Here is a 144,179-nt window from a genome sequence, read left to right on the forward strand (position 1 = left end):
ATGATGTAAATTCTGTGTAAATAGTTGTAGTTTTGTGTAGGGAATAATGAAGAAAGGAAAGTCTACACGTGTTTAGTACAGATGAAAAATATTTTTTTTTTCAGATATTGGCAATCTGTTGCATCTATAGATGAGAAACCCAGAGATACAGAGGACAAACTGTATATTTGTAATGCCTCAAATGTTTTCTAATATCATTGTGATATATAATGCTGGCACCCAGCTATCTTGTTACCTTCCACGATAGTGTCAATACTATGTACTTTGCTGTTATAGTTATTTTGCTTCCTGTGTTCCCAAATCTGGATTACTGAAAGGGGTCAACTTACTGGAATTCTCCATGCTTTCTCAGATTAACTAATCAGGCAGCTAACAGAACTCTGATTGAAGGGAATATTCAATTGTAGGTTTGAATGAGACAAATAGCTCGCAAAACGTATCAAGTGGGAATTGAGACTCCATCCAAGAAGTGCACATCTATACTGGGGAAAATAATCTGACTAAGCAGCCATGGAGTTGTGTATACTGGAATCATAGAAAATTACAGTATACAGTAAATACTTAGTAGTATTTCAATACTAATACAGTAACATTTTACGGGTCCCTTAAAAAACTACAAGTACCATCTAACAAAAACTGTCAACAAATCTTTGCTTTAACCACAAATCTTCTCATAATAGCTAATCCACTTTTAAATTACATAGTGCTTTATATTTTATTAAGTATAGTTCATTCCCAGATCATATTGTAATAATATAGACTAAGTCATAGTGTTTCTATAATATAGATAGTGAAATTGAATCAGAGAAATAGATTTGTTGGTCAAGTCAGAGAATTGGTGTATGGTTCATTTGGGAACTGGACTCTGAACTTCAATTTTATAGAACTTCTTAATATTTTTCAAATCTTGGAAGACACAGAGGTAGTGCCTTAGAAGAAAAAGAAAAAGCACTTGGTGTTTCGAATCCAGATTCTTAATCAAAAACTTCTAAATTAGTAAGATTCACAAAAACTGAAGTGGATATTCTTACCAATAAAATATCTAAAGTAAATTGGAAAAAGAGAAAAATCCATAGAAGTTAAATACGATTATTAACTCCACAGTATCAACATTTGGTAGCTATAGCTTTGTACTTATTTTTTTCTTTTCTCTCTCTCTCTCTCTCTCTCTCTCTCTCTCTCTCTCTCTCTCTCTCTCACACACACACACACACACACACACACACACACAAAGGTAAATAGGTGCTGATAGAAATAAAAAAGATTTCTTAAGTTCTTCTACTAGGTAAGAATTAGAACCAATATTTAAGTCAATCTAAGTCTAAGAATTTAAGTTTTTTAAACTATGCTGTAATATCTCTACCCTCTGTAAAATGAGGGACTAATGAGGGTGAGGGATTTTGTCTGACATGTGACTGGAGGATGCCCCTCACATTTACTTCTCAGTGGCAGAAAAATGTTGGCCCAGATGATTGCTAATGTCCCTACTTGACTCTGGCTGTCTATGATTGAATTGGTGGTTTTTCATATATTTCTAAAGAGGAAGCATTCAAGAAATATTTGCAGAATAGATAATACGAAGTCCAATGAATCATTTTGACTTTTAAGCAAAATATATTTGCAGCAATATTAAACCAAATTTCTAAGGTTTTAATTTTTGGAGGTTGCAACTATCTTTAAAATTAGTTTTACTAAAATTCATCTCTACTACAGGCACATTACAGCTGCTTTTTCCTCCACCTGGTCTCATTACACTGCCACTTAAAAGGCTTTATCACATTTTCTTCATATTTTTTTTTCATGTTTGAAAATGGGGCTTGGGGCTTGTAAATCCAAAGGTTACAAGTATGCTCAGACCTTTGAGAAGTTGACATAAGGTGTACAAATGACCTTTAGCTGTCTTCAACTAAGCAAGACAGGTGACATGGAAGCTATTCCCTACTCTATGATTAACTCCCTGTAGCAACTTGAATCTCTGTTAACATCTGATGGGATAAGTGGCATCTGGTGTTTAAAAGGATCAAGAGGTCCAAGAAATCGTGAACACAGAGAACCATCAACAGGCAATTGTCTCCTTAACCTCTTCAATTAATTGGCACTGAGCATCCTGTGAGGTTCCTCAAATGACGTTGAAGTGATTCCCGGAAGTTTTCTCCTCTTTAACAGGTAACCAGATGATGTCTTATATATCCAGGAAACCCATTTCCACACTACATTAGGAATGTATCAAAGCAAGCCAAATAGCTTCTCAACCAAAATGAAGGAATATAGGGAAGATTTCATGGCTGTGGTTTGCTTTCTGTCTCATGTAATGCTTTACGATAATGTATCAGTATTTTCTCAGGCTTCTATTGAGTTTATTCTGTATGCTTTTGCTCATTTTCTACCACAGAAAATAATAACAAAATTCTTTCATTTCTGTAAAGCATCTACTGCCTCACTATGTATAGTGTGGAATCAAATTCTCTCTCTATATTGTGGGGTCTTTAGTGCTGGGTAACTACTTTCAGGGGAAAGTATTGAATATGCTACACTGTCACAGATCTGAAGGCAATATTGTGTGAGTGTGTGTGTGTGTGTGTGTGTGTGTGTTTCTAAAGAAATTTCATCTCCATTACAGAGAAATATTACCAGGATTTCAGCTATTGATCAAATCTATTGCAAAGTTTTTCATATACTTATGTCAATGTCTTTACAAATGGCATCAATTTAACTTGACTAATTATTTTAAGGAGAAAGGGGGTAGGAAGAAGAAATCCATGAAACAAGTGGTTTATCTTCTTTCTTGTATGAGACGAGCAGTTTTGTGATAGCTCTTGCCTTCCCTTTTGGAAAATTCATTTTCTTTGATTGATTTTGGTGTCAACCGATAGTTTCAGAAGATGCTAATCCTGAAAGGTCACTGCGGACAGTATGCACCCCAAGGGGAATCACTGAAGCAGGGGAATTGTGATGCCCCTCATTCTAACAGTGCCTCCCTTCCTCCCTAGGGCCAGCTCTTGACAACCCTACCACATTAGGTCCTCTAGAAACATAAGCCACTTTAGTCAGTTTAAAATTGTAGATCATTTTAAAATATTTATTATTATTATATTTTTCATGCTTGCATCAGATATCAGCTCACTCCAGGAAAACATACTAAGTTCTCTAAAAGCTCCTGAAATCCATTCTCACTAAGGTTGGTATTAGGGATAGCATACCTCCACATTTTACCTTTTTTTCCGGGAGGAGGAAGTCAGTTCATACTAAGAATACCTGCATCCCAAAACATCTCCCTCAGCTACTTCAGTCTAGAAATCTTAGTCTTTGAAAGTGGAGATTAGTCTAATTGTTACTAAGCTGAATTTTGAGCTTATTGCTTTATAAGGACTACATAGATGACTTTCACCTTAACAATGGTGTAAGTACTCATTCTGTTTTGGCATTTCTGAAACTCAGCTGAAATTGACAAGAACAGACTAACATTCTTAATATTTAGTTTTATCAGGAACTCAATGACTCCTGCACACCATGGTAAAAATTGCAAAAGGCATTCTGGTAAAATAAAATAACGAAGAAATGGACCATTAACAGGAGAACTTGAAGCTTCAGATGATGATATAAGATGGTTTCAATGACTATGACATTTTTTATGTTACTTTCAATCCGCACCTCAATGAAATATATTGAAAAAGCAATTTCTGCTTTGCTTCTTCCTGATATGTCTAGTCCCATTTATAGATAAATCTTTAAGAAAAAGAAAATTCTGATAAGAATTGAAATTCAAATCTATATTTAGGCATAACTTACATGTAAGACTGCTAGATAAAATAGAAGACACCCAGTTAAATTTGAATCTCAAATAAATAAAATCTAGTCTGAAGCTATTAAATTATTTCACGCAATGCTTGGGATATTTATATAAAAATGTTTAGCTAAAATTCAAATATAAATGGGCATTGTGGGTTTTTTTATTTGCTAGATATGGCAATATTATTTACATACTCACATACCAAAAGTTCTCCTCCTGTTGAGATTCAGTGAGGCTAAATTGAAAAGTTTACCATTCTGTACAGCAAAACCTGGATAGAATACTCATCTCATTGTTTTGGTTTTTTTGTTTTGTTTTGGTACTGGACATTGAACCCCAATTCACTTTACCATTGAACTACATTAAACTACACTCTCAATCTTTTTTAATTTTTTAATTTTGACACAAAGTCTCATTGGACTGTGGAATGTCTTGCTAAGTTGCCAAGTCTGTCCTCTAATTTGCAGTCCTTCTGTGCCAGCCTCCTCAATTGCTCCTATTACAGGCATATGCCCTGGTGTCCGGCATCACATTGTTTACAAATAGTACAATTCCATTATTTAAATCAGTATAAGCATAATCATTTGAGATACTTCTTGAGTGTTACACAACTAATTAAAGATTTTGGGAGCAGAGGGAGTTGTGGGGTATTCTGAATTTGGAAGTGAAATGATTTCATAAACAAGGATGACTTAAGGATATGATGAAATTAAATGTGTGGCTGATTATTATTGTACGGGCCTGTTTATAGTTTATTAAGTAGTCTCAAGTCAGTGTTGTTTGTGGAATAGTTTTATTACTATTTATAAATTGCTGCTTTTGATGATGCTCTGCAGCAGGACTCTCAGGGCACAATGTTGGGTTATTTATTTAGAGTAGATTTTAGAATGTGTACTACTTTTCATTTGGTGTGGACTCTGACAAAAGACAGTAAAATCATTTTAGTAAACCTACTAATTAATGTTCTTTTTGTTGTTTTCTTCAATATTTCCCATATATTTCTTTTCCTTTTACAATATTCATGTAGGAGCCATGCTTAACTCCCTCAGGAAAGGACTGAAAATACAACCAATCACTTGCTCACCTAGTCTTCATTTTCAAAAGACATTAGCAAAAAAGAAAGAGCATGACACAAGACAGAATAATTTGAGGAAAAGAAATTTAAGAGCAGAGTTGTTTCAGGATTGTAATAGATTTTTCTAGGTCAAAATCACAGTCCCCTAGGCCACAGCCTGAAGGTGGTGATGGACCTTCCATCTACCCTGCTAGTCATGCCAATTCACTCTAGAGTCTCTCTACCTGCTACAACAGTACAGGTGGTTGGAGAGAACACTCCAGCCACAGGAGAACATGATGAGCCTTGAGACAGCTAAAAATTGTTCCTCCTTCCTCTTGACCTGGTTGGGCTACCATGTTCATTAACACCTGTGACTCATTCTCCTGCACTCAAGATGATCTCTGGATCCCAAACTGGTTTTACCAGTAGATTTTTCAGTTGGAAAGAGAGTGTGAGTGTGTTTAGTCATGGACATGAGATTTCCAGGGTTTCAAAGAATGTTACCTAACACTTACCCTGTACTAGTGAAAGCACAGAATCACAATGATGGAACTTTAAAGCTGAGTACTTGTACTCTTCTGGGAATGATGTGCCCATGAATCCCACTTCCTTTAATTTGAATGTCATGACTTTTAGCCTTGGATACATTAACTTAGAGGAAGCAATTGCTAGGAAAGAAAACGTAACACTTTTATAAAAAGCATCATAACTTGAGCTTTTACCCATTTTTCTGGACACTGCATGTATGTATGTATACATAGATACATATGTAGATGTTGCATAAATAAAGGAGCAGGGGGCTGAAACTTCATCTTACACAGATACTAATCCTTTGTTCTCCCGGCCTCAGAGTGGTTTATAGTTCCTTGAAGGAAGCCACCCTTGAAATGTGCATGGACCAGATTGGCATTGAAGACCTTGAATGGAAAGGTTTGTATCTGGAAACTCACAGCAGCACCTCTGCTGGTGTGATGGCCCTGTACACGTGAACTCCCACCCAGCTCTGCCAAAAGGTCCCCCGCAACACAGAAGATGTGCAGGGACGTTAAGAGCCCAACAGCCTGCCTACCCCCAACCTATACCCTGTTTTTCATGAAGAAGCAGACACAAAGACAAGACTCCTCCCACACTGAAACCTTATATCTACCAATTCCCTTTGATATACATGGCTATAAATAAAGCAAGTCTGGGCTCCATCTTTGTTAGAAGCTGAACCTGTCTGGTCAGTTTGGCCTGTTGCTGTCCCCCACTCTAAAACTATATATTTCTGTGTCCTGTGCTTTTTCTGTAGTACTGTTTTCTTAGCTTTTATTTCTCAGCTAGCCCATCCCTTTGGAGGGGAACCTTTTCCCTTACCCACGCAGGACATGTGCCAGAGTTCTTTATCTAAAGGCTCTGCTTTGGTAGTGTTTTCTATTCTATGCAAATTCTCATGTTAAACTTTTTCAAAATGGAACACAATCTGATGATGGATAATTAATTAGTTGTCCTAATGGTTGTTCAGTCTGTTGTTAATCATATAAATTCCTAACCATCTGCTTGCTTTTATCAACATAAAGCTGGATTGTAAATGAAGAATTTCAGAACTGGTAGAAATATAGAACCTTGACATTGTAAACCACTAAAGACATTTTCTAGTCAAAAGTCTTGGGAAGGGAAGTTCTATAGAACCTGTCCACTCTCTCTTCCTCTCTTACTTTCCTTATATTTCTATATTCCACAGAGTACATTTTATGGATGAAAATTTATTCTGGTGTGATTATGTAAACATAGAGTATACTTTATTCTAATCAGGATCCCATTCTTGTGGATGCACATAATGGTGGGATTCACTGTGGTGTATTCACATATGTACCTAGGAAAAATTATGTTAGATTTGTTCCATTGTCTTTCCTTTTCCTATCCCCCTTCATTCACTTCATTCCCTTTCAAAGTGGACTCCACTATCATGTATAACTAAAAATAATTGATAAAAAATAAAATAAAAATAAAACTATTTTCTATATTAAATTTTCATAGGAAAAAAAAAGAAAATTTATTCTGTAGATCTATTAAAGATGTTCTTTTCCAATATGTAGACTTCTTATTAAGGCCCATATACATGTTACTGCCTGTTTTCTTTCAATATTTCTTTCATATAGTATTAATTACACTGATATAAGAGCTTTTGTTACTCAAATTCAGTGTCTGTATTGGAAGGGATGCAAAACTGGTAGATGACAGAGCTGAAATGCTTCCTTCATGTACTTCATTCTCCTTTTAAGTCAATTTCTTTTCTTTACTTCCATAAAAGCCACGTTTTTCACTTCACTAAAGTTGTCTTATGTCAGTATCCAACATTTAGCAAGTATTCAGTATTTGAGGTTTAAATATTGAGCCTTGAAAGAATGGTTATAAGTTACTCCTAATCTAGAAATTTTAATTTTAATATTTGATCTTTAGAAAGATTGCTGTTCTAGAAGATCACAGAGAGAAATACTAAAGGAAAATAAATACTAATGGTAGAATTCAATCGCTGATGTTCAATAGCTGGAAAAAGGGAGTTATTTTGAGACTTCGACCTGGCCAAAGTCTCAAGTAAAAAAATTCCTTAAATATTAAAAAAACAACATATATCTAGTTGTACTTTTCAATGCTACATTTTGTATTCAAGTTTAGAAAATATTTTTGTCTTAATCATATTTTTATTTATATTTGTTTACATTCTGTGCAAACACAAAGAATTGCTTATGCTGTCCTAAAAATATCACTATGCAGTTTTTGTATTTCTCATTTTCTTACTTTAAAATGGTAAACATCTGTACAAACATCCCTAAAAATATAGCCTGGTTTTGCATGTTTTTGAACTTTATGCAAATAGAATCATGTGTGTGTGTGTGTGTGTGTGTGTGTGTGTGTGTGTGTATATGAATATATATATATATAAACATTTTAAGATGACCCATTTTATTCTTTGCATTTGTTTTCAACTAATTTCATTGCAGATATATCCCATGGGATGAATATTTCATAATTTTACTGATTACATGTATGAGTTATTTCTACTGTTTAGCTATTTAAACAGTGTCATTCATATGAATAAATATATAAAGCTTATCTATAAATATAAAGTGTGTGTGTGTGTGTGTGTGTGTGTGTGTATATATATATATATATATATATATATGTTATTTTCATGACCAGAAATTTCCTTTGGTATATATGTATACGTGGGATGCCTTGCATATTATATTTCTATTGCTATGTGATGATATCATAAAGTCAGTGCCTTGAATCAACACATTTTTTTTTAATCCCACAGTGCCTTGGATCAGAATCCTGAATGTAATCATCTGGGTACTATTCTCAGGGTCTCAGAAAGCCATAATCAAGGAATAGGCCAGCTTGACTTGCTCTCAACATTCTGAGGAAGATTCCGATTTAAAGTTGTTTTTCTTTTTTTTTTCCCTGCAGGTTTTTAGACAAATCATTTCCTGGTGGGGATAGGACTGAGGTCCCTAAGGTTTTTTACTTCTTTCCTGGCTATTAGCCAGGAGCCTCTCTAAGGTCCTGAATGCCACTGAGAGTACCTTTCTATGGACCTTCTCCTGGTCAGCAACAAGCCACCTCCCTTGCTCTGTTCAAATAACGGTCATGATATTGTCATCTAGCATATTTTAATGTATTGGTGTCTCTTTACTGAATTAATTTTTAATTATGAGTGTTGAAAATAGACTAGAACAACTGGAGAGGAGAAAAAATATATTTGGGGGCTCATGGTTTGAGAGATCTCAATTCATAAACAGCAGTCTCCTTTCCTTGGGGCTGAAGGTGAGGCAGAACATCATGGTGGAAGAATGTGGTGGAGGGAGGCACCTCATATGATGATCAGAAAGCAAGAGAGAGAGAGTGACTCCTTGCACCAAATACAAATATATCCCCCAAAGCCACACCCACAATGACCCACCTCTTCCAGTTACCACTCAGTTAATCCAGTCAGGGGATTAATTCACTGGTTGGGTAAAGGCTTTTCTTCTCTGTCATTTCTTCATGTCTTTTCTTCCCAGTCATTTCTTCTCTGAACTTTCTGATATATTGTCTCACCTGTGAGCTTTGGGGGGGACACCTCGCATTCAGACCATCACAGTGATCAAATTGCTCCGGAGTTGTTCTGTGAGATCTCCCTTAAGTTAGTCCTTATGTCTGATATATCCCCAACATTTGGGGGGGGGGGCATTTCTTCATTTCCTGACATGGACAAGGAAGTCTGGGCTTATACTGCCACCCACTGTGCCCATTTTGGAATCGTCCATTATTCTAAGAAGCAGTCATTTTTGTTTTGTTTTGTTTTTTGTTAAATTGGAGAATGTGATTTAGAAATCATCAGGAAATTTGAGGTAGTTTGGTATTCTATCAAGTATTGCTACTCATATTCCCCTCAGTAGAAACAGGGAATGCATACAAGCATACATACAAACACACACGTTTACACCTGTATTTATGTCTATATGTATTGGAAATGTTTATTTGGCTCTGAAACCTACAATTCCAATACGACACTGAAGGATTCTTGTCCATTGTCTTCTTCTTTGTGTTGTTCTCCAGCAGTGAGCCATTTGACTTCCATCATCTGCAAAATATTTACCTATTGATCAACTCTTCTGTAAATAACCAGTTGCCCAGTAACACCACTGACCCTGTCTATGCTCTCATAAAAGTCGTCCTTTTCTTGCTCAGAGTCTGGTATTACACACTGGGCTACCATTACTGTCACTCACTAGGGTAATCTTTTCTCTCATCTCAGGCTCCTGCAGCATTTGCTAAACTGCTGCTACTGCTACCAGCCTGACATGGATATCCTCCTGCCTCAAGTAATCTCATTGATCCTACACCAAGCTGCCTCCACCAAACTTCTATACCTACACCTTCTTTGTCCCACTGAAATTTTGACATTCTGTGGTAGGCAGCTTCCAACCCTACCCTGAGTCCTGAACACATGGAGCTTATCTTTCTTGGGCTCACTTCGTGTTTTTGGTTAAATTATTTAAGAAAGGAAACAGAGAGAGCAAGGAACAGATGGAGAATGGGAGGGACTAGAAAAGGGACCCACTGGTTTAACTGGTGTTTTCTCAATTAAAAATGAGTTGGAACCCAACATACTGCACATGCCTATAATCCCAGGGACTAGCATGGCTGACACAGAGGGATCATGAGTTCAAGCCTGGCTTCAGCAATTTAGTGACAACCAGTCCCAAAATAAAAAATAAAAAGGGTTGGGGATATAGCTCAGCTTTAAAGCCCCTGTGGGTTCAATCCCTGGTATCAAAAAGAAAAAAATCCATGAAACTTTTCATACATATTGGCCACTTGAATTTTGTCTAAATATAACATATAAATTGTGAATAATAATTGTTTCAATAGTTCATTTTTAAAAATTCATTTTATTGGATATTTATCTAATTGTCTTATTCAATGACCAAAAACTGTTAACATAAGATCAGTAAGAGATGGTATCAATGCCTTTTGATCGATGTTAATCGAATATTGAATTGGCTTACTATAATTATGATGCTTGTTGTAAGTTTCTTATGGGAACTCTTTATTAAAGTATTCTTCCTTCTAACTTTAAGTTTCAAAATATTTTTGTTTCCTAGCTTCAAAATTATGTTGTTTTATCAACAGATTATTTTTCTATATAATAGCCTTTTATCTTTTTAAATATTAGTTTTTATTAACTGATTTTTAATAATGATCAAATTGTAGCCAACTCATTTATACAGCCTAGTGTTCTATTTATACATTAGTTGCTTGAGAGTTTATGTTTTGCTTAAGACTTCTATAGCTATTTTTATGTGTTAGAGAAGACAGATATTTTACTTTCTACTGCTGGCTTGTTTTAGTGTTTTAAAGGATATTCTGTCTTTATGAAATGAATTCTGAGTGATTAGTTTTTTATAGTATCTGGAGACTTTATAAGAGTGACTTCATTTTTATACGAAATACATCTTGGTAATGATGCTATTAAAATTTCAATGTTCAAAGTTCATTTGAATTTTTTTATCTTCCTAGAGATATGTCCATTGTACTTAAAATTTCAAAATATATTAGCCTGAAGCCATTAAATATTGACATTTAATTTCTGCTATTGGATACTTTCTTTTTGTTGATTAATCAAAATAAGAGATCTGTACATGTTAATAATCATTACAAGGAACCTATTTTTTTGGTTTTGTTTCTATGCATTATGTTAGGAACATCTTTTCATTAATTTGTGCTCTTTTAAATGTTATGTCTTTCACTTTATTTTGTGTCATATTTATAACTTATTGAGAAGGATGCTGAACTCATTGGCTTTTCAGCATATCTTATTTTCTGATTCAGGAAAACCAGGTCATTGTAATTTACCGTGGCAGAAACAGAGTACTTCCTAAAGTTTTGTTTTTAATATTTTCCTATTCATCTAGGAATATGGTATGATCCCTTATTCTTCACTATATCCTTTTAATTAATCTCTCTGATTAAAGTAATTTATTTACAGTAATATCCATATTTAAGATGTGCAGCTCTAAGTTTTGATTAACAAGATCAAGCAGACTTCACCACAATCAACATAGAGAAAAAATCCATCCATCTTCAGACTTTCTCCACTTCATTTTATAGTTGAGAACTGCCTCATCCTCAAACTCTGGCAAACACCAAACCAATTTCTGCCCTGTAGGTCTGTCTTTTCATGGTTTTTATATACGTGGTTTTAGAGTTCAGTGTCCTTCACTTCACTTAATGTACTTGAGATTCATGTATGCTGTTGCAATAATTAGTAAGTTATTCCTTTGCATTATATGGATGTACCACAGATTTTTTTTATGCATGCTTCAAATGTTGAACATCTGTTTTTTGTTTTGTTTTATTTTGTTTTGTTTTCAGCTATTTTGGATTATAACCAATGTCTCTCTACAAATTCAGGGTAAAGTGCTTTGCTTTATATCCATACACATAAACTTTGTCTGCACCATTTTGCATTCCCTAAAAGCAAGTATGAATTTGTGTTTCTCCGCATACTAAGGAAGAATTAAAGGTAAAACTAAGTTTTACCTTTAATTTTGTCCATAGAAACATCCATTCGGATATTGGTAACTGTGAGATATCTTCCCGTGTCTTCATGAGTAATTTGTATTGATAATATTGGAAGACTTTTAGAAGATAGTAAAGATATTCATAATCTTGGTGATTTATAACCCATTCGGAACCTGGTTTTATTAAACTTCACAAGATCTGTTTAGTGGGAGTGATGATGAGCTGAATGTTTATAAACTAAGATAATCTTTTGAAACCTTTAATGTCATATTAGTCTGATGATTTCAGGAATGATTTTGGTTGAGAGCACTCTGCAAACCACATTGGTTTTAGTATATTGTTATTTTACGAATCAAATTAGCCTGTTAGCCAGCATCTTCAATCTACTGTATGTGTGTGTGTGTGTGTGTGTCTGTATCAAAACTTTAGCTATTTCTTTAAGCTATCTTCTGTTTTATTCTGTCTGTACATGTAAAACAACAGCCCAATTCATTTTCTGTGTATTTATAAGTCAATATTATTGTCAACTATTGACATATATATATATATATATATATATATATCTCCCTTATTTTTTTAAAGATGGAAACAGTACCTTTACTTTATTTATATATGGTGCTGAGGATCAAACCCATTGCCTCACATGTGCTAGGCAAGTACTCTACCAACCAACCCATAACCCCATCCCTTATTTTTTTTCTTAAAACATTCTTACATGTGCTTAACAATTGCTGTCACAAGACTATTATCTAATTTTGATTCATTATGGCTACTTACTTATGATCAGGCAAGTTTCTTTTAAAAGAAAATAGTATTTGACTGTTTTAATCATACCAATGTTAAAACTAACATCACAACTAATGATCATCATGAAAGAAGGCTCTTTTTAGGTACATAGTGACTTCTATTACTATTATGCCTCAGGATTAATTATTACTTCCAGGGCTCTAAATGTGACACAAAGTGAGAACACATTTAAGCAAATTTCATGAGTAATTACTTTTACATCTCATTGCCTAACTAGTTATGTGGCCCACTCATAATTTGTATATGAGACTATAAAATATCTTTTTGTTGTTGTTGTTACTGGGTTTTTTTTTTTTTATTTTTTACTTCTTGGTTTTGTTTTGGTTTTGGGCTGGGGAATTCCTACCCTACCCAATAAATTGATTTTCTTACTATGGAAAATGGGTGAGTTGACAGCCAGTTGGAAACTAGGTCTCTGAACCATCTCAATCATATCTGCATTTGTAAAGTATTTGAAAATGTACAGTGAAAGGAAGGGAGAATTGGAATATAGAGGCAATACTATGGTTCAACAATGGATGACCAGTATGTGGATTATTTCATTGATTTTCAGACTAGAAAAGTTTCATTTAGTTCAACAATTATATTGAGCAACCATTGTTGCCAATTCAATACTGAACACAAAAAAGTATTTCCAGATCAGAGGAATTCATAATGTCCTTGGTGAGAAAAAGATAATAATTTCAGTAGCAAAAAAAGTCAAGAGAGATTTTGAATAGACTTAGAGAAAGAGAAGAATCTGTCATATTATGATTTTTTTTAATTTTTGTTAAGATATCAAATGCATTTGCCAGTCACTATTGAACTAGAAACAATTGATAAAACAGAATGACCTTGGAAAATCAGGCTTGAAGCTAATGGGTTTGAATATGTCTGGCATATCCTGACAGCTCAGAAATGTTTGATGTATAAATTAAAATGAATAGAGATGCTTACAAGACACTGAATTGAGATGTTTAGTAGGTATGCTGAAACCTGACTCAAACTGTTTGTTATCTTTATGGTCCTTTAAAAGTTTAGATGAAGAATCTTTCACATAGTAAACCATTAATATGTTTTTAGTTCACTGTCACCCATTGGGACACCTTGATCATAAAAGATAATAGCTCAAATAAGGAATCACTCCAAGTATTCGTAGATAGATAAATGGATAAAGAAAATGAGGTATGTATAAACAATGAAATACCATTCAGTCTTAAAAAAGAAATTCTATCATTTGTAATTAGATAGCCAAACTTGAAAGACATTAAGATCAGTGATAAATCAGGAACAGCAAGACAAATACTGAGTGATTTTACATATGTTATATCAGTCAGTTTTTAATCATTATAATGGATGTAGTAATGCACTTTAGACTCAAATTTGCAAAAATGCATAAAATGATTGAGAACTTTTGAAGTTTTTATACCGTGTATACCTCCAGTATTGAAACTTAAGTGAAGAATAAATGCACCGCATAGTGAACTGTAAACAGGAATGCTAGTAATTTTTAAAAAATGGGGGAGAGGAATCAAAAACCTAAAAATACAATTCAGTATATAAAAAAGTGAATCTCAGGCATACATTATGGGCCATTGCATAGACATGATCCATACAAGCTGACCAAGTTTCACACTCATGAAATATATTTCAAAGTCTGCTGTCACAGCAAACAGCTCCTTTGAGAGAACAATTCTATTTGGTGAATAGGTTCACATTCATTTTCTACACGGTGTTGCTAATTTTGAAATAATTTTATGATTGTGTGAAATTTTCCTGTTAATTTTTTCCCATTTTCTGTGCCATACTTTTATGTTGTTTTAAGCACATGTGCTCATACACATACCACAGACTTGTTGTGAACAACACTTCTTATTCTATGCTGCATATAATTTATTTTTTAATTAATCTGTAACTTTACTGTCATCTTCGGAAAAATGTAGCTGTAATCAATTAAAAATTTGTAGAATTCCATCAGCTGGAAGAAATGCCAATGTGGACAAATGATGCATTTAATTTTTTTTTTAAAGAGAGAGAGAGAGGGAATTTTTTAATATTTATTTCTTAGTTTTTGGCGGACACAGCATCTTTATTTGTACATGGTGCTGAGGATTGAACCCAGGGCCACGTGCATGCCAGGTGAGCATGCTACCGCTTGAGCCACCTCCCCAGCCCAAATGATGCATTTTTAAACTGAAGTTTTTGTTGCTGCCATATTGTGGGGACAGTTCACTCATATTATTTCTCTGTCAAATGCATTGGACTGAAAGGGGAAAAAAAACTTTATTAGTAACACTTTTAAATTCACTTTTAGAAGCCTTGATTGCACCTAATTTCAAAACTGTGTTTATTGTTTGAAGATTGAAATAAAATCCATTTACTTTTCTCCAAAGTCAACTAATCTTCAGATAAACATTTGTAAAGTACATCACTATTTAAAGTTATTAACACAAAAATGAATAGATAAGTTTCAGAATTTTTGGATCTAACAGGGGCATGGATTATATATAGTCCTTGAAACATAGTGGAGTCAGTTAGAAAATGCAACCCATTGGTTAAAGTGAAGCATCTGCTAGTTTTTCTAGGTTAAATTTAATGATAAATATGTGTAACTTTGACAGTCAAATCCCTCCTATATAATAATTTACCACTTAATGTGTTTTGTAACAGTGAAGGAATCTTTATATCATGAAGTAGTTTTGGTTTGGAAGGTTGCTAAACTTGTTGAATGCTTTTTATTCTGATATAAGACTTTTCTGGGAGACAAACAAAGGACAGAAGTAGCACATAATTGAAAAAAAATAATGTTTTACCAAGTTGGTAGGTATTTATTCCACCCCACATGATGCAAGTGTCATGTGTTCAACTGAAAATGAACCAATGCCTTCCCCAGAATTCAAATTCCTGCTTCTTTTTATATTGTTGCTGTTGCCATTTTATTGTGTTTTGTTTTCCAATGAGAATGGCAGTTTTCAGGATTTAGGCTGATTTCAATATTAGGGATTTTGTGATTATGACTTGTGGATTTTTAGACTTTAGGAATTGATCGTTCAGGAGTTTAACATTTGGGATTATCAAATTCTGAATTGTGATGTTTGGGCGTATGATCCCTCCTACCTTTGAACAACTTTAGTAGAATTTCTGTTGCCAAACATTTCAAAATTTGAAGGGAAAGCTTCAGTACCCATGAACTATACATCTTGTTATGAACTAATAAAAATCACAAATTTGTCCATAATGGGAGAGGTTAATTGAGATAAATAGGACTTGTCCTCAAGCAGTAATTTTATTCTCCACTGTGCTACTTTTATAAATGTGGTTAGAGCACGCAAAAAGAAGAATTGGTGTTAGAGCTTATCTGAAATTCATGACAGCATGAGATTTTCAACCCATATGGCCCCTATGTCTCACATAGGTTTTTCAATAAGTAGACTGCAATAAAGAGCTTGCACTAGATAAGTGCAACATGGCAAGATTTAGGCAGGTAATGAGAGATTCAAGATGAAGTACTTAGGTAAGCACAACAATGAAGAAGTGAAAGAGTTGATACATTGCTGATCTTATGAATACAATATTTGAATTCTCAAAGACTATTGCTAAGCAAATTTCATTAAGAATGCATCATTTTCATATATTAGACCTTAATAATTGATTGGGATGCAAAGCTACTAGTAGAAATCTGATGACAGACTAACTGCACATATTTAGGACAGAACTGTTGAAAATAGATTCAGTGCAGTTATGGAAAATGACTGTAAGGGAAGCAATAAATAGTTGAAGAGGCTAAGGAAAGTGAAGCTGCATGGAAATATTTAGCTCATGGGTTGCGGGGGGATTAGGAAACATGGCTCAGTCAAGATTCATGCTGAAAAAGGCAAAAATAATCAGAAAGTCAGACTAATGAGTATCCTAGATAATATGGGATCAAAAAGAGTTTGAAATGACAGTGAGATAGGCAAGCATGAAGAGGATTATCATTAAAAAGAGGATTATCATTATCAGAAGCTAGGGGAGAAAAAATTGTTAAAATCTAAAGAGTTACAACCTTTGCAAAATGCATATGCTATATAATCTTCATTGGTCCCATAGAAAAATCAGCATAAATGGACTTTCATTATCTGAAACTACAGTAAAGATTCAAGTTTTTAAAATATTCTATGGAATAATTTGCTTTTTAACTGAGGCAAAAGGCTGGCATTGATTTTACTTGATTCAGGAGATGGGCACTGAGACATGGGGGCTGTAGCGGGTGAAAACACAGATTTAGCTAAGTAGCTTAGACCTGGTGTTCTGTAGTTATAGCAGTCTCTATCAAAGTATGTAATACAAGGAATTGAGGATCCTAAATAGATTAATGAAGATTTCCTAATGGTAGACATTAAATTACAATGAAGAATCTAGAAGTCTTGCCAATATTAACTGCATGGGCAGAAAATTGTACATGCTGCAAATTCTATCATTGGATAGTATATAACTGCAACCACTAGAGACTCTGCCCCCCCAAATAGAAAGGGGTGCTAACTAGCTGAGCAGAACTGTTCTCAGAATCAGTAGAATAACCAGAAATCTAGTCTTGAGATTGGGTATCTAGATTGTGTGGCTTAAGTCACCTCATGTCAGTATGGAGAAGTCACTATGCTTACAGAGAACCTTTCCTTTCAGCATTCTTTCTGTCTATATTGAACATTAAGCTCCATAATTGAACTTAAGGGGCTAAAAACTGTGAAGTTTTCTACTACATTCAGAAATAGCATAGAACGGCTATTGAAAATAGGAAACATAGTGGACCCAGATGGAGGATTATAGGAATAGTCATAAAAGCCCGGTAAATTTATTTGACTTATTTTTCACTTAAATGTTGATCACTATTAATACAATTGCATCTCACAGCAAAATAGTATACTTCATCTTTAAGAAAGTGATCAGGCTACTTGATCAATTAATGCTCTCATTTATTGTTATGATCTGTTCTGCATCCCTAAATTTCACTCTTTTCCTCTAAATGACTTTTTCTATGTCATATGATACAACATCAATTATCTTTGCTGTGACCTTTTTTTTCTTGTTTAGTGGAGAACTTATGACATCTTATAATTACAAAAGCCTGACAGATCTTCTCCTAGAACTTTAAAGGTGACAAGATGAAGCTGCTGTCTTCTCCAAGTTGATAGCTCTTAAAGACTTCCACAGGCAGTTGGTCCTCACAATTCATGGATTATATATTAGTGATTTTTCCTACTCATTAAAATTTACACAAACTTGTTATGGGGAATTATTTCTAGAATTTGATTTCAAAAGTGCAAGCAACAAAATAGAAAATGGTATTATATTAAATTAGCAACTTTCTGCACAGCAAAGAAAACAATTAGCCACATACAGAAAATACTTGGATACTTAAAAAATATTTGCAAGCCATACATCTGATAAAGTGTGAAAATCCAAAGTATAAAAGGAGCTCAAACAACTCCAATGCAAATAAAAAGAAAAGAAAGAAAATTAAAAATGCATGAAGGACCTGAAGAGACATTCATCAAAACAAGACACACAAAAGATTGATATCACTAATCTTGAGGAAAATGAAAGGTAACACCTTAATGTGATGTCACCACACACTTGTCAGAATAACAATTATAAAAATAAAAAAGATAAGTACTGATAGTTTGTGGAAAACAGGTGCCTTGTACTCTCTTGCTAGGAATATAAATTAGTATAGTCATTGTAGAAAGGTACGCGGAGATCTCTCAAGAAATTAAAAATCAATTTTCCATATGATATAGCAACCTAACTTCTGGATATTTACTTAAAAGATTTGCAAACAGTTTGATAAAGAGCTATCTGCATTCCGTATTTGTTGCAGCACTATTCATAATGGCTAAATTATGGAATAGCTGGAAGTACCCAACAAGAGATGAACATGTAAAGAAAATATGGTAATATATACACAGTGTAATCATCAGCCTTATAGAAGGAAATTTTGTCATTTGTGACAACATGGATAGAATTGGAGAACACCACACTAAATAAAATAATCCAGGCACAGAAAGACAAATCCTACATGTTCTCACTTGTATGTAGAACCTAAAACACTCGAACTCACAGAATCAGAGAACAGAATGTGAGCTACAGATGCCGGAGTTTCTATGTTAGTACAGGAATATGTAAGGTGAAGTGATTGAATTATGAGCACTATAATATAATCAGTCCATCCGAGTTTGAATGGACTTGATGGTAACTGTTCACAGGTGGGGTATGGATAAAGGAGGTGGGTCACTGGGAACTTCTCCTAGGAGGGTGCGCCCTTCCTCCTCCTCCTCCTCCCCCCTTCCTCCTCCTCCCCCCTCTCCGCCTCCTCCTCCTTATTTTTCCTTCTTTCTCTTCTTTCTCTTTCCTTTCTGGAAGGAACAACACTTAAAACCTCTCCGCAGCTCTTCCAGTATTATGTGTTTCCTCACCTTGATCACAGAGCAATGAAATCAGTCATCTATGGATTGAGACCTCTGAAACCATGAGCCCCAAATTAATTTTTTCCAATGCTGGTCAGGTATTTTGGTCACAATGATGAAAAGCTGACTCAAACAACATCTCACTGGAGTAACCCAGTAACTCTCAAGAGAAAGCTGTGGGGTGTCAGCACAGTAGGCCCAGGCTACAGAACCATCTCCCCACCCCCATGTTCTTTATCACTCTTTCCATCTGCTACGTATCAGTTTAGTAGATAATTTAAGACCTATAAATGAAGGAAATCTCTCATGAAGAATATCTTAGACATAGTATACTATATTTTTAAAAAAATATTTTTTTAGTTATAGATGGACACAATCCCTTTATTTATTTATTTTTATATGGTGCTGAGGATCAAACCCAGTGCCTCACAAATGCTAGGCAAGTGCTCTACTACTGAGCTGTAATCCAAGTCTGTATTTTATTTTTAATAATTCATAGTTTCATGTTAAAGCCTTATGAACTCATTCGTAATTGATTAAAACATAATTCCCTATAATTACATGTCCTTGATCATTTTTTAACAATATATTTTATTTTTTTTCTTTTTATTGGTTCTTTTTAGTGATGCAAAACATTAGGATTCATGCTGACAAAATTAATAGTGTCTTATGGCTATATATGGTGAGATTCACTGTGGCTTTGTCATATATGTACATAGGAAAATTAGGTCAGGCTCATTCCACTGTTTTTTTCTTATCCTGTTTTAATGCATGGGTAGTGCCTAGTCCTAGCCACAGAAAATTTAAATAGAACATTCACTGGGAATTCTTCACTTTAAGATGGATCCCTTCTCAAATCAAACCCTTGATAGTTGAATTGGCTTTATTGTACATCTATATTTTAGTAAACTTTTCTTCAATAAAAAACATCCTTTATACATCTGAAATTCATAGTAACATCTTATAGTACATATCCTAAATATCACTTATACTTCTGTCCTTTTTATAATTAAGTTTTGTAATTATTAGTTTCAAGAAAATCCTGTAAAGATCTAATTTTTTAATATAAATATCAATTAAACAGAACAAAAGCTTGTTTAAAAAGATCTAACAAAGATTTGTGGGTCTTGAACCCAGAAAGTAGAGTATGAGTAAAATATTAACTAATGTCCCATGTATAGAAGGAAAGAACCTTGCTAATCCCCTGCCCCCTCCCATTCCCTCACCCCTCTTTCCTATCTAGAATTCATCTATTTCTCCCATGCTTGCCCTCCCTACCCCACTATGAGTCAGCCTCCTTATGTCAGACAAAACTTTCAACATTTTTTGGGGGGATTGGCTAACTTCACTTAGCATTATCTTCTCCAACGCCATCCATTTACCTGCAAATGCCATGATTTTATTCTCTTTTACTGCTGAGTAAAATTCCATTTTGTATATATGCCACATTTTTTTCATCCATTCATCCACTAAAGGGCATCTAGTTTGGATCCACAGTTTAGCTATTGTGGATTGTGCTGCTATAAACATTGATGTGGCTGTGTCCCTGTAGTATGCTGTTTTTAAGTTCTTTGGGTATAGTCCAAGGAGAGGGATAGCTATGTCAAATGGTGGTTCCATTCCCAGATTTCCAAGGAATCTCCATACTGATTTCCATATTGGCTGCACTAATTTGCAATTCCACCAGCAATGTATGAGTGTACCTTTTTCCCCACATCCTCACTTATTGTTGTTTGTCTTCATAAGAGCTACCATTCTGACTGGAGTGAGATGATATCTTAGATATCTTTTTTGACACTGTCTCCCTGGGGTTGCATCAGATTCACCTATTTGAAGGTTGAGTCCCCAACAATACCCTTCTTCCTCACTTCAGATGCAGCTTGTGAGCCCAGGTTGCTGTACTTGTCCTCGTAGAAGACCAGCTATAAATCAGCGTTTCACAATTTCTTTCTTAGATTCAATTAATTTGCTTCAGTAACTCACAACTTAGGGTAAATACTTGTTCATTGGTTTATTACAGGACACACAGATAAAAAAGTCATAAGGAGACATATGAAGGAAGGGGTATATAGCTTCTGTGCCCTTTCTGGGTACACTACTCTCTAGGATCCTCCACAAGTAATTCAGCTCTCCAGAAGCTCTTAAAAACTTGTCCTTCGGGGTATTGTGGAGACTTCATTGCAAAGGCATGATTGAAACATGGACTTTCATGTCAAAATGTAATGTGGTAAGTATATGAATTGGTGATAATAGACTATTGAGTGGGGCCCAGTATGGTTTGTCTGTACAGCTTGACCTCTGTGCAGCATTCCCACTTCCCAGGTATTTGATAAGACATCTTCTGAAATAGGCTCTTTACATAATACCTCTATGACCAGCTTTAAGATTGAAAGGCAAGAAAGATTAGTTTCCATGATTTACTTAGCAGAGGAGAACTTCTGATTTCTTTAGTCTGCCTTGGGGAGACAGTTATGAACTAGGAACTGTGGATGAAAACCAAAATATATATCTTGACTATAGTCTTAGATACTTGGAAGGCTGATGGAGTAGGTCCACTTGGACCCTGGACTTCAGGCCAGCCTGGGCAAAATAATGAGATCCCACTTCTTAAAATACACACCTTATGATATTACAAATAGTAACCCCAGGAATCAGTGCAAAAATTGCTTTTCTTACCTTAAACAATAAAAATGAAAACTAACCTTTTCCTTTACCTTTTATTTGTGACCCTTGGACACTTGTCTTCTAGGAGAGAAAATGCAACAGAAGAGAAGTGATGACTTTGCAAGAAACACTTTAATTTCTCGTGATTGCTATTCCTTTTGATGTCTTTGGAAGAAAGCTGGACACCAGATAGTGATCATGGGTTTGTGTAGGAAAACAGTAAAAATAGCTTGAAACTAAACTTCTCCTTCATAATATCACCAAGAAAGCACTTGGCAGGAGGAAGAATACTGAGAACCAGCCCAGTCTATGAGTGGAGAAGCTGCTTATCCTTCTGCCATGGACTCATGATGATTCCTCTCCAGATGCCAAAACACAGAAAACAAACTCTGCCAACTTTTCCTATTTGTGCAGTGAGTGACAGGATTGAAGAGATGAATTTTATAGTTAAAAATCCATTTCCATTTGAAAAGTTTCTAGAGCATTTGTAGTTAAGTGACCTGAACTCTGGCAATGCTGTGTGTCTGGAACAGCAGGAGCAGATCCAGACAGCCCTACATTTATGACCAAGAAGGTCGTATTAGAAAAGCATTGTATAAAAATGTGAACTGCAGTTTAGGTGTACTGTTTATGTTGCCAATGTATTAATTATGCCAATGTATGTTTAGTAATGCTTGTCAAAAGCCTCTCTCATATGTGATCATCTGAATAATACATATGCATATATATCATAATATATTTTTGCATTAAAAATACATTTTTTATTGCTGGGGATTGAACCTAGGGCTATGTGCATGCTAAACACATGCTCTATCACTGAACTATTCCTCTAGCCCTTCAGCAAATGCTCACTAAAATATTAAACAATTACATAATGCCATTCATATATTTATGATTTGAATAGTTTCCCCACTCCCAAAGTTTAAATTCTATTAATTACATGTAAAAAGTAGAATTTCAAAAATAATAATGGAATAAAACCAGATGGGTGGTCTTACCACTGGTTCACTTACCAAGGACATTCCTCAGTCAGTTCCCTTAGCCTAAAGAAGACTGATGTTCTCACCAGTATTCCAATCAGGTGGATTACAGTTTTTATAGCAACCACATTTAATAAAATATGTCAAGAATGATGCTTTTAAAAGACTAAAATAGGACCAATAAATGGAAAAGACAATGTTTGCATTCTGTATGAAACTGTAATTATACAAAATGTGTACAATTTCCCATCATTAGCCTAAGATTCCTATCTCACTTTTTTCATACAGTAACATCATATTTTCCTTTCTAAATCCATAATTAAGTTCATGAATGCCATTACAGAAAGTAGTATAATTACTCATTAGAGTTGTGGGCAATCATTTAAAAAGCCATTAACTATTAGCCATTGTCTTTTATTTGATTTGTTAACTAGAAACACTGCTAGAATTTTCTTACCCCAGAGGTAAAATTAGGGTGAAAAAGTTATGTTGTCCTAAGAATTTTCATCTTGTGAATAGAAATGGTTTTTAAGGCTATGTCTTTAACACAGAGAGATTCCCTATCCTATTCATTAAATCTGAAATGACTTGGTAATCGAAATCCACAAGAGGACTCTGGCAACCCACCAACCCATGATTACCACTGTTATTAAGGATCCCTACAGCTTAATCATGACTTTACACAATGATAGGCAACAAAGTGCTTATACATTGCATGTCAACTCCCTTTTTCCACCTATATAGAAAGTGAGGGTCAGTGATATAAACATCTTGGATAATCATTTATTTGCAAAGATAGTTTCCAAGTTGCTCTTGAGTCTAAAGGCAATTTCCTTTCTTCTTTACTTCTATTTGAATATGTTCTGTGATATGTGTAAATAAACCAAACAGACCACAATTTCTTCTCTCACAACACTATTCTCATCCTTCAATATATACCCTCCCACACACACTTTATACTCCCCACCTACCCAAATTATATTTATCTTTCCAGATCCAATACATACATCTGCACTGTCTTCCTTAATGATTTCTCCATTCTTTAAACATATGCATAATTGTGTGTTTCTTTACTGGTGGTATCTATTGGTATGTGTTCTGTTTGCACAAACCACTTTATTATAAGACCAATGTGTTGTTTCAGGTATTTTTTATATTGATTTTTTTTTTCATTTTATAATATTTGAAATGACTATGCCATCTGTTAATCTACATTGTATATTTCTCAAGGGAAAAGACTAGAGTCCATGAAACACACTGTTTCTAGATTATAGCATACTATCACACACAGAGCAGGATTGAATACACATTTGTCAAGTGAAAAAGTGTGTCTACTCATCTTGAAAAGATCTGACAACTATTTTGGGGTTTTATGCATAAAATCTTAAGACTGTAAATAAAATATTAACTGATAACCAAATGCCTGTCCGGTACCTACTTTGATTCTATTTTGTGAACAGGCTATTAAATAAAACTTTTCTTCTTAAAATATTGATAAAAATGTCAGAGGCAAAGTTGCATGGACACTGGGAGCATGCTTGTAATCCCAGCAGTTTGGGAGGCTGAGGCAGGAAGATCAAGAGTGCAAAGTAAGCCTGAGCAAAAGCAAGGCGCTAACAACTCAGTGAGAACCTGCCTCTAAGTAAAATATAAAATAGGATTAAGATTTTGCTCAGTGGGTAAGTGGACCTGGGTTCAATCCCCAGTACAAAAAAAAATAAAAAAATAAAAAACCCTGCAAAGAGTCTCACTGGGTCTTCTCAGTCCTCTTGCTAATTCTGCCATGTGGCCTATTGTTTAGTTTTCCTCCCTCCTGTCTCTGTTTTTCACAGGACATATTATTTTATTTTAGTTACGGAAAAAAAAAAAACTGTTTACATCTTAATGTTGTTATCCATCTTAGTAGAACATTTCCATTTTTTTATTTATTACTGAAAATGTTCTCAGTCTTATTTATTTTGATATGGTCTTATATTTGAAGGAAAGTCTGAGTGATATTATTTGCTTACAATAAATCTAAAAGCAAATAGTATTTAGAACCTGTTCACTTCAGGAGGAGTTTTATAAAACATATTACTCAGTGGAAAATATCAGCAAGCTTGCTTTATCAGAAACATATAGAAACACACAAAACAGAGTAAAATTATACAAAAACATATTTAAATACTACATTTACACATCAGATGAATATCAATTGTAAATCATAAAAGGACATTTTTTTTACTGTTCTATCATGCTATGCTAATGGGTATCAAGATTCATTTGTAATGAACAAATTCTTTTTAGTCAAATGGGCAGATTGAAACTTACAAACTGAAGAATATGACTGTAGGGATGTGGGATAGAAGAAGATAAAAACAGCTATACATCTACAGATAGCCAGTTTAGGTCTTTTGAAGAAGAACTTCACACTATATTCTGATCTATAAAATGGGGACCTAACGCCAGCTGTGAGTAACATATGGATTGTACCAAACTCAGATCAGATTTTGTGGAAAGCATATAATAAGCCAGGAGTTAGGCTGAGAAACAGAAATCATTGAAAATCAGCAAAAAGGGAAAAGCAAGTGACTACGTGATCACATTAAAAAGGAAAAAGGTGAATATCTCAGTCAATAGAACTGACACACACAAATCAGGAAGGCTGCCCAGCTTGAGTTTTCATTTAAAGTAAATGTTTAGTGAGAAGATTCAGATAAGCAAACCACAAAGATGATTTTTGGAGATTTTTGCTATGTCTTCTTGACTCTTAGGATATTAAGAATCTGGGATGCTCTCTTCTCTATGGTAACTTTTTTCTTTATTTCTTTTTTCTCCTTTAATGGGCCAAAGCATAGCTCTGTTTCTTTGTGTGATCATTATTTTTTAAAGTGCATTTAGATCTATCAATTCTGATGGTAGAGAATGCCTCATTCAGTTTTTTATATGAGATTTCCACACTGACATATGGCTTATGGCTCTAATTGTTTTGTAATCCCCTTATTAATTTTATAAGTTATATAAAATGTTTCAAAATGTTTTGGTTTTATATATCTCTACTATATTTCTGCCAGAGATAGAAATCAAGGTGGGATATCACTTAAACTTTTATATGCTTCATAAAATTTAAGCTGTGATTGATTGTGCTCAATAGTTATTTCATAATTTCAAAATTAATTTTACTTATAATTCTTTAAAATATTTGTTCTTAAAGGTATGTAGTCAAGAGTTGTAGATCAAACAGCCTTTTATTTCCACTTTATTTTGATTTCCAATACAATAAAAACTTTAAAATATTTTAATATCTTGTAAATTCCAGTTTTATGTGCAATTAAAATTTTGATGTACTGTATCATATCTAAAAACCGTTATATTATTAAAATGAATATAGTTTTTATCTTATTCAGTTCTTTTTAAAGAATTTTTTTTAAATATTCCTTGAAAATAATAGGACTTTTCTGCTTTTCAGAACTCAGTGTCTATAGATGTCTTATATATTACTTAATTTTTCCCAGTGAAATGTTTATCAGGGGCTATGGCAGTTGAATTTACCAATTTCTGTAGTGTAAATATTCCCTCCATAGTGGATTTCAAACTACCTGTGTGACATGACTAAATGCAATTGAGCCACAGGTGCCAAATTGACTCCACCACTTTAATCAGTTATGTATTTTTGTTGTTGTTATGAAGATGATAGATATTTTAGGATATAAATATCTGTATATAACACTAGTAATATATTTGATGTGTATATATATTTATAAAAGTGATATCGCCATGAGGAATACTAACATTTTTAAAGATCTTGATTAATGCTTTCAGAAATGTTCTAAATTTTATTGTTATTATTGTCATATTATTACTTCTAGTTATATATTTTCTTTGCCCTGATGAATTTTATTTAAAACTTAAAAAGAGAGAAAGTATTTCCAGTCAAATGTTTATATATACCTCATAGTGCTTTTTATTTTGTAATTGGGATCAGCCAAAACCAAAAATTATGTTTTCCTTGCAAAAGGAAGCCCGATGATTCAAATTCACATGATGGGAGTAATTATGAGTGAGAGAAAGAGATAGATTTGAAGGTACTATGTAGTTGCTTTGAAACCGGAGGAAAAGCCCACAAGCCAAAAACTGTAGGCCGCATCTAAAAGCTGGAGAAGAAAAGGAAACCGATTCTTCCAGCCTCCAGAAAAAATGAGAATAGCCTGACTCATTTTAGGCTCCTGATCTCATGAATTATAAAATAATATATATTTGTTATGTCACTGAGTTTGTGGTAATATATTACTGCAGCTATATGAAACTAATATATATTATTTTATAGTCACTACAATGTATTGGAATACACAGGCTGAAAGTAAAATGAAGGTAAGCATGCAATATATATTTTTTTCAGAATATGGAAAGAGTGGCCATATTGATAGCAGAAAAAAATAGACATTAAAGGAAAAAAATAGGATTTTTGAATGTTCTCAATACGAGTACATCTTAATTACCCCACTGGATCATTGCACATTATATGTATGTATTGAAAAGCTACACTGCAACCCATAAATATGATTATCAGAGATAGAGTCATTATGTAATGAAAAGGTTCTACTAAGAACTCAGATCAATCCAAAGTGTGTTTGTATCAAAAGACAAAGCTACAAAACACATTAGGCAAAATATGATAGAACTGAAAGAAATAAAAAAGTCTACAGTTAATAGTTGGGGACTTCACAACCAGCTCTCACAGTAATTGATAGAACAGGAAATCAGCAAGGATACTTAAAAACACAAGATCAACACTACCAAGCCAGCAATCCATAGTGATTCTCTTCTAGGAGTACCTACCAGATCTTCTAGGAGTACCTACCAGATCTAGAAATGCTGTTTTACTCAGGTTTATGGTTATTTTCAGTGAAGTGCAATACATATCTAAATAAGTAGTTATTCCATTTTACTAGATTAATAATGCTGTAACGAGCATGGGAGTGCTAATGTTTCTTTCAGATATGGATTTCGATTATTTGAATAAATATTAAAAAGTGGGATTGCTGGACCCCTTGGTAGTTCTATTTTTATTTTTTAAAATTTTATTTTTACTTTTTGTTGTGTTCAAGATTAAACTCAGGGGTTGTGCTTGTTAGCTAAATATTCTACTAACGCTGTTTTTACCATTATAAAAAACTGAGGAATTTCCATACCTGTTTTCCATAGCAGCTATACCGTATTGTAATGATCACCAATTGTGATATAATTTCTCCACATCCTAAAGGACATTTGTTTTTTTGTTAGTTATTTTTTCCAGATAATAACTCTATTAAGAGGTCAGAGATGATATCTCATTGTGATTTTAACTTGCTTTCTCCTGATGCTTAATGCCATTGAAAATCTTCATATGCCTCATCGTAATTTTCATGTCTTAGGAAAAATGTCTATTTAACCCTGACCCATTTTTAAATCAGGTTAGAAGGGTGTTTTTGTTTTGGTATTAAAGTGAGTTTCCTATATATTTTGAAAATTAACTTCTTATCAAATACATGATTTTCAAAGATATTTTTTCCCATGTTGATTGCCTTTCTACTCTGTTGATTATTCCCTGTGCTATGCAGAATTTTAGCTTGAGGCCAGTCACATAAGGACAAGTCTATTTTGATATTTATTACTTATGCACGTAGAGTCACATTCAGAAAATAATGGCAATAACTAATGTCATTGAGCTTTTCCCTTCTGTAGTCTTCTAAAAGTTTTATAATATCAGGGATTACATTTAAGTCTTTAAATAATTTTGAGTTGATTTTTGTGTTTATGGTATAAGATAAAGGTCCAATTTTATTCTTTTCTCAAAATCATTTGTTGGAAAGTCTAACCTTTATGCACTGTGTATTTGTTGACCTCTGTTGAAGATTGGATAACCTTATATTCTTGAATTTATGTGTGGTTCTCTGTTCTGTTCCATTGTTCTACGTATATCTCTTTATGCCAATCTTATGCTGGTTTCATCATTCTAATTATTTAATAGATTTTGAAATCAGGAAAAACTAGGCCTCTCAATTAGTTTTTCTTTCTTAAGATTGGTTTTGACAGGGATGAGGATTTAGCTCAATGGCAAAGTGCTTTTCTAATACAGATAAGGCTGTGGGTTCAATCTGCAGTGCTGAAAAACCAATTGCTTTTGGTTACTTGGGTTCCTTTGTAGTTTCAAATGAATTTTAAGATTTTTTGTTTGTTTGTTTCTGTTAAAAAAAAAATGCCATTGGGATTCACACAGGGTTTATATTTAATCTATAGATTACTTTGGGTAGTGTGAATATTTGCATAATGTTGCCTTCTAATTTATGGAGCAACATTAAATGTACCAATCCATTTGGAATCTTCTAGTCAATGGACTGTCTTTCCAATGGTGTCTTAACATTTCTTTTATCTGTTTTGTAACTTTCAATGTGCAAGTCATTCTTATCCTTAGCTAAATTTATTCTTAACTATTTTATTATTTTGGCTACTGTTATAACCATATGAAATTACAGACTATTTTTCTAAAAAAAGATGGAAATTATTCAGTAGGAAACATGGGTGAACCTTGAAGATATTATACTATGTGGAATAAGCCAGTCACATAAGGACAAGTGCTACATGCCTCTACTTGTGTGTGGTATCTAAAATAGTCTAAATCATAGAATCAGAATGGAATGGTGTCTGTCAGGAGATGGGGGAGGGCTGGATGAGTTTTTAATCAATAGAAATAAAGATTCAATTAGATAAGATAAATTCTAGAAATCTGCAATACGGTATTTTCTCCACAGCTAATAATAGTCTAATATCTACCTAAAAAAACTGTTAAATGATTTTACCATTATAAAAAACAGTAGGAAACTATCACGAAAAGACATGCACATTATTTCACATTTACTTAAAAGAATAATAACATCTTTGTAATGATTTTGTGTTAGTTTATTATGTAGAATGTTTAAGAAGACAGAAATCATATAATATTTCCAACTACAGTGAGATGAAACTAGGAATCAACAAGTGCAATTTTAAAAAAATCATGATTATGTGGATACACATATGCTCCTAAACAATGGTCAAAAACTATTAAAAAGAAATTTCAAAACATATGTTGAGATAAACAACAACAGAAAACAACATACCCAAACCAATGGAATGCAGCAAAAGCTGTTTTATGGGAGAATTTAGAGCAACAAATGCCAGCATTAAACAAACAAACTAAAGCCAGGCCCATGCCTATAATTCAAGTGATTAGGGAGGCTGAGGCAGGAGGATCACAAGTTTACAACCAACTTCGGAAACTTAGTGAGGCCCTAAGCAACTTAGGGAGACCCTGACTCAAAATAAAAAACTAAAAGGGATGGAGAGGTGACTCAGTTGTTAAGTGCCCCTGGGTTAAATCCTTGGTACAAAATACATAATAAATGAATGAATGAATAAATTAATAAGATCTCAAATAAGTAGCCTAATCCCAAATAAAAAGCCTAACATTATAACATTAGGATTTAGGAAAAAGAAAAAGTTAACTCAAAGTTAGCAGGAAAAATAATAAAAATCAGAATGGAAACAGGGTTTGAGCCCATCCAAGAATGCCAAATTAATGAATTAAAATAGAGAATAATAAATAAGGATGCTTTTTAAGAAACTAATGAGTTTGCATTTTGAAAAAAGTAAATAAAATCAAATTCTTAGCTAGACTAAGAAAAAGAAGTCAAAGTGAAGACACTATCAGAAATCTCTGAAATTAAAAAAAAATATGATATAATCAGAAACAATTATAGGCCAACAAATTGATAACCTAGAGGAAAATGATGAGTTCCTATTACAATAAACTACAAATTTGAATTATATATAAATAGAAAGCTTGAGCATACAATAATGAAGAGATTGAAGTTGTAATTAAGAACCTGTGAACAGGAGAAAACAAGGACCACAAGACTTTACAATTGAAATTTAATCAAAGAAAAGAAATCTACAGGTCAATGTATGATGAACATTGATGCAAAAATCCTCAATAAAATATTATCAAGTCAAATTCAATAGCATCATAAAGATTATACATCATGATCAGTAGAGATTTTTCTCTGAAATGGAACATTTATTTGGCATATGCAAATTGATTGAAGTGATATATTACGTTAACATACGGAAAAATAACAACCATATGATTATGCCAATTAATGCAGAAAACATTTGGCAAACTTCAGCACCTTTTCTTGATAAAAATCTCTGAACTGTTTAGGCATAAAAAGAAAGTCTCTCAACACAATATAGGCCATTTGTGAAAAACATACAGTTAGTTTTATAATCAATGGGGAAAACTGAAATGTTTTTCTCTACAATCAGGTATAAGGCAAGTATGCTCACCTTTTCCACTTCTGTTCAACATAGTACTGCAATTAATTATCAAGATCAATTAGACATGACTTAAAAGAGATCCAAAATTGAAAAAGAAGTAAAATTATGCCTACTTGCATAATGACAAGATCCCATATGTGGAGAACCCAAAAGACTCCACCAAAAGCCCATTAGATTAAAAATTAATTCAGTTAAAATTGCAGGATATACAAGAAACATAAAAAAAACTATGACATTTCTGTACATAATGATCTAGATAATAATAAATATAGAAAATAATCCCATTTATATAAAAATACTTAGGAATACATTCAAGGAGCTCAAAGATCTGTACACTTAATATTGTAGCACAAATACATGCTAAGATATTTCTTTCTTTTTTTTTTTCCTAGCCCATGATTTTTATTTATTTGTCCTAATTAGTTATACATGACAGCAGAATGCATTTGATTCATAGTACACAAATAGAACACATTTTTTGACTTCTCTGGTTGTACCCAGAAAGGTCACACCATTCGCACAATTATACAAGTACCAAGGGTAATGATGTCCATCTCATTCCACCATCTTTCCTACCCCTATGTCCTCTCCCTTCCGCTCCCTCCCCTTTGTGTTATTCAAAGTTCCTCCATTCTCCCCTTCCCCACCCCACCTCCATCGTGGAATCACCATCTACTTATCAGAGAAAACATTTGGCCTTTGGTTTTCTCTGATTGGCTTACTTCACTCTCCATGACATTTTCCAACTGTATCCATTTGCCTGCAAATGCCATGATTTTATCCTCTTTTAGTACTGAGTAATATTTCCTTGTGTATATTTCTTGCTCATGAATCAGAAGAATATTATTTGAAATGATTTTATTGCCCTAAAGCAAACTGTAGATTCAGTGTCATTCCTATAAAAAAAATTCCAATGCCATTTTTCATAGGAACAGAAACAATAGAATACATGTAAAGAAGAATGAGAACTACCCCAAACACACCTGTCTGAACAAGCATGCTGCCAGTAACTACTTCTGCCACTGTGGCCATCATGCCCAGGAGAAGGACAGCATGCACTAAGAGGAATCAAGCCAAAGTGAAAAAGAAACTACAGAGAAGATTTACAAGATTGCTGCTAAAACTGATCCTCTGGAAGCTAAAGCTAAATCTAAAAAATTCCAACAAAAAAAATGGAGAGGAAATTCCAGAATAGAAATGGAAAGCTGATACTGGCAAAGATAGGAATGCCCCTGCAGAAAATGGGAAATGCCAAAAGAGAACAGGGGCTGGAGACACCAAAGGAAGTGTGGACATTTTTGACAGCTGTGTACTTCTGAACTACTATTTCTTCATCAAGTTTTCTAAAAATGCAGAATTTAGTTTTACTTTTTTAAAGCTGTATTGTTAGCACACAGGTCACTTTACTGTTGATTTTTGAGGAAGAAGCATGTGTCACTAATAAAGTCTCTGGAGCTGGATTGCTCTGGGAGAAAATGTCTTTCCTGTAAAGTTTTAAGAGACTTCCTCTCGACTTCCAGAATGAGAGATTCCTGGACAATGACACATATAGCCACCTTGGCATAAATACCTTGTGGTATGAAGAAACTAAAATTAATTCTAATGTTATCTCTTCCCGTGTGGCTTTAGCATAGAACTATCTTTCTTCAACTCGGGACCTGGCCCTCCAAAATTGGTTACCAGTATGTCAGGCAATCTAGGTTTTCCTGTGGTAGCATTGAGATGGCATTCCTTGAAAATGCAGCACTTCCCTTTATAGATTGCAGATCCCCAGATTAATAATCCTTCCACTTTTCAGTTTATTCCCTGAAAGTCGGGGTCAGTTTATGAAAAGTTGCTAAATGTGCTGAATACAAAATCCTCCCTCTAAAGTTTCCGTATGCAGAGAATCAAAGATCTCACTGGATTTTTACAAATGGCTTTTGGATCTTGATAGTCCATTAAAGAAAGACATTTGAAAGTTGTTGTGTACTTTTGACAATTTTTAGTCTCGCTGGAAATACTGATTGTTAAAAAAAAAATCTTTAGTAAAACTGGATACAGTTTGAATGAGAATTTATTATATCCCATCTATGTATGATATATGAAAGTATATAAGTGCATTCTACTGTCATGTATAACTAATTAAAACAAATAAAAAATTAAAATAAATAAATACTCTAAAAAAATCCCAAAGATTAGAACAAACAGTCCCAAAACCTATTTGGAATCACAGAAAGAAAGAAAGAAAGAAAGAAAGAAAGAAAGAAAGAAAGAAAGAAAGAAAGAAAGAAAGAAAGAAAGAAAGAAAGGAAGGAAGGAAGGAAGGAAGGAAGGAAGGAAGGAAGGAAGGAAGGAAGGAAGGAAGGAAGGAAGGAAATCCTTAATAAAACTAGATACAGTCTGGCCTAGAAAAATATTTAAAAATGAAAGTTTAGAACAAACAATCCTATAACTTAAATAGAGTCTCAAAAATCTCAATACCCAAAGCAATTCTTAGGAAAAAATAATTGCAAATATCACACTCCTTCATTTAAAATTATACGCAAAGGTACAACAGAACAGTATATTCACTAACAAGTGAACAGACACTTATACCAGTGGAACAGAATAAAGAGCGTAGAAATAAATTCAAAAATACCTGGTCAACTAATTTTCAACAAGGACACCAAAAATACAATGGGGAAAGAATTTCCTCTTCAATAAATGATGGTGGGGAAATTGGATTTTTACATACAATAGAATGACATTATATCCATATCTTACACTATGTACAAAATAATCTCAAATGTATAGGGGATCTAAACATAGGACCTGAAATCATAAAACTCCTCTAAGAAAAGATGGGGGAGAATTTCTTGTCATGAGCCTTTGTAATTACCACCTTATAGGGACACATTTATGGCAGTGTTGTTTGTTTGCAATAGATGTGGATGGGAAAAAAAAAAAAAAACAACTACAGATAAATGGATAAAGAAATCATCGTGTGTGTGTGTGTGTGTGTGTGTGTGTGTGTGTGTGTGTGTGTGTAATGAGATATTACTCAAACTTTAAAAAAAAAGAGAGAGAGAAAGATCCTGCTAATGGTCAAAACATAGCTGAATGTAGATGATATTATGTTAAGTGAAATCAGTCAAACAGAAAGAAAAACATTGAATGATCTCATATGTGAATTTTTTTAAAAAAATCAAATATATATAGGGAGAATAAAACAGCAATTACTAGGGTCAGGAAATATAGAAATGTAGATCAGATAATAAAAAGTAGCGATTATATACAATGAACAAATCAAATTATCTAATTTACAAGGGTCTACATTTAATAATAGTGTATTGTATTTGAGAATTTTGCTTAATTAGTACATATGCAATTCTTGACACAGGGAGAAAAATAGGTAAAGGAGATGATGATGTTAATTTGTTCCATTATAGTAACCATTTCACTATGCATATACATACCTTATAATATTGTACTGTATATCTTAAACATACACAATAAAATTAAAGGACTAGCCAGGTGCCGTGGTGCACTTCTGTAATCCTCCTAACTTGGGAAGCTGAGGCTAGAGGATTGCAAGTTCAGGGCCAGCCTCAGTAACTTAGAAAGGCCCTCAGAAATTTAGTGAAACCCTTCCTCAAAATAAAAAAAGTAAAAAGGGCTTGAAATAGAAAATAATATACAAATATTTTAAAAGAAAAATATGCACATCACTTTCATTTTCACTTTGAGAAATGAAAAAACTATATACAAAAAAGAAAAGAAGTATTTGCTTAAATGAAGTGCTTTGTGAGTTTTTAACTATTAAAACTTTATTCCAGTTACAGACACAATTATATATTTCCTGAGAAAGAGATGTTATTTTACTTTAAAGCCATCATGAAGACTCTCCTGTTAATTAATAATTTGTAAAGTTTGACACTGTAAAAAAATGCAGATATCTTTATAAAGATTTAAGTATACTCTGTATCTTTTTGCAGATATCCATAGAGCAGGGTTTTAAAGTTGGTGTTAAAATAAGCAGTAAGTAAAAACAGGTTTAAAAAAATATCCCCTATACAGAATTAAACTTAAATCTGCCAACCAATGTGATTCCATTCAATAACAAAATAAAAAATACATGCTATCAATTCCAAATTTTTAAATTTTTCTAAAATATCACTTTTGGGATTTTTTTTTTTTTTTTAATTTTGGACCTCATTTGTTCCTCACTTTGCTAAGATCCTCACTTGGTTAGGATTCTCACTTTCATTAGTAACCAAAGTATTGAGAATCAAAATGCTTACCTCTAAGTTATAACTATGTCCCTTTTTCTTGTAATAATGGGCAAGCCCATTTATTTTTTGAACTCATCCATAAAGTGAAAAGCTTGAGTAGCAACATGGTTTTTAATGAAAATAGTATCACTACTCTGTTTTCTTCAGATAATGGAAAAAAATTACTTTTTAAAAATCATAAAATCTAAATCACAAGTATTGTTTATGCGCTCATTTTTTATTTTTATTCTGTTCTCTTTCCTTATTTTTATGCATATTCTAAAAATAATCAATATAATATTAACAAAAGCGAAGGCAGAGAAGAAATATTTACAGTGAAAACAATGTACAATTACAAAGACTCTCCTGTTAATTGACTTGACTACATTAAAAGACTCCTCTTAGAGATAGTACAGGAAGGATTTTCAAGATTATTTCAAATCTTTAAATTTCAAATCTTTAAATTTCATGTTAAATGTGCACACAAAACTCTTCTAATAATATAACAACTATGTTTTTGAATGTTTTTATTAGTGTCTTATAGTTATACATAATACTGGGGTTCATTTTGAAATAATCACAAAGTCTCTGGTATTTCCTCTGTCCCTCCCCTCCTCCTTCCCTGTTCCCTATTCCTCTACTCTATTGATCTTTCCTCAATTTATTATTATTTTTTTAATTGGTGCATTATAGATATGCATAAAGGTGAAATCCACTATGTTATATTCACATATGTACATCACATAATTTAGTTAGCTTTGTTCCACAATTTCTCCCTTATCCCATCCTCCTCCTTACCCCCTCAAGGGGTACCACTATTCCACTGATCTTCCTTCTATTTTCATGGTGTCCCCTCACCCTGTTTTTTAACCTTATTTTGTTCTATGAGAAAAACCATTTGACCTTTACTTTCAGAGACTGGCTAATTTCACTTAGCATGATAGTCTCCAGTTAATAAATGGGTAAGAGAACAACACAGACATTTCTCAAAAGAAGAAATATGAATGGCCAACAAATATATGAAAAATATATTCAATACCCTAGCAATCAGGGAAATGTAAGTCAATACTACATTGAGATTTCATCACAATTAGTCAAGAATTCAAATAATAATAAATGCTAACAGTGATGTGAGGAAAATGTACCCATACACAATGCTGATGGAACTGCAAATTAGTATAGTCACTCTAGAAAACAGTATGAAGATATTTCACAAGACGAGAAATTGAACCATCATATGACTAGATCTCACTCCTTGGTATTTACCCAAAAGAATCAGTATGGTATAGAGATACAGCCACATCAATGTTTATAGCACTGTAATTCACCAGAGCCAAGTTATGAAATCAGCCTAGATGCCAAGTAACATATGAATGGATAAAGAAAATGTGTCATATATACGCAATGGAGTTTTACGTAGCCTTAAAGAAGAATGAAATTATGGTATTTGCTGGTAAATGGGTGGAACTGAAGAGTATCACAACTATGTGTTTTACACATATGCTCCTAAATTTCTTTCTTTTTTTTTTAAAGAGAGAGTGAGAGAGGAGAGAGAGAGAGAGAGAGAGAGAATTTTTTTAATATTTATTTATTTTTTTAGTTCTTGGCGGACACAACATCTTTGTTGGTATGTGGTGCTGAGGATCGAACCCGGGCCGCACGCACGCCAGGCGAGCGCGCTACCGCTTGAGCCACATCCCCAGCCCCCTAAATTTCACTAACAAAGAAGACTAATAATTAATTAAAAATTCAAATACATTTCTTTTATTTCTATTTTAATATTAATTAGTATTTTCTTCCATGCATTTCTATATGTGCACTCAGAGAGTCCAAACTAAATCCAAACTAAAAAGCAAAAACATCACTAAGAAAATCAGTCTGTTGAAAATTTCCTACCCCATAGAATGGAATCTTTGTAGGACTACAGAACCCTCAAGTTGGCAAGATTCTTTGAAGCTTATCGCCTGAGGCTACACTATGTTTGACCACACATATATTCAAATTCTTTTTTGTACACATTCGGAAATTCTGAGTTAGCTCACTAACTCATGGGTTTTCAAGAGTTAACAAATCAATCCAAAGCCCAGGAAGCTGATGATTCTTCTAAATCTTCACATTTTTATGTAATCTTTGAGCCTCATGGCAGAGAATATGCCCTCAGCCTGCCTGGAAATGTGGTCAGGTAGAATCCAATAACCACAGCTAAGGTGATTCACTGAATTGAAAATGACAGGCTGTATCTAAATATTCCATCTCCTCATGAATACATTTTCCCTCTTTGTATCCAGCAACAAAGTCTCAGATGATAAATGACTCTATGATGCACATTAACTCCCGAACATTAAATTATGTTTTTTACCCCAGGACTTATCATTCATAGAACATATAATGTACCACGCAGAAGGTCCTTCCAGTGAGCATTACTACTTGCTAATGCTGAACCAAATTTAAACCTCCCTAGACTCGAAATGAGATTGCTTGCTCACCTGATTGCTTTATTTGACTAATGATTTTGCAATATCACATTCAATTGAATAATTATACAGAAGAGATGCTGAATACCCCTCTTTTCTAGATTAGAATAATTTATAAATGCAGTTTTTCTATTCCATTAAGCAGTACCACCTTTTAATGAGACATAAGCACAACAAAGCAGGCACAATGATATGTAACAAACAAGAAAAGGAGAGTATAATTTGGGTAAGCAGAAATGTTTGTGGAATAGTTGTCAGAAAAAAAGGGTTTTATTTTTCATCAGAGAAAAAAATATATAACTGGGAGGACCCTAGGTTAGTGCTCACTCACCAAAACAGACATACACATATATTTATATGTTTAAAAATAAATAAATGGAAGCCTAGAGAAATGGTGTGTTACTCATTCTATATGCATGATTAGTAGCAGAGACAAGTTAAAAAATTTGGGATCAGGGCTTGTTTTCCTCCTGACAAAGATTGAGCCCTGTTTTTGGAGCATGGATAATATGTGCACTTATTCTGACTTGAGGGTTTAAAGGAAAAGTGATTTTTGTCTGCCCTTTCCTCACTGCACTCATGCTTCCAATATGTTGTGCTGTTTTGCCACACTGCTCTTCTTAAACTTGGTTTAAGTCTGACAGTTCCTTGCTAGTTACAAAGGTCCCCTTGGGATGCCAGATGGTAAAAATATTCTTCTCTCCTGTAGGCTCCTGGCCAGGGGCCATAGCTTACTCATTTATGGATTTTAGTTCAACAGTGAATTGGAAATTGGTGATAACATGTGATTTTGAAATAGAAAGACCTAATTTTATAATGGCCTTAATATATATGCATAATTGGTTAGGAAAAATTTAAAAATTTACATTCTTTAAATATATTCTTGTTTTTTTAAAAAAAATGTTTTTATACAGAAAAAAATGAATATATTTTCATGAAAGTAATTTTATTATGTCATATGTATATACAGGGACCATAATTAGAAAATTATTTTAGAATCATACTAACATAAATTCAAATTAAATATCAGTTTCTTATTGTGTCATTACATATCCTGGGATTCATAGTATGCATTTATACAACATGATCTTTAAATCTTTAGGAATATCATCTAACTGCATGTAGAAATATAATAATTCTTTAAAAGCCTAATTACCTGGCATTATAGAATAGTGGTTTATAAATGCATTTTGTGCAACTTGTATGCCACTACAGGGATCTGGATTTGAGAGTACTTATGGCTAGATTTTTCTAATCCCACTTCTTCAAGGGAAAATTTGGTTTTGCACCAAATGTAGTCTGATGGTTCAATGTGAGAAAAAAAGTTTTGAGTAAAGCCCACCCAATATTACTGAAATGTAACCTACTTATACTAGTGGAATCTGCATTTACAGAATGAAGGATAATGTGATATATATATATATATATATATAAAATACCAACATATGTTCTTATCTCAGGATATTTGTATGTGTCTGCTATGAGATGTTCAAAAAGGGACTAATAAAAAAATTAGCAGTTTTAGATTAGAACAATTATCAGGGTTGTAAGAAAGGTAATGACATCAGAATTCACCCAGTTTCAACAATGCCAAGATACAGAGCAGGTTGAAGTACTGGACTGAAGGTCTTCCACAAAGATACAGCCCACAGTGAATCAAAGCAGAGCCGTGATGAGCTGTGCTCAGTGGCTACTAAGAATGAATGCAGAGGAAGGAAATAACCTGGGTCGGGGAAGCAGATGTCTACAATGGGTTCTCACCAAGAAACGGGGGTTTGCTTCTAAGTGGAAATTAAACAGTGAATAATGTTCTATTTTTCTTGCACAGGCTACTGAACAAGGCCTCAGAATTGCCCAGATTGATTCAATGGTCAGAGATAATTTATTGCTGCAGGAGTTCACATAATTTGGTAAGACTAGTAACAGTGGTTTCCTTTGAAAATTATGACAATTACCTGTTTTTAATAATATGAAAAAAAAATTGAAAAGTAGGACATTTATAAAATAATTTGTCAATTGTATCCTTTTGGGGGGGTAACCATTCTTTCTTTCTAGTCATAAACTAAATTTGTTATAGTTTAGATATGAAGTGTCCGCCGAAAGTTCATGTGTGAGACAATGCAAGAAAGTTGAAAGATGAAATGATTGGGTTATGAAAGCCTTAACCTAATTACTTCATTGATTCCCTAATGTGGATTAACTTGGTGGTAACTGTAAACAGGCAGGGTGTGGCTGGAAGGAGTAGGTCACTGGGGGCTTGCCTTTGGGGTTTATATTTTGTCTCTGTGCTTCCTAGTGTGATATACTTAGTTGCTTTCCTCCACCAAGCCCTTCTGTTATGATGCCCTGCCTAACATCAAGTCCAGAACAATGGAGATGGCTGTCTATGGATTGAGACCTCTGAAACCATGAGCTCCAAATAAGCCTTTCCTCCTCTAATTGTTCTTGTCAGGTCTTTTGGTGACACAATGAAGAAGTTGAGTAAAACAAAATTTTAAGAAGTTTTTGATATAAAGGTAACATTTTAACCTTATATCTCAAAACACAAAGCTGCATAAATGCCTAGAATTTTAGCATGCTGTTGATTTGCATTCTAGCCTCAGCTGTACAACTTATTTAATATGTTACAGGGCTATACTTCTCTATGTCCCTATGTCTCTGTTCCTCATCTATATAAAGGGGATAACAGTTGTGAACCAAATTCAAAAAAAACACCTAGCTTTGTGATAACTATTTAAAAAATACAAAATAAGTCCCATACATTGCTATTTTGGACCGAAAAAGAAAAGCAGCATTCACTGAGGCAGACTGAGTGAGACAACCTTAGAAAGGCAGCTTCATGTCATCTTTGAAAGGATATCACAAATGCAGGTGTCCACAGTCAGCTTTTTCTTTGTAATTACCCTATATAGAATTGTTAGTTGTCTAATGATTTTTCATATTGAAATCTTTATGTTCATATGCATGTTTTAAAAGTGTTCCTTTGCATATTTTTATGATTGGAATAGAATAATTTCTGGTATTTAGAATGGATGGAGTAGCTTAATGAATTTCTGCAGGATTCATTTCCAAAACATGGGATTCGTGAAATGTTAAAGTGTGTCTCATTCATTTCAGAAAATGAACCACCCTGGTGTTGAAATTGCATAGTCACATCAGAAATGTCACAAAGGGGGCCATTTTCCTGTAATATATCACATTTCTGTTTAGATGGAAAGTGATAAAGAGGACAAGGCAAAATAATAGATGATATGCCTCATTCTTAATGCTTTTTTACTCTAAAATATCCCACAGCCATCTGTTATCTACATGTCAGGTTATTGCAAGTGAGTGACATTTTTCTTTTTTATTTGAAAAGAAATTTATGGAAGTGCTGAGCAAAGTTAACTTAAACACATATGGTGATATTAATAAATCACCTATTTAAATACTAAATTCTCATTATCTTTTGCATTTATGGACTTGCATTTGGTTTTAGCTGTATTATGTAAGCTCCAGAACAAGCCTTACTGCTCAAATCTGATGGAAACTTGAATGTTGACCATGTGGGTACAGTGAGATAAAAATTACATCAAATTTTTTAATAAATCTAAAATATTAAGCATATTCTTCCGGAAAGCCAAATAATTGAGTTTACAACGTATTCTGCTTTTTTTCCCATGTATATGCCTCAAGCATCTGTTTCTTGGGTTTGTACATATTTATAATCTTAAACATTGTAAAAATTGACTACAAAGCATAAACTTACTGAGCAAGGGCATATGCAGTTAAAGAAAAAGTAAGGCCTCCTTCTATTCAAATCATGCCTGGTATGTTCCAGGGTACTGATTTGAAGTTGAATGCTTTAGAGATTAGGGGAGCTGATTCTTTCCCTGCATCATTGCATCATCAGAATATAAATGAGTAGTGCTGAATTATATTTTCTTATTAGAGAGAATAGACTTCATTGAATATTGCTTATTGCAGTTATGTGTAATCCTGTTCTTGTGTAATTAATCACAAGGTAGGAAAATCGGGGTTGACTTACCATAAACAGAGTAAGTGGCCACATTGTGAGATTGCTTTAGAATTTCTAAGAAGTACTTATATACACAGATTTACACAGCAATGCCAGAAATTTCAATAATGGGGACGTTTTCCGTACTAGAATCTGAGGTAATGTTTTAAAAGTATAGGAATATGAAATTAATGATTCGTTTAGGTGAAATGTTACATATAAAGGTAATGTAATTCTCCTAACGTTGCTATGGTCACATTCACATGAAAAGACAAGTGATTGTTAAATTAGATCATGTCTAAAATCAAATTTTGTAAAGGGTGTAGAAAGAGAGTCTAGGGGCTCATTAGAACTCTAAAGAGCAGATGGGGAGGACGGGACGATAGGAGAAAATTGGGGCACAGATCTGACCCTGAGTGTAAGTTTCTTTAAAAAGAAGTAGAAAAAAAATGTGGGCTGGGACTATTCTTTTTCTGAAAATTTTCAGACATTTATCTACTTTAATACTTTATAATACAGTTGCCAATCAGCATTACATGATTTGGTAGGCTATCAAAGAATTTCCTGTCAACTGTAACCCACCTCCTCATGACATGTTCTTGACTTACAACATATTGTTTCCAGTGTGACAGACATTTTGACAAATTGGAAATATGATGCAAATGACACTTTTCTTGGAGAATAAAAGTGATAGTAACAATATTAAGCCATTTCCAGGAGAACTTAAAAGCAAAAAAATAAGAGGGCACTTGTTGTTAAGAAGGGAGATAGAAAGCAATGAAGATAGAATAAAATTTCCAAAAGTGGGTACTCAAAATAATGTTCTCAACATACCAAGATTCTAAGTTGCAAATTGAACTATGACATTCCGCTAAATAAAACAACACAGTTCCAAAGTTGAATGTCTACCTTCTCTCTTATTTTTCATTTTTATTTCATGGTCAATTATGGAAATATTTTCTGTTAATGGGGCCCCTGAAAGGATTAATTTGGTTGATACTAAGCCATTTAATTCAGTAGTCATCCAAGTGCTATATTTCTTCATAATTTAAATTAATTTTTAAGGAAAATTTTGTTTGTCATTTTCTATTCATATTATTTTTACCAAGAGCAGAGAGGAAAAAGACATCAATTAAGCTTTGTTTTTTTTTTTTTTTTTTGATGGATTTTGCCTTCTGTAACAGGACAGTGAAATACTGAGAAGTGACAGTCACTCAGATGCCTTAATTTGGTGATAGAAGTGGCACAGTTTCAGAGTTCAAAATCTTTATTTCCCAGTTGTGCCACTTTCTGTTCACTTCGATGAACACTTTGTTTCTTCTGAGTTTCTGGATCATCATCTTTCAAATGAGAAAATGACTTACCTACTGTTGGGGCTCAGAAATTGACACCCCAAAGTGCGGTGCGTTGGCATGCTGGGTACTTTGAACTAACTGGAAAACCAAAGAAGCCCGTTCTCACTGACCTTCCTCCCTCCAGCCCCTCTATGTCCTTTGAAGCAAACCACAAAGACCCGGATTTTTCTTATCTTAGATGGGTCACAGAAACAAGTCTCGCTCCTCTAAATTAGGCCACCTAGAAAACCTAGCATCTTCCTTGAAGACCGTCATTTCAAAGGCATTCTACCGCACACTTGCAGGGAAGGAATGCCACGCAGAGAAGCCAAGAAGCATATGAACCAATAAGACTTGTCGAAATTTCCCCCTATGTGTAAGGTCTTTAGTCCACACTCCTACATCCAATCACATTCCTACACAACCTAAGAATAAAACCAGGCAGTGTTCCCTGAACCCTTAAGTCATCGTTTCTGAAGGGTCTCAACTCAAATAAAAATGCAATTAAGTAAATTCCTTATGCTTGTCTCTTATGAAACTTTTTTTTTTGTCATAAGAGTATTGGCTATGCTCTTCATGATAGGTGAGGAAAGGTGCCTAATCTTTCTGCTCCTGTTCTGCCTACACTACCTTATAGAGATACCAAATTGATACAGTTAATAGTGTTTCTAAATATTTAGTAAGTTGCCTACCATTAATATCCCTTCCATTCACTTGGGGAGTTTGGAATCAGAATTATGGGGGGAACTTTTTATATCACACCATTTGACTTACAGCAATGAAATGTTCTTGGGTTTAATTTTCTCTACTGCTACTCTAAACAGCTACAATACATTAATGAGAGTTCTTTCCCAATATATCACAGTATTAAGGTTGAAACAATGAAAGAGTGTACATACATGACTCCCAAAAATTGTGGCACTCTACCTATCTGGAAATAATCGATAATCTTTTATTTTTCACTGAGTTTTAGCTCAAATTTGATTGCAAAAACAACTAACTTAATGAAAAATAATTACATTCCCAGCTTAAAAATGTAAACAATGGTTCATAAGAAATAAGCATCGATGATCAACAAATATATAAAAAATCTTCAACATCTCTAGTACTTAGAAAAATACCAGTCAAGATTTTATTTCACTCCAGTCAGAATGGAAGTTATCAAAAATGCAAACAACAATAAATATCGGTGAGGATGTGGAGGAAAAGACACACTCATACATTGCTGGCGGGACTGCAATTTGGTGCAGCCAATCTGGAGAGCAGTAGGAGATTCCTTAGAAAACTTGGAATGGAACCATTTGACCCAGCTATCCCCTTTCTTGGTCTATACCCAAAGGACATAAAAACAGCATACTACAGTAATACAACCACACCAATGTTCACAGCAGTACAATTCACAGTAGCCAAACTGTGGAACCAAACTAGATTCTCTTAAATAGATGAATGGATAAAGAAACTGTGGTATATATACATAATGGAATATTACTCAGCAATAAAAGAGAATAAAATTATGGTATTTACAGGTAAATGGATGAAGTTAGAGAATATCATGCTAAGTGATGTAAGCCAATCCAACAAAAAACAAATGCTGAATGTTTTCTCTGACAAGGGATGCTAATCCATAATGGGAGGGGGGCAAGGGATGATTGAAGGAAATTTGCATGGGGCAAACGGGAGTGGGGGAGGAAGATTGGGGGTAGGAAAGATGGTGGAATGAGATGAACATCATTACCCTAGGTACCTGTATGATTGTACAAATGGTGTGACCCTACTATGGGTAAAACCAGAAAATCAAAAATTGTGTTCCATTTGTGTACAATAAATCAAAGAGCATTTTTCTGTCATGTATAACTTATTATAACAAATAGATAAATTAAAGAAAATAATTTATATATTCTATATTTCAAATAGGTCAGCAAAAGTAATCTACCTGCCTACCTATGTACATATGTACATATCTATCCACCTGTCATTTATCAAGAAATGAAAACAATTATGACAAAATAATATTGGCGAAAGGATACAGGTTGTCTGTGTGAATGTAAATTTTAGTCTTTCTTCAACTTCTTCACATGTTTGTCACTTTGGGAGAAACATGAATAAAGTCAGCATTTATATACTGGATAATTTGTCAATTGGCAAACTACTTATTTATTTTATCACCTTTGAATTTATTTTGTGTGAGGCACGGGGTTCTGGCTCTTCAAATATACTTACCTCATGAGAAGCAGAGCCATGTGCTTTAAGAGAGGAAAAACGTGGCAAGTAGAGAGTCAGTGTAAAAACATCTTGAAATCTTAACAATAATTTTAGAGTTAAAGTGTTTGTTTTAATTTTAAACACATTATTTTTCAGTAAATATTATTATAACATATATGTGATAAAGACTGGATGAAGACAGGTCAAATAAATTTATTAGATTGTCATGTCCACCTTGCTGTCTTTAACAAACATCCACACAGGGGTTATTCTCAAGAGATGTAGAGAGCAAAGTCAGTGTATGGAGTTGTAATTAATAGTCTTTTAATATATAAATTTTCTATCATATCACATTCTAGTTATGATCTACATCTTTCTTTACATAAGACACCTCTACCATCTTTAGAGGAAATAAAGCATAAAGAAAATTAAGTAGAGGAGTAGGTACAAAAACCTGGATCAAAGAGTGAAATCGGCAAGATGGCTGACTAGAGATGTCTGGTGGGTTACCCTCCACAACAGAGGGCTACAATAAAGAAAACAGCAACTGCTATTCCACTCAAGTATTTGATAGAAAACTCCAATGTGCAATAGGGATTTGGCAGACGTGCCATGAAACATTTGAGGGAGATATAAGAAAGGCTTAGATTGTCAGAGCAAGATGGCAAGTGAGGAGGTTGGGGACAAGGCCAGAGCAAAGAAGCATGGAGAGGGCCTCTGATGAGGTCAACTTCCTGCTTGATGAAAGCACTGGTGAACAGGAGAGGGAGACCCAATTAGACAAGCATGGACAAACTAAGGTACATGGACAAAGGGGAAACCAATCAATAATAGTGAGAAGCATGTGGACAGGGGAGAAGATAAGGAAAGGAGGAAATTTCAGAGACTATAAAAGGAACAAATCAAAACTCCCCCACTAGATTCCCAGGTCTGGGGCCCCTCCTCTTTGGAGAAGCCTCTCCGAGTATCTCTGTCACTTTTGCAATAAACCTTCTTGCTTGCTCTCTCTGGGTCCTGTTCTTCAATTCTTTGCTGAACAGATACAATGTACCTAGTTCCCTTATATGGTAACAACATGGAGAGTCCAGTTGGCCTAGTAAAGTAGGATTCTGTCTTTCCAGTTGAGATGAATCATGAACCAACCAAGAGGGATTTTTTGGCGGGCAAAGGGTAAGCAGGAATACCCCAGCAGTCTCCAATGACAGCGTAGAAACATGCAGCCCTTACAGGACCCAAGTCCAGTCTAGGTAGCTTCTAAGCACCCTACACAACTATATTGCCCTGGAAAAAGAGCTCAGCAGAAGTTGTCCCCTGGCTCTACCACTCAGCCTTTTGTTTCACAGTGTCAGTTTGAGACTCTACCCATTCTGTAATCTCACAAAATAGCCAAATGCTCACTCTGGGTTGCCTAAGGGCCTTAGGTCTGAGAAAGACCTGGGAAGCTCCACCCTAACTACAGCCCTGAAAGCAATTTCCCTGAAGGCTGGGACAGCTAAAGTTAGTCAAGTGGCTCAGCTTGAGGTGCTCTTAGTAAGGCCCCAGGAAGCAACCAGGTGGTCCCTGCCACTCACTCTCTAAGAAGCAGATTTTCCTGAGCATCTTAGTCTTCCAAGGCCTTGAAAAATCACCAGCTCTGCCCACAGACACTGAAGAAACCCCTGCCCTGTACCTGCTGAAGGGAGCTATGTCTCATCCAAGCAGGCCCACTGAAATAGCCTTACCCCATTTGATCCATGGGAACCAATAGGTATCCCACACATGCACCCATGTGCATGGTGTCCGACCCACTAATAAACATGCCCCACTAAAGAGAGTCTGCTGGTGGAGATCTCACAAATGCCTATGGCCCAGGCCATGGAGATAACCACAGGAATTGCCATGTTGATTACATCAGAAGAAGCTACAGTGCAGCATCCTCAAATGATGCCCTAGGACACATCTCTAGGAGAAAGCCTGTTTACTACAAAAGCCAACCTATAAAATTATTGAAAATAATCCATAGGACAGATGCACAAATATCAATGTACAGACATGAGAAGCATGAATAATGAGGTAATATGACACTCCCCAAAACAAAACTGCTCTCTAACAACAAAAGGCAGCCAATTAACTGACTGGAGAAGAAGTCAAAAGATTCTGGAGAAAACTTCAAAAGATACCAGAGATTACAGACAAACAATTCAATGATATGAGAAAAACATGGTCTGAATAGAAATTCAGCACACGGAGATCTTAAAAAGGAATCAAACAAATCTTGGAGCTGAACAATTCAATAAATAAAATAAAAAACACAGTGGAGATCCCCAACGACAGGATGGATCAAGAAGAATTTCTTTTGAAATAATCTAGTTAGCCAAATTAAGAAAAGAGAGAGAGGGGAAGAAATATAAAAAAAAGAAAGAAAGAAGAATGAAGAAAGTCTGTAAATCTTATAGAACAAAATTAAGTGAAGAAGTACTTGCATTTTTGGGTTACAGAAGGAGGAAAGAAGGGAAAAGCCATAGAAAATTAACAAAATAATACAAATAATCAGGTCCTGACTTCCCTAAGCAATTTATTGGTTCAATGTAATCTGCATCAAAATACCAATGATGTTTTCACAGAAATAGAAAAAAAAGCATAAAAGTAATACTTATCTGCAAAAGAATCTGACTACTCAAAGCAGTCATGAGCAAAAAGAACAAAGCTGGAGGCATTGCAATACTTATACTCCAAACATACTGCAAAGCAATAGTAATCCAACAGCATGGTATCGCCTTGGAAATCAATACAATGGTTAATGTAGCAGAGCACAAAACACAAAAATACATCCATGTAACTGAGTCAAGTAAACTTTCTTAAAGCCATAAAAAACATACATTGGAGAAAGGGCAGTCTCTTCAAAAAATGATGCTGAGAAAAATTAGATAGCCATATGAAGAATTAAAGTTAACTCTCACACTTTATACAAAAACAAAAAAATACTCGAAGTGCTTCAATATCTAAACACAAGGCTTGAAACTAGTATGAGTCACAGATGAAACAAGAGGTATTGATGTAGGAAATGATTTTTTGTTTGTTTGTTTGTTTGTTTGTTTGTTTTGTTTTTTCGATAAGGTCCTCAAAGCAGAGATGACAAAATTGATGAATGGGGTCATATCAAATGAAGGGTTTTCTGGAAAGAAAAGGAAACAATCAATAGGATGAAGAGAAAATTTGCAGAATGGGAGAAAATAGTCATAAATAATTAACTTGCTTTGGGATTAATATCACAAATATTAAGAAATTCAAAAGCAAATAATAAATAATTTGCTTTAAAATGAGTAAATAATTTGAATAACCATTTACCAAACACATATACAAATAACCAACAAATATATAAAAAATATTAAACATCACAAATCAGCAGCAAAGCAGAAATTAAAACCACAATGAGATATCATTTTACCCCAGTTAGAATGTCTATAATTCAAAAGACAAAAAGAAACAAATGTTAGAGTGGATGTAGAGAAAGTGAAACTCTTACACTCTGGGTGGAAATGTAAATTACTATATCAATTATGGAAAATAAATGGAGGTTCCTCAAATATTAAAAATAGACTACCATATAATCCAGCTGTCCCACTATTCAGTATTTATCAAAAGGAAAGAACAATAGTATATCAATAAGATACTTCACTTCTGAATGCTATTGAAGCACTATTCACAACAACCAATATGTGGAATCAACCAATGTATCTACCATTGGTTGTATGGATAAAAAAAAAAAATGTGAGATACACACACACACACACACACACACACACACACACACACACTGGAATATTATTCAGCCATAAAAATAATGAAATAATGTCATTTTTTACAACATAATGGAATTGGAAGACATTATGTTAATTGTAACAAACCAGGCACAAAAAGACAAAATACTGCCTATTTTCACTCATATATGTTAGCTAAATGTTGACTTCACTGAAGTAAAAAATTGAATAGTTGTTACTCAAAGGAAGGAAGGGGTAAAGGAAGAGGAGATGTTGGTAAGTAATGAGTAATAAAATAGACAAGAGGAATAAGTTATAGCATTCTACTCCACAGTATGGTGACTGCCATTTAGAATTCATTTTATATTTTCTAAAAACGTAGAAGTAAACAGTTTGAGGGTTCCTAACACCAAAAAAATGAAGTGTTTAAGTAGAAGGTGAGGCTAACAATCCTGATTTGACGATGACACATTATATATTTATGTATCAAATTAACACACATTGTCCCCATAAATATGTAAAATAGTGTGTATATTAAAAATTTTAAAAAAATGAGTAATAAAACCACAAAGAACACAGGAGGTAGTAGTAACTTTTCTCTTTTATTCACATGTGCATGTGCATGTGCTCCTGCACACACACACACACACACACACACACACACACACACACACACAGCTACTTGCTGTTCTGCATTGTAAAGCACTACTTTCTACAGAATTTCCTCTCCAATTATAGAAGACTAAGAACATACTCCCCAAAATGACAATGTTTAATTTTATCATACCTATTTATGATACTTTGAAGAATTTGGGTGATAATCCTCTCATTCTTTTATTTTTAAGCTAACTTTTCTATTTATTTCTTATAAGAAAGACTGTAAAGGAATCTGTTGAAAGTGAAATAAATTATTCTTAGAAATTATTAAATCTTTCATCTTTTGTCATTTTTAATAAATTAACACAGATATTTGGATTAATGGAAATTTTAAACACCTTTTAAACTCAAATTAGATCATTATGGAGCACTTGATTTTTTAATAGGAATTGCTATTTGTATTCTCACATCATTTGTTAAAAATGAAAAAGTTAACATGGTGAAATTGATTGTTATTATGATGCAAACAATTTTAATTGTGTAACTATAATAATTAATATGAAATAATTATGTGCAGATACACTTAGGAAGATTTCTGAAATAATATGATAGAGGAATCATTTCTTATTCTACATGTAAACAATAAGTGGGACTGTTCCTTAAATATAGTGACTTTGGGAGTGCTTTATACTATCTAGAATGTCCCGGTATAAACTTCCTCATTCTTTTAACCCATGTTAAACATTACCTGCCTGGACATCTGTAATTCAACCTGAAATCATAGAGATTAGAGAAAAATCTTAACCTAAAAGCAGCTCCAGATTTCAACCTGGTCTCTGGTTTCCTTAGGTATCTACATAGAGATATTTCTACATACATCCATTTTATTGTAACATTTTTTACATTGTGTAATGTAAGTTTTTTAAAATAAGCATTAGCTTCATTGGACTATATTTCTGACAAGTATATAATGAAACAAAACTTTGCAAGGTAGAACCCGGATAAAGAAAAGAATTGAGGGTTGTTGCTAGAGTCCTGAAATTAAAGAACTTTTGTCAGCAAGCACTAAATAAGGATGTAGACATGAATCATGCAAAATATCAGCCCAAACACCTGAGTAGCTAAAACTACAGCATGCTTAGAGTACTTAAGGTACAATAGCCATGGAATTTAAGCACACTAGGTTTCAGGTATCATGTGCCTGTCTGTGGTTTACAGTGAAATTATCAAATGATTTTTCATTAATGCCACAGAGAAATGTCCTTACATAAAAAAAAAAAAAAAAAACAGATGGACTATTCTAAATACTGAGTCTCTGTAGGTGTTATGTTACACTTGTATTGTTATTGTTCACTAAATAAAGACACTTTGGCAATGACTCGGCTTTTGCAGACTTTTAGTAATTATATTTGAACTGAGAATAATAATCACTTGTCTAAGTAAGGATAGTCTACAAATCAAAATGCTTTCCTCCTTACATGATTCTACCTTCCATGAGAAAAACAATTCAGCAAACAAAAGCATGCTTTCCAATTGAAAGTCTAAGTAATAAAATCAATCATAAAGATGATGATAGAATGTGGCGACAATACGATGATAATTATAATAATGATAGACTTACTGAGATTTTACTGCATTTGTAGTTCTGATGTATTATACCTACTCAGTCTCATTTAATTCTTAAAAAGTATTAGAAAAATGATTATTATTAATTTTAACTTGGAATTAATAATAAACCAAAGCTCTGGCAGTTGAAATAACTTGTGCAAGGTTAAAAAGCTAATAAAAGTCAAAGGTAAAATATGCACTTGGATTGTTGGTCTCCAAAAGTCATACTGTTTTCCTTGCAGTACATATTAAGACATTGTCTAACAGTATCCTGAATAAAACTCAAAGTTATCACTTTTCTCTTAAAATATAGAATAATAGGGAGAAGAGAGTTATGTATTTGCTGCCATCTACTACTACCTGAGCACAGGTAGTGGGGTTCCTCTTTCTGCACAAAAAAACTTCTTTCTACCTGATAGAGACTCTACCTCCTATGTCAGGGTGACTAGCTCTATAAGTATTCCAAACCATTGTCAGGAGAAGTGCCACATCAGATCAGATCCGGCTTAGCCATTCTTGAGGAATAAGCAGCTACAGTTTTGTAAATTCACAGGTGTATGTTGGCGGGTGTTCCAAAAACAGATGTTGCAATCCTATGGACATGTCTCCTTCATGGAGATGGCATGTGATGGATGATTAAATAACTATGGACAAGTGGTCTTAGATGTTGATTAGTCTTTACTGGTTTCTGCTGTCTGCTTATCTTCCCTTTCTCTTTCCATCTAAGGCCATTTATCTCCATCAAGTTGATACCATGCTTCCCAAGCATCATTCTTCCCTGTTCTAACATAGACATTATTTATGTCTCAGATGTTAATTAATCTTGGCCTTTGGTTTTCTTTCCCTTATGCTATTTATCATAGATTCTAAGATGTATGCATTTTCCATGTTTCAACATTTCAGAAATCAACATATACTTGTCAATCAGTAGTCTTGAAATAAGCCAAAAAACAGTGATGAATTAATTACCATTACCAGAAAACATGAACTTTACCATAATTGTGCATATTTTTTGTGATATAATCAACAGTTTAGTCCTAAATTAATTAAAAAGAGGTGTTTTTTTTTTTAAAAAAAAAAGCTTAAATAAAATGATAAGATTACATTACCACAAATTTGTAGTTTAGTATACAATGTTGGTGTGTCGTAATGTATAACATCTCAGAGTACAAAAAAGAAGAGAATTTCCAAGGTACAAACTCTACAACTTGCTTCCTTCAGTCATCTTTTTATATACATAAAATGTGTGTGTGTGAATATATATATATATCTATATATATATATATATATATACACACAATGTGTATCATATATATGTATATATATATACAGGATGTATATATATTTAGAAATGTTTCTTTTTTGTTTTACCAACTTCATTGAGGAATATTTTACAGCATAATTCTTAATTTTAAATGTACATTTCAATAGTTTGTAATAATTTTTAAAATTCTATTAAATATCACCATGATCCATTTAAAAGCATTTCCATAACCTGAAAAAAGATTTCTTTTGCCCATTCACAGGTAATTTCCATTCTCAGACCCAACTTAAGATCATAGATTTATTTTTTCTATTTATTTCATATAAGTTAAACCCATATAATATGTGGTCTTCCATGTCTAAACTCTATTAATTAGCTTTAAAATGAGGTTATTTTGCAGTTTGTGTCAAAATCAATTAAAATTCAGAATAAAGGTATCTCCCTCTCTGGTATGTTTAACACCATACTGTTTCCATGACAAGCTCTCCTGCTTACCTACCCATGAAAGGTTGAAAAGAATGTAGGCATCCCAGTTCGAAATCGAGTTTGAATTTTGGTCCCTGAAAAATGTGCTTACTTTTGTAGATTTCAGCTTCTTCAACATCACAGCAGAGAAAAGTATACCTAATGTTCAGTGTTATTATGATGATTAAGCAAAATTAAGTTTCATTCTCATCATATGTAATGAAAGTTCTAGATTTCTTTATTGTCCTCCAGGTTGGTGATGAAAAGAAGAAATTTTTATATCAGAATTGTTGAACATGAAGACCAAAACAACAATTAAAAAAAAAACCTGAAAATACAATCAGCAATTAAAACAGCATATTCCCTTCTTTTATCTCCACTTATGTCTTCCCTAGTTTCTAGCACTTTCTTTTCCTCTTTCAGAAAACTTTTTAAAATTGTGCCACTGGCATAGTATCTGTATTTTTAAAAAGAATATATTATCTTTATGTGAGATTTTTTTCTTGTAATTAGTAGGAAGTTATGAAAATTTGTAATTTTACTGAACAAGTATGAGTTAGATGAGGAAAAGCTGGAAAAGTGCACAATATTTGCCTTGAATGTGTGCACAGAGAACACATAGTTCTTTGTAAATATGTCTGAGGGGGCTGTCAAACATCAAAGTAAAAGGCAATATACTTGCTTTATTTTACCCCAATATAAAAGAAAAAGAGATAAGATAGTTGTCTTCATCCCAAAGTTACGGAAAAAATTCTTTATTGCATTTAGAATATATTTATTTACTTTCTAGCAGATTTCTCTCCTATCATCAGAAAAGTCCACTATCAGACTGGGCTGCCTTAGGACATACAGGACACTCCATCACTGAAGATAGGGTGTAAAAGTGATTGGTTATTGAAAAAGTAGTATTTTCTTAGGACATAAGAGGTCTCACAGGTCTTTTCAAGTCCTAATATCACAACTCTACTGGGCTTTTAAAGAGCTTCCAACAGCTTATACAATGGAGTTACTGATAGCGATATTTCAGGATGTCAGGAAAAATATTTTGGAGCATGAATGATTCCAACCAACTGCTCATTTAAATTTTTTCCCCCCTTGGAAAAACTATCAAAATGATATCTGCAGCCCTAAAGACAAGTTTATTTCACAGTTAAGAAAAGGAAGGCAACTGTATTTGAAAGTGACTGGTTTGCTTCAAGAATTTGAATCTAAATATGTTTATCTCAAGGGAAATGCGGAAAAGCTATACAGTTTAGACATCTGTTCTACTTTATTTCATTTTTCTGTTCATTATACCATGTCTTTTCTCAATATAAAGCACTTTTCCATTGGGAAATTTACCTTACCTACATCCCTGTAGGTCTTGGAAGCCTATCATTGGAGTATCCTTGCTATAGAAGTAGGAATATAACCTAATAATTGCTAATCAGTATAGCTGTAACTTTGTTGCTGCTTTCATAGTGATTGATCAGGGGATGGGTCCATCATCTACAGACATCCTGAGATAACTTCTTTTTGCACTTAGCTTACACAATTTAAATAATTTAATTCTTTGAAATCAAGATTATTTTTCTAGCAGCAAGAAAATATAATTTGGAAAACTTTGGAGAGTGACTGAATGATAGAGAATAGAAAAAAAAAAACACTTTTTCTGCATTTGAAGAGTTTCAAAAGCCAAGTAAATTTCCAATTTCTTTAGGTAAGTGAGCTAATACATTTCTATTTTTTATTTGTTCTTTAATTTGCTTGAATTGTATCTCTGTCTTATGCAACTTAAACCCAGGCTAATTCTGACATTGCTGCCAGTGGTGGATGTTCCATGTGACAAATTTTGACATACAGTATTGGTTGAATTCAGGTAGGAAGTTAAGTAATAAAGATTCCTTTCTCCTAATAAATTTTGATGATCCAAATATTGTTCTCTGTTGAATCATGTTTGAACTATCAGCCCAATCCTTCAAAGACATTAAAAGCTATGCTTGAAATTTGTAACTATGATGGGAAAACAGGCAAAATCTTGGAGCATGTAGGCTGCTTATAACATGCTTTCTAAAGATCATATCTAAAAGACAAAGATTTTTTTTTTTTCTTTGCCAATACATTTGTAAGCAAGCAATGGTTGTAAAAGAGTTTTGGTAAGACATGATTATTGAACAAAACAGAAACTTGATTTCCTTGAGTCCACCCAAATACCTCCTTTGGAGTACCAAATGGCTTGAAAAGACAATAATTTCTTTATTAAATGCCTTTAAATGGGGGAGACCAAATGATGATGGAGAGACAATTTGCCAATGCCTTGCTGCTCAGGCCAACTATTTTTTGTGTGTCTGAGTTAAGTGTCAGAGATATTTTGTTAAGATCTAAGATATTTTCCATTTACAAGAAATCAAAACTATGAAAGGACAATATATGATGAAGGACCATTATAAACTACTGGAGTTCCCTAAAATTGATACGTTAGACAGTTGATCTTGTTTTCCAGGTTATTTCACAGAAATGCTGAGCTTGCCAAGGATACAAGCGTTCTAAATTAGAGAAAAGAAAGTACTCAATAATATATGATATGACATGGCTAGATAAAAAGAGTTGCTTATCCAATTTTTCTTCAATTAATCCTACTGAGAATTGCTGGATATGGTGATTGAATTTCACATGTAGGTCTGGCCTTTGGCTTAAGTGCTTGTTTTGGTTATTTTTAGAATATGTACATTATGGTAGGAGAGGATATTTTTGAAATATATATGAAAACAAAAAGAAAAATCCATCTCAGTACAGTCTCCTTAATATTCACAAAGAGATATTTAGAGAGGTTTTCACTAAATGCCAGTAAATTTATCTTTGATAAGAGGATTTCAGGCACCGATTTAAAAGTATTTTGGAACACAGAAATTTTTTACATAACCATTAAAATCAAAAAATTTTGGCAAATATGACTCCTCTGACATGTAAAAGTCAAGTTATGTTTCCCAGCCAATGTCTCTAAGAAGGATGTCTTTAAATTTAGATGTGGATTCTGTTTAAAAAAAAATGCATGTACTTAGTAAGGGACATATGATGAAGTGGGAAAAAATAAGAACCCTAAGAAGAGAGCAACAGAATGTGGAAGAGGAAAATAACATGCCAAGAATTTGCCTGTGCGTGACAAAAGAAAAAAAAAACACTCAGAGAAGCAACAACAAAGATGGGACAATTGCATGCTAATTGTCCACCAATTAGAATCAGTAAAACCATGTCAATGAGTTTCCTAAATTGCTGTTATTTTGTGTTTTCATGAAGGTTTTAAAATTGTCCCTTTATCCTACTCACCGGAATTTCATCACCCCCCCCCCATTTTTGTCTGAAATTATAATTTCAACTCAAAGGCTTAATTAGGGAAGAAGAATTTGAAGAACTCTGACAACTTCTTTTCAATAGAGGATCTTTTCCCTGAGCAATGCAGTACATTCAAAAGCAACTACCTTGAAGCTCTCCCTTAATGATTGATATTGTTCTCCAGTAAGGCTCTGACCTCATGAGAGTAATTAGGCCTGCTGGTTTGGTAACTTTCTCCAAAATAATTATTTGCATTTTAAGTTGTTTGCTTTTTAATGGTAATAACACATCTGCTGGTAAACATCAATACCTACATGGCCAATCTAGGCCAATAGTTGAGATTCAAGCTAATCTTCAAATTTTTGTGGTTGCTGTTGGTATTGATGGTATTGTACTGGTATTTGAGCTCAGGGTTGCTCTACTCCTCAGTTACACCCCCAGTCCTTTTTTTTAAAAAATTTCAAGACAGGATCTCACTGAATTTTAGAGGCTGGCATCCAATTTGTGAACCTCCTGCCTCAGCCTCCTGTCTTGCTGGGATTACAGGCATGCACCACTGCTTCGGGTTTTGTCTACAAATTTTATAAAATGAAAAGAGAAAGAAATCAGAGGGAGTAAATTCTTTATAAATAAAAATTCCCAGGATGTCATCCTCTTGTCACTTGTTCTAAATTCTGCTACACTGACTCTCCTTGACTAAATTTAGTCCAACTCTTCTAAGTCTTCTTTATCAAGACATCTACCATGGATTCCTTATTTATCTTATGGTAAGAATTCCATTGAGTCAGTTTAGAAGAGAATCCCCTTCTGTAATGTCTGTTCGCTTTGGATATCTGATCAAATTTTCCATCCCCCACTCTGAGCATCTGATCACCTGGGTTCTTCTTCAGCAAGAATCCCACCTGTTAGGTGAACTTAATCAGAAACCTCCCCCAATCCTTACCCTGATGTTTCCCATTATTAATTTCTACCCACTAACCTCCACTTTGCTCCAAGCATGACTATAAATCCCTGCTTTTTCTTCCTGCATTCAGAATTGAGTTCAGTTTGATACTAAGTCCCCACTTGCCACATTGCAATGATTCCTGATTATTTACAGTGCTTTAACTCCCATTTGGTTCTGGTTTTCTTTAAAAGCCCATTGCAGTCTTTTCTTTTTCCCAGGCAGGTGAAACTAAATGGACACCAGCACTCATTATCTGTTTATAAACATCCAAGCTACCTCTAAAGGCAAACTTGCAAATCTCTGTTCTGAAAGGTACCGAAGGAGACCTAATTAAGCCACTGTAGCCTAGAAGTTATTTTGAACTAAAGACATTTGAGTTCCTAAAAGTCCTTAATTGCTTAAAAGCAAAGGAAAAAAAACTCAATTGTCATAGAGCTTCTCCTTGCAAGCAACCAACTCTAGTTTTGTCTTCTTGGAGACAAGAACTTGGCACAACCCACAAAGAGACATTGTCACAAACCAAAGATGTGATTATCTTCTATCCTCTTTTTAAGTGCACATTTATTTTTCCCCAGTTAATATGTTTGCAGATAAGGACTTTTTCCCCTCTTATGAGGAGTCATTTTGCTGTAGGGCTGTGCCCTCTGGGAAACTGAGGAAGTGGGAAGACTCCTTCCCACTTCAAACCCCAATTCTTGCAAGTAACTCAGAAAGATTTCAGATATGTGGCTCAAAGTAACAGATTTGAGTTTATTGAAGGGACAGGAAATGAGAAAGGGGACACTCTAAAGAGAAAGAGTGGGTCCTCTCAGAGAGAAGAGAGACAACGTGCCTCTGCTATACTCCAGTTTAATTGAGGATCCCACAGATGTTTCCAGCCCTTGTTCACCTCTTGAATTTTGACTGACAATAGGATGACATCAGACTCTCAAGTCTCCACTGTCATGTCAACTCTAGGACACACCTTGGCCCATGCTTCACAATTCTAGATGGATTCTTACCCATACTTTCTTAGATTTTATGGTTAGGAGTAATTATCTTTATCTCCCTGAGATTCCGGATCTGATCTGTAACAAATAGTCACAAAAGTCTCCGCCTTCAAGGTAACTTGAGTTCCTCCTATAAACATTTTTTAAGGTCTGCATTTCTTCTGCAGATAACAGGTAGTTTGCTGAGGAATGTAACACATTCTTTCCACTTAAGCCAGGCAGGGCTGCAGGTAAATAGATTGCTTTTTGGAAATGAAAGCCTGTGGGGAGCAGCACAGTGGGCCCATTTTATCAAATTATTTCCTTAACTTTGTGTTCCCACCATCCTTATCTGTCTGTCCCCTGTCAATTTGTTCTCCTAAAAGTGCCTCTACTTCTTCCCATATCCTATGAGCCTCAAATGCTAATCACCATAAGTCACATTTTGTCAAGTCCAATGCATACATAATTAAATCTGTTTTTTATTTTGCTAATCTGACTTTTGGCAGTTCAGTTTGTACCTTCCCACTCACTGACCTTCAAAGGGTAAGAGGAAATTTTTTCTTCCAGAAGAATAGTTTCATGGTCTAGCCTCTCTTCTCTCCATGCCCAAATAGGCACAAATAGGTTCATTTTATATGATAGATATATATCTTTATTTTATTACATTTATTAAAAATATAAAACCATGTATTTTTCCTTTGTGAATAAACAGAGTTCTTTAAGGCTAAGAATCATATTTATCTTTAAAACTCCTTTATAACTTACAAAATGGATGAAACAAGGTATGCTGAATAAATATCTGGTGAATGAATGAGGGATAAACAAATAAGTAGTATTAGTTATCACTTGAGGACTTGTCACCACAATCAGCTATCTATCTTAAGCTCCCAGATTTTAACTCTAAGACTCAACAATTTATGCTACATCATCAATAGAGTATGGTGTTTGAAACTTTAACAATCCTAACATTCTCTTAAGGATTTGTAGATTAAAGATATATGTGAATGAAATAATTTAATTGTTTTCTAGAGGTGAAGCTACGAATGTGATTTCAGAGAGCTCTGAAAATTTTATTTAATGAAATCGTCTTTGACCGGTTGCTCTCACTTTTCTTTTTTTCAATGTGGTATCTCAAATCTCGCTCTCTTCATTGCACCAAAGATAGATAATTTGTTGCTATTGCTCTGAGTCTACTTAGGTTTTACCCTTGCTTTCACTCTTACCAAAATGTAAGAATTACTAACCCAGTGACTGGTACAGCTTCTTTGTCATTATATTTTAATGTCCTACTGAAAGACCCTTACCATAATTAAGCTTCTTGTCAGCAAGAGTTCACAAAGACTGTCAACAGGATTTCATAAGAGTTCTGCAGAGAGCTTAATGTGGTTTCAACTTTCCTCTTTCTTGTAAATGCCAGGTTTGCAGAAAAAAAAAAAAAAAAGGAATAATAGACTCTGTCTCAAAAGAGTTTGTTGTACAGTTACAATTCCTGCTTTCCTTGATAAACCTGCTTCTAGCTACTTCCTCCAGGGTCCAGACTCTTCTGTCCTACATCACTACTACTGCACATATGGTACATACTAGGTCCAAGACACCCTAAAAAATGAGCCAATGAATCAGTCACCATTGTAATTACTGATTAAAAGTTGCCCTGCATGAAATTCACTGCTTTCATTGTTGTTGTTCTCCATTATTTATCATGCATCTTCCCATAGATTTACCAAGTGCCTGAACAGATGACTTAACGGGAAGAAATCTTATGCCAAAGGGTCTTCCTTTAAGAAATGTCAGCTGTCATAATGAAATCAGATAAGGCTTGGACACACCTGGAGGGAAATTCCTTAAATATTAACAAAGTTCTTAAGTTATCTTTTGAGAAAAACTTCCCAGAATTGACTCAAGGATGGCTTGGAACTGGCTCTTCAAAATGGGACATGAGCAGAAACTCTCAGCTCATCCAGTCAATAAAGTCGCAAGTCCAAATCCTTCCCACCAGGCAGAACATGACAACTTTCCCTCAAAAGAAATACGCAATGTGTGAAGAGGCATGCTGATCATTCAGGCCTCTCTGGTCTTTGCCTGGACTCTGGAAATGGCAGGTGGCAGAGCCTGATCTGTGTAGGACCTTTCAATGTTGGGTCCCTGGCCTAGGACTCTAATAACATTATTTGAGCTCCATTATTTAGCTCCTATTTTCACTGCTAGTTGCCCATGCAATAAAACATTTTCTTTGGCAAAAACCCAGTGCCATAGTTTTAGCTTGATTGACAGCAATAGTATCTAACATCTTAGAATAATGACTAACATTTACTTGGAAAAACTATTGGGTTTTAGTCATATTACCTTTATTAGTTTATTTTCCTAAGAATGCCATGAGGCGGAAATTCTGATTTTATAGGAGGAAACTGAAGGCCATATAGGATAAGCAGCATGTTAATATCTAGCATCTGTTGAGCCTTTACAAATGGAATTCAAATAGTTTAATAATAATAGTTTGTATTTTAAAGCAGTTTAACTTGAGTTTCTTCCTTCCTATAGATCACAAATTTTGATTCTGTAATAACAATAGGAAAGCCAAGAAATTTCCTCTTCATCTAGGAACAGGGGAGTTGATAAAGAAACTGCTAGGTTGCAGCTCAAACTCAAGATGTTTTTACCAGCTGTATTTCCTACTTAGAGTCCAATTCAGCAAAATAAGAGAATTTAGTTTCAAGATAAGAGCATCTCCGTGTGATTAAAATTGAAAAAAAAAATCATCTCAGGGAAGTAACTATTTTACATGAGTATATCTTCCAAAGGAAGTATCAGACAGGCCTGTTGCAGCCTAAGCAGTTCTATCCTCCTGAGCACATATAAATCATTGACGAAGGAAACAGAGCAAACAAGGCTGGGATGAATTAAGTAGTTATTTGGGAGCTGTCCTAGTTTGTTATCTCTACCAGAGTACAACGAAAGGACACAGAGAGGAGTTAAAGTGAAAGCAAGCAGAAGTATTCCTGACTGAAAAATCATACAAGCTTATACCAGACAGGTTAGAAAAAACTCTGAAATATGAGGTGTCCAGGAAAAGTCCTCACTACAGGAAAAGCCCTGAGCTGGGGGAGGGGACCAGTGGTCAACAAGCACACTGTGTCTTTAAAAATTACCCTCAGTTTTTTCTAAATATTAAAGTAATAAAAGTAATAAAGACATGGGGTGGTGGAAGTAAGACCACCAGTTAAAGATGGTTATCTATTTATTTAACATAAATAGATAACCATCTTTAACATATTTATTTAACATATTTATTTAACATAAATATCTGCCTAAATATGTCTGTTTGAGAACTTACTGTTTTATTAGCATTATATTATGTTCTCTCTTAGTATTAAACAATGGTCATTCCTTTAAGTTATTAGTGTTTTTATTTGCATGAACATAGATTTTAAATATCTAGTATTTCAATGTATGAATGTATTTAAATAAATGATTCACTGTCATTGCATATTATGGACTTTCTCCATATGACAAAAATATTTTTTTTATGCATGTGTATCATTTATTTTTTAAAAAACTGGATCCAAACAATGCATGTTTCACTTCACTGTCATACATGTTCCCTACCACCCTACTATTGCCATTGGTCTCTCTCCACACTGCATCCATGGTCAGGCTCTCTTTAAACTGACCCATGGCAGCTCTGTTACTGATTCAAGCTCATTTGATAAGGTCTAAGACACCAAAAAAAATTATCAACAATTTCATTAATAATCATACTTCAGACCAATAGTGCTGGTATAGAGAATGGGTCAACTGTTCCACTCTCCTTCCTACCCTCCAACTCATCACTCATATTTTTTCTGGTACCAGGTCTTGGTTTGTAACCAATTCCTGGATGGTGGATGGTGTTTAAAGAAAGAAGATGCTGAGGGAGGTGCTGAGGGCTAAAGAGAGAATTATTTGTAATTGGAAGTAGCAGCAGCAAGGGATATTCCTGTGAGGAGAATTTATCTGAAGAGACGACAAGTCACAGAGTGAATATAATGTGATCGAAAGGTAGAAAACATGTGGATTCTGTGTGGAACCTAAGCCTCAGGAGTGACGGCCTCCCTAGCTACAGGTTATGTTAGAAATTTGGTAGAGCCAGAGTATCTTTGCCAAGGGATTCAACAGTCTTCTAGGAGTTCACTGTTGCCCCTTTTTATCTTTGCACTTCTACTTGCCTACTTCAACCTGTTACTAGCCTTTTCATTTTATGCTTGGATACATTTTTTTTTCCTTTTTCAAAATCAAAAGGAAAGTTTTGAATTTCCAAAAAAGAAGGGGAAAATACCTGTTGGAGTAGTAAGCAAAGAAACACATTTAGCACAGAACTCTATCCATAGTCAATAAACACGTGCTAATGCTTTTAAATATCATCTACAAAACAAGGTAGAAACAGAATTTTAAAGAAAAAGTAAAAGTGAAAATTGTGATACTTCTTTTGTATTTTCTCCTGGGTGCTCTGTGTATGTATATGTGTATAGCAGCAGGGGAAGTAGAAGAAAGTGCCTTCATTCAGCTTTAGATATATGACTATATCCCAGGTTCCTATGCGCACAAAACATTCAGATGTGAAAATTTCTTTTTTTATATTTCTCTTTTTTAAACCCTACCCCAAGAAATGTGAAAATTTCATCTCAACTCCAGGTCCACACATCCTGGCGCCTCTGGCTATAAACACATGTATCCTATACCAAATGATGGAATTATCTAGATGAAAGAGACACTTTTCCAGATATTGTGCTATTTGAATCTCTGACAAGAAACTGCAAAATATACCTGACCATTCCTCAACTCATCAGCTATGGTAGTTAATGGTCAATATTTTCTCTGTCCAGGTTTTGGCTGGACATTCAAAGGTTAATCAGTATCACCTAAGTCTCATCCTCTGGTTCATAGGATTCCTTGCAGATAGAAATTATCTTCCTTTCAAACACTTGTGTTACCCTGTAAAGCACCTCTTACAGATCATGAGATGGATGAATTGAGTTCACACTAAAAGGAATCAACTATTCATGTAAAAAAAATCTATAGTTGTTTTGAAAGAAAATAAAAATTAAGGTATTCAAGGTGTTTGTTTCTTGTTGAAAAGATTTCAAGCACATTTTAGCAGTTGTTAAAGTCTGGATTTTCTTATTTTGACTTTGTTGGTGAAAAGCAACCCTTCATGTTGTTGTATGTTTTTCAAGGGAGATACTTTGTATTTTATTTTATTTTATTTATTTATTTGTTTGTTTGTTTGTTTATTTATTTATTTATTTTGTGGAGCTGGGGATTGAACCCGGGCCTTATGCATGCAAGGCAAGCACTCTGTCAACTGAGGTATAACTCCAGCCAGTATATTTTATTTCTTGATTATGTTGGAATCAGAGAGTCAAATTAGGGACAAATCATTATAGCTATACATGAAATGTATCAAAATAGATTGACAGGAAATTAATCTACATTTTCCAATATTCAAGGCTAATAAATGAAGACAGTGTCACGATTTTAAGAAGATAAAGCCCATTTTTTTTATCGTGTGGTATACCAATACCACATATTGCATCACGATCAAGAGGAAGTTGTCCTTAAAATATGGAATACATTTTATCCAAGTATCTGTTCACCTTCCTTATATTAAACATTATAAAATGGTCAAGAATTCAAATCTTGGTAGAACTTATATATGTTTTCTTATTCTTGCTACGGCAGATGTTTTCTTTGCCTTGATTTGTGCACTTCTGCTGCTTCTTGCTATGGTTGTTATTTTATCTGCCTTAGCCATGACAAACTTGACTACATAAGAGAGCATAAAGAATATTGGATGTTCTGTTCCACTCTTTACCTGAAAGCTTAAAAGCATTTTGATAGCAATAAAAATCCTGAGTATAAAAAAATAAAATAACTAAATTAAAGCGTTGTTTTGCAAATCACTTTCTATTGTTAAAAGTAATATCACTAGTATTTTGTTTGGTTTAGTTTGGTTTGGTTTGGTTACATTTCTTATTTTACTGTTCAAAGAAATAGCTTTAATTATTTAAACTTCATCTTAAATGACCCATTACTCCTGATGAACACTTGCTTTCTTTCTGTGAGTCTGAGATTTTAGTACACATCCTTAAATGTCTACATAACCAATCCCTAGTGCAAACTTTGAATATTGAACATCTAACTGGTTTATCTGAAGAGCTGTGTCCTACCCACAACACTGCATTCTGTTGGTGGGAAGAGTATGCTTCAGGTAAAACCTCATACTTAGAAAGAGGTGGAACTGCTGCACACCTGTAATCCCAGTGGCTGGGAAGGCTGAAGCAAGAGCCACCCTCAGCAAAAGCGAGGAGCTAAGCGGCTCAGTGAGACCCTGTGTCTAAATGAAATACAAAATAGGGCTGGGGATGTGGCTCAGTGGTCAAGTGCCCATGAGTTAAATCCCTAGTGCCACCCTCCCCAAAAAAGAAAGAGGTAGAACCAATCTATATCTTTTCCCTTATAATCTAACCATATATCATTATGATGTCATTATAATAATTGTTAGTCATGAGATATCTACATGCCGAGTCTTTCTAGTGAATATTCAAATGTGCAGGTGGTCTTTAGAAACGCCCACATAGACGTGTTAGGTAAGAAACAGACAAGCAAAATTGAGTCTTAGTGCCTTGCTTTTACAATCTCTCTTTTCCTATCACACAATCTACTAAAGTTTTTAATCCATGAAATATAATTTGCTTGCTTTTGTCTGTGAAAAAGAAATGATCTTTTGTGAAAGTCTTCAGCAATTATCCAGATACTTTGGAATCATTTTCAAGGGGGGCTATATGTACATTAAAAATTATTTGTACTTTTTATAGTAGAAAAATGTATAGCAGTGAAAGATTTCAGTCAAAGGAACCACATAAAACTGATGGAAATATATATATATATATATATATATATATATATATATATATATATATAGTGGATTTGGTAGGTAGGGAGTCATGCAGGATACTGATTGGGATGCAGCAGTTTGGGATAAATGTGGCCTAAACTTAAGGTAGTTGGAGCTGAGAAAACATCAAAGAAGTATTTAATGTATTTGCCTAAACAATGAAAAAATGCATCATTTGCACTTTGACAGGACTCTCAAAACTGTTCCTAATCTTCCCTGCCTTGCACTTGGGGTAATAATATTTATTTGCTTAGAAGAAGGAATAGAATGTCTAGTTTTATGCCGGTCATTGAATATGGCACAGAGACAATGGTTTCTTTCTAAGGTTTCTTATTATTTAGATTTTACCCAGTGAACTCTGCCAGAACTGTGTCCATTTTTTATCATATTACTCTCACAATCTTTAATATTTTTTTATAAATGCAATTTGAAAGTTCTGACTACCACTGAAAACAATATCAAGTGAAATTAAGGTGGGTGTTTTCATTTCCAAGATATAGGAGAGAATAGAATGCTGAAGCTTTTTTTGTTTCTGCAAACTTGAAGGCTTATTTTTCTCCTCATTCTTGCATTTCACAATGCACTTTGTTAAATGTTGGTTGCTAAAGTAAATAAGAAAGAAAATATTTGGTGATAGCATAGAAATATGGACTTGAGTAAAGACATTTATCCAGTTCAACATTTATAGAACAAATAACTGTTTGGGCACGGCATGGTGGTACAACAGGACTATCATCCCAATAGCTCAGGAGGCTGAGGCAGGAGGATTGCAAATTCAAAATCAGCCTCAGCAACTTAACGAGGCTTTAAGCAACTGAGTGGGACCCTGTCTCAAAATAAAATATGAAATGTGGCTCATTGGTTTAGTGCCCCTGGGTTCAATCCCTGGTATGAACAAAACAAAACAAAAAATAACTAAATAAGTGTTTTGAAATTTTATTTCAAATCAGACCATTTGTTAGGTGGCAGAGGGTTTTCAAAGATAAATAAGGCATGAATTGTACCTTATACAAATTTAGAATCCTTTGTGATTAGAGAATGTGACAAACATGCCCATGGAAATCCCTTTTTTTCATCTATACAAAAAGATGTTACGGCACCTTTTTTATGTGGCTTATCCTAAAATTGTGTTTTGGGGTGTTTTTGTTGTTGTTGTTGTTTGTTTTATTTTTTTAATATCAATTATGTCAGTAGTCAGAAGAATACTCTCTGAAGTAAAGACTAGGAGAAAGTGATGATATATTGTCAGTGAGGACCAAGAGTAATGAAAAATAAAGAAAGTATTAAGGGGCCAAAATATAATGTGGAAAAAAAATAAATAGGTTTTGGTAGGTTGGGAGGTGGGGAAAGTAAACAACATAAGACTTTTAGTTTAATTTGCATTAGAAGATTTTTTGTGCTGTTGGAGACTTTTTTTTTTAAAATAGGAGATATGCAACTAAGAGGATGTCAATTTTTTTTGAGACTGTATGCTGTTAAATGCATCAGGTTTCTTGCACTGAGAGGACATCAGAGTAGGAAACAGCAATATTTATTTTGAGGTTTAGCCCTGGAACAGTGAATTCAGCCACTGTCATAGAATCAGTGTTGGCATGGAAGGGAATCTAAAATAGTGAACTACTGGGTATGCATAAATAAATATAAAAACTTCCTTTTATTTTAAATTATATTTATTATTTTATTAGCATGTATATATACATATACATATATGAACTTCCTTTTATTTTCATTAGTCTTTTAAGAACAATTTCCCTTTCATCCAATATGGGCAAGAATTGTCTTGAAAATAACCAAAAGATAAGCTTTTTTCTTAATGTGGTCAACATTAAACATCACTGTGACATGTCGTTGTCTTTTGGCCTGATGCTCATAACATGCAGTTTTAAAATGATAATTTATTGGGCACTTGTGTTCCAGAAATTTGCTACTTACTCTGCATGCAACATTTTATTTTAAATAGGAACAGTCTTAAGGAGGATGGTTTATACCTATTCCTTATCCTACACAGTAATAGAATCCTGAAGCTGGGTAATGCTGCTCAAAGTCTAACACATGGTAAGTGGCAGAGTAAGTAATGAATGTGTGGTACCTGGCTTTAGTGAATATATGCATAACCACGCACAGCACTGCTTCATTCTTAATTGACTCTTATGGGCTTCCTTAAATGTCATTCAAATGCAACAGCAGGCAGGGATGTGCCTCCTTCAATATCCCTACTTGCCACTGAACATGAATGACATTGATAGCAGAGTGTTGACTTCCTCTTTAGGTATTAAGAGTACATGAAATGGCAGGCTTCTTCCTGTCCCAGCCACAGTGTGCTTAACAATTTACTGTGTATAGTCTGTGATCTCTCCTGATCAGGAAGAAAAGTGGAAGCTCTTTTCTACTGTTTTCATAGAAATGATTAACTCCCTATTTGACCAAAGGCTCTGGAGGCTATATCCAAGTGCATATTCTAATAACTTGTACTGCACAAAGCTATGTGGGAAAAAGTGACGCACAAACTGTGATAATCTGGATGAACGTGGAATTCAAACATTTTATATCAGCAATTAGGGAAGGAAATTGGAAAGTAGTTTGAGAGCTTCTGAGACAGCTCAAGTAGTTTTGAATAAATACCTTAAAGAATATCACATAGCATGAAAGCCTCAGAGGATATTAGAGAGCAAAGATGTTTTAGCGATCTTTTACATTTGCTGGCAGCAACTGGACCAAGGTAGGAAACCACAGAAGAGGAAACAAGAAAGTTACTGATGGATCAGAGTTTGCAACAGGAGTACAAATCAAGACCTAAATTTGGAGTACATGGGAGAACTCAAAATGCACTCAATATGACAAACTGGGGGATGTCTTTGTTTATAGAAGCTGTAAATAGTCAGTGTGTGTTAGTGAATCATGTAGAAGAAGTGGAGTCCAACATGTAGATCAAGAGTAGTTTCAATAAGTGCAGGAAAAGCAACACTGATGACCCTATTATTAGAAGAATTTCATAATCACTTTAAATGATCTTAAATGTGGTCAAGCTTGTGATGGACAGAGTAAATAGATATCAGAATTATTGGAGTAGAAGAGTTTAAGAAACTATTGATTATAATGATGTTTAGAAATTGAATAGCAGGAAAAACACTGATAAAATATCAAAGCAAGAAGATTATTGGAAAGGTTGATAGAGATAATAAAATGGAAGTTTCCTCCTCTGTGCTCTTCATAACCCTCGATAATTAATTAAAATATAAGCTCTAATCATTTATGTGTCCATTGCCACATCAGAAGGTGAGATCTACAAGGTCAGAAGATTTTCATTGTGTCTGGCATGTAACTAACACATACTTGCAGAAAGAAATGGAATATATAGCTAGATACAAGGGCAAATGATACAAATTAGTAAGAGTCTATATGAAAGTTATGGATTTTATAGGAGAAATATTACTGATATATAGGGAAATGAAAAAGAAGCATTAGAAACTCAGTGTGTATTAAAATATTCTCATTCCATGAGTTGGCAAAATAAGATAACTTTTTGAAAATTGAGAATGGAAGGGGTTTTTTTCTAGGGAATTGATGCTGAAGAAAGTAGAAGTTGAAATTACTGCTTATATGAAAAGAAGAGTGGCCATCATGGCATAGTCTGCTGGAAGAATGGGCATGGGTTAAGAAGTGTGGTTGAGCTGTACTGAGATAAGTTTGCAGGAGAAGACAGCAGAGCGCTGTTTAGGACAGCTGGTGTGTGTAGGAAGGAAGTACAATGAAGGTGTCAGAAACCCTGGAGCTTGGAACTGGAGTTGTGGCTCAATGGTAGAGTACTTGCTTAGCACATGTGAGGCACTAGGTTTGATTCCTCAGCACCACATAAAAATGAAATAAAGATATTTTGTCTACCTACAACTAAAAAGTAAATAAAAAGAAAAAAAAGAGACCCTTTTAAGCTTTAAGGATTATTAAGCAACTCTGAGAATCAAAGTATCACAGAAGGAGCAATGAGTAGCTCCACTTAGCATTGGGTTTATATCAGAGAATGGAGAAATTACTTCTACAAGAGTCAGACAATAGTGTAGACTTTGTGTAACTCAAATTTGTTACATCATGAAAGAAACTATGAACAACTCAGGAACAATTTAGCATAGCAATGTTCCAATATTTTCCTTTACAGATATCAAAATTTGAATTTCATATAATTTGTGTATAAGGTAATAATATTCTCTAGATGGTTCTTCACCATTTATAAATGTGAACATCATTAACGTTTAGGGGCTAAAAAAATGGTGTTTCAAATTGACCCTTTCCTTATGGGGTATATGCTCTTGTAGATATACACACATACAGGCTCCTATATAATTTACTTACTTCATAATATATGTGTATACTACCATATATATGTGAATACCAACTCTCTGAAGTTTTATTTTATTATATAAGAAAAGTATAACCTAGTAGTAATCTTAATAATTATTCGTTTGATGAAAAGGGAGAAATTCTTCCAAAATAATTATAAATGATATTTACCCATGATTTTTAAAGTGTATGAATGAAAGATAATATTTCAGAAATGTCAGCATTACTTCAGCTGAATGATTAGAAAAAGGGGGAAATGCAATGTTCAAACTTAAATGTACTGGAGAACTAGTCAATTAATTTCAATCTCAGCCTCAAGATACTATTTTTTATCCTAGAAAATTGGTATCAGTGCCTAAGAAATTTCTTTTTTTTCTTTTTTTTTTTTTGCAGTGAGGTTGGATGAAATAGTTTTGATAATCTCTGTTAACAAATATAGCTAATATATGTTTATAAATGAATCTATAAATTTCAATTTAAAATTATTATGTAATCCAATATCCCCTGCCCAAGTGGAGATGTCTTTGATAGTTTTATATTTTGTGTATACTAAAAGTCTGAGCTCTCAGCTTGTGCACCAAATCCTTCTAGAAGGTCCTTGCAAGACAGATTTTGCAAATACCATTGGTATGTGTTTTTTGGGAAAAGGGACAAGTGCCTAGACTCACCTCCTCAACTCTAGGGTCTAGAAGAAAGACTTGAGCTATTCCTGGTGAGACAACAGAGTGAGATGACACAAATTTAGGATATTATCTGGAAAAGGCGTAGATGAGGAAGTACTTAATATCAAACAAAAATGACAAGAACTATAACTATCACTAATTGAACAGCTACAAGATGTTCAACTGAGAAAAAAATTTTTACACATATGTCCTATCATTTGCAGTTATCCTTTGTATAGACATTATCATTCTCCATTTTAAACTAGTGAGTAGCAGAGCTAGGATTTAACCCCAAGTTTGAACCTATATAAGTTCCCTGAGCTTCAGGAAATCAGGAACCCTGATTTCTGAAGGAAAAATCCAAGTGTAGGGAGGAACAGTGGTAGATGGAGGTAGGGTTATATATTAAGATTTTAACCTCATTCAAACTCAGTGCTTTCACAGTGATTATAGAGGTAGGGGTAAGTCATAGAGTGATCTTTTTCCAAGAGAAGAGAGTTCTGAAAGATTATAAGATCACACCAATAGAGTTTTGTTTTATCTACTCTGGTTTACTCTACCTTTGAAATTCAAATATAGCATTTTGACCTCTTATGGGAAGTACACTTGTTTGATGATATAACTGACCTTTTCTTTTTCTTTCTTTTTTTTTTTTTGGGGGGGGGGGTAGTAATGACCATGAGTTAATTGTGCAATCAATTTAAATCAAGTAAAAAGACTGCAGAATCCATGAGATGTACTTTTTTCTGTCATTTTTTCCCCCACTGTATCCTATCAGTCTTGAAAATGAGATCTAGGCCATTTATTTCTGTAATGTAACCACATCCTTTTTATTTCCTGCATCGCCACCTTGTCATCGAACTTCATTTAGCCACATCCATATGGTGCTCTTGAAAGATGCTGTTGCTCCAGTCTTTGTAAAAGCCCATGTAGGCCACAATCAGAAAACAAAATTACTTCATTATATGGTTACATTAGAAATTGGTCCTTTCAGGGCAGGGAGTACTACCCAGGGTTTAGGAAATAGGTGACATGGGAGGACAGCCTTGTAGAAAATTAGTATCACTTGGAGTGACATGTGAGGTTGATGACAAAAGGAAAATCTGATTTAGGAGGATGCTGGCAAATGAACACAGTAATTGAGCAAATGCTAAATATGAAGGAGATTTACAATTTGACAGATATTTGCATATCACATAATTGTAGAGGTAGGGGAATGACAAAATTCACTAATCTTGGTTTTGTGATCAGATCTTTAGAAGAAGTTATGCAATCATGCCATGTGTTGCTTTATTTTGTCCTTGGTTATCATTTTTGTTTGTTTGGTTTTTAGATAATTTTGTCATTATTATTTTTTTCACCCTTACCATTACTTGCCATGCCACTTTTGATTCCTTTATTCTTCTACTCTTTCCTTTTTTAATGAAATTTCTTCCTTCCTGTAGGTCACTGATTATAGCTAAAGATATATCCTGGGGGCTTTTTTTCCAATTCCATTGCTAGCTTATCTTATAACCTGGAACAAACTTCAGCCATTTATACAAGTGCTTGAGTATCAGAGCTGAAAGGAAACTGTAAAATCATCTACTGTAATGTTTTCTCATTTTACCAAATAAGAAAAGATAAAATTAAAGCTTAGAGAGGTGAAAAGAACTGCCCGATACCAAGCAGTTCATCAGTAGCAAAACTAGACTGAAGCCATGAATCCTGATGACGATTTTAGAACTCAGAAGAGTGAAACATTCAACCTTAAATGACATGAAAATCATGGCAAAAATTTAAAAAACTACTTTTTTTCTCCTCTTTAAAGTGAGATGTTTTAAGAGCAAATTTAGTATAGTCATACCTATGTGGGAAACCAAGTCATATTCAAATATTTCTGTTGACAATATTATTAGATGAAAGTTTAAATAAACTCAAATGCTAATGTGAATTTAAGTGCATATACCCTTACCAGTACAAATAATGAGAACAGCCTTATGTTTTTAAAAATGTAGTATTTGTATGTTGCCTTACTATGGAATTGTTTACAGAGAAGTATTAAATAAAACAAGTTAAAAAACTTTCAAAATGCATAAGCAAACTTTAGTCTTGGCTGACAATTGTGATCCTCCTTCCCCACCATTCGAAGTTGATAAATGGAGAAAAGGATGAATACATCAATGGCAATGGAAATGAAGACTAGTTCTGAACAATCTCCTAGGCATCAGGGATATTCTGAACAATTGGTATTGGAATAAAACCCTAAAGAAATGGGTAAAGTATATTCTCTTCAAATAACTGTTCTTGGTGTCTCCAAAAACAAAGAAATAGCCTCTTATAATCCAGAATTCTTCCCTTTCAACATGGGATTACTGCTGTCAGACCAACACATCTTACTTTCCTCCATCATAATAGCCCACTTCTTCATCACAAATGCAATTGTACTTGTGTCTCAATGGGATAAATGGAAGTCCTTTGATAAAGTTATTATGAAGGCAAACACCCACAAACAAGAGAGAATGGGTCCTCTTCTTGGACACCTCAATTTAAAAACTAACTATTCTGTCACAGTTTCAGATTTGAATGTAATAGTCATATTTATAACAAAGAATTAGAGTCAAATTCAATGCTAGCAACAAACCAGGATGCCAGCCTACTCATCCAATAATGAGTAATGGGGGGAAAATCACAATATTGAGATATTGAGAAGAATCTGTACTTTAAGAATTGAAGGATTTGACACATAAAGGTATAGTTGGAACATATGGTATAGCAACACAACATACAAATAGAAACTGAAAAAAATATAGCTATACATCATAAACTATCATGAAAATATGAACAAACTCATGTAAAAACCACCCATGATAAATATCACAATCTAATCAACATTCATATATAGTTGCACATTTTCAACTTGTCTCTTTTTGTTTCTTCCTAAAATTCTGTGATCTTTCTGTAATTTTTTTTCTTTCTAAAGAAATCCTCCTTTTTCTTCTTTTTTGTTTTGTTTTGTTTTTAGTGTTGGTTGGCTGACAATAAATCCTCCCTTTGTCTAAAAATAGATTTAGTTTACATGTACTTTATTTTTTCTGTTGCTGTTACTCCTTTTACTATGTTTTAAGTCTGTCATACCATTTTCCTTTAGTTTTTATTATTTCTAATGAGAAGTCAGTTGAAAGTCTGTATTTTGTAGGCAATGACCTTTTCATTCATGTGGCTTTGAAGATGTGCTCTTTAATGTTGAATTTCAGGCATTTCACTAATTCACCTAGGACTGTAGGTATATATGCAATAGCAGAAAATGGCTTTGTGTCACATCTGAATTTGCTTCTAGGACCCAGGTACTCATCCATCCATCTTCTGAGAGTGTTCACGACCAAGGATACTCACTGGAGTCTATATTTAGGATTCTCTTTAGAAGATAAAAGCTCCTTCCTATGGTGGGCCTTGTAGGAAACTCCATTCAGAATCTGATTGACGTGGACACATAAAACCTCAAATTCAGAATAACTCTAAAATGACTACTCCTACTCTAGAGATACCCACGGGATAGGTTTATCCTTAAACTCCAGTGATGATCAACTTATCTCCTGACAAGACCTACGACTCTTCTTCCCAACAAGTGTCTCTCACAACAGCACTCTTCAAAAAAAAAAAAAAAATCTCCTATACACCTTGATCTCAGATTCTGCTTCTGGGGGAACCCAAACTGCAATAGCGTGTGTTTTATTTTTTATACTACTTGAAAATCATAGTGATTCTGATTCTGTTGTTTAATACCTGACCACTTTTTAAAATATGGACACTATTAAAATGATAATATTTAACCTTCCTTATTCTGTTTTCTTCTGTCCAACTAGAAATACAAATATACATATGACTGAATTTTCACCATCCTGAAATTCATATGTACACACATCTGTGTGTGTGTGTGTGTGTGTGTGTGTGTGTGTGTGTGTATGGCATTTTTTTCAACATGCTTCAATGTAGATAACTTTTATTCAGTTATATTTCAGTTCACTAATTATACATAATTGTGTCCAAACTTAAAACCATCCATGGGGATACATCCCACAAATGTATAGCCAAATGTATAGCCAAAATTTTTCCAGAGAAGATCATCACAAAATTAATCAATATTTTAGATAACCATGGGGCAAAAACTATAGAAACTAGAGAGAACCATTTCAGAAATTGTTTTCCTTCAATAAAACTTTCCTTTGGTGAATTCAACCAAATGTCATTTTTGACTTCTCAGAGATTGAATTATAATATTGAATAATAGAAACAAAATAAAGAAGAAAACCATCATTTGCTTTCATTTTAAAATTCAAATGCAGGAAAAGAACTGTAATTCTACAAGTAAAAAAGCTAATTTATTACATGCATGAAGACTCGAATGGTGTGAATATACTTTACATGCAACCAAAGATATAAAAAAAAATGTGCTCTATATATGTAATATAAATTGTAGTGCATTCTGCTGTCATATATAACAAATTACAATAAAATAAAAAAAAGCTAATTTGTAAAAAAGATGGAAAGTTAGTGTTAGGGAGAGGCACCTGAAAGACTTGGAAGTATAAGCAAATTTATGCCTCTTGATTTGGGTGTTTATTACACAGATATCTAATTTGTGATCCTTCATTGAAATGTAGTTTTCTTTTTGCCCTTTTGTGTATGTGCATCTAATTAAAATACGTGTTAAAGTAAAAAAAAATTGACAGAACAACATATAAATGCCAGGAGAAAAAGGCTTTTCCATATATGGTACATTAATTTAGGACAAATAAAGCATTATAAATCATTAAGTTTAAGAGAAATTTTTTTAGAAAATTTTGTTATAATAATTTATTATGATAATTGTCTATTAATTTTTATTCTACAATAAATTAAATTCAGGATGGATTAAACACATAAATGCAAAATAAAGCATATGACAAGGGGTTCATGTACAGAATACAGGAAACTCAAACAAGTAAAAAATTAATCAAATGGAATCAACATAAGAGTTTATCATCAGATTAATAGTAAAGAAAATGTGGTAGAAATATTAAATGAAATACTTTTCAGTTAAAAAAGAAGGAAATCTTGTTATTTGTGATAACATGGGTACCATTAAAGGATTTTGTGTCAAGTGAAAGACGTTAGGCACAGAATGACAAACACTACATGACCTCACCCAAATGTAGAATCTATAGAAGTGGATCTCAGAGAGGTTGAGAAAATATGATTACTAGAGGCAGGGGAAGAAGTTGAGGGAGGCTGATCAATGATTTCTAATTTATAGTTTGATAGGAGAAATAAGTCCTATTGTTCTATTGGACAGTATGTTGAACATAGATCTTGACAGAGTATATATTTTTTTTTTAAATAGGAAAGTATTTTACATGTTCTCACTACAAAGAAAATACATTCATATCTGTTTGAGATAGACACGCTTACCCTTATTAGAATGTTATACAATGTATGCATGTGTCAAAAAATCACATGATAACCCATAAAGATGAACAGTGATCAGGTAAGACTTTCAACTCCATTGGTAAATATCAGTTCCAAGGAAATTCTTTCAGTTGTGTACCTAAGATATGTGTTTAAGAAAGTAGCAGCCTTGGCTAGGCATGGTGGCACACACCTGTAATTTCAGCTATTCAGGCTAAGGTGAGAGAATCAAAAGTTCAAAGCCAGTCTCAGCAATTTATAGAGGCCCTAAGCAACTTAGTAAGTTCCTATCTCAAAAATAGATAGATAGATACATAAATAGACAGAGGTTGGGGGCAGCACTCAGTGGTTAAGTGCCCCTGTACCAATTGAACCAGTGCTACTGGTTCAATCCCCTGTTAAAAAAGGAGGAGGAGGAGGAGAAAAATTAAAAAGAAAGTAACCTTTTTTTGTAATAAAAGATAGAAGCCTCATAAATATCTATTAATGGTTAAATGAATAATTTTTACATCTATTTATCCATTAAAAAAACATCTATTTATATAACTGAAGAAAGTACAGGAGAACTAATAAACAAACTTCAAAAACATGTATAAGTTTGGCCAAATCTCAAAAAATCCACTGATTAAGAAAAGCAGCTGGTCCCTAAAAAAAATGCATGCAGTAATACAGTAATACCATTTTCAAAAACTGTCAAAAATAAACAATATATTTAAGAACATAAACAATACAGTGGCTGGGGTTGTGGCTCAGTGGTAGAGTACTCTCCTAGCACATGAGAGGCACTGGGTTCAATCCTCAGCACCACATTAAAAACGAATAAATAAAATAAAGGTATTTTGTTCAACTACAACTTCAAAAAAAAGAAGAATATAAACAATATAAAAAATAAGGATTAATTCAAAAAAATGATCAGAACAGTTTTTACTGCAGTGGGGAGTGTTTGGGGATTTCGGAGTACACAAACCACCCCTAAGATAATAGTAATTTTCCATTCCTTAAGCCATAAAATGAGAACATAATGGGTTGAGAAAACAAAATGATCATCTGTTTTCCACTATTTTAAAATACATGATGTATTTCACTTTAGCCATTTTTAAAAGGGAAAGATGATACATAAGTAATGGATACAAAAATTTAAAGAATCTCAAAGATACTTTTACTGTTAAGAGGTACAGAGGGGCATAGCTACAGATGAAAGAAAATATTGGGCAAACAGGTTTTATTGTTCTTGTTATTTTTAATAAGAGGTGTTCCATCATGTGAGAATAATGTTAGAAATGTTTCAATAGAAAATATATAGGAGAGAAAGCTGTAATTTCATCACTGAAAGAACAGAGTAGGTGAGAGTTGATGGGTTTCAGAGAAGAAAAGTTAAGTAATTTACCAGGGTTTTCCAGCTATTAGTTGGAAAAGTCAGAACATTAGATCTCCCCCCTAATCTCCACCACCTATTTCCTACTCCTTATTGTTGCTTTTAAAATTAATGTTAGTAATTACCTCCCCAACCCTACTGTTGGTCCATAATAACAAGAGATTAAGTGGCAGTTTCTTCTGCAGGGCTCTAAGTCTCTGGATTCTTGTACAGGTCTATGCCACATGGCTGTGCAGTCCTAAATCAAACCAGATGCAATATCTGTGCCCCTAACTGTAAATCATTCCTCAATCATATTGGAGAATGAATGATACAGTGGTTATTTTCTTTATTTTTTCTTTATTTTATTTGTTCACTTTAGGTATACAAAATATTATGGTTCATTATGACATAATTATACAAGCATGCTCTAATTCAGTCTCCATTACACACGCTCTCCTTCCCCTCCTCTCTCCCTCCATTATCTTTCCTCTATGCTACTGATCTTTCCTCTATTGATATCCTTTTTAAAATTAGTGACTTGTGGTTATACAAAAGGTGAGGTTCACTGTGTTATATACATATATGAACACAAAAAAAAGTTAACTTCATATTGCTAAAAAGAAAAAAAGGCTGACCTTGTACTGAGTTAGAAATGAATTTAGATTTGGTATAAAAAGACCAATAATTTAGTCCATCCTCTGTGAACTCAGTTCACTTTTACTGTTTAAAATTATATGAAGTAGAAGTCAGCCCATTTCCTCTGCTGCCTGCCCCACATGGCTGGGATCAAATATAATGGGGACATAGAACAGCGAAATAGACCACGAAATAACTTCCCTCTCTATATATCAGTGTTTTTATTTGTATCACAATTATCCATTACTATGGGCATGACTTGAAGGAAGTAATGAAATAGAGACTTAGTGACAATGCTCAGTGGCTTCTCCATTTGAGTCACGACTGCTGTTGTCCTAGAGTTCATCTTCAGGAAGGAGGCAGGGGTAGGAGAATTGCACCAAGCAGAAAGAAAGCACTTAGCCGGACAAAGTGAGGAATGGACTCCATGTCCTGGGGACAGATGAGTAGCTGTAGCTGTCTGTCTGGCTCCATAGGAGTGAGCTTAAGATCGGGTTTCAGTCACGGACTAGAAGTTCCCTTTTGCTGTTAGAGGAAACATGTTGTATTGGGTTGGAAAGACTGCTTTCACTTTTATAGGAGCCTTGTGACACAGCATAAACTTAAAGTATTAATATATCTCAATATTTTGGGGAGTCATGCTTTTTTGGGAGGTGCCGAAAAGTAGAGTCATTTACCTGCAGGTTTCTAATTTCTATCACTTTAACATAGTTTCACAGAACACCAGTGTGGGAAAGGGTAACATTCACCCTTCCACTCTGGGTGGAAAGGGTCTCACTATGTTTCTAGAATGGCCTTGAATTTGGGATCCTCTTGTCTCTGCTTCCCTCCAGGTTTGCTGGGATTATAGGCCTGCCCGACCATGCCTGGCCTGTGCTGCTTTCTAAGAGCTCACTGAAAGCTCCACTTGAGGGGAAAGTATTCTGTGCACCAAAGCACTGGAGAGAAGAGTGAAAAGGGGAGAAGGACTGAGAATGTGGAGATCTTTCCCCAATAATCCAGAAGTGAATCATGCATCTGAAATACTTTATGATTTTGTTATGGAAATGATGAACTTGCCATAAATTGATTGCAATGCACCCTATATTGTTCTGCTTTTATTTCCTTATTTTGCCCATACATGAATGTCTCATTACAATTGATGGGAACTTACTTAACGTTGGCGTAAATATGTTTCTAATAAAACCCTTGATATAGTTTTGTCAGTTCTTAGAATTATTTCCACCCCCCTTAGTCAGTGGGAGGGGAAATAAAATGCCATTATTCTGGGCAGAAATCCTAGGGTCCTTTCTTCTGTAAGATATTTTTGCCTTCAGATACTTTTCCCTGTCATTTTAGATATTCTAACAACCCAGGGACTGCTATGAAGCTGAAAGAATTGAGATTGTACTAAAAGTCAGGGAAATGGAATTCTGTCAGTCACCTTAATACTGCTTTCAGAAGGAAAGTAATTTTTTTGAAAGGAATTGAAAGGGCCTTCTTAATTACTAGTTAGTACAGTGGTACTTTAATCCTTCTTTTAAAATGTGGAGAGAAAAGTGCCAGATCTTGACAAGGAGTTAAACCAATGAATTGAAGGCAGAAATGTATTTGCCTGCAGATTTCACTACTGTGGCAATAAAGAGAAGGTAGAAATCCACAAAGGTTGAAAAACTGAGATTTTAGCCATGGTGGGGTCAACATGCCAGTGGAGTCCTAGAAGATAGAAATGGACAGGAGAGGAAGATTAACTGACTCAGCAGGTTGAAGGATCTTTATCTGATTTAGCAGACCAGAGTGGTGCCTACAGAAGAGGTAGAATTGAGAAGCAAGGTTCACAGGACTCAAGTTTTGAAGAGCTGGGCCTGATGGCACAGGTTACTAAAGAAGATAGGCTTGGGCGTCAAGCTAAAAGGAGAGATGAGTCCTGGTAGCATGGGAGTCTCTATCTTCCTCTGCTTCACCCTCAATCTCCTGGTCATATAACAAGTCCCACTTAGATTGTGGAAAGGTATTCGTTGAAGATATTTTACTAGACAGCCTCTATATTTCTGGACACGGTGGTAGGGAAGGGGTATGAGGAGAGCTCAGGTGACAGAGGAAACAGAAATAGATTGGAAGCTGAAAAGTGAATGATGAGATATTCCAGGTACCTTCCGTCATCCTGATGTCATTCTGTCTTCTCTATAAGCTGGACATTGGAAAGTAGGTTCCAGAAAAACTCAATGTGCTGGGAAAATATCTTTAAAAACTGGAATTGCTAGAATGTAGGTTCTTCCTTCCAAAAATTCAGCTCTCTACCTATCCTCTTATCTTTAAGTCCTGTATCCTGTATCAGCCCCATCTATTAACTTGAGGTCACAGCCAGCTTTTCAGTAGCTTCTTCTGAATTATTTCAAAAAGTCCATGATCACTAGATGTTTGAGAAAACATCTTACATGAATGGGAAGGATATATAAAAATCATATTCAATAATACAAACAGTACAGGAAGGAGATACATATATATGTGCATATAAATAAATGTGTGTGTATATATGTATATATATATATTTATCACATTGTATATGTATGTAAATATATATATACACATGTATGTATGTAAATATATACATATATATATATATATCACTAAGTATGCAAAAGAAGAATATTAAAAAACACACAAAAAATGTCATTTGAAAATTTTTAAATGACCTGAAGTAATTAAAGAATACAAAAAGTTTTGATATAAAGTGAAGACAATCTTCTAGAAAGTAGAACAAAAAGGACAAATGATCAACAAGAAGATCACATCCAATGAGGTCCAACTACCAGAAATGATGGGAATTTTAGAGAAATCAAAGAGGAAAAGTGGAGGTAAAGAAATTTCAAATAAATATAATATGTAATAGTATATAATAAGAACCTTTACCAAGACTGGATTATGTGAAATTTCCAAAAAACATAATAATAAGTGGTTGGTACATCCAATGATAAAAAGCTCACAGCAATTCAAGTTCTTACGAAAGGATATAAAAACTGAGGGCTGGGATGTGGCTCAAGCGAGCATGGGGCGCTGGGTTCGATCCTCAGCACCACATACAAATAAAATAAAGATGTTGTGTCCACCGAAAACTGAAAAAAATAAACATTAAAAAATTCTCTCTCTCTCTTCTCTCTCTTTAAAAAAGAAAGAAAGGATATAAAAACTAAAGAAAAAGTCTCTAATGTATTTATAAGGGCAAGAGAAACAGATTATATGCAAAATAAATGAGAATTAAAAGAATTTTATTATTTTGTTTTACTAATAACCCAGGATCTGTGAATAAACTTTAAAATCTGATGAAAGTTTATTTTTTTTAATATTTGCTATGCATTTATTTTTCTTTTTTTTTATTGGTTGTTCACAACATTACAAAGCTCTTGACATATCATATTTCATACATTAGAATCAAGTGGGTTATGAACTCCCATTTTTACCCCAAATACAGATTGCAGAATCACATCGGTTACACATCCACATTTTTACATACTGCCATATTAGTGACTGTTGTATTCTGCTACCTTTCCTATCCTCTACTATCCCCCTCCCCTCCCCTCCCATCTTCTCTCTCTACCCCATCTACTGTAATTCATTTCCCTCCTTGTTTATTATCCCATTCCCCTCACAACCTCTTATATGTAAATTTTGTATAACAACGAGGGTCTCCCTCCATTTCCATGCAATTTCCCTTTTTTCTCCCTTTCCCTCCCACTTCATGTCTCTGTTTAATGTTAATCTTTTTCTTCCTGCTCTTCCTCCCTGCTCTGTTCTTAGTTGCTCTCATTATATCAAAAAAGACATTTGGTATTTGTTTTTTAGGGATTGGCTAGCTTCACTAAGCATAATCTGCTCTAGTGCCATCCATTTCCCTGCAAATTCCATGATTTTGTCATTTTTTAGTGCTGCATAATACTCCATGGTGTATAAATGCCACATTTTTTTATCCATTCATCTATTGAAGGGCATCTGGGTTGATTCCATAGTCTAGCAATTGTGAATTGTTCAAGAAATCTTTTCTCTGGCAACTGTAACTCAAACATTTTTAGTACTTCAGCAAATAAATGTTGCCTACAATGTAACAGCACAACCTGAATTTCCCAGGACTAAACAAAGAAGGAAGATAAATGAACAAAGGGACAAGTCTTGAGAAACAATGGAAATGATGGACTGTTTGCTACTATATTTGGTCTCTGGAATAAAGACAAAGACATCTGTGACCGAAATGTTTATAAAGATTCTATAAGAGAAAGAAAGTCTTAGCAGAAGTTATTATTGGGTTGATCAGTAAGGAATGTTTATGGAATAATCATCATGTAGATTAAAAACCCTGTAAAGTAAACATTTGAACAAAATGAGCTGAAGTATGGGAACTTGAATTTGGATGTCTGTATGGGAAGCCTGTTTTCAACAATAAAAAGTAATAAACATGATGTAAATACAGTAAAACATACTAACTATAAGCAAATTATCTAGAAATACAGAGAAAAAATCTTTGAAGGTTACAGGTTTAAGAACTATGGTGGCCTCATGAAGATTGGGACAGGTGTTGAGGAGAAGACAAACTACAGGATTATTGTGTTTTATAATATATATTAAATACTATTTGTTCTTTCAAATATACAAAATGTTGAAATATTCATATAGCACAGTTGTTTATAAATGGAAGTTCAGTATACTAAGGGGCAGTATTGCTACAGGCCTACTTTAATGCAAAAAAATACGAAGCATACCCCTCTGATTTACTCATACATGAAACTTGACTGTTATATCCAGTACCATAGGTGTGCTAACCCTTTGCTCATTCTAATGACATGTACAGTCAAGCTTAATAGTCAGCATGGGGTAATGGTTCTCCCTGGGTATAAAGAAGAGAAATAAGCTAAGAATCATGTATTTCCAAATCCAAGCGTGCATATCTACCACTATAATTAGGACCTAGAGTGTCATGTGAAAATGTCTGGTCTTGTAAAATAGCCATGAAACTATTTTGAAGTGGTATAAACCAAAATGTGGGACCTAGTGGGAAATCTTACATTATCAGTACCATGCCTTTAAAAGGCACCTCAGTCTGTCTCTTCTATTCACTTTCATTTCTGGACACATTTCACACATGCTACTGTTATGATGTTCTACCTGGGGGAACATGGATTGAAACCTTCAAACCTGTGAGCCATAATAAACCTTTCCTGGGGCTGAGGCTATGGCTCAGCAGTAGTGCACTTGCCTGGCATGTGTGAGGCACTGGGTTCAATTCTCAGCACCATGTATAAATAAATAAAAAAGGTCTATCAATAATATATATATATATATATATATATATATATATATATATATATATATACATATATATATATATATATATAGAGAGAGAGAGAGAGAGAGAGAGAGACCTTTTCTGTTTTTAAGATAATTCCCATGGTACTTTGTTACAGTAGCAGGAAGCTAGCACAGCTACATTGCTTTGAAAACTAAAAAAAAAAAAAAAAAAATTCAAAATTATTCTTGTAGAACAATAGTTTCCATGATGAATCAAGAGAAAGCTTGCACATATTCATTTCAACTTACTTTTAGAGTCAAACATCAAAATGTGGTGCTATAGTGAAATACAAAAACAATTTTAAAAATCTCTAGGAAGGGAGATGATGAAAATGCTAACACTTTAATCAAATGAAAGACTTAGTGTTCATCACTCACCACAATATCTTGTCCTATATCATAAAGGTTCATGAATTTGGTCTGTTTGCTACTCAATCAAGAAATGAATAATACATTGCTGCCAGTACTTTATATCTCGAAGAAAAAAACAAAACTAAGCCAAAAAAAGGGGGGGTTTTTTCTGTATGCATAAAATGGCAGACCTTCAATATCTACTTTCACAAACTGAAAACGATTGGTTTCTGTTTGTAATTCACTTTTCCTTACTTCTTCTCTCTTCCTCTATTCCTTGAAATCTTCAACCACATGTTATTCCTCAAAAATCACTCTTCTTTCTCATTCTTCTGGACTTTTGCAAATACATTTTTTGCATCTGGAATTCTGCTCCCTTGCCCTTTCTTCATCCACCACATTCATCCAGATTACCACAGACTGATGCTGAAGAACACTTGTCTTTGTCCTACTACAATAATAATTTCCCCCAGATTGCCCCTGCACATGCAGACACACTTGCCAGTGAAGCACTCCTTCTCTCTACTCCTAGGGAAACCTGGATTCACTGTAATATGTGCAATTTAAAATGGTTTGCCTGTCTCAGCCACACGAGTATGCACACCTTAGTGACAGGCATGCTGAGCATTATTTAATTTCCTAGCCTTAAGTTCTTTACATAAGTCATTCACTGAATAATAGTTAAATGAATGAACAGTTGAAGACCTGAAATTCCATAGCTAAAATATAATCCACTTAGGGAACTTTTGATTATTGTTAAAATGCAAATAGCCTTGTAAGAAGTATAGTAGTTTGGCTTTTTTACAATCAATTAGAGTGGGAACGATGCCTATAATTATAGCTTTTCAAATACAGGGGAATATTGGAAGTATTAAGAAAAAAATGGGGGCAGTATTTACAAGGAATAAAATCACAGTGATGAGAATATGCCAAAACTTTTCATAGTTGCCCAGTGGAATCAGTGGAGAAATAGTATCAAGGGTAGATGATCCCTAGATATTGACAGTACCTCTCTCTGTATCATCTTTGTCACTAGTCATTTCAAACCAGTTATATAGGCATTCAAATGAAGGTTGAAGGGCAATAAATTTGCTCACTCTTTGGCACAAAAAGATTATTTTAATTTTATAGAGACTTGCATGAATTTAATGAAAGTATAACTGCAGGGAAACATTTTTGGTAATTTTTAAACAATAAACAGACAAATCGCCAGATTCAAAATAAACATGAGATTTTCATATTTATGATTTTTGTCTTCTCCTTCAACATAGCCACCTGAATGTTATTTTGGAGTCTGATTGAATCTCACAGCGTTAACAGTGTTTTCACCTGAATTAATCCCCTAATTTCTTTGACTAAAAAAGGCCTATGGAGATATCTATTTGAATTCATTGTAACCCTCCATTCTATATACCCTCGATATACTTTCACACATATGCACATATACAACTTTAAAATTACTGAAGTTTTACTGTTTTTTTTTTCAGTTAGACGTGATTGTTTTGGATAATATTTCCCTATGGTTTCTATATATTGTAGAACAAGGGAGAGATTCATGACATTTTCCTTAATCTAAATACCTGGGCTTTCTATTCCCAGATAGAAAAATTGATAGTTTTTATAAGAGAAAACAATCAAACATATCATTTGTTGCATTATGATAGTTCATGTGATGTGGTGCCATGTTTATCTCAGAGCCTGGGTGTAGCCTGATACTTGGTTGCATGAAGACAGTTTCTTTGGCAAATAGCAATTTGTCTTTTAATGTAATAATTAAGTTGGAAATGGTAAAAAGGAGAATGCGAAAAGAAACACAGAGACCTAGTTTGCATTTAGTAACACATATACACAAGTGTGGTTGATGACAGCAAGTACAGATAGATTTTTGCCATAGGTTAAACAAAGGTTGCTTTGATATAGAACAAACTAGTGTCTCAATATAAATATTTTTTATTACTAAAGTGTGACTTTAGTGTTAATTAATTTCTGTCATGAGAGGTTTTTTTTTAAACATCAGAATTTTGCTTTTTTTTTCTGAAATGCTACAAAAGCCTCTTACACTTAAACAAAATTCCTAAAATGGTTATATACTTGTATTACCTGAAAAGATTCTTAAATTCCTAGATCCTCTCAGTCCTAGTAAATAGTCACCTTAATGGAACCCAGTGTCTGTAATTCTCATTTCCCAGCTGATTCTGAAGCTTCTAATCTGGTCTTACCTCTAAACCAGCAGTGAGAACCAGGTTCAGATGATTCTATTTTGACTCTAATGTTCTGTAATTAGAAATGCTGAACCTAGGAGGGGAAGTCTAGATCACTTGTATAAAGGACATATTAGGTATACCATTATTGGCCAATAAGGCAAAAGTAATTTTTTAAAAATATTAAAAATTTTGAAATCTCAGGGAATTGTTGTATGTCATCTTTCTGAAAATGATGAACCCTGAGATAACAGTATTGAAAGCAGAATAACATTCTTCTCACTTATTGAGTAAATATGTTATTCATTATTTTTATAAGAAATCTGATGTGCAACCTAACTTGGAATTCTGTACATCTGCACATTTGCCTTCTTTCTTCCAATCTTGTTTTTTCATTGATATCAGAAAGACTCTCATGATAGGAAAATATGTGCACCTCCAGCTGAAACATCTTGTTTGGATCAAACAGCTTTAGAAAATCCCTTCTTAGCTGATAAAGTTATTGCCATTCATGGACATTATCATCCCTGCCTTGGATTGTGCTTCATTACTCTGCAATTACCAGGTTAGCCTTTACATTCAGTCAGAGCAAACTACCAGCAAATGCTTCCATAAAATCTATTAACTCCACTAACTCTTTGCACCTTTTGAATGCAAAGGGATTTGGTTCCTAATTTTATTTCCAAGGTGTTCAATGTGCCAGACCATTAGCAAATTACACCTGATATGTGGCTTTAGTGTAAGTTGAATTTTTTATTGACTTTACTGGTCCTTCCAGATTGTGACACCATTTCTTTCCTTCTGCTGCTTTTTGAGTATTTGTACAAAGATGAGATGCTATCCATCCTGGCTTATATCCTAATTAAGCTCATTGTAACATCATGTATATGAAGCTAATTCTTCTGGTTTTATTTTAAATTGAACACTCTGTCTTCTCTACAGAAATATTTTCATCAAACTAATGGTTTGTGCAGGAAAATGGACACAGGTGGTTCCCGTGGAAATTTTGGATCTCAGGACCTATGGCTTTTGCCAAATTAAAGTTCAATAAATTCGCCTCTTTATTAGTTAGGTTAATAAAATGTGTCATCCATTATTAGGAGTGGCAATGTTAACTAGCAGATGCTCAAACCAGCAATCAGGTGAACCATGTTCAAATGTAACTGTAACATTGATTGGCTGATTAACTCAGTGGCCTCCTCATTTGAGAGGTGACAAATTTGCCCAGATCAATGATTCTCAAATGCCAAGAGTGTGCAGCAATATGTGTAAAATTATGAAATACTAAAATCCTGTTAAATAAAAATATGAAAGTATGAAAAATATGTAGGAATAAAGCTTAGAGATTTTAAATTTTTCTTAAAAGAATATAATGTGTTCAGGTCTGAAAGCAACTCACATAAGAAAATATTTATAACCCCATAAATTATGGAATCTGTAGACTTGACTGGAGAAGAAAGAAAATATCTGAAGAGCTTCTCTCATTCAGTTGGTTCAGCCTTATTGAGCATCCTGTTAAAACCTGTAAAGTGTGACCTAGGAAATATAAAGAGAAAGTGCTCAAAAGGAAAAGACAGTAGGATCCTTTTACCGGGACATAAGAAAATTTGACATAACACACAAAATACTATTTTCTCTTAAACACATGGCTCTTTAAACCATTCCCTTTGATAATCCAATGGCATTGAATCTTCTCTATATTGAGGGGGCTGGAGATGCCATTTAAGGGTCACAGACTTAGTGAAACAAAACATGTCAGCTCCACAGTATCACTATATTCTAGTGCGTGAAGCTATTTTTTCCCCCTAGGTGCTGAAGTCCTGAATTTAAGACTTCTCAGAATATGAAAGAAGTAGGCTTACTAAGTCTCTCTCTAGGATATTGTGTCTGTCATATTTCCCATATGCCAGGAACTGGGTTGTTGACTGGGTATAAGATTCCTTCCTGTAGCTATTAAGAATAGAAGAGCAAATAAGTAAATTTCAAAAATAAAAAAATAAAAATATATGTATGCACATGTGTAGCAAAAATGTAAAAGTCTGATTACAATATTATAGTGCAAATATATAATTAATAAAAGCAATATGTTTAGGATTTAGATTTAAAGAAAGAAGTGGGATTTAAGAACATTCATGATAATTGAGATTTTACTTGCCAATGCTGATCTTGGGGAGGAAAGTGGGAGGGAGCTCCATCCAGCAAAGGAAAATGTAAACAAAGGTAAAGAAACAAAAGACAAAGATTATCACTTGTCTTCACATTCTCCTCATGGACTAGCACAAAGTAGGTAGTTATTAAGTATATGTTGAAATTAACAGAGAAAAGGAGAATGTTCCATGTAGCTAGAGCACTAGGTATAAAGCAGGCAATTTAGAAAATATAGGCAGTTGGTTAGTTTTAAGTTTCTGAAGGTGTGATGGTTAAAGTTTCATGTCAACTTAGAAAGTGTCTGTGGATAAGGTTGATATTTAAATCTATAAACTTTTGGTGAAGAAGATTGCCCTTCACAATGTGTGTGGGTTTTCTCCAATCAGACAGAGGCATGAATAGAGCAAAGACTGAACTCCCATGCAACTGTACCATTAGCTTTCTTGTGTTTCAAGCCTGCTGGCTCACATGGAGAATATTAGATTTTCCAGCCTCTACAATCACTTGAGCCAATTTCTTTAATAATAAATCTTCTCTATATGTGTATTCTACTGGTTTTGTTTCATTTGGGAACCCTACAGACTAGAAATCCACTCTGTTTTAGGTTGGTTGGTTTGTTTTTTAATCATGTGTTTAGAAAGTCATTTCATTTTTAATAAAGAGAATTTAGGATGGTGTGAATGCTTTTAAGTATGACCCTAAGAGTCATTTGGATACTAGGAAAGGAAATTAAGATTGATTGAGGGAGAGAGTTATGGTTAAGATATGAGGTGTCCTCCAAAAGCTTATGTGTAGGACAATTCAAGAAATTTCAGAGGTAAACTGATTGGGTTCTTGAGAGCCTTAAGCTGATTTGTTAAAAAATCCACTTGAGTGAATTGTCTGGGTGGCGACTGAAGGCAGATAGGGTGTGGCTGGCTAAAATGTGTTGCTGGCGTCTGCTGATGGGGTTTATATTTCATCCCTGCTGAGAGGAGCTCTCTCTGCTTCCTGGTTGCCAATTCCTGAGCTGCTTTCTTCCACCACCTCTCTGGTCTTTATATTCTGCCTCATTCTGGGCTCAATGCAATGGAGGCCACCCTTTATGGACTGAGGTGTCTGAAACCATGAACCCCAAATAAACTTTTTCTCCTCTAAAATTTTTCTTATCGCGTCTTTTGGTCACAGTAAGGAAAAAAGATGACCAAAACAGAGAGACAAAAGGATGATTGAAAGTTAAAAAAAAAATTATTTTAGCTGAAAGGTGAATGAAATTGGATGCAGTCAGTGCAGAATAGGAGGAGGGGAGAATGGCTTGATTTCAAGTATCTTTTCCAATTGAGTTTTATTAGTGCATTATAGTTGTACAAAATGGTAGAATTTGTTTTTGAATATTTGTATATGCACACAATATCACAATATAATTTGGCCCATATCATTCCCCAGTATTTCCCTTTTCTTTTCCTCCTCCCACCCTCTGGTCCCTTTCCTTCACTCCACTGATCTCCCTTAGGTTTCCATGAGTTTCCCAGATCACTACCTCTTTTTTCCTCTCTAGATTCTATATATGAGACAAAATATATGACACTCGACTTCCTGAGTTTGGCTTATTTCACTTGACACAATATTCTCAGGTTCCATCTATTTTCCTTCATATTTAATATTTTTGGAAGAACTGGGAATTGAAAGAAGGGTAAGAAGAAAAGGACAATTTTCAGGTTGAATTTCTACAATTATGATGTGATTTGTTTAAATAGAAAATGTTGACAGAGAGGTTTGCAACTGTAAGGGTAAAATTTCTAAGCTGTTTCTAAACTTCAAAGCCTGAGTTAAAGTGTAAAAGACCAGACATTGTAAAGTTTCCAAGCTACAGGGCCTGAGTTAAAAAGTGAAGGGCCAGGTATTGTTAAATTCCTCTGTTAGGACAATACCCGAACTGCCCAGTAAATATTCCTCCTGATCCTCTGGCTGTTTAATAACTAAGGGCTCTGAGTAGCCTGGCACGTAGGCATCCAGGCCCCAAAACCAATCAGTTTGAATGTGTACCCCGCTTAGAAGTGACCAATCACCCCTGCCCAGCCTGTTCCCGCCAATGAATGTACTAATCAGGTCTAAGAGTTGTTGTTCAATTTTCCCGCGCCTCATGATGATTTGCTCTGATGTATGCAAAGCCCCCCGCCCTCCCCAAAAAGTGTACTTAAGCTCTGCTTGACCTCTGCTCTGGGCTCTGGGCTACTCTATCTTCCTGAGTGAGCCTGGAGCCTCAGCATGCTGAATTAATATATCCCCTTCTGCCAATTGCATGAAGCCAGTCTCTTGTGGTCTCTTCCTCTGATGTTTCACCAGTGGAGAGCGTGAGCTCCCAGAGAGCATGAGCTCTCAGAGCTTTGGTTTGGGTTGGCAGCATGTGGCTGCCAGCGGAGAGCATGAGCTCCCCCTGGCAGTGGCGGACAGACATGTCCTGAAGCCACAGGCCACCCCTCAAGGGACGCCTTGGGGGACTCGGGGGGACAGAAGTTGCCCCCATCAGGTAGAGGGACGGAAGAGCCCTCGTCTGGTGTACTCTGCTGCCAACCCGTCTGGCTTTGCCGGCTATTCTTTTTCCTCAGGTTAAGTCCACTGTCTGTCTTTAATTTTTGCTTCTAAACTTGTGTTAAACGTTTACTGTGTGTCCGTGTTTGTGTCACGTTTGTATTGTCTTTTCCCTGTCTTTGTTTGAGTAACTCCCAGTATGGGACAAAGCCATTCCACACCTCTATCCCTGACCCTTGACCATTGGATGGATGTCCGCTCAAGGGCCCAGAATCTTTCTTTTTCAGTGAAACGCTGGACCTGGCAGACACTGTGTGCTTCAGAATGGCCCACCCTCGGAGTTGAATGGCCCCCAGGAGGGTCCTTCTACCTCCCTCTAATCCGCAAAGTCAGAGATACTGTCTTTCAGCCGGGGCCGCATGGCCATCCAGATCAACAGCCATATATTTTATCCTGGCAGGATTTCTGCGAATTTCCTCCCACGTGGGTGAAGCCCTTTCTTGTTCCAGTCCCCACTCCAACCCCTCCCCCCACCCGACTTACAGGTTTAGTCGAGTCACTGATGTTCTCACACCAGCTCACTTGGGATGACTGCCAACAACTTCTGGGAACTCTCTTCACAACAGAGGAACAGGAGAGAATCCTCCTGGAATCCAGAAAGAATATTCTTGGACCAGATGGGAGGCCAACTCAACTTCCCAACATCATTGAAGCTGGCTTCCCCTTGAACCGACCCAACTGGGACCCTAACACCTTTGAAGGTAGGGAGCATCTGTCCATTTATCGCCGGGCTCTTGTAGCGGGTCTCTGAACGGCCGCTAGGTGGCCAACTAATTTGGCCAAGGTAAGAGAGATTATCCAGGGTATGACCTTAAGAGATTTAGTTAGAGAAACTGAGGAAGAGAAGGAACAGAGGAGGGAGAAGCAAAGGGAACACAAGGAAGATGAGAGAAACATAAGGCAGACTAAAGCATTGGCTAAGGTCCTGGTCACAGCCACAGATAGGCCAGAAGTTAGAAAGCAGGGAGACAGGAAGGGATACCTGGGCCCATGCCAAAGGCTGTCCCTGGCCTCAGATCAATGTGCCTACTGTAAAGAAAAAGGACACTGGGCCAAAGAGTGCCCCAAAAAGAAGCAGTCATGCCAGCCTGCCATGATGACTCTAGAAGATGACTAGGAAAGTCGGGGCTCAGATCCCCTCCCCAAGCTCAGGGTAACTTTTGAAGTGGAGGGGACCCCAGTGAACCTTGAAGTAGATACAGGATCAGTATATTCAGCCCTCAAGGCCCCACTGGGCCCTCTATCTAATAAAAGATCCTTAGTTCAAGGGGCTAATGGCAGTAAATATCGGGCTTGGACAACAAAGAAGACAATGGACCTAGGAAGGGGAAAAGTCCACCACTCTTTCCTAGTAATCCCAGAATGCCCGGCCCCATTGATGGGCAGGGACCTACTCACTAAGCTCCGGGCTAAAATAACCTTTAACCCTGATGGTCCCCAAGTGGAGTTTCTAAACCCTTCAGTAAAGACCCCCATAGTCACGGCTCTGACTATGTCAGTAGAAGATGAACATCAACTCTTCATGGCCCCTGGGACCAATCAAACAGGTAGACTACCCCAGAGATGGATAAAAGATTATCCTGATGCCTGGGCAGAAACTGCTGGGTTAGGTCTGGCCATAAAACAACCTCCAATAGTAATAGAATTAAAAGCCTCTGCCTCTCCAATCAGTGTTAAACAATATCCTCTAAGCAAAGAAGCTAGGGATGGGATAAGACCCCATATTCAGAAATACCTGGCTCTTGGGGTCCTAAGGCCCTGTCAATCGGCCTGGAATACCCCCCTGCTACCTGTAAGAAAGCCAGGAACTGGGGACTACCGTCCTGTTCAAGACCTGAGAGAGATCAACAACAGAGTGCAGGACATTCACCCCACGGTGCCTAACCCATACAATTTGCTTAGCACTCTGAATCCGGAGCGGATATGGTACACTGTGCTGGACTTAAAAGATGCTTTCTTCTGCTTGCCCCTACATAAGGACAGTCAGTTGTTGTTTGCTTTCGAATGGATAGACCCAGAAATAGGAACATCTGGCCAACTAACCTGGACTAAACTCCCACAGGGGTTCAAAAACTCCCCCACTCTCTTTGATGAAGCTCTCCACAGGGACCTCTACGACTTCAGAACTACACACCCCGAAGTCACCCTACTCCAATATGTGGATGATCTGCTGCTGGCAGCCAATACCAAGGAGAACTGTGAGTCTGGGACCCAAGCACTATTATCCGATCTTGCTCAGCTCGGATATAGGGCTTCTGTCAAAAAGGCCCAAATTTGTCAACAAGTGGTAATCTTCCTGGGTTATTCTCTTAGGGGCGGCAAACAATGGCTTACTGAGCCTAGAAAACGAACTGTTGTGCAGATACCGCCCCCATCTAATAAGAGACAGCTCAGAGAGTTTCTTGGGACTGACGGCTTTTGTAGGTTATGGATTCCTGGGTTTGCATCTTTGGCTGCCCCTTTATACCCATTGATAAAGGGGAATGTCCAATTCCAATGGACCCCTGAACACCAACAGGCTTTTGATAATATCAAAAAGGCGCTGCTATCTGTCCCGGCTTTGGCACTCCCAGATGTAGAAAAACCCTTCACTCACTACATCAAAGAAAAGAAAGGAATAGCACGGGGAGTGCTCACTCAGACCTTGGGACCTTGGAAAAGGCCGGTAGCATACTTATCAAAGAAACTGGACCCAGTGGCTAGCGGGTGGCCCCATTGCCTAAGGGCTATAGCAGCGGCAGCTCTTCTAATAAAGGATGCTGATAAATTAACGTTGGGACAGAAGCTGACTATCATAGCCCCCCCCCATGCCCTGGAGAGCATCATCCGTCAGCCTCCAGACAGGTGGCTATCAAACTCCAGAATAACCCATTACCAGAGCCTCTTACTTGACAAGGACAGAATAACGCTGGGACCCCCTGCTCTACTCAACCCGGCTACACTGCTGCCAGAAGAATCATCAGGACCTGTCGCTCATGATTGTCAACACATACTGGCAGAGGAGACCAGCCACTGCCCCGCCCTGAGGTCATATGGTTTATGGATGGGAGCAGCTTCCTCCAAGACAGTAAGCGGCGGGCTGGAGCAATAATAGTTAGCAAAACTAATGTTATCTGGTCTTCTAGCCTTCCAGAAGGAACATCAGCTCAAAAAGCAGAGCTAATTGCCCTTACAAAAGCACTGGAGCTAGTATCAGGCAAAAGAGCCACCATATACACTGATAGCTGTTATGCATTCACCACTGCTCATGTGCATGGGGCTATTTCCCAGCAAAGGGGGCTATTAACCTCCGCCGGGAAGGAAATAAAGAACAAAGATGAGATCCTCCACCTTCTCTCGGCAGTAAAAGGCCCTAAAGAACTAGCTATAGTGCACTGTCAGGGGCACCAGAAGGGGAACGACCTCGTGGCAGTTGGAAACAGACGGGCAGATGAGGAATTAAGTTGGCAGCCCTAAACGGAGTGACCCTGTTAACTGTTTCCACGCCGGGGGAACAACAACCAGGAGACTTGGCTGCACAGGAACATTCAGGCAGCTTATCGTCTGGGGAAACAGATACAGAACTCTGGGAAGCCTTCCACACAAAGGGAGAAATAACCCAGACGGTGGTCAAAAAGATCCTAGAGGACATTTTTCCAGGGTTTGGCCTGCCTAAGGTAATAAGAGTCTGATAATGGACCAGCGTTCGTGGCCCAGGTAAGTCAGGGATTGGCCAGGATCTTGGGGATTGATTGGAAGTTACATTGTATTTATAGACCCCTGAGCTCAGGACAGGTAAAAAAAGATAAATAGAACCATCAAAGAGACCTTAACAAAATTAAGCTTGGAGACCGGCATAAAAGATTGGACTATGCTCCTACCTTATGCACTGTTTCGTTCTGATCAGTTCTATTTTTTGGTCAACTGTGGAGTTTTTAAACAACTTGTGTTATGTGTTGTATGTCTGTATATGTATGTCCATATATCATGCAGCTATATGACAATTGGCAGATATATGAGGAGCACTCATAAAAAAAAATTAGATTTAAAATTTAAAAAATAGATCCAAATGTCTTCGATTCCCGTGATTCAAATGGTTCAATTTAAATTGGGTAAACAGATAAAACGTTAATGTCTATAAAATAATCTGCTTAAATTCAAAAATTTACAAGTATTGTTTCAAAATGTGAACAGAAGGAGGTTAACAGATGAAAGAGAGAAACTAGAAGGTTCTAGATATGGATTTAATAGAGGAAAAATGTGTTTCTGGATAAGAGAGTCTATGTAATTAAGTAATTAAGAGGGTTTAAGTAAGTGATAAAGAAGGTCTGTGTAAGTTGGTTATAAGTGTAAGTTTTTGAGCAAGTAATCTTAAAAAAAAAACAGCTGGTTAAACAAGTGCTGTTGTTTTAGAAAATTGTGCTATGTTATTTCTTTAAAAGCTAAACTTGGTTAATATAAAACCATCAATGTAATTATGGTGTTATTAATGTGTTCATATCTTCCAGGTATACAAGTCTGTAAGGTAAAAGCTTCAAAAGAGCATTATATCAAGCTGGTGTTCTAAAGTTGTATGGTAATTTTAGGCTTAAAAGAAAGACATGTTGGAGATTTATTTATATCATTTGTGTTCTATAACTGGGCTTGTTATCAATCAGATATGTACAGTTCCACTTTTCACATTGAGATACAATTTTAAAATACAAAAGTACTTTGCTACTTTTCTACAAAAAGTTAAAAGCTTTCAGCTTTTCTCTAATTCATGTTTTAGATGTGATATTATGTTGTGTTAGCTAATGTTCATGTAAACTTGAGCAACAATTTATGTAGGTTTTATAAAATGATGTCTAAAAAACAAAGATCAGCTTCAGAACTATAGTATTTAAGATTTATGAAGAGCCCCACCTTACTTGAGATAAGGCTCTACGTCCCATCTCACTGCATGTGAAAGAGACTATGAAAAAAGTAGGCCAGATTTCAGTACATTTAAAGTTGTGCCTAAAAGTTGTTTTTTGTCACGATTGCCAGGATATCAAACAGGGGATGTACTCTGCCAAAATTCTAGGTAGCTATTACATAAACTAAATATGTTTTTACCCTAGTTAGTTTTGTTTTGTTGTTTGCTTTTAGATGGTCTAAGGATTGCCTGTTAATGCTTTAAAGAGGTACTGCTTTAAGAACTCACAACCTGGGTTAACTTATGATAAAAAGTTACCACCTACAGGATAGAGAGATAGACATTAAAGCCCAGTACTCTTAATATAAGGCTGTTAACTTATTTGCTAGATGTTTAAGATTAAGTTTTAAAATCAAAAATTTGGCTCTTGCCCTCTGAGTCAGTCTGAATCAGGGAATAGGGGACTTCTCCAAAGAGCTTAGCAACTCTGGGCCACATAACTTCCCGATCAGGGAGATTAATGAGATCAGTAGAGGACAGAAAGCTGATCAGTGCATTTGCTGTAAAGAGGAGGGTCATCAGAAAAGGGAGAAATCGTATGGTCAAACAAGGCCTGGACCCATCCTAGCGCAAATGGCACTAGCAGAACTGAGAAGCTGCTGTAAGTTCCCCGAGGACTCCCAGGGAAACTCAGCTGACTGTTAACAATAGATGGAAACAAAAGTCAGTTTGACTTGCTTCATCTTAAACACTTAGCAAAGACAGTCAAAGCCTAAACACAGCTGTTCCTGAGCATTTTAAATGATAACAATAGTTAAATGTAACCTCCAAAAATAAATAAACTAGAGGCTGCAAAAGAAACTCTCAGACAGGAATGCCTGATAACCATCAAAAGGAACTGCCAGAGTAGTTTTAGCTTAAGATTAAGGCCTTTATTTCTAACCAACACAGGTAGGCTTGATGTTTGCTAGTATGGTTATCCATCCCTAAGTAACAGAATTAAAGATTTCTCTATTAGACACAGAGGTCATACTAGTAAAAGGATTTTGCAGGATCAGATGGCATTAAATTATTAGACTATATCTTAAAGGAAAGGACATCTGTAAACCTAAATGTTAGTTGTTGTGTTTACATCCCTGACATTTCTGGCAATGCGACAATATCCTTAAAGATTTACATGCTCAGATGGAAGCCATGTCCTCAGCAACTTTGTCGTGGAAACAGTATCTTAGCTCCTGGTTCTTGGTACTTCCTGGTAAAAAAAACATTGTTAGTTTTTGTCTTGGCCATTATACTTCATTGGCATATTCCTGTGCTGTGGCATATATTGCTACATCAATCTGGTTCCAGAACTAATGAATTCTTGTTTCTCTTATAGACCACCTATTACTCGAATGGCCCTCCAGCCTATTACTTCTCAATTGGACTTTTAACATGGACCACCCGATAGACCCGATTATTAAAGGGGGACTCCAAACTGCTTGCCCCACACCGTCCCTTTTCAGCCTGAAGAAGCCAGAAAGATTCTCTTTGCCCCCCTTCCTTACAGCAGTAAGGAGTTCCCAAATTAGAGAGGGGAATGAAGCCAGATTTAAAGTTAGGTAGTCAGTGTAGTTAGATAAATCGGGGTCTAATACCGAGTAAAATCTAAAATGGAGGCCATGCTGAAAATGATTCCAGGAAATGCAGGACAACTCATGGTAATCAGACAGCAATATGCTCCACTGACAGAGATGGAAAATGAGACTCCCCAATAATTATGAGTGGGAAATGTAAGGGTAAAATTTCTAAGCTGTTTCTAAACTGCAAAGCCTGAGTTAAAGTGTAAAAGACGAGACATTGTAAAGTTTCCAAGCTACAGGGCCTGAGTTAAAAAGTGAAGGGCCAGGTATTGTTAAATTCCTCTGTTAGGACAATACCCGAACTGCCCAGTAAATATTCCTCCTGATCCTCTGGCTGTTTAATAACTAAGGGCTCTGAGTAGCCTGGCACGTAGGCATCCAGGCCCCAAAACCAATCAGTTTGAATGTGTACCCCGCTTAGAAGTGACCAATCACCCCTGCCCAGCCTGTTCCCGCCAATGAATGTACTAATCAGGTCTAAGAGTTGTTGTTCAATTTTCCCGCGCCTCATGATGATTTGCTCTGATGTATGCAAAGCCCCCCGCCCTCCCCAAAAAGTGTATTTAAGCTCTGCTTGACCTCTGCTCTGGGCTCTGGGCTACTCTATCTTCCTGAGTGAGCCTGGAGCCTCAGCATGCTGAATTGTAAGGGTCAGGCGAAACGTCGGAGAAAGAGACCACGAGACTAGCTTCATGCAATGGCAAGGGGGATTTATTGGATCCATTCCAGCGCGCTGGGACTCTGTGCTCACTCAAGAAGGGAGAGCAGCCCAGAGCCCAGAGCAGAGGTCAAGCAGAGCTTAAGTACACTTTTTGGAGAGGGTGGGGGGCTTTGCATACATCAGAACAAATCATCATGAGGCGCGGGAAAATTGAACAACAACTCTGATACATGATTAATCCATTCATTGGCGGGAACAGGCTGGGCAGGGGTGATTGGTCACTTCTAAACTGGGTACACATTCAAACTGATTGGTTCAGGCCCTGTGACGAACTGCACAGGGCCCTAGGCTGAATGGCCAGTAGGGCGTTGTCTTAACTATCTCAGGAATCTGGGTGTAACAGAGGAACTTAATAGTACCTAATCTTTTACATTTCAATTCAAGGTTTCCAGCTTAGAAACTTTACCCTTTCAAATTAATATATCCCCTTCTGCCAATTGCATGAAGCCAGTCTCTTGTGGTCTCTTCCTCTGACATTTCGCCAGTCCCTTACACAAGTGTTGACTGGAGATGTTCATCTAATAGCATCTCAACCAAGAGACCAGCAGGTTCAGGGAGGAATCTTGCTTCAGATCAATGTGAATTTCAGAGCAAATGCATGAGTCAAAAAGCATGTGAGTGGAGTCCTTGATATTGTAATAAAACAAACAGTATTTTCTACTCCTCATTAGAATTACATGTTGGGAGTTGGGATGGATGAACTGATGTAATTATGTTTAAAAAAAATATCATGAAATGGGTCATTCAGGTTGATTTAGGTATATGCTGTCCTAAACTTTAGAGAAAGTGTTTTCTGTATCTCTGATTTATTCATCACAGTTTCCTTTTACCATTTGTTTATTTAGTGCTTGCAAAGGTAAAGTGAAAGAGAACAGAAAGGTTATTGTCTTGCCCAAAGATGTGACTCAAGAATTTTCCATGTCTTCCTTTCCATTCTTACTTCCTATTAATAGTTTTTGTAATCCCTTACTTTATTCCTGAAATAGCAATGGCCCTCCCCTTTTCATGAAATCTCCTTGTGCTGATGTTTATCTTTATTCCTCTCAGCAATTGGAGTGTAGTTCAATATTCATTTCCATAAGAAAGGCTTTTGTTAGCCATCTGTGTTGTTGTTACAGACATGCTCAATATTGCCTTTTCTCAATTGTAGTTTTAAGTGGCTCATTAAACCAAGAAGATCTGATATACTTTACCTTGACCTTTCTTCTCTGTATTTGTTAACAGAATTAATTTACATAAGTTATATAAATACACCCTATTTAGGCTTTTTTACAGGTATATACATCCACAAAATACTGACAAGAAACAAATAAAGATGAAAGCATCAGTAAGTTGGTTCTTCATTTTTTTTTTAGAGCACATAAACATATGAATGGCCACTCCAGTGGCCTCCTTAGTATAGAGCAACAATAGTTCACTAAATGAGAGTGCTCATGCTAAAGACTATTTCTTTACCCCTACCTGTTCATATATGGGTGGATTCACCTAAAACCTGCAAATGAATTGTAAAGGTAAAATTTTCTAAGCTGATTCTAAGCTGCAAAAGTCTGAGTTAAAGTGTAAAAGACTAGGGCATTGTAAAGCTTCTAGATTACAAGGCCAGGGCTACAAGGTAAAAGTCTATTGTTACAATTCCTCTGCTATCCCCGGAACCTGTAATCTCTGTAAAGTTGTTAGGACAATGCGGGAACTGCCCAGTAAATATCTCCATTGATTCCCTGGTTGTTTAATAGCTAAGGGCTCCAGGTAGCATGGCAGGTAAGCATATAGGCCCCAGAACCAATCAGTTTGAATGTGTACCCCACTTAGAAGTGACCAATTATCCCTGCTCAAACTGTTCCCGCCAATGAATGGACTAATCATGTATCAGAATTGTTGTTCAATTTTCCCGCGCCTCATGATGATTTGTTCTGATGTATGCAAAGCCCACCGCCCTCTCCAAAAAGTGTACTTAAGCTCTGCTTGACCTCTGCTCTGGGCTCTGGGCTGCTCTCCCTTCCTGAGTGAGCACAGAGCCCCAGCGCGCTGGAACGGGTCCCCAATAAATCCCCCTTGCCATTGCATGGAGCTAGTCTCGTGTGGTCTCTTTCTCCAACGCTTCGCCGGACCCTTACAGAATCAAATCTGGATGAACTTAGCATGAAACTGTTACAAGTTCACAGTTTTCTCTCAGAGATTCTCCTGAATTTTCTGTGGCTGAAGGCAGAAGTGCAGGACGGTGCAGCCCAGAACACATTAATTCATAACCTTATAGCTCCCCGTAGGGTAGGGAGGGGCAATTCCTGGGACAGGTTACCTTAGTAACCGGTTGGATCAGGGATGGGTTCTGGTAAGGGAGGAGGAGGGGCTCTGAAGGAATTAACATTCCAATCCCTCAGGGGACAGAGTTGTTAATGAAGTAGCTCCTGGGCTCCTTTCCAGCCTGTTTGGGCAGAATGGGAGAGGCACCCCTGGAAGGCTTCTTACCCACCTTTTGGCCCACCTTTTAGTCAAGATAAGTGGCAGGCACTTAGGCAGGCAAGATAAGTGGAGGAAGAGGGCATGAGAGGAAATCTAAAACCTATAAAAGGGGCAAGACACCCCCACTTCTTTGGACACCCAGCTCTGGGGCCCCTTCTGACTGTCTCTGTTCTATCTGTTAAATAAACCTTGCATCAGCATTTCTTGGGTGTTCAGTCTTCAATGTCTGGAAGAACAGGACTCAGCCCTGACTGATTCTCATCATGACTTTGATATATTGGTTTGGGTAATAAAAATATATAGAGAGATAGATCTCCACCTGTTTTAAATTCCACACTTAGACCAGCCTGCTCATTCTTCCTTGTTTTGAGACAAACCATCATAGGTACAAGGGGCAAATAAATGTTTAACAATGGTCCCCCTTACTTTTTGAATATAGCCCTTGCTACTTATTTTAAAAGGGCCATGTTTCTCTTTTCCTCTTCTCTCTCTCCACTTCCCCAACTTGGGGACAGGGAATAAGGTCACTTTGAACTATCTGTTCTCCACTGGAAGGAGATGTCACCTGAAGAACTAGCAAGTGACTATCTCCTAAATTAACAAATCGATGTCAATGCACCATCAGGGCTGCACCTGGGACCACCAGTCAGGGCACACCTGGAATTTAGCCTTTGAATAGCTTTTTTAAACCCCTCTGTTCATCCCCCCTCATCCCCCATAGGCAGAATCACAGTCTCTGGGACAGGAATCCCCTGTGTTTCTCCTTTGCTTGTAAATAAAGCTTATTCTTTTCTTTTTCTCAAGACCGCATCCTTGTTATTGAATTGGCATTGAAAGGGTAAAGTTTCTAAGCTGTAAAGCCTGAGTTAAAATGTAAAGGACCAGGCATTGTAAACCTGCTTCTAAACTGCAAAGCATGGGTTAAATTCCTGAGGCATTTAGGACGAGGCCCTACTGGCCATTTACTTGATTTATGGCCTGGGATCCTGTGTAACTCCTCACGTAAGCATTCAAGACCCTGTGCTGCTTGTCATGTAGACATTCAGGGCCCAAACCAATCAGTTTAAATGTAACCCCCCTCCTTAGGAAAGACCTATCACTCCAGCCAGCCCTGTTCCTGCCAATGAATGTACTAATCAAGTCTAAGAATTGTTGTTTGATTTTCCCGCGATGTAAGGTGATTTGTTAAAGGAGACTGTGATGTATGCAAAGCCCCTGCCCTCCCCCAAAAGTGTACTTAAGCATTGTTCAACCCCTGCTGTGGGCTCTGGGCTGCTCCCCTTTCTTGAGTGGGCACGGTGCCCCAGCATGCTGGAATCTCAATAAGTCCCCTTCTGCCAATTGCATGAATGGTCACTTGGTGGTCTCTTCCTCCTACGTTTCGCCGGTCCCTTACAGCATCAGGACTAGGATTGAGCTTTCAGTAATGTGCACTCCTGGTCCTTAACTCAGCCGTTAAAAGATAGTATGTTTCTTTTCTCTGTTCTTACATTTTACCTCATAGCTTGTGAGGTATTAAAAGCTTGCTGTGTCACTTTCCCATTCTCCTAAACAACCTTACAAGCTTCAGAGACCAGATGCATCAGTAGGGCCAGGATGCTCTTGCCATGACTCTCTTGAGAACAAATAATATAAAGGATAAAAACTTTGGAGACAACCAAAATGGAAAATTCCCAGGACTCTCCCTTAACTTGTTATTTGCCATGATTTTTGTTCTCTTCCATTTCCCACCTAACAGCTACAGTAATTCATCCCTATCACAAGACAGAGATATTTATATAGGAGACTCAGCATTTACATAAGAAACTAACAATTGGTTCTAGGATGACTGGCTGACCAAGTCTTGTTCACAGTTAGAATAACCTCATAGAAGAAGAAAGCAGGACTTTGAATTGTACCTCAAGCCAATGAGCATTTCAAAGACTTAGCACTCTTTTGGAGTAGCCCTTGGTTATGAATAAACTACCTCTCTAAAGAAGTCTCAGAAGCCAGCCTGACACCAGTTAATGCTGTGTCTCCCTCCTTCTAACAAGAAGCCCTAATGTTATATTTATATTAGGCTTTATACCTACCTTGTATATTCTTACGTCTCACTTATTTCCTTTCTACCATTACCAAGTCAAAGTTTCTGTCTGGCATCAGATTCTCCAGTAACAGAGGGTTATCAGTAGTGGCCATCTCTCCTACAATATACTAACCTGTCTCCCTTCTGATCCCTTCTTCTTCCACCATTTCCCTATAGGCAGGAAAAACATGTGACTACTAATATAGAAAAATGATTTCAAAAAGCAGAGCTTATGCTACAGTAACCTGGACAAGGCACTGAACTTCACCTGACAACAAACATACCATCTGGCCAGTATTCACAGAATGCTAACTACTTCCAATCACACTGGTTCTTCTACACCAAAGTATCCACACTAATTGGTAGCATACACTGTGTGCATAACGTATTGTAACTCTTTCAAATCTCAAAATAACCTTATAATGTAGGATTTTTATAATAGTATCCATTATCCAGATCAGGAAACTGAGGCACAGTGAGATTCTGTAATGTATTTAATATATTAAAGATTAGATAGCTCATAGTTGAGAGACACAGTTTGGGCTCAACTAATGAAGTTCTGATACAACGTGTTTATTTACTATGCTGGTTTGCAGCTCCTCTCAAAATTGATCAAGAAGGCACCCTTCAAATCCTATAAAAGATGGTGGAAGAGGATAATGTATGTAGTGATGAGATCACATATTGGAAGGAAGGTTTGGTTCATTATTAATTATTTCCTTTCCTAGTTGCCAAATGGTCAGCTGGAATCCAACTGGAAAGCTCTGACAGCTATTAAATCACAAATGTTTGGGCAGCAAACCCCTCAGCTGCTGCACATTGGAACTGTCTGTCACTGAGTAGACCATCATTCCCACCAAGCAGAATCACAAAGATTCGGAATTTAGACCATTCCAGGGGAAAGTGTTAAAACATGCTAGAGGATTTAGGAATTTTCCTAACAGTCCTAGAAGAGTCAGGATCATAGAATAGCCTGCTACCTCACAGCATAATAGGGAAAAGATGTTTCCCACTCTCTGTTCTGAGCTGTGAGAAGAAAAACGGCACTCTGAGATGGAGAAGAGTTTTTAAACTAGGAAGTGCAGGCAGAAGATGCCAAAATATAAATACAAAAACAAAAGCAAGGCCTTATCTAGGCATGAATGTCAGTTATCACAGCTGTACAATCCAAGTCCCAAATGGGAAATGTAACATTCAGGATTCGTGAGGAGATCTGAGGCCAATGAATAACTACAGGAATAACTAAAACAAAGCTAGGGTTTGTAGTAGGTAAAAGTTCGGTGAAAATACTATGGTCAGGATTCTTCTAAAGAAATAAGGCCTCATTCCCAAAGGATCATCTCTTAAAATTTTTAAATTAGGGCAATTGTATACTTTAACAGCCATAGGCTGACACTTTTGAGAATGAAAGGTGGAGATATTAACTACACTAGACAATGACATAAATTGGACTGTTCCCATCAAACCGAGATGTATGAGTTACCATACTTAAAAGTATAGTTATATGAGCAATTTTATGTTCCGATTCATCCCCAAAGTGATGTAGAAAGTTTGAAATAATTGAAATAAATCTGGGATACAGGCCATAATGTCTGAATTCTAGACCCAGTCACTAGCTAGATATGTAGACATTGACAATCACATAATTTTCCCAAGCCTTTCTTCTTTGTTTACCTTCTCTACAGACCTACTTACACTCCTATGTTTAGGGCTCTGCAGAGGTAATGCTCAAAATGAAAAATAAGATCGCATAAACCTACTAGAATGGGAGGTTTTAAAGGTGGATGAGATCTGCTGCTGTATGCATGGAGCGATTTTAGGGTCACCAGACAGGGGCTCCGGCCTGTAAAATATCTCTCATTCTGGCATCCGAGACATAAAATTTTAAATTAAGGTATTTAATAGAAGCCACACTAAGGACGTTCAGTTGTGTGTAAACTAGTGTAAATGTTGTTCAATAAAATTTAACTTTCGTTTAAGAAGGAGAATTAATTCTGAAAACAAATTTTAAAGACAAAATAGAAGCCCCAGGGATCCCTACAGAAGGACAATTGAGCATAAAATATAAAGTGATAAAAAGCTGAAGACAAATTATCCATATAGCAATATGGCTGTAAGTAATGTTGCACCAAGGTGTTAAAACCTAGACATAAAGCCTGTGTCTTTATGACACCAGTGCAGTGTTTTCAAGAGTGAAATATTAATTTAATCAGTGAGGTGTCTTGTCTACAGGGCTTGAAATGATTGGTTTGACAGATATTTTCACCCACTTGATGAAGCTGATGGGCTGATTTGGCATCCGATAGAAGCAGCCTAACATGAGTGATATGGAGGTGGCAGGAGAAGTTGTAGTTGATTGATAGTATTCACACAGTGAAAGGCTTAGATGATGGACAACTGAAAAAGCAAATCTTTGAAGCCTCACACAAGATCCCAATCTCTAAGTTGTTGGTGTTTGTGAGGTATTAGACATACTGAGTGTCAAGAACTGTTTGGAGGCATAAGATTTTTTTTTTAACTAATATTAATTAAATCACACAAATGTGCAAATTAGTATCATGTAGTTAAATCTGACTCAAAGTATCACCCATTAAAAAAATAATTTCTGTTATTTTATTCTATTTCTCTTTCTTGGAAAAGGAAAACCCATGGCATCCATATTTTGTTATACCCTTTTGGAGTCTCCCATATGGAGACATGCTGAAACTATACTAGAGGACTAACAACTTATAGTATGTTGGTATGATGTTATGCCAGATTCATGGGACCCCAATAGACCTCCAGGTGCTAAATCCGATGCAAGCACACAAGAGTCTTTATTGCAGGCTGGAGCCTGGACTCACAACCGTTCCTGATGCAGCGGTCCCAGGGAGTGAGTCCTGGTCCTTTGTTCAGTGAGATTTTATAGGTTTTGGGGGGATACTCTATGCATCACAACATCACACAGAAAGTCATTCCATACTACGGGAAAATCAAACAACAACTCTTAACATTGATTAGCACATTCAATGGCAGGAACAAGTTGGGTAGGGGTGATTGGTTAGTACAATAGGGGGATTGGTTTGAACTGATTGGTTTAGGCCACCTGTGGAGTACGTGCTAAACTACATGGTTTCCCAACATGTTATCAACCACCATAAACTACTTGGGGGTCATCTGGCATTCCAGGTATTTTCCCTGTCTCATGCTGATTGGAGGTTGCTAGGGGGGTTGCTATGGGTCCTCACCTAGCCTGACTGAGTCAGGGACACCTGGCCCCACAGACCTCTCAGCTATTTACAGACAAACAACTCAGCAGGGTGAATATGTGCATAGGAGTGCTCTGTGGGGTTTTCCAAGGACAAGGGTCACTCCCCCTTCCTTAGGACAGGCCTTGAGGTAGAAGCTACTGTTATTTATTTATTTTAAAAAATGGAGTCACATTAGTTTCTCAGTATGTCTTAACTCAATGACATCAAGTTCATTATCAAGCTGCCTCCTGTGAATGTGGCTGGTTTTTCCAATATAAAATATGTTTCTCCATGTTCAAAGCAAGTTTAACATATTTAATCAACTTCTTCAAATATGCTGCTCAATGACAGAAAACTAACCACATATTAGATACCTAGAAAAAATACTTACTGATTTTCAACCTGAATTCTCTATGAAATTAAAATTTAAAGAAATTATTTCACAAATCCTGTTAAACTTAAATGTAAGGAGCTAATCCAAGAAACTCCTTACAATGCAAAACTTTCTTAAACTTAAAATTCATGAACTTCAACATGCTCTGAAACAATGGAACATCAGAACAAAGAAAAGGGGTGTATAAAATGTAATTCTGAGGTAGGAAACAAGTAACTCTCCTGTCTAAAATTGGAATATATCAAGAAACAATTTATTACCACTGAGAACAGGAGATGGCCTCACACACACTGGCTTTAGGGTGCGCGCACGCGCGCACACACACACACACACACACACACACACTTGTGCACACACAATGTAATCCCTTTTTCTCTACTTTGTACACAATTTTCTTGGTGTGAATTCTTCATTGAAAGGGAAGGAGAAATATTAGATACAATGAAAGGCAGGGAACAAAGAACTGTGAAAGATTAGAAGACAGGCTACATTTTATCTGTCAAATTCCCACTTTCTTGCTGTGAAATTGTTCTTTCTAGTACTTTGCTTTTTTAACATAGATTAGCTCTTACCTAAATCCTTCACAGTGCATTTAGAACTAAATAAAGCATTAATATGTTCATCTATGTGAAATGTTCCCTTAACTGTTTCCTCTAGCAGTCATTTAACTGAATTTGATATGGAGAACACATTGACATTGTAAAGGTTAATGATCCAATGATTAACAATACTCATTTTCAGAAAATGGCTGTATTCATTGTTTCATAGAACAAGGGGAACAACAATTTGTTCAATAGTCCTCAATATCGGGGAGAAACATCTTTCTTTTTATGCAGAATATTATTCTATTGTCCTCAAGCAGGTAACTATTCTTATAAAAAGTATGTAAAATGACTCCTGTTGCTTCTTCTTCTATGCAGGATACAAAAGGGTTAAAAGAACCAAGTGCTTCTCTACTGTAGAAGCATCCCAGTAGCAAAAAAATAGAACACTCCAGCCAGGCATACAGAGCTTGGTATTGAGACTGTGATGAGGTAGCCTAAGGAGCCTAAACATGGATTTGCAAAGAGAAATCCTTCAGGCAGATTGAGCAGGGCAACACATGACCAAGGAAAAACCAATATGTGGAATTCTTTATGCTAGATGGGCAGTGCTTTAGGACACAAGTGAAAAGAACTGCAAAAAGATAAATGCTAGGTGGATTTAAATTATAAATCCAGGTGAGCAGATTTAATTTATTGAAAAATATTCATATTTAGGAAAAGCAGAATTCTTTACTAATACTGAAGTTCACTATAAAAGATTAGTACTATTACTATCATTTGGGAACTTCCGATGTGCCAATGCATTGATTCTTTCTATGACTCTCAATATTCTCTCCAAATATAACACTAGGATGCATAGTAATCATATTACAGCTGCAACAATCAAGATGAAGCCATCAAGGGTCAGAACTACAAAGTGGTAAACAGTCTATCCAGACACAACCTGTTTTAATAACAAAGGCCCAGTTCAAAACCATCATTCAATCATGGTTTTCTACTTCTGCAATTCTGTAATCATCATTGATATTGTCACGACCACAGTGAGCAACATCGGTGTTATCATCCTTATCATGTTATACAGGATACTGTTCCCTGATTGATTAGTGAATAAATTGTAGCCACAGATCATAGGACTGAGAGTCTTTCTAAACATGATCTTGCTCACCAACAACTGTGGCTACTAGAATTACATATGAAGTCACCTATACAACCTCATATTGCTGGGAGCTTATTACATATAGTATGTTCCAGTGAGGAAAACAGAAGCTCTCAAGGTATTAATGGAATTTATCCAATGGACTGGGTCAAACAGATGATAGGAAAGCTACTAGACTCTCAGGTTGTAAGGGACTGGCGAACGACGGAGGAAGAGACCGCCAAGAGACCGTCTCATGCAACAGCAAAAGGGGTTTATTGAAGATCCAGTGCGCTGGGGCTCTGTGCTCACTCAAGGAGGGAGAGCAGCCCAGAGCCCCGAGAACAACTTGAGCAGGGTTTATATACATTTGTTTAGAAAGGGCAGAGACTTTACATACATCATAGTCCCCTTTATCGAATCACCATATACCACAGGAAAATCAAACAACAACTCTCAAACATGATTAGTACATTCATTGGCGGGAACAGGTCGGGAGGGGGTGATAGGTCAATCCTAGAGTGGGGTATACATTCAAATTGATTGGTTTAGGCCCTGAGGTGCCTACGTGCTGAGCTGCACTGGGTCCAGGTTGTTAAGCAACTAAGTGGTCAGGGGGGATTCCGACACATATCCAATGGGCAGTCCCGGGAATTGTCTTAACAGCTACAGGAATTTCAGGCTTTGAGTGTAGCTTAGAAACTTAACAATACCTGGTCCTTTACATTTTAACTTCAGGCTTTGCAGCTTAGAAACTTTACAATACTTGGTCCTTTACATTTTAACTTCAGTTTCTTTTACTCTTCCAAGGTCATATTGCAGTTCCTCGATAATATACAACTGCTGAAAAAAACTGAAAGACAACCTGTTTGGGCAGGTTGAGAGCCTGAAATCATCTAACACAGGCTAAAGCCAGGAACATTAGCATAGAATAGGACCACAGACATGTTTGTCAAGCTGCAGAAGATATCCCTAGATTTGTATCTGAGGCACAAAGATCCCTATCACATCCAGAGATCAGTGAAAGGAGACCGGTGCAGAGATATACTGCCATTTCCCTTCCTCCTGCCTTCACAACCAAATTAGCAAACTCCTACCTCCTACCTGGAATCTAGTAGTAAAGCAGTTAGAGCCAGAGAAATTATCTAGTAGTTAAAGCAGTTAGAGCCAGAGAAATTAAGCCTGCTGTGTCATCCGCCTTGCCCCACTGAGTGAAGCAGGGAAAGGGTGAGGAGAGGGTCTGAGTACAAACTGGATAATAAATGGCACAACAATCATCATTGTTACCATCATTGTTACCATTGTTTACCGGTGAGGAGTCCTTGCTTCCCCAATGTTGAAGTATAACACCAGAGAAGCATGCCTAGGCAAGGTCAGAGTGGAAAGCAGAAGCCTTATTAAGGACAGCAGAAAAGACTTCTCCCTGAGGAAGAAGAGGACCCAAGAGGTGGAATCCGTGGAAGGGCAAGATCTCCCCTCTTTTATAGATAAGGTCTTCTTTCAGCTTTCCTGCGTCAGTCCTGTCCTCTGTTCTGTTATCTTACAGTGATAGAATGTAGGTGGGAAGGCCCAGAAGGTGAGGGACAGAAAGGCCAGAGGAGTAATCTGGGCAGGAAGGGCCTGGGGCTGCTTTTGATTAGCACCTCCCTGTTTGCTGGGAGCTGCTTCATTAACATTTCTTTAGAATGGGCTCTGGGCCTTGGGAAAATTAACATTTCAATTTCCCCAAGGGCTGCTCTGCTTTCCTGGGCTCCATTCTCTACATGGCCTTCATTTTGATTTTACTCCATATTAGACCCAATTTACCTAACTACACTGACTACCTATCTTTAAATCTGGCTTCAATATGATGATATTCTCTCTCTCTCTCTCTCTCTCTCTCTCTCTCTCTCTCTCTCTCTCTCTTTCAGAAAATGGGGGTGCTAATCAAATGTCTCAAACTGAATTTTCCATGAACCAAATAACTTTTTTTTAAAAATTTCACTTTGTACCAAATTAAAGCAGATGTATTTTTAACAGTTCTGGAGGTGAGAAGTTAGGAAATGGGTCTCATTGGACTAAAATCAAGGGCTGCATCCCACTCTAGAGACTCTAGGGGAGTCTCTTGCCTTGCTCTCTTCTTGGTTCATGGTCCTCTGCAATCATTGAAGCTAGTAAATAGCATTCTTTTTTTTTTTTTTTTTTTTTTGAGAATTTATTAACATTTATTTTTTAGTTCTCGGCGGACACAACATCTTTGTATGTGGTGCTGAGGATCGAACCCGGGCCGCACGCATGCCAGGCAAGCGCACTACCACTTGAGCCACATCCCCAGCCGGTAAATAGCATTCTTAATCTCTGATGCTCCTCTTTGATTTCCCTTTTAAAGACCACGTAAGGAACCCCCCACTCAAGGATGCTAGTGCTTATGTTGGGCCTATCTGGAAAATTCATGATGAGTACCTTTAATTGCACCATCTTAAACGAGGTTTCTATTGTTAGTATCATAAAATTTATTGTACTAATTGCACGTGATATAGTAACAGGCAAGAAGCAAACTCATTAAGGTTGAAGAAATTGAGTTGAATCTGATCAATAATCTTGTGGAATCTTCAATGACTCTTTGGTGCCTAGATGTCATTTGGGCTGTTTGGATGATTATTTTACTTTTTTTTTCTAGATGTGTTTTTCGTTTTAATTCTAGACAGCTGGTCATGCATATGATTTGACTAAACAAGGTGTCACTATTCCACGTACCTTAACTGAATAAAATAGAGTCCTATTTTCTTAACAAATTAAGATAATTGCATACTAGTTTATCAAATTAGTTTGGTCCAAATGGACCTTTCTTTGTTTATTGGTCACTGTTATCCAGTTGGTTTGGAAACAATCCTGGAGCTAGAAAGGGCTGCTTTTGAGGAGTAACCTAAACTCTGGAATTCAGTATAGGTTTCCTTCCTTGGAATTATGTTCTAGCTTTTAATTCTCACAATAAAATCTTTTCCTGCCTCTTCCCTCAGGTACTGATCTTTAAATGGACAAGCTCTGCCTCTTTCTCTCCCAACTCTCCTTCCCCTTCCCCATCGCCTCAGTGCCATGATCTCAACTGGTTTCTTCTGCTATACACTTCTGACATGATGTTTTGCTTCACCTCTGGACCCAAAGAATAAAGTCAGCCATCTATGGACTAATACCTCTGAAACCATGAGCCACAAAATAAACATTTCTTCTTCTAATTGTTCTTCTTAGGTCAGTCGGTCACAGCAAAGAAAGAGCTGACTAAAACACAATTCTACTCTAAAAATATTTTTAAACGCTTATTTTGAATTTAATCAAATCTGTAGAAATTTGTATGTTTTAATGTAATTTTAATTAACTGTAGAATATACTTTACATATAATATACTTTACATATTTTTTTCTCAGATATAAAATGAAGAAAAATATTATTACCCGTTTCATAAAGTCAATGTCAGGATTTTAAAAGTTCACAGATAAAGGCATCTAGAGAAACATATTTTCACATAATAAATACTATATGTCTTCACTGTTATTAATAAAGTGATTAGCTGGTCACTGTTTTGTTCAGTACTAATTTCAACTCGGTGGAGAACTAGCACTGACATGCCTCACAATGATTGTCATGGAACCAACAATAACTTGTTGGTTATTGAGGAGGATAGTGCTCTTTGTGCATACCTGGACAGAAAATGCCCTATTTCTGGGTATACATGAACCTTTATATAGGGACAAAGCTTGCAATTGGTCTATGATCTGTATTTGTAAGCCTTCCCCTTGGAAGTGTATTAGTTTTTTGAGTTAACTCCTTAAAGACTTTCCACCTGGATTAAACTCATTCGTGTTCAAGCAGAGGTGCTAAGCTTCAATCTAGATTTTTCTTTTTACGTGGATTCATGCATTCTACAATACTGGAGAATAACCAGTATTTTATTGAAGAGTAAGGTGACTATAGATAACAATGATACACTATATACTTCAAAAAAAGTTAAGAGAAACGATATTAAATGTTTTTATCACCAAAAATGGACAAATGTTCAGGGCGATAGATATGTTTACCCTGATCTGAACATCACCCTAAGTATACATATACTGAAACATCACATGGTTCTCCATAAACACGTTTAATTTTGATATGTCAAGAAAATAAGAGCAACCAAGTTAGACTGATGCATTTTAGAATTGTTCTGTATAATTAGAGATAGCACATGATCAAAAGTAGCCCTGGACAGGAAAACTGAGTTGCTTTTATAAGGAAACAAAGGCATGGAAACCTGCATGGTATGGGTGAGGGGCACATAGCAAAGCTTCTAGCTCCCCAACATCCCCCCTAACACACTCACCACAAAGCTCATATTACACAATTGAAACTGCCATGATTTTTAGTCTGCATCTTATAGTGCATTGAAATGCCTATTCAAGAAATAGAAACTCTCAGCTAAAAGTTCCTTGGAACTTACACTGCAGCCAGTTAGCCACAGTCTTGTTGGACAAGGGTAAGCATGTAACACCTAAAGTATTGGAGAAGACATTGAGGCAACGGCAGAGCTAGATGGGTAAGTTTGAGGGTAAAGCTCAAGAGAAACTCAGCTTTTTAGTTGTTAGAACAGGGACCAAATGGAAACAAAACTCTTTGCTAATGGAGAACTAGCACTGACATGCCTCACAATGATTGCCATGGAACCAAAATGTGAGCACACCTCAGTGCTCTTGACCCAAAACCATAACTACTTTCTTGTTAGGAAAAGAAAAAGTGAACCTGTTTAACTTAAGAGAATCTTCTTTTGCTTCTTCATGACCTACAAGACAGGAAGTAAATATATATATGTATAAAATGTTATTAGATTATTTGGAAAAAAATATGTTGTAAACAGCTAGAATGTGCTCAAATATTACTTTGGAAACAATGTTTTAGTGAATAATTAATATATATTGTGTATTGACTTAGACAATTAGCTGAAAACCTACTATGTGCTCCCTAAGCAAAGAACTTCTGCATCATTTGTATTACAGGATACTTGCAGCAATGCTATGAGTTATTTTACTCATTCTTTTGTTTTATATGTTATAAGAAAATTAAATACAAAGACAGTTAAAGTGCCTAAGATCAGACAAACATGTACTATGGGCATGAGACAGATCTAGGTTTTAAAATTTGTGTTTTGTAGGCATGCATACTAAAGTTTCACATTCCTTTGTCTAATTTTTTATCTCCTTTCTCCAAAATTAAGAAGTGACAAGCCAGCAGGTTCTCTTCTTTCATCTTTATTCACAGCTTATCCCCCCGCCCCCCGCAAGTCTTCAAAAACATCATTTACCAAAATGGGTAAAAGAATAATAACAGCTGAAATCATTGCTCTCCTCAAATCATACTAATTTTAAGAATCATCTCAGGCTTAAAAAAAAAAAACCCACACAATTTAGGAATGAAATATTCCCTATTGTTTTTGATAATATGTGACTTTTCCATCTGGCTCTCATTTGTTCTTCTCAGTCCTCCTAATATTTCTTTCCCAGGCTGGATTATACCATTGCTTAGCAACGTTCTTTCTTCCTTCTAAATACTCACAACTGACATCAGTTGTTCCTGGCTTCCTCCTACCTTAATTACCGTTTTGTTAAACTGAATCTCTTTATGTTAAAAACTAGTTTCTCATTAAAGCATTGGTTTCTCAAAGTTAGCTGCATATTGAAATAATCTGAAGAGTTTATAAAACCTCAAAGTCTAGATCTGGAGACAGCAAATTAACTCAGAACCTGTGGAGGTCACCCCCTGACAGAGGTAGTTTTCTAAACTCTTCAGTTTATCCAGTGTCCGCAGAGTGGAGGATCATCCTCTTAAGCTTTCATCCTAGTTCCCTAATGAATTTCTTTAATTCATTCCCCTGTTAAAGCATTCATTAGCAGATTATGGCAGATCAGGGAGCCATCTCTTCATTTTGTGATTACAGGCAAAAGTAGTTGTTAATGTGGTTAGGGTAAGTTCCATCCAACTGAGAAACAGGATTGCCAGTTTGCCTCTTTAGTCCTTGCAATTCACCATCGGATACTTTTTTCCTTGCTTAAATGTTTTATTGACTCATTCATTGAAGTCACTGAAAAATTTACAGCAGGAGCCATCAAGAAGGGCAATAAGTGCAAATGGAAGAAAAGAATCCCAGGACCAGCCCTGAGAAAAATAGGGGAGCTCAGAGAAGTGGTAACAAGGACAATGTTGGTGAGAATCACCTGCTCCCACGGCATTCTCAGTGTTGGCAAGGATGGATGCAAAGACTTGGCTCGGCTGCTTGGCTGAAATCAAAATACAAGGGAAGGACAAATGCTCAGCAGTCCGTATCCAGGCTTAGTGGCAAACTCTAATCATGGACACTTATAAAAATCCTTATGCCCATTAAATTCCAGGCTAATTCAGCCAGAATTAGGATTGAGGTCCAGGCGTCCATGTTTTTATAGCTCCTTGATTCCAATGTGTATCCATTATGAGCATCACTCTATCAACAAAAATAGAACCTCACCGAGAACAATTCTAACTTTTCTATATTCTGGCAACGAATGGTGTTTGGCCAGGGCAGGAGGGTCAAACAGAAAAGTTCCAACTCTTCTCCTGACCATCACCCCAAGAGCTCACCTTTCCACTGAGCCTGGTTGAATATAGATTTTAGAATTGATTTCTGATCATCTGTTTCCTTCTCCTTATTATAAGTCTCATCCTTTTGCTGCATTGGTTTTTAAAAGGACTCTGGGTACCTTCCTGATCAAGCAAACAGAAATTTCATTTTCAAAATTGTCACCTCTCGTCTGCACTCCTGCCACATTTCTGACCCTTCACTCACCCCTAAATAACTTCTGCTGGCTACTATTATACTAACACAGTTATTGGTATATGGATCGTGTATTTCTATCTACAGTAAAAGCTTTGAGTTAGAAAAAAAAGAAGAAAAAAAAGGCAGAGCAAATCACATGAAAAATTATTTATAGGTGATATATTCCAAATTTGATTACATGGAACTGATTACAGGCATCATTTTTCTCTAACCCAGTAGTCTGATTTTCTTTTTAATATTCAATACATGGAATGCAAATGTGAAATCAATAAAACATGTCTCATTGATCCCCAATGGTTTCATTGAAGTTGACCTGATATTCTCCTTTAGCCAAGAAAAAATTGATAATTTTGTATTTACCTCACTCCCAAAACCATGTTTTTTCCTCTACAAAGAGTGATCTCATATATACAACATCTCTTAGTAATAATTGAGAAATTTGGAACAGATAAAAGCCTGTGTTCCTTTTCTTTCAGAAACATCTAGTGGGGGAGACTGAACACACATAAAAATATGTTTTACGTTTATCTATTTTTATGCTAAACCACTCAATGAACAACCCAAATGTAGATTCCTTGGCCTTATCTTGAGAATTTATGGTTTAGTAGCTTCTTTGTGTTTTTCTGGAATATGTCTTCATGGTTATACTCTAAAAAAACCAAACTCTAAACCTTGCCAATGTCTCGGCTTGGCACTGAATCACGAGCCACTCACAGCTTTGTAGATTCAAACAGCAATTCTTTATTCCCGAACTCACACCGGCCTCCACACACGTTCAGGGGAAATCCAAAATCTGCCCGCCCAATTCACCTACTCCACGAGGCTTTTTTCCAAATACTTTCTGAATCTCACGGGAACTCAACGGGAACTCAGGCAGCAGGAACGCCCTATTCCCAGCAGTAATAACCTTCAACCCCGAACTTCCCTAAAACCCATATTGTCTTAAACTGGGAACGCCTTAAACTTGTCTTAAACCGGGAACGCCCTAAACCCAAGGAGCGGGATACTTCCTCAAACCTGCAGGATACACCCTAATCCTGGATCCACCCTCGTCCTTGAGCAGGGTCACCTTTCTCAAACACACATGCAATCTCAACAGCGAATTTCCAAGGCAAGTCCATTTAACATGGGGTACGCTGGCAAGGAAATTTCGATGCGTCATTCCTACTTGGCAATGGCCCTCAGCAAAACCTCAAGATCCTCACATATAAAATAGCAATAATATCAACAATCTGTTAAGATGATTGAATGGTTTAATTTGTACAAAGCACTTAGTGTCAGTTATATAATAAGTTATATAATAAGCCAAACTACATATGTTATATGTCAAATCATGTGGTATTGAGTTACATTATTTTATAGTACAAATGAATGCAAAACATTTTAAGTAAATAAAAAAGAAGCTTGAAATACCACAAGGGATGCAGAGATGTGTTCAAATTCACATGGAGTTAATTCAATAACATTTCATTGTGTTGGTGAGTTGTGATGAGCCTTGAATCAGCAGAAAAATAATAGCAATTACTTCTGTTAAGAACATGGCATTTAGTAATGAGTGAGAGAGAACTAACCTGGCTGTATCACCTTGATATTCTAATAATAAGTCCCAGCTTTATGGAAATGTATTTTAATTTATCATTTTGAGCAATTCTTTGTAAAAACCATCTTGGATTATTAAGAGTTTCTCACTCATGCATATTTTAGTCAATGAATTAAAAGGCAAAGCAGTGTCAGTCCAAAGCTTCCCTTGATGGATGCTATGTGAATGCTGGCAGACTCCCCCCGGCCCCCAGGGCTTGGATCCAGCCCTGATTTTTGTGCACGTCAAAGAGGCCAGCTCACAAGGCCTTGAAGGAGCTCACAAGGCCTTGAAGGATTTGTGGTGTCTGTTTTCATATTATTTCAGCCTGTAATGGTCATGTGGGGACGCCCTGACCTGCTTGGGTCTGATAAGGTTCCTGGTTGAAGGCTCATTATGAGTCGACATGAACCACCTGTTTTCCCCTCCTCCTTGCTCCCGCCTACTAGTGGCTTTCTATTCTATCTGAAAGAAATATATAAGTATGAACTGAGATAATAAAGTCAGATTCCCCCTGGATGAAGGACCTCGGACTCCTGTGTCTTTTTAATCCCGACGTCTCCCGCCGGACTCGGCCCATTCGCCGAACGCGTGCGGCATGTGAACATAATGCAATGGAAAGTGAAGAAGCAACTTGGTTTTTATGGGAACCATGGGAGATGGTGCTAACCCCAGGGACTTTACTATTTTCAAGATAGATGACACACTCAATTGGCTGAGTACTCTGAGTTAAGAAGGTGTGCAAACATTTGTACAGTCTGACTTTGGGGATCCTTACAACTTTGAGATTACCATTTTAGACAAGTGGACAGGACCTTTTCTAGCAGACGAAAGCAAACAGAAAATGGTCTGAAAGATAAAATGGCATATCAAAAAAAAAAAAAAAAGGCACACAGGAGACCCATGGAATCCCAGTTTTATCCCTTGTCAGAAGATTCAGGTTGCAAAAAGAGCCAAGCTCCCCAAATATTTATGTTCGTACTGTTTTTTTTTCCCCCAAATAGAAGACTGACTCATTTGATTTCAGGCAGGATATAAGGATATCCAGTTACCCTAAAACAAAGGAATTTGACATGACCAGTCGTAGTTAGGTTCTTATATGTGCACTTCCTTTTGAGGTTCCAAATATCAAAATTTATATTAATCTAAATTCATTGACTCATATCACAAACAATTATTGAGTACTTGGTATGTTATAGATAAGGGTATATGTATCATAGGAAAATATAGATAAATAAGACCTTCTTTGGGGGAAAATTTTATTTAATACAGAAGAGACTGTCATGTGCACAAATGTAATAGAAAATTAGGCAACAATTGATTCAAAAAAGGCAGGCGTCTGCATAAAGGCTAGTCATTAAAGCCTAGACTTCCATGTAGGCAGGGACAATACTATTGCAGAAAAATCAAGAGAAAGATTTCCACTTTTGTATGCCTGTTATGATGAAATTTTTCAGTGTATAGAATGGAGGTAATAAAAGAGAGTTTTGAAATTCTCAATGGTGATTTTTATACATATGCTGTCACTTGTAGGAAATCACCCAATAAAAGGAAGGAAGAGCCCTTTTTTATCTGGAGTGATCATGGAAGATCTTTAGTAAGAAATAACTTAAAAATAATTCCTTAAATTATTTTAACCAAACAAAGCTTAAGAAAAAAAAATATAGTTTCAGGAAGAAAAAGTGACCCTATAAAAGCCTTGGGCAAAATGTTCACAAATTATTAATTTTGAAAGGGCACCCATGTTAAAGGCCTTGTATAGACCTACCTCCTCCACAGAGACACAATAGGTTGGTGAATGGGACACAAAGGGGGCACCTAAGGCTACCTTTGCAATGATAGCATCTCTGAGGGAGCCTGGGATGCAAAAAATAATGTGGTTTGTTCATAGCAGGCTTCATGGGTATATAACCAATAGAGTTGAACAGGGACCTCATTTAGAATATTAATACTCTGCAGTTGTCTGAAACTATCAATGGTTTTATCAACAAATTTGTCTTTTGTAGGTAAAATTCAATGGGACAATAGAATATTGATTTGTAAGCTTGACTTAGGGATAAGATCATCTCTTACCACCGACCTGCCTCCTCAGCACAGATTCTCAACCACTGACACTCCCTGGAGTCTGTGTTTCCCTAGCCTCACCCTTTCCTCCTCTGCTCCAGGATTGCTCTAACTCTTCTCCTGAAATAGGGACTGGGTTCTGCTTTTATGGGAAGGCAGAATTCCACTTTATTCATTCACTCCTAGCAAGGACCTGGGAAAATCATAAGGAGACTCCAGGTTGGGAATGCACATTCCACAGTGCCTCATGATGACACTCTTTTCACATCAGTTGGGCAGTCCCACAGCTGTTGAATAAAGGACTTAATGGAGATATGAATCCAGCTCACCCCAGATCCAGGTACTACGCTTGGCTGTGGATGCAATCCTTTGAGGGTCACTTATCTACCAGCTGTAGGGGTGACAGGCTGAGAGGAAGGAATATTGACCTCTTCATCCATAGCCAGCAAGGCACATTGACTCAGCAACTGCAGGGCAGGGCACCAGCAGCTGTTAAATCATGTGCACAGCAGATGCCTGAACCAGAGCTCTCCATGCATGTGAGGTTCTATATAAGCCCTAAAAGTATCTCAATGCCTCAAAGAGGAAAACATGAAATGGCAAATTAAAATTAAGAAACAAACACATGGTATGTCAAGACAGAGTGGGCGAAGAAAGAAACATGTTTTTATATTTTTGCAATTTTTAACATAAAAAATGTATAATGAAAAACCTTACAACAAAAAAAGTTGTAATATAAAAATGTATAATGAACACCTTACAACAACAACAAAAAATCACTATCTCCATTTTCTTGCTGTTAAAACAAGGAGTCCTCAATTTTTATTTTGCACTTGACCACCCAAATGGTGTGGCTGACCCTGGGTCGGTGATTGCTTTTCTACAATCTGAGTATAAAAAGGGCCATATAGCAAGAAGTGAATGTTCACTAATATTCATCCCACCTCTTTTCTGGATATATCAATTGATTGTATCTCACCCATTACATGTAGTACATGTATGTGATACACTGTCACCAACATAATATGCCTGGAAGTGAGGTGGATTATTTACAGGACAAGGCAATGAGAAACAGATGTGCCTTCTTCCTTTCCATAGTCCATCATCTGGTAACACAGCAGATTGTGCCCTTGGAGTGATAGACCACTGGAACCCTTATTGAATTCATGGGGCAAAACCTCACCCCAACTCCTTTCAATCTTCAAGAATACATTAGACTCCAAATTCAATAAAAAATAAGCAATTGTTGTTAAATTTGGTTGTTATGTGTCAATTAGTTACTTTTTTGACTTAATACAGGTCATGAAAATAGTTATCAAACTGTGACTTACCTGGGTCTCTCTCTACTTAAAACATAAGAACTCAGTGACATATATCAGATTACTTTTAAGTTCCTTAGGGTATGAGATGCAAATATTTTTAAAAATTATACTATTAAAAAATCATGTGAACTTTAAAAACCTCTCTTCTTTTCCTGTTTTGACATACCTTTAAAAAAGGTTAAATCATCCAGTGAACTTTGGGAACCAGGTATCAGAGCAAATCCAGAAAGGAATGATGGGAACAGATAGTTATAAAAAGGAGGGAGTAGAAAAACTGCCATTCCCACACATGTACCAGACACTTCAAACAAACCTACCAGACTTCCATAAGAAAGTGACTCATTTCAGTTCTTTTCCTAGAATCTAAGAAAAAAGATTTGAATTCATGGACTTGAAGTAAAGAGAAGGAAACCCTTCAGATCAGCAGGTTCTCTTAAAGGCCTTGAGCCTTCAAAATCTGTGAGCCCTATTTGAGTATTTAGCTCCTTAGGCTATTCAACTTGTGAACACACATTATGCTAAAAGGTTGAGCTCTAGATGTGCGAAGCCTTAAAACAGAAATGACCACATTCACAGATGAAGACTTATTCATTACTGTATTTCTAAGATACATAATTTAGATAAAAAATTACATTTGAATTCCTGCCTCTACCATACCACTGGGGAGATGAAAGCATATATAAGTATAGATGAAAGATACACAAATATATATTTAGGTTTCCTCATGCCCTTTGGAAGAAAAAAAAATTCCCGAGTTATTCATCTCTTTCATCTAAAATGTGAAACCTATGTACAAGTTTCACTTTATACTTTTTAATGTCTTCATTACAAGCAGCTTTCACTTTGCAAATGGGGGCTGTAAAAAGGCCCATGCAACCTGAAATCACACAAGGGTATCACAATAACCAATGAGAAACATTCTGGTTATCTATGACCTTTATTTTTTTGTCAAAATATTAAAATAGGTATAAACGTATAAGGAAATTAAAAAAATAATAAAATTATTTTTGTACATTGTAATTGAACGCATTAGAAATTTGATAAATTTTGAGCTTTCTGAACATCACCTGGCTTCCTGCCTAGGTGAAGTTCTGTGCCTAGGTGAAGTGCCATCCTCGTCATTCTCGATCACTTTCTAATATTTAACTTCTTATAATTTCAATGTCATAAAATGTTTTAGAGTCTTTTATCTTTTCTTTTACCTTTTTATCTTTTTTCTCTGTGACATCTTTTACATTATAAACATTTTCCACAGTTACATTAATAAGCTGGCCTTTACGAAGTTCTTTGGGCTGCATATCCATTCTCTGGAACATAAGGTGTCAACAGTCTCACAAACAGCTATTCCTTTTACAATTCCAATTTATATTTTATTCAAATTTCACTTTCATCACTTTCACTTTTCCTTTCTCACTGGACTTTCACCTTTACCTATTCCTTCTTTCCATTGTTAAATGTCAATGAGCTTAACCTCAGTAGACAAGGAGGCAACACAATCACATACTTGGCAGTCAGTCGGGATAATAAATAACAGATGCACAATGACCAAACACCAACAGACTCTGAAAGGAGTGATGCAATTGATCATTTATCATGATGTGAATCAGTCAACTCCCTAGTGATTGTGGACTGAAGCGCTACAGCAGTAAAGTTTGTACTTTTCTCGATCACTCATAGTTAATATATCATGGTAACTGAAATTTTAGCCTTGTTCTTGGGAGCTGGTTGTATTTAACTAAATCATCACCAAAATGTATGTATGTTAGGGAACTTGCAAATAAATAAATAAAAGAGGGACCATCTGCACTGTAAATATATTCTCAAGTATATAAAATGATTTAGTTTTAGATATTATTAAGTGGTTTTAAACTATTGTTACCATTTTTTTTCTAAAATAACTAAATCTTTAACCTATGCTTTAAAAGTGGCTATTGTTATTTGTTAATGTCCAAATCTATTATTTATTTATTTATTTTTTTTTGGTAGCAGGGACTGAATTCAGGGGCACTTAACCACTGGGTCACATCCCCAGTCCTCTTTTGTATTTTATTTAGAGACAAGGTTCCAGTGAATTGCTTAGCACCTTGCTAAATTGCTGAGGCTGGCTTTGAACTCTCAATCTTCCTGCTTCAGCATCCTGAGCCGCTATGAGTAAAGGTGTACACCACGATGCTTGGCTAATGTCCAAATCGTATACATTAATAGGTAACAATTTTCATAAAATGTCATGTTGTTTGACATAAATTCAATAAAAATAGACAAATTTGAAATGTATTAAAATTCAACTAATTGTTGAATTACACCATAGATATCAAAAATATTGACCCACTGTTTTCATATGAAAAAAACAAATCCTTATGAATTATAGCAATAGAATGCTTCACTACATTTCCCAGTAGTCTTATACAGGTTGCAGTATTTATAGTTCAGTACAATAACCAGCTTGTCTCCAATTCACCTAGAATACTAATGGTAATATTAATTGGATGATATAATGGATATTTTTGTTATTTATTATATAAATTCTCCTTGAAATTTGTAATATTTTGTATTTTCATGTATAATAGAATTGCATAATATTAAGGTAATGCAGGAAGAGGTACTTTCATTCCCACTGTTCTCTGCAGTGGGGAGAGGGGAATGTGGGCGGCCATCCTCACAAGTGAATTTGAGTTACCTTCTTGGCTGGGCGAGAGGCGCTTAGACACATCTTTGTGTCCAGAGCTTTCCCTATCATTCTAAGGTCTGAGGGCTTGTCCATGTGGAGGCGTATCTGGCCACTACCCCTGAAGACCCAATTGTCATACCTGACCTTGGGACATTGCCATCCTTAATCTTCATTGGATGGGATTTTCCCCAGAATTTTTTGTTCCCCAATAAAAGTCCACTCCCTGGCGTGTTCTCTCTTTTTTGCTGCCTCTTCAGTAAACCTCACTACCCTAATAGGTAGCTTGAGGTTGGAGGTAGAAGAAGCTGTCCTAGAGCTGGTTTAAAGGTAATTAGAGCCTGTATCTTTAATTCAAACTCCCTTCGGATTTCTCACTTAGCTGAACCTTCATTTATGAAGTCTGTGCTGGCCACAGGCTAAAGGGGAGGGAGGGGCAGAGAAGAAAAGCAATTACATTTCATTAACTGTATTTGTTACTTTAGTGAAATAGCTGAATTCTATTTCACTTAATTTTCATAACCACCTGTTATAATTTAGATGTGAGGTGTCCCTCCAAAGCTTGGGCTTGAGACAATGCAAGAAGGTTTAGAGGTAAGATAATTGGATTAGGAGCCTGAAACCAATAAGTGCATTAATCCTTTGATAGGGGTTAACTGAGTAATAACTGTAGATCCCTAGGGTGTGGCTGGAGGGGGTGAGTCACTGAGAGAATGCCTTTGGGGTTTACATTTGGTGAGCTGAGCTGTGTCTCTCTTTGCTTCCTGGAATCATGTTCCCATCTGCTTTCCTCCATCACACTCTTCTGCCCTGATGTTTTGCTTTATCCCAGGATCTGAGGAATGGAGTCGGCCATCTCTGGATTGAGACTTGAAACTGTGAGTCCCTAAATAAACTTTTCTTCTTCTAAACTTGTTCCTGTCAGGTCTTTTGGTCACAGCAATGAAAAACCTCACTAATATACCACTCTAAGAAGAAAGCTTTGTTATTCCCATTTTAAGAATAAAGAATTAGAATCTCAAAGTCAAAAAGTAACCTTTCAAAAAAACACAAAGATAGAAAGTAATTGCATGGTGATTTATATCCAGTTTTGTCTAATCCAAATATTCTCTTTCATTTTTAACACCAGCAGATGCAACCTTTTTTTTATTAATTACAAGCAATTTATTTGATGTGTATTTGAAGGGATGAAAACATACCAAAAAACTAGTTAATTAGTGATAATCACAAATCCATCAATAACATGGCAAAATATTGTGTTATATATCATAAAAACACCTACCCTGATTACACAATTCAAATTATCTGCCCATTGGATGATTGTTAATGCTGTAACAAAACTGTTTATTGAAAGATTCTAGTTAATCCCAAACATCTGTGGTTGTACCCTACCATATATTCAAATTATTTTAAGCAAGTCTCTTGCAAGGGTATCACAATTACAGCTCGGCTTAATTCAAAAGTCTGTTTTGAAACTGTGATGAGCTATTGTCCATCAAACAAATTTATAAGCTTCAAAATGTCCATGGGACTCACTTAGTATACAGTATGTATATTGTTTTTTACATACAATAATGCAGTGTTATTCTCAACAGATAACTTGAAACACAATTTGATTTCATGTTCTCAGCACAGCAAAAGCAAACTCCATTTGCTTATACACAAAATGTGGGTGATTTGGAAAAATAATTCTCATAAGTACCTTAAAAAATAGCTATGCAGCACTAAGTAAGCAAGGCAGCCAGAAAGTCATGTATTTCTGACATTACAGAATGAAGACATGTTGCCTCTGGGTGGGTCTCCATTCTGCTATTTCCATTGTTCTCTATTCTGAATACTTTATAAATGAGTAATACTTCAGAAAGCTTGAGAACTAACTTTTCCTAAAGCCATCGGATGTTTTAAGAAAGAACCCTACAACAAGTCTAACATTAATGTGAAATACTGTAAATTAAAAATCTCTGGACTGAGAAATAACAGAAATGCCAGTTTCTAGAGACTGTGGAAATCAACACACATTTTACTCTGTTTGTACTCACAACTCCAACTTGCTGGAGTGTAAATGAAAAATAAATTTATGCTTTCATATCTAAAGCAAATAAACTAGAAGCTTGGATTACATACTGCTATAAAAAAAGATCAATGAGCTTATGTCCTTGGCAATAAATAGTAGGAGCAGACATATTCATATATTTTTTGCCATCTAAACTTATATTCTTTTACTTACAATATCTCATTCACTTTTTTTTTATATTTTTAGCAATCTTAAATTATCTCTTTGGATTCCAAAGAAAGTACTTGAGATATATAAGTTAACATTATATACATTTAATGCGTGACATGACATAAATGAGATATGGAGTCAGTGATTTATCCAAAGCAAACAGATTTTTTTAAAAGAAGTAACGAAATGGATCCTTGCATAAGATAAATTTAAGCCCCTAGACTTGTTTTCTTCAAATACAGTTTTAGAGTCAGTCAACATTTGCCTAGAATGTGTCAGGTACTTACCAAGGGCCTTCCTCAAGAACTGGCTTCCCCCAAGAATTTATCTTCCAGAGGGCAGGACGTTATTTTGAATAAAATAATCACAGATTCTTGTAGAATTATATTGAAAGAGAAGGATACGGTTACTTTTACTGCCATGTAAGGAGTATCTGATCTGTAGGTATACTGTATTAAGCAGAGACTACATAAATCAATGATTACAATAAACAGAGTGTTTGGTATAGTTGAGGATATTACAAATGACAAGATAAAGGATATTGGTGACACTCATGGTGTGACTTTGAGAATATGGGGCCAGAAATAGTGAAGAGATGAAAACCAGTGAAGTTGAGAAGACCAGAAAGCGAGATTCAGGTGTGCAAATGTTCCCTGGAAAGAACTTTCATCTTGAGACACTGGCCAGTTTCTAAAGGGAGACATGACATTTTGGAAACCAGTTTACTCACTCACTTGATCTTCTCTATTTCCCTGTTGGCCAAGAATGATTCTATAAATGGCAAACTTGATCAAGGCCATGTATTTAAAAGATAGTTCCTAACTCTTCCTCTGTTTGATCTTTACAATTAGCTCTAGATTTCAGTAACATTATATCTTAAATATCACTTATCTTCATCCATTTTTCTCTCCGTATTTGTTGTTCTTCAGGCTTTTTTTATATTTCCCAGTTGGACTATGTTTAAAGCCTTATAATACCAAAGTCAGTTTCAATCCATCTAACATTATTGTCAGAGTAATCTTCTAAAAATGAACTTTTTTTCAAATCCCATAGCTACTTTATGTCTCAATGCCCTCTGAAAACTCCAATAGCATCATCTTTCTGCACCTTTAACTTACTAGTGGAATTATCATTCCACTATATATTTTTTTTAAGTTGGATCTTCCTTCTCTCCTTTTTCATCTTTTATGTGAAAATTGCTGATTTTTCTACTTCCTGTTAAACTCAAATCACATGTAGTTTGTGCTGTTTCAAAGACACTACAATTTCATAGTCAAATACCAGTTTTTCCTTTAAAGTTTACGTCAACATATACTTTGCCCTTTGGTCTTCTTCCAGTGGCTACCCGGAGTGAGTCAAGTCTTCTAAAAATTGTCTTAGTGGTAGATGGATGATAAGACTGGACTTCAGAGTTTAAGATGCCTTCCTGTAACAATAAATAACTTTTCTACTTTCTTTTCTTTTCTTTTTTTTTCTTTTAGTAATTTTTCTGTTTCTTCTTCTCCTTTCTTTCTTTCTTCCTTTCATCTGGTTCTCCTATTTTTCTTCCTCTTTGCCTTTCTTTCTCTGCTTTTCCCTTTAGCAAGGAAAATGCTGTGGCAGACTGGTGAGATATGGAGAAAACTCAGACTGTTCTCTTCCTATTAATATTAATATGTGGAAAAATTCTCAAACTCTTTTAATTCAGTGTCCTGAAGAAATCTTTATCTTGCTCCAAAATCTCCACCAGTTTTAAGCTTTTATAGTCTCATGTCCTCTCCATCCTCTCAACTTTACACTTCCTTGTTGAATTATCTCTTCTTGTCTGTATTTAATATTTGGCAAGATTTTTAGCCAAATGGGGGAAAAAGATTTTTATAATGCCTTGAGTAGATTAGACTTTACTGATATTTCATTATTGGGATTTCAGGACTGGGTAGGATGGGTGAAGAACAGAACACTTGTAATATTAAAAAAAAAACATTTTTTCACTGAATAGAATATTTTACCAATGTTCAAATAATTTTCAGCCTCCATATTTCTGGAGAATTTCACTATCATTTCTCATCTAATCCAGTGTCTCTTTATTTTTCCTTTCTCTCATTTCTCCTGTGTATATATATTCTATTTCTTATAGTTCCCCTTCATTTTCTGCCTCCTCTCCAGATTGAGAAAATGAAGAGGAACAATTTTGTTGAACATTGGTAAAATATTCTATTCAGTGAAAAATGTGTAAAGCACCTATGGGTTCAATCTCCAGTACCAAGAAAAAAAATCCAGTTCCTCTGTTACAATGATAAGACTGAACGCCTAAGAGAAAATAAGTGATTTGTAAGAATAGCTGGCTTAATAAGAGGCTGGCCCAGAATTCAGATCTCTTAAAACCAATTTGGGTTACTATTAAGCTTATTGAATTCTCTCAGCCTGTAAAATGAGAATTATATCATCCATATTATCCCTTTTTACCTCATAAAGTTATTGTAATTAATAAAAGGTGTGAAATATTTTTATAAGCAATAGCGTACATACTAATCTGCAATACTATTGATAACAGGGACTTTTAGATTCTCTTTCTTCCTGCAGAACACAGATTATCATTATTCTGTTCTATATTCTTCAATTGGCTTTTGATTACTAAGCCCTTCCCAATTCTTTGTACACTGTAATTATACCTCTTTATTAGACAAACAAGAAGCAATCTATCTGCATACACTGATCCCATAACAGATTTCCCCTTGAAGTATATCATCTAGAAATAGATCCAGGGATTTCACCACAATGGAGCAATAGACATCTTGAGACTGTGTCTGAAGCAAACACAAATGACTTCCTGGCAAAAGGTAAGGCAGTGTTCAGAAACATAGACTAGAAGGAAGTAATGATTAAGGTTTATCCTTTGGAGAAAATGCAAAATAACAACTCTGAACTGAAATTCACTGGCCATAATTACATAGATTTGGACATTTAATGTTCACCCAAATAAAGTACATGGAATCATTCATCCAATGCAAGCAGAGTTAAAATTTAAATCAGGATAGTCTGCTTATCGTTGCAGATAAATGAAACCAAAAGCTAAGAGTCAGAAAGAAGCAGCTTATGGGAGCTTTTCTTTAGTTAATATATCAGAAAATATAAAGATTCTGCAGATTATTCCAAGAACTTCTTGAGGGAATACTGAGACTCTAGATGATGATCTGTAATTACTGGGATGGTACCACAAGCCCAACATGGTACTATGCCAGGAACTGAATGATAGGGAAAGATTTCCTCACTATATACAAAATTAGTTAATATGAACCAAGGAACTCTCTAACATGCTAAGACTGCTGAAACTAACTACTGTGCTTTTGGAAATGAAATTAATCATAGTTTCTGTTGTCAATGTTACTTCTCTATGTAAAAGCTGATGCATTTTCAACAACAACAACAACAACAAAACTCAAGTAAAAATGCTGATCAGGGTAGGGTCTTGGTAGAGCATAACAAAGATAATAAAATGGGACAGGAAAAGCCCGTAGGCTTACTTTTTTAACAACAATTGGAAAGAAAAGCAGACAAAATTAAAAGAGGACCAACAAAAACAGTGAAGGAAACCACACAGTTTAGCCCAAATTATGGGCTGAAAGCTGTGCCAGGCAGGACTAATTTGTAGCCTCCACAGCTGGTCAGCCTTCCTAGAAGAAAATCAATCAATATAGCTTCTCCCCATCTTCAGATAGATTTAACAAATAAAACTAGGAAAATGCTTCTGAAATGAGTTAGCTCAGTAATCCTTATAGAAAAATTTGTGAAGGGATTGTTACTAGTGGAACTTAACCCCCCACCCCCATGGAAGACAAGCAGAATGGGTCTGAATTGACCTGAGTACTAATCACTACTGGCAAGTGCTAACTCCAACCCAATGCTCCCCACAGTGTGTGCAGAAGTTCAGTCAAAGATGGGTCAACTGACATCCTTACCCCATCAAGGTGACAGGTAAAACTGGAGTGAAATATAGCAGACAGGGTGGAAATTTCTGTGCTGCCCATAGAGCGCTTGTACTCACAGTTAACACAATTCTAGATTGCCCCCAAGTTCTTAGATAGTACCATTCTTTAGAATTCTCAATGGAAGGCAGTGGGCATCCATGATTTATAGCCACTTATAGTAAGACCTCAGATGCTGACAGATCAACTGACACTTTGGCCCAGTCATGGGGATGGTACTCCAGTTATCTACACCAGCCTGGATACAGGCTTCTGCACCACAGATCACACACAGAGAATCTGCATTTACAGGTTCCATACTTGCAGACAGCCAATAAGCTCTATAATACTTTAAAGAAGCCCCTGTAGAGGGGAGGGGGAGGATGGTATCCCACAGTAGTCAGCATGAGATCCCTGAGCTCCACACCCTATGCCCCTGAACTCAACAGAAACAGCCAGCAAACACAGCATACATGGTACCCTCCAAGCATTCAGCCTATGGTCCCTGGGTGACAAATAAAAACTGGCTGGTGAGAAAACCAGGGCAAGAAGGGAAGTAGCTCCAGTCCTCTAGGAGTTCCAAAATTTCCAGTTAACCCAATTCTCATTCAGATGCAAAAACCCATAGAAGATAATTCCTGAGGATAACTCAAAGCAGACCCCAGAGAAACTCATGAACACACAATGGCAGTTTAACACACAATGGCAGTTTACCCCACAAAGGAGTTTACAGAGGAGCACCCAACAGAAACCAACACCAACAGGTGTGCCCAATAAAAACCCACTGACTTGCAACCTGTGCATTTTAGAGGGGGCAGCAGCCCTATGTCCCATCATGAGCTATCCAGTGCCACATAAAACAGACTATAATACCTCCATCTTAGACCACCACACTACACAAACTCCAAAGTATACACATGGGAACTCACAGTGGATTTTGATAGCCCTGGATATGCAGAGCTTTCCTTCAGAAGGGCAAACAGGACTATACCCCCTAAAAGGGAATAACTTGTCTTCTAAGTCACATCTCTGACCCAACAGAAAGGTAGTAAGTAACCACGCATACCAAAAAAGCAAAGGGGTCTCCCTGAATTGAATCAGAGGTGATCACTGTCTCTTTATGCAAGAAAACAAAAAAGTAAAACCAAAGAGTAGTGGGCATTTACTAAAAGTTGCAAACCTTGATGAAACGTAAATTAGGAAGATTGAATGACAAATCTATTTTATAATGGATTATCGCAAGTAGTTCTAATGTCAATTTAGATATTATAGATGACACTTTTGTATTAAATCGGTAGATATTCCATTACCATTTGATACTGTACCCCAAGCCTGAAGGATTAGAAATGTGTCAAAATTACAGGAACTAAAAATCATCTTTCTATGATAACACTGAATGCAAATGGTCTAATCTTTTCAATAAAAAGACAGATTGGAATAAGGGATTTAAATAGTGAACCCAACTATGTGTTCTTTACAAGAGTCTCACCTTATAGGGAATGAAATCCTCAGGCTGAAGGTGAAAGGATGGAAAATGATATACCATGCAAATGATGACCAAAAGCAAGCAGGAGTAGCTATGCTTCTATCAGACAAAGTAGGCTTCAAGTCAAAATTATTTAGAAAAGAAAGAAGATCATACTGGTTAAGAGAATCATACTGGATTTAGGAATCACCTAATAAGAATATATAATGATTGTAAATATTTATGCCCCAGATATTCATGCACATATGTATATAAAATAAACCCTACTCAATATAAAATCAAATAGATCACAATACAATCATACTGGGTGATTTCCATTTTTCTCACCAATAGATAGGTCATACAGACATAAACTAAGAATCTTCAGAACTATAAAAACTATTAATCAAATAGACCTAACAAATATATATATATATATATGTTATGTTTTAGGTTACAAAGAAAATCTACAAATAGAAAGAAATGAAATGATTCCTTGTAACCTATCAGATAATAAAGAAATAAAATTTGAATTCAATAATATAAAAATAAAAACCACTTCAACACGTAGAAATTAAATATTATATCTTTGAATGAGGAATATATCATAGAAGAAATCAGAGAAGAAATAAAAAAAAAAATTATAAACAAGTGAGGACAGAGATACAACACATCAAAATCTTTGGGCTAGGGTGAAGGCAGTTCTAAGAAAAAAGTTTATAGTATTGATTATGTACATTAAAATAATAGAAATACCCCAAATACATAATCTAATGTTGTACCTCAAGGCCTAAGAAAAGAAGAAGAAAATACTTCTAAAATCAGTGGGAATAAAAATGATAATGAACATCACAGCCAAATTAATGAAATGGAAAATAAAAACAATAAAAAAGATCAATTAAACAAATATTTGGTTTTTTGAAAGGATAAATAATATTAATAAAGCCTTAGCCAAACAGTGTGAAAGAGAGGGTTATGGGGGAGACCCAAGGATGAAAAATAAGATATCACCACAGACACTTCTGAAACACAAAGGATTATTAAACTATTTTGAAAATTTACACTTCAATGATTCAATGAACTGGAAAGTCTAGAAGATACTGACAAGTTTCTAGACACATATGACCTGCCCAAATTAAACCATGAGAGTACAGAACACTTAAACAGACCAATAGTAAGCAAGGAGACACAAGCCAACATTATACTGAGTAGAGAAAAACTAAAAGCATTTCCTGTAAAATTGAGAAGACAACAAGGATGTCAACTCTCACCATTCCTATTCAACAAAGTTTTTGAAATTCTAGCAAGAGCAATCAAGCAAGAGAAGAACATTAAAGAAATACAAATAGAAAAAAGTAGTCAAATTATTTCTGCTGATGACATGATCATATATCTAGAAGACCCCAAAAAAACTGCAAGAGGAGACTTCTAGAGCTGATAAACAAATTTAGCAAAGTAGCAGGATAACAGATCAAAATACATAAATCAATATTTTCCTATACTGCAACAGTGATTCTGCTAAGAAATCAGGAAAACTATTCCCTTCACAATAAACTCAAAAAAATAAAATTGTTGAAAATTTATCCAACAAAGGAGGTGACAATGAAAATTATGGAATTGAAGAAGAACTCATAAGATGGAAAGATATCCTATATTCTTGGATGGGCAGAAATAATACTATCAAAATGGCTATCCTATCAAAAATAATATATGGATTTAATGCAATCCTCATCAAAATACCAATGAACTAGAATAAACAGTCCAAAATTCTTTTGAAATAATAAAAGTCCCAGAATAGCCAAAGCATTCCTGAGCAAAAAGAGTGATACTTGAAGGTATCACAATTCTTCATCTCAAAATACACTATAGAGCTATAGCAACAAAAATAGCATGATATTGCCATCAAAATAGACCTGAAAACCAATAGAATAGAATATGAGACACAGAGACAAGCCCACAGAGTTACATCCATTTAATACTCAACAAAAGTGCTAAAAACATACATGAGAGAAAATATAGCATTTTTAATAAATGGTTTTGGGAAAATTGGATATCTATATGTAGAAGAATGAAACTAGATCCCTTTCTTTTACCCCACACAAAATTCAATTCAAAGAGAATCAAAGACCTCAAAATTAGATCAGAAACTTGGCAACTGCTAGAAGAAATTATACACCCAACATTGCAATATATTGGCACAGATACCAACTATCTTAACAAGACCTCTAAAGCTCAAGAAATAAAATCAGTTTCAATATGAGGTTCAGCAACAAATTATAAAGCTTCTGTACAGCAAAGAAAAGAATTGAAAGCATCAGGAGAAATCCTACAGAATGAGAGAAAAAATTCTTTGTAAGCTACTCCTCCAACAGGAGATTAATATCTAGAATATGCAAATAATTCAAAGATTTAACACCAAAAAATAAAATGAAGTAAATAAATAAAAACAAAACCCAAACCACAAATGCACAAAAGAAGTAATCAGATATTTCTCAAAAAAATACAAATGGCCAAAAAATATGTGAAAAAAAAAGTTCAACATTTCTAGCCATCAGGCAAATGTAAATCAAAACTACATTGAAATTTCATCTCACTTTTGTCAGAATATCAATTATCAAGAAAATAAATAGGGGCTGGACTTTTGGCTCAGTGGTAGAGTGCTTGCCTGGCAAGTGTGAGGCCCTGGGTTCGATCCTCAGCACTGCATATAAATAAATAAAAGATCCATCAACAACTAAAAAATATTAGAAAAATAAATAATAATAATAATAATAATAATAATAATAAATGCTGGCAAGGATGTGGGAATGGGTAGATACACTCATATTACATTGCTGGTAGGACTGCAAATTATTACAATCTCTTTTAAAAGCAGTATGGAGGTTCCTAAAAAGACTTGTAATGGAAATATCATAGAACCTGGCTATTCCATGCCTTGGTATTTATCCAAAAGAACCCAAATCAGCATACTATAGTGATACAGGTACATCAAGGTTTATAGCAGCACAACTCATAGTAACTAAGCTATGGAACCAGCCCAGGTGCCCATGGAAAGATGAATGGATAAAGAAAATTTGGTATATAAACACAATGTAGTTTTACTCAGTCATAAAATAGAATTAAATTATGGCATTTTCTGATAAATGGATGAAACTAAAGATCATCCTGCTCCTAGAATGGTGAAGTATACAGCCAACATGGCTTATGCTAAGCAGCTAAGCAGCATAATGTATCACCCAAACCTGTAGCTCTCCTGATTAATCCTTACAATTAGATACAATATATATATATATATATATATATATATATATATATATATATATATTTGGTAACATTCATTTTATTTTTATATTAAAAATAATTTTGTAAAAATATAAATAGTATAAACTACTATTAAAACTTAATCATATTTTATAAAATTTGCCTCAAATGCAGGTCTGTCTTAATAAAGTTGAAAAGACTGATAAGGCCCTAATATCTCAATCTGTAAAGCAACAATCCAGTAAAAAGGGCAGAATCAGGGGAGGCAGATTTCTAGAGATACTACCGTTCTATTTAATGTCCATATAGATACAATATTTTTTGTGTAACAATTTATTAAGTTCTATATGTCTTAATAGACTGAACTTCACTGAAACACACAACAAACTAGTCTGCCCCTGTATTCTTATCCCAGAGCATAATATTCCAAGTCAAATTAGTACAAACACAAAAGTTTAGGATAAGTAAATTATTAAGTGGTTTATTGGTTGGCTGATGGTTTATGTAATACACTTTGGAATAAAGTGGCCGAGAGATCATTACTATCATTACTAGTTTTTTAATTTTATGGAAAAATAATGAAGTTCTTTTTTTATAGTTACAGAAGTGTCAATATCCTTCTGAGGATGTCTAGCTTATTTTTTAAGGACTTAAGTTTTTTTTTAAGTGTGTCAGTATTTTTAAATGTTTTATAGTTATACAGAATACTGGAGTTCATTTTGACACAAGCATACATGGATAGAATATAATTTGCAAGTACTTCCGCTTTCTTTCTCTGTTTCCCTTCCTCTACTCTAATGGTCTTCCATGTTTTAGTTATATTTTATTTTTTATTTGTATATGGGTGGAAAGCCCTGTGATATATCCATATTTGTACTTAGTATAATTTGGTCAATTTCATTAATTTCATTCTGTATTCCTGCTCTTTTCCCAATCCCTCCTCCCTCACTCTTTCCTTTCTCTCTTCTCTCTACTGATCTCCATTCTATTTTCATGGAATCCCTCCTTTTTAAATTTTTCTTCTTATTTTGCTCTTGCTTCTCATTATGAGAGAGAATCTTGGCCCTTGATGCTCTGAGGTTTATTTCACTTTGCATGATGTTCTCCAGTTCTATTCATTTACCAGCAAATGCTAAGTTTTGCCATTGTGTTTGTTTGCTTGTTTTCTTTTTCACAACACTACAGATCAAACCTAGGACCTTGTATACATCAAGTAAGTATCTGCCATGAACGTAAAATAGCCCTGTCAAGCTCTTCACTTTTGTAAAGCCTTCTCTGACAATGACAGCCAAAAATAGTATCCTGATTCTGTGGCTCAATCTGGAACATATCATTTGCACTATCCCTTTTAAGCCCTGTTAACTTTCTACCTTGCCCTATCACCCAGAGGCATATAGAATCCCTTAAATATAAGCTTTACTTGGCTCACAGTCTTCTGGCATTGAGTTCAAGACTGTGTTGGGTTTGTGTTCCTAATAAAGCCTAGCACTGTGCCCTGTGGATAGAAGAAACTAATAATTTTTTTTGGTGGTGGTGGTGGGGGAAGATTAAACTCAGGGGCACTCAACCACTCAGCCACATCCTTATTTAGAGACAGGGTCTCGCCAAGATGCCAGGTACCTCGCTTTTGCTGAGGTTGGCTTTCAACGCTCAATGCTCTTGTCTCAGCCTCCCCAGCTAGTGGGATTATAGGTGTGCACCACTGTGCCTGGCTAAAACCAATAATCTTAACATGTTTGAATAAGTGAATGAGTGAACAATTTAGAAGTAGCTGCAAATTTCAATGTTCTGTGGGGTAAAGATAAGACATATCTTGAACAAATTGCTCTTTTATTATTTTGAAATACATAAAGAAAAGATAAAAAGACCACAAGGCATTCACCTCTGTGTCATCTGCCATGAGATCTAGATGTATTTTCCATTAAATTTTATTTATCTGGTATGTTTTCTTCTGTTCCTCTTTTTCTTTTAAATTCTGTAACATTGAATTTCTTCACTTTCAATTTTATTTTGTATGTTGGAAAAATATCTCAACATTACTTAAATTTTGAAGGAAAAGTCATAATTCTTTAATCCTAATCTACCAGTTTTTTTTGTATTTTCTCTTTGATCTTTGTTTACAGTTCAATATGTTTACAGTATTATCTTTCTAGTGTATAAACAATTTTTTTATTATTTTATATTTTGATTTGAGGAAATAATTGTTGTCTGAGAGTTTTCTTTTTTTATATATATAAAAGATACATATATGAAAATTTGGTATTAGGAAAGTTAGTTTATTTTTACCTAATTATATTAGTAGTACATTAGGTTGGTGGTTATCCAAGTTGGCTGCCAACCTTTTTTCCCCACCTCAGCTCCATAAAAGTTACTTGCATTTTTGACACATTTTTTTTCTTAATTGGCCATTAAAGTTTAATGGACAATGACTGCTAAGACAAATTTCATGGTAGTAAAAGTATAGCTTTAGGGGTTTATAAAGATGTAAGTTTAACTTCATGCTTTTTATGCTTCCTTGCTCTATGGTGTAGAGAAAGGTATTTGTTAAAGCCTCAGTTTCTTTGTAAACAGGTTATGATCATTTATACTTTGAAAGATGTGGTGAATAAACACAAGAAAAACACATGACAAAGCAATTTAAGTTGTAGTTTCTGTAGTTCCTATTCCTTTTCACAACCACACCTAACTTTATTTTCCTAATTTTTGCTAACTTCTCACTCATCCTAGCTCCTAAAATCATATATTTACAGAGCAGCTGATACAATATATCAGTTGAACAGATGATATATGTAGTTCTGTTCAAATATTTTTTTTCTTTATGAATACATGGAAGAATTACATTAAAGAATATAACCCTGGCAACAATTTAAAACTTCATGACCATCTTTAATAACAACAACAGAAGCAGTAAAAACAATCACAAAACCATTTTACCAAAAGCTTATTATGTTGAGGAAATTGCCTTAAATAGTCTACATGTATTATTTCTAATACTTAGAAAAAAATCATAAAGTAATCACAAGCTCATGTTTTAGAAGAAGAAACAGATTAATATGGCCACAGCTGAACAGAATACAAATGCTAGAGAGCAGGTCCTTTTCAGAAACCCACACGTTCTACCCAGTTTACTCCATTTCACCCTAATAAACATTGGAAAATCAACCTAGAGTATAGGACTTCACTGAAATAATTTACTGAAAAATGAATACAATTTCTCTTTAAAGATGTCTATAGTAAATGACAGGTTTATAAATTACACACATAAACACATACACAAAAACACAACTCATTTGGTGTTTTGAGCAACTAGTTATCAGAAATGAAGATTCAGGAGACATTAGCGGCAGTGTTAATTCTATGTTTCTCTTCACACAATCCTGATAACTTTATGAACAATTTTTGGAGAACTTATATTGCCATTGGAGACATGTGTTGACAAAAGGCTAAGAATAGAGAACTGATTTCCTTGGTTTGGATGGTATTACATGCAAGAAGCGGGTCACTCCATCCAAATGTGTAAAACCATAAGGAAACATGTAGATTCTTACAATGTGAGTCTAGAGGGTGATTGACAGTCAGACAACACTCAACCCAGTGTCTCTCCTGATATTTTCCTGAGATGCCCACTTTTGAATTCTCTTTTGGCTTAATTTATGTTGAGGTTGGATTCCTTCCTGGGGAATAAATGGCTTTAGAACTCCATAGTATTCAAAACAATCTTGTCTCATCTGATGGTTTTCTCCTGTGTCCCACACAGTTTCCTTTTGTGAAGCTTATTTTTTGAAAATCCCCTCATATTTCTTGGATGTGAGTAAGGTTCCATCTCCATACCTGAACCAATCCCTGCCAGGGAAATGTTGTGTTGACCAGCAAATCTCAAGGTAAGAGAATGAATGACTGTGATAAGGAAAACAAGATTCACCATGGACCAATGGAGTCAACCTATCGATTGGGCACTACAGTGGTAGAGGGTTAATATTAGCTTCCCACATACTCATACTGTTCATGAAGAAGAAACCGACATTTTAAAGGTAATTACCAAGAAGAGGAAGAAAGTGGGTGGAAAGTGGATAGTAATATCCATCATCCTCTGTCCAACCCTCTTTCCTCAGCCTACCCACGCTTTCCAATGTGTATGTTAGCTGATATAGATGGTAGCATTGTGAATGTTCTTGAACAGATAATTAAAAAAAATCTTCTGTAATAAATCATCTCTCAGAAGATGCCAATTGAGTTATACATGGCTATTAAATTTTGATAGGACTCTATTTTTCTGTATGATTTTATTAGGTAAATATCATATATATTTGTCATTTTATTCATTGTCTTGAGATGTTTTCTCATTTATTTTTTTATTTATTCTTTGAATTGTTCAAAGGAGTTGTTTCATTTCCACATTATTTGTGAACTTTCCAGTTTTTCTTCCACACTTCATTCCTAGTTGGATTACAATTCAGTCAGGAAAGACGACTGTCATGATTTTAGTCTTCTTAAATTTTTAATGAACTTACATGCAATCATTGCTGAAGCATATAGCATAAGCACTTGAAAATAATGTGTATTCTGCTGTTGGATAAAATGTGATATCTAAATCTTTTAGGTACATTTGGGCCAATAGTGAGTGTTGTTCATATCTTCTCTTTTCTTATTGATCATTTTAGATTCTCTAACCATTATGGAAAGTGTGATACTAGCTTTATATAATAATGGTAACAAGTTTATATTGTAGTATTTTTTTGGTCTGTCTTTGTGTATGTATGTGTGTGTAAATATCTTAACTTCTAAACCTGTAAGGATGGTAGGGAAAGTTGAAAAATGATTTCTGGTGTTATGGTGTTATTATCAGAGAAAATTCTCTGTGGTTTAAGTCTTTTGAAATGTGTGATGATTACTTATGTTTCATTCCATGGGAACTTTTTGTAAATGTTCTCTATGTTTATAAAATTACTATTCATCTCCATTTATAGGCCTGGTCTTCTGAATTTTACTATTAGTTTGAATGATTTAAATCTTCTGTAACTATGCTGATATAATTTTTTTGTTTGTTCTAACAGTCACTAAGAGACATGTTTAAATTGTCTATTTGAAATTTGTCTCTTTTACATGTATATTTTGGTTCTTGAAGATATATTTTATCTATTTTAATTTAATGTGTATTTGTATCTAAAATTTTTCAGCTTTAATTTAACTTGAACTTTGATAGAATTTAAAAGTCTCTCCTTATCTGTAGTACTCCTTTACACCTTAATATTATTTTATTAGACATATAGCTATATCTGTTTTTATTTATTTATTTTCCTTTTTGGACCAAAATATACAAAAATGTACCCACTCTTAGAGTATACAGAGTAGTTTTACTGCCCTAAAAATCCTCTGTGTTCCACTTATTCATCCTCCTTTCCCTCAGCTCCTGGCAACCATTGATTGCTTTACTGTCTCTGTAGTTTTATCTTTTATAGAATGCCATAGAGTTGGTATTATACAGCATATAACCATTTAAGATGAGCTTCTTTCACTCAGTAACATGCCTTTAAATTTGCTCAATGTCTTTTCATTTTAGCATTAAATAATATTCTACTGTCAGAACGTACCAGTTCCTTTACTCATTCACTTCTTGGAATTCATTTTGAAATACATATCACTTCAAAGTTTTGACAATTACAAATACTTCCATAAGTATCTATACACAGATTTTTATGTAAACATAGGTTTTCAACTCTTTGTTGTTGTTGTTACTATATTGAGGATTGAATCCAGGAGTGCTCTACCAGTGATCCACACTCCTGTTCTTTTTATTTTTGAGACTAGGTCTTGCTAAATTGCTCAGGGTTGCCTTGAATTTGTGATCCTCCTGCTTCAGCCTCCTCAGTTGCTGGGATTATGAGCATGTGCCATCTTAGCTGGCTTCAGTTTTTTTGGATGAGTACCAAGGAGTGTTGATTGCTGGATCATATGTTAAAGTATATTTAGCTTTGTAAAAAATTGCCAAAAATTTCTCTGAAATGGCTGTACATTTCCAGTTCCCACCTTCACTGAACAAAAGCCTGTTTCACTACATTTTTACCAGTATTTGATGTTGTCAATGTTGTGGAATTTGGGCAATCTAATAGACATGTGATGTTTTCTCATTATTGGTTTAATTTGCATTTTTCTTAAGATACATGATGTGGAACAACTTTTTATATGATGTTGCCTGTATAACTTTCTTGGTGAGATGTCTGTTAAGATTTTTGGTATATTATTTAATCAGGTTGTGTTGTATTGTATAGTTTTAACAACTCATTGTATATTGTGTATAATAATCTTTGTTGCCTGTTACAAATATTTTCTCCCAATCTTTTTTTTTTCATTCTCTTGACAGTATCTTTCAAATGGCAGGCATTTTTAATTTTAATGGTTACCAGCCTATCAATTCTGTCTTGCATAGGTCATGCTTGTGATGTTGCTTGTAAAAAGTAACTACCAAATACAAGGATACTTAGATATTATCATTTATTTCTATCAGTTTTATAAGTTTGTTTCATTTTATATTTGTTATCAATTTTGAGATTATTTTTATGTGTTGAGTCATTTGTTTTTCACGTGGATGTTAAGTAATTCTAGCACTATTTGTAGCAAAGACTTCTTTGTGCCCTTTGCATTGTTCTTTTGTCTTTATTAAAAATTATTTGATTATATGTGTATGTGGGTCTATTTTTGGGTATTATATTATCTTGATCTATTTGTCTAGTCTTCCACCAAAAGTATACTCTCTTGACTGCTGTAGCTGTACAGTATGTCTTGAAGACAGATACTGTGAGTCCCCCAAACTTGTTGTACTTCAGTGTTGTGTTGGTCATTTTGAGTTTGTCTATATTATATTTTGCCTCTCTGTATAAACTTTAGAGCCAGTTTGCTAATATCGACAAAATAACATATTTATTTTTGGATTTTAATTGGGATTATGATGTACTATGAGTAAAGTTGGGAAGAAGAGACAGCTTGATAATATTTTTATTCTATGCATGAGCATTTATTTATTTAATTTATTTATTTTATAAGAGTTTTATAGTTTTCCTCATAGAGATCTTGTACACATTTTCTTAGATTTTTTTTAAATTTTTACCAGATTACTTATTAACATTTTATTCTAAATATTACAAAAATACAATTTATATACTAGCATATCACAAACATTGTTCCAATAAGAAGTTCAAGAGTATATTTGGGGAAATTTTAAGAAATGTGAATACTTTGACTTCCATAAGCATATCAAATGAAAAGTCAACTTAAAGAAGCTTTGATTTTCATTATAATTAAAAATGAAATAAAAAAGAAAATTGAATATATTTTAAAAATTACACAAGTAATTCTTGAACTTGTTCTCATCACTACTGTACATAGTCAAACAAATTACTCAGTTATCTAATATGAGAAGTGGTTCTTCACTTATATTAGAAACTGAGTAAATATTTGGTGAATAAATAAACTCTTTATGGATATGGATATACTATGTTGTGTTTTTTGAAGAAATTTTTTTCAACTAAAGCAGTAACAAACATACAAAATTCTCTTTTTTTTCCCCAGATTGCAAGCCTATAGAACAATAATTGTAAAATACTCCCCTTTATGTCTAAATTAATGTGCATTTATCAACATAGCAAAAACCAAAAACTTCTACCATGGAGCAGAACTAATTTTAAGTAATCTATTGGGCCTGGATCACTTGTGATTTGATCAATAAAGGGGGCATGTGACTTCTATGAGTTGATAACTTTGCCTATCAATAATTTTTATCTTTGGAGTCTCACTCTCTATCCACCCCAATACACACACAATTAAGTACATTGCTAAAATTGTAGCTGCAACATATTTTGTGCTTCTTGTAAATGTGGTTGTGAAAAGTGGATTCAGGATCTCAGTTCAGAAGGAGTCATTCTAAATAGGAAACAACATACTAATGTAACTCATAGGAATGGAAATGAGTTAATAGACCAGAGAACAGGGCAGAGTTTGTTCTTAATGCAAACTGAATAGACACACGTGATAAAACTGATAAAAATCTTATATCCCAGAGTCATATTCCTTAACCAGACCAAAACAATAGCTACATTTTAAATAGAGCCTTTCCAGGAAAACTACGGTTTTAGAATCCCTTTGCAAGGTTAAGGCCTGCTAAACAGTAGATTTAGCGCAACTAAAAGAGGAAAAAACACAACATGAAAGGTGACTACATTTCCAATCAGTAAGTCTTTGATGGAATTTGGCCTAGATAATGTAGACAAAGCAAATTCCATTAAGTCCTATAAGAAAGGTGTTTGTAATACCACTTCTTCGAGTCATGATGTAGCAGATCTGACGTTATAGAAGTCATAGCAGGAAAGGAAAGGGTCTACTATATATGACTTTGTTTTTCTTTATTAGTTAGAATTTATAATATTTAAATGTGAGAGGGTAACATAGATTTTATTTTACAAATTGAATATTAATGAGATAAAACACCACTGAATAAGCAGTGGAAATTCTAATATAGTAAACATCCAAAGTTTCAGATTTCCATGGACAGTTCTACATGGCTACTGTTTATGTGCTTAAATCCATATAAAATTTTTGTAAGCCTAGAATTTTACTTTTACTCAATTATCATTTTAATATATTTAACTTATGTTAAAAGAACACACCTTTGATGTACCTTATAGCTTAAAATCCACCAATTACAAATGCAAGCCTACAAAAGCCTCAAACAATCCTAAGGGTCCTTTCCAGCAAGGTATTGTACCAACTAGCAACTAACAGCAGTACTTCACCTAACCCACCTCCAGGATAGCATCCTTAATTTCTGGTGGGTCACTAGGTTCATTTCACAATTCACAAACTGTGACAGCTTGTGGCATCAAGAATTTGTATTATTTGACCCAGGACAGTTGTCAGCAACTTCCTTTTTTACAAATTCAGAAGTTCCTCTAATCAGAAACAAAACCAAAAACAGCCAAACATTCAAAATGTTCCAGCCTAAACATAAGGAAGGTCACATTTAAAATACACATATCTAAAACGAGAGCTGTTCAAAATGGCCTCAGGGAAAGTTGAACATCCTTCAGTATTCCTAAAGAGAATACAAATGTGCAAAAAACAACCTGAAGGGTTTTACCTGCAGAATCACATCACCTGTAGAGTACAAGCTGGGCACATCACCAACAGAGACTTAGAATGCTTGCCCATAGCCAGCAGCCTTGTTAAAAAAAAAAAAAAAAAAAGCTTAAAAAAACTTTTTAAATTTCTATTTAGTTATATATGATAGTATATTATGACATATTTATACAAACATGGTGTTTTTAGTCAGATTTTTTTGCTGTGTCTAAAAGATCTGACCAGAACAATGTTAGGGAAGAAAAGTTTATTTGAAGACTCATGGTTTCAGAGGTCTTAATTCATAAAAGGCGGGCTCCATTCCCCAAAGCTCGAGGTAAGGCACAACATCTTGGCAGAAGACTGCAGCAGAGGGAAGCAGCTCACATGGAGATCAGAAAGCAAAGAGAGAGATAATCAACTCTCTAGATACAAAATATATTACTCCAAAGCCATGTCCCCAGTGAACCACTTCATCCAGCCACACCCCATCTGTCTCCAATTACCACTCAGTTAATCCCATCTGGGATAAATCCACTGATTAGATGAAGGCTATAACCCAATCATTTCTCCTTCAAATTTTCTTGCATTGTTTCACATGTGAGCTTTTGGGGGATACTCCACACCCAAACCATAACATATGGAATACATCTTATTCTAATTAAGATACCAGTCTTCTGGTTGAAAGGGATATGGAGATTCACTGTGTTGTGTTTAAGTATGTATATAGGAAAACTTTATGTCAGATTTCTATTCCTGTTCTCCCTTCCTTCCATTCATTCTCCCTTGTTCAATACAGTGGACTTCTATTCTCCCCCTACCCCACTTATTGTGTGTTAACATACCCATATCAGAGAGAACATGCAGCTTATAGTTTTTGAGATTGGCTTATTTCACATAGCATAATATTCTCCAGATCTATCCATTTATTGGAAATGTCATAATTTTATTCTTCTTTATGGCTGAGTTAATATTCCATTGTCTATGTATACCACATTTTCTTAATCCATTCATCTGTTGAAGGGCATCTACATTGGTTCCATGGCTTAGCTATAGCAAATTGAGCTACTATTAATGTGGTTGTGTCATTGTAGTATGTAGATTGTAAGTCATTTTGGTATATACTGAGGAATGGGATAACTGAGTCAAATGGTGATTCAATTACAAAGTTTTTGAGAACCTGCCATAATGTAGTCCATAGTAGTTGCACCAATTTACAGTCCTACTACCAATGTATGATTGTATCCTTTCCTCCACATCCTTACCAATATTTATTTTACTTATATTCTTGATTGTTGCCATCTTACTGGAGTGAGATGAAATCTCAGTGTAGTTTAATTTGCATTTCTCTAATTTCTAGGTATGTTGAACATATTTTCATATATTTGTTGACTATTTGTATATCTTCTCTGTGAAGTGCCTGTTCAGTTCCTTTGCCCATTTTTTAGTTGAGTTATTTGATTTTTGGTGTTAAGTATTTTGCATTCTTTATATATCCTTCAGATGAATGCTTTATCTGAGTGGCAGGTGGCAAAGATTTTCTCCCATTATGTAGGCCCTCTGTCCATGTTATTATTTGCTGTAAAGAAGCTTTTTTGTCTTTTACCCTCCCGTTTATTGATTTCTGGTTTTATTTCTTGTGCTTTAGGAGTGTTGTTGAGGAAGTCAGTTCCAACATGATGGAGAGTTTGGTCTACATTTTCTTCTAGTAGATGTAAGATTTATGGTCTAATCCCTAGGTCTTTGATCCATTTCGAGGTGAATTTTGTGCAGGGTGAGATTAGGGATTCAATTTCATTCTATTGCATATGGATTTCCAGTTTTCCCAGCACCATTTGTTGAAGAGGCTATCTTTTCTCCAATGTACATTTATGGTGCCTATTCTAGTGTGAGATACTTGTATTTATTTGGGGTTGTCTCCGTGTCTTCTATGTTGTTCCATAGTTTTTATGCCTGTTTTGGTTCTTATACCATACTGTTTTTGTTATCATATCTCTATAGTATAATTTAAAGTCTGGTATTGAGATGCATCCAGCTTCACTTTTCTCACTAAGAATTGCTTTGGTTATTTTGGGCCTCTTTATTTTCCAAATTAATTTCATAACTGCTTCTTCTATTTCTATGAAGAACATCATTGGAATTTTAATAGGAATTGCATTAAATCTGTATAATGCTTTTGGTAGTATGACCATTTGACAATATTAATTCATTTTGACAATATTAATATTAATCAAACAACATGGGATCTCTATTTTTTAAGATTTTCTTCAATTTCTTTCTTAGTGTTTTGTAGTTTCTATTATAGAGGTCTTTCATCTCTTTTGTTAGATTGATTTTATTGAAGCTCCACCCTTACTGGCTTTATAAATTAACTCCTTTAACAGTGGACCATGCATTTGTCAAAATGTTACCATCTGTGTATCTTCCTTAAATGATAGATGCAAAACTTAAAGAAGTCTTCTAAATCTTATCTTCTAAATCTTATGCAGTGG

Source organism: Spermophilus citellus (genome assembly GCF_964194105.1).
Source record: "Spermophilus citellus genome assembly, chromosome: 13".
Taxonomy (NCBI): domain Eukaryota; kingdom Metazoa; phylum Chordata; class Mammalia; order Rodentia; family Sciuridae; genus Spermophilus; species Spermophilus citellus.